Below are 144,179 nucleotides of genomic sequence, written 5' to 3'. Positions count from 1 at the left end.
CAGTCCAGAAGTCAAAGCAACTTCTGTATTTGCTCTTGTCATAAAATGCCTCCTCAGCAGAAACGATGCAGAACCATTTTTTGTCTTTCCTTTTCTATTTGGCTGGATTTGGAGAAGCTTAGAGCTGCAAATGATGGCCACCCAGCTTCTCTGAGCAGCCCTCCAGCACTGGGATGAAATGTTGCTCTAACACCACGCACACAGATGACAGATTAGTAGCTTTGAGAAGCTGACTTAAAACCTGCCTCCACAGCCTGGGGCTCTGGCTGCTGCTGGAGGCATGCAGGTATTCCAGTGGGACGTGCAGAAATGTGGGGTATCACCGGCCTGGGGTTGGCAGGTCAGGCTGAGAGCATGGGGAAGGCTTTCTCCACAGCTCATTTTTAAAACCTCTTGTCATGAACAAACCCCCTTTAGCTGTCATAGTTAGTCCCCAGAGGCCATGAGAGGCCAGGGCAGTAGGTGGGTGTCTAGGTTAAACCTATATGGCATGTTTTCATAAAGTCTGTACTTCTGCCTGTTCTCCCCTTTCGTTCCCATGAGCTTCCTCTTGCTCCCGTCGTCCTCCATCCTACTGCACTCACTGGAGAAGTTCAAAAGACTACAGTGAGTATTTCCTCCTCTCACCTCCTACCTCCCCAACCTCCTCAAAGAGTCACAGACAAAGAACCCCAAATGCAGCTCGAGCTGCCCTTGAAGTAATGCTGCTGGGCCAAAGGCAGCAGCCTCATGGTGGAGGCTGTCAGGCAACAAAATCCCAGCCAGCCCTGGAAACCAGTGGCTCAGGTCATGGTTGATGTAGTGCATCCCCACTGACTTCTGTGCAAGTCCTCAGCTTCTGTGCATGGTCTTCAACGTCAAAGTCACCCAATATTTGTATATTCTCCCATGCTCAAAAAGAAGAGGAGAGACGGCAGATCTCATATTGATGACCAGTTATTGACCCTGAGACACTGACATCATCAGAGCATGTTATTCAGGATATTTGAGCTCCAGATAAGTACCAAAAGGGATGGTAATAGTCCATTCTGAATTGATACAGTCTGTCCAGTCAATGCTAACTTAGAGCCAAATTCAATAAAGTTGTTTTCTTCAGCATGACTAAAGCTTACATCAGGCAAGGTACTAAACACTGAGGAGTAAAACACCCAGAACACAAAGGGTAGATAAATTTGACTGGCCCGAGTTGCTACTTTGAGACACTGGTTATGCTGCTCAGGATCTGGCATGGCTTCAGATCCCAGCTGAAGACCACAGTCAGACAAAGGGACAGAGTCAGGCTGCCCAGGGAAGTCCTCACCCCACTGCAGTCATTGGCACATGTACTATTAACACTGGTGGAGGCAGAATTTCACCCTTCTTCTGAGGGTTGCACAAATTATTTACAACCAGCATTGGAAACCCGTTCATAAAGATTTATTTTCTCAACTGCTGGAGTCAGAGCAATCCAGCCTGAAGCATCTAGAGGTGTTTTGATCTCCAGAAAGCGCAAAACACCTCTCCTGGGACAGGGCCTTTAGCAGACCATCCTAAAATTAATACCGCCCTCAAATCACCAGCCACCACGGGCTGCATTTTCCATAACTCTCCTCAGATCAACACCCCGACTCGCAGCAAATGGTCCAGCTCCAGAGGAAACCAGCACATTTTTCTCCTTCCCCTGAGGATCGTGCAGTCCGTGTTCAGACTGCGGCTGGTGGGAGTTTTGCCGTTTAAAAATACCCGTCCCCATCCTCTGCGGCACAGGCGCGGCTGGCGCGTGATGATCCTTTATTAAAGCTCCTGCCTCGCAGGCGAGCCGGGCTGGTGACGGAGGAGGTGAGCGCGTACCCACGTTGGAGGTGTCTGCAGAGCTGCGCCTGGCGGGGGCTTCCTCTCCCTCCTGGGCTCCCACCCCTCGGAGCAGCGGCAAGAGGAACCTCGCTGGGGTCCTGTGGCTGTCCTCGTGCTGTCCTTCCCAGTTGTCATCTTGTTTGCTCGTGTTATTCTGAGTTAATGGTGAGCCCTGACGCGGTTAAACGCTGACCCAGACGGGGGTACTGACTGCAGTGATATATTTTTATTATTTCTTTTGTGCAGTGCTTCATTTACAGTGGTTCATATTATACCAGGAATCAGTTTTAAACACACTCCAGGGTCTCTTCTTCCTATTCAGTGCATCCTATTAATGCATCCTGAAAGGGATTCTCACATGCACACACTTGATATGGTTGCTATTTTTTTCCCTTTCTTCCCTTTACCAATCTGCATCTCTCCATCCTGCTGGGGGATTAGGGCCATTGTTGCTATTTAAAACAGCTTCACTTTGGTCTGTGCTCTGAAGGCTGGATGCTGGCCTGTCACTTTCCCACCTGCTTGGATAGTCTCTGCTTGGGCCTAAAATCCCTCATTATGTCCTTCACTTCAATGACATGGATCTGCCATGGAATCAGGGCCATAAATAATAGGCATCCCGTGTGGTCCTGCCTCTGTAAGTACTAAATCAGTGCAGCTTTTGAACTGATCCAGTTGGCCCACTGAAATTGAGAAATTAAGACTTTTTCTCCACCAATGTACAGAGGGTGGGCTTTGTTTCCTCTCTAACTTACAGCACCAGTCCTGAACCACACGTGTACCAACAGATGCAACTCCATTGTTTGAGCCGCATCTCCTCTTCCAGCTGTGCTCACCCTGCTACAAGATCTGGGATGGGAACTCAGGGGTTGAGAGTTAAGGAAACAGCAAGCAAGGGAAAGCTTTAGGGCTTCTTCTATATCTATATATCATACAGATATAAGATATGGGGAGGAAAACAGCTTCTGTGCAAGTTCAGCAAGTCTAAACCTCACCAGCTGTGACTCCTCTCGCATTCAGCTCTCTCCAGCCTGCACACAGAGGAGATGCAAATAGGGGCTGCCTCATCTTTATGCCACCTGAACATTAAGATGACAAGGCAATCTCTGATTGCAAGACTAAAGCATCTCTCCATCTTTTTAGCGTTGTTGGAGCAGTTTAGGAGACATATCTGGGTGCTTGGGTCCATCCCATTATGTTCAATGGAGCTGCATCCATTTGTAGCCGTGCTACATTTGACTCTTGTAAAACACATAGACATGGGGAATAAATGAGTTTATATAGGTCTTGGAGTTGTACACAAATGCACAATGATCTCAGATCCATCTGCTCCCCAAGGCCTGAAAGTGAAATCTGCTTCCAATCTTCTGTTTTATGCTTATTGCTGTCATGCTGTTTATACCCCTGAATGCTGCACATTCTCGTTTTGTTTAATATAAACAACAACTATGCACCGTCTGCTGAAACTTTGTCAACTGCCTGTTCCTTCTGTCTGGATAATGAAAAGACACAATCTAACAAATGCATCTTATTCTAACTGTTTGCTTCCAGACATAATACATCAAACCTGAAGGTAAGAAGCAAGGGGAGAAAATTAGATGGATTTGGTTTCAGTAGATGTAATTCAGTTTAGCTTCATGGAAGTTAATAGAATAACACCAAGCAAGCATGAACCAACAACCTAAACCAGTGCTGTACCCTTTTTAGTCCCATTCCTGAGCATGGCAGTATGCCAAGCAGAGAGGTGCCCTCCCAGGTTTAAAACTCATGTACAGACATTGGATTCAACAGGAAAATGTTCACTTTTGAGAAGCTAAAGCAAGACCTACATGTGAGGCAACCTTGCCACATCTGCAGTGTTTGACTTTACCCTGATATATCCTGCTGTCCAACGCAGAAATACAGGATACTGTGCACCTTTAGCTATGGGATGTCAGAAGATTTGAATGCATGTGGCTTTTCTGCCCTGTGATATATCCAGCCAACACATCTGCAGTGGCCAGCACCTCCAGGGAAGCTAAAGTTATTTTTCAGAGTCTCTGTTACATCCAAATGTGCCATGAGCAACCCTAAGCATTTTGCTCTGCCTAATTAGACTTACCTGTGGAAATTCCTCTCTTAAAGTTAATTTTCTTCTAAATAAATGTTCTTGAGAAATAATGTGGAGGAAAAAAATCTTGTCTGATTGTCATTTTCTCTTGGCCATCTGAACTGCAAGAATGTCAGTCCCATCCAAACAAAATGTCATTGCTGTTCTCTCAACAAAATGATATCCAGTTCCTCGGCTGAGGCTGCAGAACGCTTTCATGAAGAGTAACAGCAAATACAGAGAACAAGAAAAGAGAGAAAGTAGAAGAGACATTGACAAACTGATTTTAAACTCACAATGTGAGCCACAGTTATAAAACATATGTATCATTTTAGCTTCTGTCATGCTAACTGTGCCAAATTCAGGGAAGAAAAAAAATCTACTAAAAAGCTCAGCAAAGCCCCATCCAAAAATATAGAGCCTGAAAACTTTTGATTTGTCATTTTTTTTCCCTTTTCATAACTCACTCAGCTGTGTAGCTGCAACAAACCTAGTCGCCTAAAATGATTTTCACCCTGCATTTCCCCAGCTTCTAATGGCACAAATTAGGCAAAAGGACATGGATTTGTGCAGGTCCCTTCCCTTATTTACCCACACCTTCTTTCCTGCAGGACTTTTTCTGAAGTTGCCCTCTGTTGTCAACAACCACCCCCCACTTTCCCCCTGCTAGAGCCTGCCAATCAAGCTCTGCTGCATTCCTGAGTCTTAGCATCCCTAGCCCAAAAACCAGGGCATCTCTGTGACCAGATATTCACCTAAAGGACTTTCAGGTGCTCCCTGGAAGCTAATCATCAGTCAAATGCACACTTCTACAGAAGCAGGGTAAGAGAAAGCAACATACCCGGTGCCACCTCTGTGTAGGGAATTCCTGCTCTGCCAGTGCACTGCACAAACCACTGTCTTTGGCTTGCCACAGCCTCTAGGCAGATTGCAGCAGAGTTTAAAACACCCTTAATGGGTGGAAAACAAACAGGAACAAGCTATCAAAATGTTTCACAAACTTAGAAAAACTCAGGAGTGATGGGGAAAGTAACAGCAGAAGTAGTCACAGTAATAATAATTACTGCTATTGATATCTACTAACTAATCAGTAAAACACAAAGCATTTACACATAGCTCTTGTCTCAGCTGTTTGATCTTTTCATTTCCATTTTTGAATAAAGAAAACCTTGTTTTGCTATTTCAGTTCCTGAACCAATGCAAAACATATGCAGGGATGCCACACACACAAAATAAAACTAGCACACACATCCTCCACCAGAGACAACCCGACATTTTCAAACCTAAGAAAAAAACAAAATAAACTGTGAGTTTATCCTGAATGTGGGTGAGTTCTCATTTCACTGAGACAACTTTCTGGTGAAAATGGCTAAATAACCAGCTGGGAAACCAAAGAAATAAAGTCACTAAAAATCAGCTCGCTGAAGGATTTCTGCCCCAAATTTGACATAATGCATAATTTTCCTGTGCATTTCACTGCACTAGTACATCTCTACAAGCCACACATTCAGGGCAGGTATGGACATTCCAATAATAAGAATGATCTAGGTGAAGATGTCCCTGCTCATTGCAGGGGGGTTGGACTAGATGACCTTAAAAAGTCCCTTATAGCCCAAACTCTTCTATGATTCTATGAGCCACAGGGGTAATAAAAGCAATGAGTTAAAAAAGCCCTAGCAGGTCATCAGAGATATAAAACTCCTTGGTTGGAGGGATGGGGGAATGAGAAAAAAGCAAAACAAGGATTTTGTAGAAAAGTTTCTCTGTGATTAAGTTTTTCTGTCACAGCAGGATCTTTTTGCATCTGCCCTGGATAAGAACTGGTCAGGATGTGGGGTGGGAATTAAGCTGGACTGGAGGACAGTCCAGCTTGCTGCCTTCCACAAGAAGCCTATTCATCTCAAAAGAGAAAAGAAATGCAGCTTGAAGCCAGGAGCCTGACCCTCAGTCCTTCCATTTCTATTTTCAGGTATTTGTAAGAGTGAGCCTTATTTTGGCTAAAACCTGTGATTGCTGAGACCACCTGGGAAGCTCATGGTCCCTGACACAGAACTTTGGTTTGGGAGTGCAGGGACAGGCTGAGGAAAGGTTTCACACAGGATGAGCTCACCAGGCTACCAGGGTTTCACAACAATCAGTGCTGCGCACGTTTGTGCCCCGTGCCCCAAATTTTGAGCTCAAAATCAGGAAATGATGAGGTCAGTTCCTGAGACAGCACCACAGGGCTGGATAAGTGGCAGGAGCTGAGGTGATATTGTCATAAAAACTCCTGCTGGGGGCTGTGTTTGCTGGCAGCAACACAGTTGCATTGCTCATGTCTGGGAGTGTTGAGAATGAGAAATTTTCTGTAACAAAAACCCAGCCTGAGCCAAGGTGCAGAAGGAGGAGAGAGGATATAGGTCCAGTCCAGAAACTGACCCACCTGGTGAAGACCTCAACTCAAAGCCAGAGGCCACAGCAGAGAGCTTGGAATGTAATTATCAGGCCCACAAAGAGACAAAAACAGAAGTATTTGTGGGGATGGGTGCACTAAGACAACGCAGCCATGAAATAAAAGAGCCCAGCTCGATCTTTCCCTGTTCATTACAAGGAACAAGAGGCTGAGCAAGGTGAGCACTGAGTGTGGAGGGAGGAAGGAAGTGCATGGTGGGAGCCCCACGGAGTGAGCCAGTGCAGTTCATAACCTGGGGTGAAGCAATTGCTGGAAAGTCTCCTGTGTTTGTGGTATTTTGTCACAATGAATATTTAATCAGGCCAAGGCATGGCTGGCAGTTTGCAGACACATTCTCACTGCTCCAGAGCCTCCATTCAGATGGGAGATGCACAAAGGAGTCTACAACCTCAGGCCACTGCTTCCACCCAGGTCACTGCCACAGGCAGTTAAACCCTTGACCACTCTCTTAAAATCTGACTTACAGATGATAAACACAAGCACCAAGTGAGCCCCCAAAAAGAGAGTTTCCTTAAGCCTAAGCCTTGCCAAGACTCAGAAACACCTTTTTTTTATTTTGGCTGAAACAAGGTGCCCATTATTGCTGTGAATGTATGGCTGTAAGTATGAAGTTGGGTAAACTGCTTGCTCTTGAAGAAAACCCTCAAGAAGCTTCATTACACTGAAAACCTCATTAGTCCTTTTGATTTCACAGTGGGAAATGTGACAGCCCCGTGCAGAGCCAAGGTTAATGCTGACCTGCACAGCTAGATGTGGCTGTGGAGATCAAACACCAATACTCCCAATAATCAGAATTCAAATCTGGCCATGGAGGCTGGTTTTGCCTCCAATATATTAATTCCAACTTTTCACATTCACCAGCCTTTTCAAATCAGGATCTCCAGAAACATGAGCATCTCATGGTCCCCCTGGTGTCCTGAAACACACCCAGCCCTGAACCACCCAGCACTGGCAAGAGCAAACAGCACATGTCTGCAGCTAGCAAAATGGCATCTGACAGCACCAAGGAGGCTGAATCCTCTGCCAAGGGCAACTGCCAGCCCAGGGATGGTGGACTTCAAGACTCTGATGGGACATGAGCATTGTCCAGGCTTCCTGAGAAATTTACTCATGGCAAACACAGCAGTGCAGGATAAATAACTTTACTCTCAAGGGATCAATACCTTCAGAGCAGCTCCCACAGAGGGGTAAATTTCAGGCTGACCTTTTGCTTTCTCTTATCACATTTTTGGTGTTAGAGGTGAAGGGAAGTATCTTCTTCAAGAAAAAAATACATTAAAAATAGTCCTGATTTCGTTCTTTTGGGCTCACATCTTTCCTGTGAGCACATATACCTCAGTCATTCTGTCATTTTCATTGATACCAATGAAAGGACAAATTAAAAACTGATCATTAATTCACAGGCTCACTCAGTCCCTCTCCCACAGGGAAATGCTTATTTATTTAAATATTCCCTTTTTTTGCTCCATCCTCCAACATGCCATTACACCCCAGAAGTTTAAAAAAACCCTCCAACATCTGGGGATTTTTTTTTTTAATACCTGGAATTACCTGAACTGCTCCAGATCCTGCTGGAGGCCTCCCCTCAAACCTCCCCATGATCACCATCACAGTGAGTTTCTACTTTTCCAAACACTCAGCCCTTCATGCCAGTTTGACTCAGTTTTGAATGCACAGCAGGTCTCTGAAGGACAAAATTAACCTTAAGACCCTTTAACACAGATTTGCCTGTTACAGCCCATTGGGATTTAACTCATTCTTCTGTGGATGAGCCATTGGCTTGCAACCACCTTGTGCAAAACAGCTTCCCTGCAGCATTAGACCTGACAGAGAGATGTCTTAAAAACTGCCTTTGCCCCAGACAATCAGCAGGGGAAGAGACCTCAGCCTAGCTGGGGCTTCAACAGATGCATGGATGTGCCACCACATTGAAACAACTCCCATAAATGTTTGCAGCAAGTGTAGATCCTGACACTGACTACACCTCATGCTCTAAAATGTCTACCTGTAGGTTAACTGCTTCCCAAGTCTTCCCTTGGCCAGCAAGGGGGAAAAAGGCTGAAGTGGAGAAAATTCCCCATTTGTTTGGCCTTGGAGGCTGCATCTGCTTGTGCACAGCCTCTCACATGCTCCAACACTGTCAGAATGCTGTCTGAGCTCTTCCACCAATACTTCATCTGTCATCAGCTGGACTAACAAAGAGCAGCTTCCCTCCCACCTCAGACCTCAAATCTCTGCTCGTCTCTCAGCTTTGGCATGGGTTTTCCAGGCTGAAAACATGGGGGATGTTAAAGACCCCAGAGCTGCACCAGAATAAAATGAGTCAAAGTCACAGAAGTCAGAAGAAGAGCAGCACAGAGAGGCCATGGTCCATCTGAGGCCTCCCAGCCCTGTGCATTAACCACAGTAAGCCTTCCACTTACATCTTGTTTTATCCTCTAAATGCTGGAGGCTGTTTAGTGTCTTTTTTTTTTTTTTTTTTACTTTTCTTTTTTTATTTCCTGTTCAAATATTTTACTGACTACTCTGAAAAGAGAGCTACAAACAGTAGGGGAGAATCTCTCGTGGCCAGAATACAATGAAGCGCATAAGTGAGGGGGATTGCTCCTTACAATGCTTGAATCAAAGATAAACATGAAAAGAGCTACCTGCTCAGAGCAAAAAACAGAGCAAGACACCATTCCCAAGGGGAGCAGTGATGTCTTTAAAAAATAAATCAGCCACCTCAAGAGGTCAGAGCAATGTGGGGGAAAATATTTTTCCATCCAACACCTCACCTGAATTTCAAATCCAGGTGATGTGCTGGCAAACAGCATTTGGGAAAACCATTGGGGTGTAGGACTCACTGCAGAAAAAGTCTCTCCTCCCAGGACCCCAAAACACTGCACAGCCCTTAAGAAAGGAAACTTCACATCACCCCTAACTACTGGCTGCAAAGCTCTTGCTCTTAAAATGATGTCATGCAGGTTTTGGGCTGACAGACAAACAAGACAACCACTGGCACAGCCTGCTCCTCAGCCCTCTGGAACTCTTTGGGGCCACTGTGGCATCCAGCACCGGCTGCATCCCAGAGAAGTGAGCAGACTCTTTCCCAAAAACAAGGGACATCTGCCTTGGGTGCTTCCTGGCAGACCTCTGGAGGGCACAGACATACCCTAGATCCATAAAATATCTAATCTTATGAAATTAAGAGCCACAGAGACAAGGCATTCTTAAATCACCAAGCCAAAGGTAAAGCTCCCTTGATGCCCTCCAAGGGAGCCCATTGTCCCAGGCAGAAGTTGCCAAAGCCTCCACAGCAGGAGCACTGTGCAGCATCAGACTGAGTCTCAGTCCACTTCTACCATCCCCACGAGCTCTTCCCCTCAACTGGGATCTGCAGCAGCAGCCACAGGTGCCAGGGTCAGTGACACAAAAGTCACCCTTGGGTTGGGGTGAGGCTGTTCCTGGAGAGCATGGAGGGCTTCAGGAGGGGACTGCAGACCAGGACCAGAGCTCAAGAGGCTGAGAGCACTGCTCCACTTGGATTTGCCAGCCAAGTTACCCCAGTGGTGAAGTGTAGGCATGAGGAAAAATGAAAAGTAAGCTTGAAATTTCTTCAAAATGAATCCCCTCTTCTTCTGCCCACCTGCAGGGAAGGAGCAGCATGTCTCACACAACTCTGTCTGATAAACCCATGCCACACCCCAAAATATGGGAGCTTTAATTTGGTCATGGGGTAAAAGAGAAAGCATCATAATAAGGGTTAATGCCCAGGCTGAGATGGAGTGGTACCACATGAAAACCAGAACAACATGCTGAAAGCTTCAGGATACTTTTGGAGCCCACCTTGTTCAATTGATGCCCAGAGAAGATGGAGCCCTAAATATTTACTGCCCCTTGATAAAAGCTTCCCATTGTTGACTGGTCCTGTTCACCATGTCAGGGCTCTGACACCATTGGTGGTAGATGTGAATTTTTTTGACACTTACATGCAGTGCAACTGCCCTCCAGCAGGCTCCAAGCACATGGGTTCTGCTGCTGCTTTCAATAATTTTATTTTAATGGGGGAATCAGCATAGCAGAGAGGCAGGGACAGACTGCCCAGGACAGACACTGGGCTGTGCTCAGCTGCTACAGGCACAGCCCAGGCAGTACCAGCTCTTGGTGAAGAAAAGGATGTTTTGGGGGAAAAAAACTAAAAAAAACCCCAAACTATCAGAGAGGAAGGAAGCATGAGAAATAAAATGAGCATGCATAGAAGGACTGAGACAAAGCAGAGCTCCTTCCAATGGTATTCCCCTAGCACCCAGAGGCAGCCACAATTGAGGGGAAATAGGGTGGTGGTGTCTTTCAGTGATTTATCCTTTGAGGGAGAAAATCAAATTGATGTATTTCCCAGGGAGAGGAGAAGCCTACCATCAGCACCAGAGGAATTTGATCGTAGGGGGGATAAGAGAAGAAAATTATTTTATTTTTTTACTTGATTTGAGGACATGTCTTTCCCTGAAAAAGGAAGGGAGACTGTGTTGTTAAGTTACCCCAGTGCTCTCCTGGGGTCCAGTAAAAGCCTTCTGCTGGCACCCATGACCCAGTGTGGGTCATTTAGGATACATCACAGCCCAGCAGAACTCCCCTGGCTGGGCACAGGCCAGACACATTTGGGTGCCCCATGGGAGCCTTGTGCTTTACATTTTGAGTCTGAGGAGGCTCAGCCTGTGTGATTGCTGTGCAGGGTTTTTTTTGGACAATTTGTTGTCTTTCTGTAGAAATGGAAACTTTATGTCTTGCTTCCAGAGCTGGAGTAGCCTTCACTCTTTGACACATCCCTGGTTGCCTTGGCACTTTTCTCAGAGCTCTGTCCTTGTGTGTGCTATAAAATACTGTTTATATTTCCTCTGATTTGTGTTGGACAAGGTGAGCAACACTCAGATTTCACCAAGGTGTGTAACACACCAGGGTTATAGCAAGAAAATTCTGCTTTAGACAACAGCAGGAAAACATCTCTATTATATTTTCACCTGCCTCCAATTCCAGCTTTTCAAACACAAGGCAGACAGCAAGAGGCCTCTAGCAGAGGCTGGACTGCCTCAAAAACAACTCAATTTCTACCAGCAGTGGAAAGCTGCTTCTGAACCTTGCTTTTGCAATATAGACAAGCAACACAACAGAAAGCTGAACCACCAGTAAAAGAAATAAGGTCCAACATGTGCTCAGGAAGGTGTAAAAAGAGTGTTTAGGTCCCAATATCACTGGACATTGGGTCTGTGGGAATGACTGCAAAGATAATTTAGCCAAACCACCAGGCCACCTCTTCCCCTATGCTTCTTTACCCTCAAGAAATATAGAAAGAAAAAACAGTTTAGGCATATTTATGGCAAATTCATGGCTCTCATTAGATCTTTAGTAGCTCAACAGGCCAAACAAGGGCAATTCATAGCCCATGGCTGAAACAGAAAGCTGCTACAGGTCAGGCTGGCTTCTCATGGAGGGGTTTGCTGAGTTTGGTCCCGAAAAGAATTAAATTGCCTTTGTGCATGTTCCATGTGGCTACACCCTGCTGGGTGGAGGGAGACACTGGCCCAGAAGTTTTCATATTCCGCCTTGAAGTTCAATTTTGCTAAAATGGGTCCATTTTAGAGGCAACCTGGGACTGAGCACACGTCAGAGGCACATTTTTAGCAATGTCACCATTTGCAAACAGCGCAGGGGAGGCTCAGCCACAAAACACACATTCACCCAAAGTCGAGGATGCCCAACACTAAAAGCAAAGCAGCTCCCAAAAGGCACCAAGCTCATTTGCCTGAGGCCACCCATTCGGGCTGCTGCAGGCAGCCGGGTTCCCAACCCAGCACGGGGCTGAGGGAGCAGAAAGGATTTTGCATGGTTCATGTGTCAGCCACGGCTCGGAAAGGTCAATCAGTTTTTCAGCGGGACTCAAAGGAGACAGAAAACTGCAGCTGATTAGGGGGAAGGGGGGGAAGGGGAGAAGGAATCTGCCGCCGTGCCAAAACCTTTGTAAACAAACTTCGCTGCAATGCCGCAGATGAAAGAGCAGCGCCCGGCGAGCGGGATCCAGCTCCCAGGCATAAATCAGGAGCCACTCCGGCAAAACCAAGGAAGTCACGCTGGCACAAGCAGCAGAAGAATCACCCCCTCCTGCTGCTGAACAATAGCCCTGGTCCCCCAAACACGATTCCCCCCTCGCAGAGCTCCTGGGTGGCAGCACGGCCGCGGTGCCGGGGCAGGCAAGGCCCCAAATGCCAGCCCGGGTTTGGGAAGCCAGGCTTGCATCCATGGAGCAGCGGCCAGCTCAGGAGGAGGGGGCAGTGGGTTCACCTCCAGCTTCTGCATTTCCTTTGTTCCTCCTCTCCAAGGAATCCCCTGCACACGCAGGGATAGGGACAGAGGTAGGGAAAGGGCGGCCGTCCCGAAAGGAGATGAGCAGCAGCGCGGACTGCGGCCCGCTGACAGCACGCTGAGCCGCAAGCCACTTTTTACACCCTTTTCAATAAATATTAGCTGGAGGGGGCTCCGCTTTTCCCACTCTCCTGCCAGCATGGCCTCTTATTGTTTACTCTCCCCCAGCAGTGCAGGCGTTCTTGTTAATGTGCTGTGATTGAGTACTTGGGAGAGGATGGGGTTTGGAGCTGGCTCCCGGCTCCCTTTGGAGAGCTGTTTACTCTTTGGTGGTGCCCATGGCCCGCTGAAGACAGCGCTCCTTCCCTCACCCCTGCTGCGTCCATCTGCTTTGTCTGCCTGTTTTCCTGCTGCCACCGGCAGGCAGCTGGCCTGCGCATTTCAGCTGGCTGTTCCTAAACCCCTGGAGGAAAAAATAAAATTAACCCCGTAAAGAAGGAGGCTGGGAAGGATGGGGAGGAAGGAGAGAGAGGAGCGGCTCTGCTGCCCAACGCTGCTCCCCTTCCACAGCTGCCTGCAAGGACTGGTGCCAGCATGGGGCTGAGCCTCAGCTGACATCAGGATGCTGCTGGCACCAGGTGAGGATTTGGCTGGGGTTTTTTGTCTTGTTTTGCATTTTCTACCTCCAGCAGGCAGCGTGTAAGCACAAGGTTTTTGCTCTTTGTGGGTCCTGATGCTGCTGCCTCGCAACAGAGGGTTTCAGACCCCATTTCTCCTGGCCTTGCTGTCATGCTGTGGGTCTCTGCTGATTCCCTGGCTGAAGACAGCCCTCAGCCACGCCTGACAGCCCAAGTCACCAGCAGGCACATTCCCCATCCTTCCCCCACAGCAGCCCAAAACAAGAATATGACAATGAGACACTATGGGGCCGAGGCTGCTCCCACGTATTGTCACCTCCACTGCACTTCTGTCGATGTCCTACAAAATCCTTCATGTTGGCACAGCCAGGAGGAACTCACATGTGGTCTCAGGGACCCCAAAGATTTTTCAGGACAGCTGTGACCAAAGCCAGTCAGTACAAGCCATGGGGTGGCAGTCTGTGAGAACAGAGATATCCTGATTGATGTCTTTTTAAAGCCTGTTTCTGCATCCCCCTGGAAACCAGACCCTTGGAGTTCAAGTGAGGGCCAGGGTGTCTCTGTGGTTTGTAGCATCACTGGACACACCAGGGCTCCTCAGTTCCTCAAGGACTTTGCTCTGCCAGCAGCCTCAAAGGTTGCCATCTGACCCATGGGGACAATTTGTGGCAGAGCCAAAGATCGCGTGGGGTCACTGACTACATGCTGACCCTGCAGGGAGGGTAGGAGACATCTGGCATAATGATGGAGCAGTGCCTGGAGAGCCCAGTGAGGGTCCTGACTTTTGGGTACCACAAGGGGCCAGGCTTTCAGCTTGTCTTTCATCAGAGCCCCTGATGCAAGAGTTTCCAAACCCTTTGGTCTATCCCAAAACCCTCTCAAACACAGCTCATTTCTGCACAGTCTGACCTGATCTGGGAAGTATTTAACCACTAAAAGGCAGAACTGATCAGCAAGCTACCATGATAACCTGCTGGGTTATGCAAACACATGCCTGTGTCCATGCTCCCACCAGGCAAACACAGCAGCTCTGGGCATAAATACACATGTGACACATACAGAAATTCCCACAGCACTCTCCAGCTGAGGGTTACTCACACAGAGCTTTCCCCACATCTCCCTCCTCAAGCTCTGAGGGGCAACTGGGACCATTCCTGGCTTGCATTTGACCTCCCTCAGCTCTGCAGACATAAACGAGGTCTGCTCCTCTTTGCACACAACACTCCCAGCTAACAGGAAAAGCAACTGGAACCAGAAGTTAGCTACAGTTGTCAAGCCAATATTACATGCTGGGGAAACCAGCAGAAGTTGCAAATCTCCAGGGAAAACTGTAAGCCCTCTTGCACACAGACTCCTATGCATAAGTAGGTATCCAGGATCTAGCATCCCCCAGAGACCTCAGCTACTAAGTCTGCTCCCTGGGGAGTCTTCAAAGCTTGCTTTCTTCCTCTTCACACCCTAAACCTGTGGGAGGCAGAGGTTTTAGTCCCTGCTGAGCCACAGCCCCTGCAGGGCTGTGCTTGGCACAGGTAAAGCAGATGCCAGGTGCACATCAGTGGGGAGTCGCACCTCGGGATCTCACATGTGCTCGCTGGAGCTGCAACCAAAACCCTCTGCAAGATGTGCCCCCCCACTCCCCACCCATCTCTGCAGCAGCAGCAGCTGGGAGAGCAAAGCTGCATTGCCTGTCTGGCACGTTTGCCCTCATATCCCTGTCTCCAGGTGTGCACAGCTCTTTTTAACATTAAAGAGAGATGCTCTGGTGCCTCCAACAGAAAATAGATACCCCTCATTGTTTGAGACTATAGTCATAAAAGTCAAAGTCTCTGTAAATAATAATTTCATGGATGTTCTGCTGTTGGTCTGGGTCCATTAGAGACACTTCTTTTTCTTACCTTCATTTCCTCTCTGTTCTTCCAAATAATTGGCTTTGCTGGTGCCAATTCCATGCTGCTGCCCCTTGAAAATAAATGTAGGTGAGGGAGGATGAAGATGTTCACTCTCCAAAGCCTCTGACTGTACAGCAAGGAGAAAATGCCACCTGCTACCTGATAGGGACTAATTTCCTACTAGGAAAAATGGTTGCTAAACATCTGGCCTGACAGCTGACTTCCAGCAGAGCTGTAGGAGGCAGCAGAATATGCTGGGCTGGAGACCCTGGCCACAGTTCAGCAGTACCAGGCTGCCCATGGTGATAGCAACAACAACAAAAAACTGATTTATCTTAAGCCTCTGGTTACCAGAATCCTCTGCAAACAACATGCAGGCAGCACAACATGGCCTTGTATGTAGAGGAACACAGCACCACAATGAGGACTTTATGCAAGCCAGGACTTCAACAGGTCTGATGGAGTTTAGCCCCATCCCACTACCAGGTGCAGGTGCCTGGATCTTCCAGTATTACCCCAAAGCTGACACAGTAATAGCCACTCATACCCTCACTGCAGTGCAGTAACTCCTGACCTGGGGAGAAGGTGCTCTGAATGTTCCTTTTTCTCTCCAGAGCTCTTTGGGCGCTAACAAGTTAGGAGTGTTACTGGTTCCCTTCCAGGATGGGATTTGGGGTTCTGCTTTCACCCCAGACTCTATCCAGGCAGTTTCTGGGAACCCTGAGCAGTCATCTGATCCCAAATACCAAAGGGCACCCAAGCAGCCCAGGATTTGTGAGCTGTGATAGTGAAATAACCTAGAAAGAAAACACACCTTTTGCATTCTGGGGAGTCCACTACCTGTCCAAAAGTGAGTCCAAAATGTAGCTATGGGATCTTTCACGCAAGGCAGCTGGAAGTGGAGCTGGATGCTAGAATTCTTCCTTCCTGGAGGAAACGAGAGAAACTTAAGTTTTGAAATGGTGTGGAAATGTCCAGGGAGCTAACCACCAGCAGTGAAGGGAAAGCCTCAGAGTAGAGCTGTTGTGCAGGGCAGTCTGTGTTTTGCAATGTGGCTTCAATCTGAGAAATTAATTATTTTGAATTATGAATCATTTCTGGTGAGCAATTGTGAGGAGATACTTTAGGAGAGAGGGAAATAAGGGAGCCCTGTGCATGGCCACAGAAGAATGACAGCGGGAGGACATCTTGGAGCTCAGCCTCCTGCTTTTGCTTCTTCTTAAGGCACACATCAGAACAAGATACATAAACTCCATCCCAACTGCAGAGACTGATCTGACTTTGCTCATTTCTTGGTAGTTGGGTGAAACTGAATGAGCTTTTTTAGCAGTCTGACAACAGAGACTTGGCATTGTCATCATGAAGCATGAGAAAAACCATGAGCCAGGTTTGGAAATTGTGAGATTGGCTTGAAAAGCAGAAGATCTTTTATTATTATTATTTTTGCATCTGTTTAGAAACAATGCACATTCTTTGTCTTCAACTACAGTTCACTGAAATGTCAGGGTCTGGCTTTTAAGGAAATCTATCATTTTCAGCCAGAAGGAATAAGAACATTTTTTTTCTCATTAGTGATTGTTGTGCAGTTGTATTACACTGAACTCCAGGCTTTGGGAGGGGGCAGAAAGCTCCCAGTGCCTTTCACAGGGCTTGCTGTCAAATTAATCTGAGAATTGGCTGGTCATTGACATGCATAAAAATGCAGGCCTGACTCGTGCTCCCACCGTGCATGTCCACTCCTAGAGTTCACCTCCCGTGCTGCACAACTACAGGAGCCAAAAGCAGCCCCTCAGCTGCCAGAACAAGAGACAGCAGAGGTAAAAATTGGGGTCTGCCTTCTCATTTGTGAGAAGTTATCCCCCAGTCCACTCCAAATTTCTAAGGTTTGACTTGAGCACACAGCCAGGGTGCTCAAGTGTCAAACACTAGGTGGTAAAACCTTTCTGCTTTGAGATAAATCTCATGGCTTAGAGTCCTCATGATGAAATGCAAAGAATTAACCCCAAACATTTTTCTGCAGGAGGAAAGTCTATCCCCTGATGCCTCCTCCTGCATGTCTGGTGCAAGCAAGACTGGAATCAGGCCATTTATCAAAGAAATGGGCAGTTTCCCCCCAGTATTGCAGTGGAAAAAAGGCCATCAGTTTGCATTAAAAAGAAACCGCAAACTTGGTACAAAGCACTCGGCCATGGAAACGTGCTTCTGTGGCTCGCAGGATCCCTTTCTCTCCGTCAGAATTCGCATGAAAAGCCCTCTCGCTGCTTTCCGCGTCAGCATTAACTCTTCCAAAATGATTGGCATCAAAGGTGGCAAACACTCCCTGCTGACAAAAGCCCCCCTCCGCCTGCCTGCAGCAGCCCCCCGCCCGCCGCCACCCCGCTCCCCAGCGCTGACAGGTCCCATTGTGCCGCTGTCCCACAGCAGCTGCACAGGGAACAAAGACATCAAGGCACAGGGGCCGGGGCTTGTTGGAGTTGTGGGAGGAAACACAAGCAAAGGAGAAAAGTGAGGCTGAAGGGAAGGGATCAACAGTTGGTGACTTACCAGCGCGCTGGGAACACGTGAGGAGCAGCTAAAACCAAAAGTTTTTTTGCAAGTGTACCTGCACAGGCATTTCTGCCTCTGATTATGCACTGCTCTGGCTTCCAACAGCACCAGAATCACTCAGCTAATTGCACTGTAAAGGTAACGGCCTATGAAATTTTTAATGGAGCAGATTGCACTCATAATTTTTTTTCCCCTTGGTGGTTCAATATACTTCAATATCTTTTCTCTCTTCTAGCATTTGATTCAGGACGACAGTGGATTTATACATTACCATTCTCCTCGCCTTAAAGACTGAACTGCAAGACAGCTTCTTTTTCCAGCTGGATCCAGGCAGCTGAGGGCCACAGCTGGATGATCAAATATTCTGAGGAACATTTGAAAACATGTCCTCACCACCAAATCACCAATAGATGCATGGAGCAATCACTTATCAGCAGTGACAGACCTTGGGCATCCCTCTGCTGTGAGATCAAAAGGCAGTGATTCTTGCTCAAAAAGGCATGGCTGCTGGGCTTCTACTGCTCCTTCAGGGGAAATAGAACTGGAAAAAGGAAAGGGAGAAAATATTTGAAGAGTTAATACCAGGGATGGAAGTAAAGCAGTATTTAAAGCAGAATGAGGGTAAAGTCTAAAGGCAATGTGGACCACTGTGATAGGATGCAGCAATAAGAGTACCAGTGGGGGCCATACTCAAGGGAAGACTGCAACACCTTTCTGCAGAGCACTTAGGTCCCAAACTGCCACAAGTCACATCCACTGACAGTCCCCAAAGCTGGCAACAGCCATTGGCTGGTGGGTGGCTGCACCTCTCGAGCAGAAATGAATCCTCCTGTGCTGATGCTGATGTCCAAGAGAGCACGAGACAATCAGATCCTACAGACTCATCTCACCCACCCTTGTCCTCAATCCCACGAAGTGCCAACTTTGTGGGATCGAGGATATCAGCATCCATCTTCTTTCTGGCTCCACCACTCATCCAGATCCAGGCATTCCCTTGCCTGAGTTGCCTGAGGGACGCACTTGGGGTTCATTGCTTGCCTAGTGACAAAACCTCCTGCACAAAGCACAGCTCTCAGGATCACACCAGTACACAGACATGGCTGAAGGAGAAGAAGGAAAGGGATAATGTGATGTGTTGGAGCTCTGCATATGGAGCAGGGGGAGCCAAGAAGCTCAGAGATCCCCAGATGTTTTTCATAAGACATCAAAATGAAACATCCTCTCAGCTGTTTCATATCAATATTGTGAAATTCCTACTCCCTCAGAGATAACAAAATGGTCCATTTTCCACACTTCCTCAAAGAATTCCTGGGTAAAGAATTCCAGCGCCAGTCAGTCCTAAATATTAGCAGACAGGCTGGGAATCATCTACAGGCCGCAGCCCCACTGGGCTAAATCTTCCTAGAAGAGATGGAATCCCCTTAGGGGACTATATCACATGAGAAATAGAGTACAGAGAAAGAAAAAGCAGAAAAAATGGAGGAAGAGTCCCACAGCCCAAAATTAGCAAGCACCCCAAGGTGCCATAAATAACTTGGTTTCCTGACTGAGCCCACCCTAAAAGTGATCACCCATGGTCTGCACTGAGCAAATCATCATCAGATGAACAACCAGTGCTGCAGAGATGCCACCCCCTCTCACGTCTGCAGAAAGTATCAATTTTAACCGTGTTAGTGGGAAGCTTTGCTTAGCATTGCTAACTCACACAAACACACACACGATTCAGATATATCCTAATAGACAGCTCTGGCTCATGACATTCCTGCAGGTCAAAATTAAAATAAAAGGCAGAGACTCAGTGTGCACCTCTGGTTAGACTGCTGGCTTGCTCAACGCAGGGGCTGCCTGCAGTTAATCAGCCTTCTTTCTCCACTAACTGTCACTGCAAACAAAGGAATTAGCAGAAGGTCTGTAGGGAGCATTGAGATAATTTGGCTGGCTGAAGAAAAGAGAAAGAAAAGAGAAAGAAAAGCAAAACGAAATTAGTGAGAAATTTACTTGCGCTGACCTCTCCATAAATATTTAGATATAATCATCATTACCTTGGAGTAAATTAAGTTATAAACAGTCTCCACAATTGCACATGATGAATGCGTATCGGCATCAGAGAGCACTTTATTGCAAGTTAATGTGGAAACAGAACACCTCGATCAATCAGGATGCAGAAGAGCTGTCTGATCATATCAGCCCATCTCAACCTATTCATACAGGACGCCGTACACTCGCTCACCCACACACAACCGCCCTCCCCCCCATTCTTATTATATTAGCAAATACAAATGGAGCCCCAGAAGATGGGAGGATGTATGTCTGTGGAGCTGGAATAACCAGGGATGTACAGCACGTGCCCTCAGTGGTGGTGGTGGCATTATTTATATCACAGTAACATCCACGGCGACTGAGGATACGGCCCCCCTGTGCTGAGCTCTGTGTACAAACACAGCCAAAAGCCATCTGGGTAGGATTCATCTGACTAGACACAGATATCCTCAACAGGGATGTTGAGCTAATCACCGTCAGCTCCTTTCACAGCCAGCCCAGGGAAATCGGCACTTCCCCAGCACAACTTTCCAGACCTATTTTAGACATTCACTTTCAGAAGAGATGAATCATGCCCTGGACTCCTTCGGCTGCCTTGGCTCCATCCCCACAGAGCCTTTGGGAGCCCCGGGTGACTGCTGCTGAAGTCAGCACTGACACCGCAGATGCCAGTTTGATGAGACGAGTCCCATCCGCCCCGACCGAGAGACTTGAGGGTTTAGGAAAAGCAGACAAACACATGGCAGACAAAACAGAATCACATCTGAGCTGTGTTTTTTGCATGTGAAACTCTAGGGGTTTTTGTTGCTGAAAAGGCTCCCAAGGTATTAAAGAGTCTTTTTTCCCAGCCCCATGACCAAAGAAGAAGTTGAGATTCCTCAGTTCTGCTTTTCAAGGTTGTTTATTTTGTCTTATCTCATACATTCTTTCTCCAACCCACTGAAGTCTGTCCAGCAGGTCGGTTTGTGGCACACTGACTGCCCTTGGGGCAGTGTTAGTTTTTTATACTAAGAACTACGTGTACTTTATTTACAATAATTTTCCAATACCCATCACCTATGTTAGACAGTCTGTCTCTACTCTAAACCAATCCAAAAGTGTCACCATCACAGTAGAAGAAGAAGAAGAAGAAGAAGAAGAAGAAGAAGAAGAAGAAGAAGAAGAAGAAGAAGAAGAAGAAGAAGAAGAAGAAGAAGGAGAGGAAGAGGAAGAGGAAGAGGAAGAGGAAGAGGAAGAGGAAGAGGAAGAGGAAGAGGAAGAGGAAGAGGAAGAGGAAGAGGAAGAGGAAGAGGAAGAGGAAGAGGAAGAGGAAAGGACATGCCCAGATCCCTCCATCTTGCCTCTTGAACTTCCATTCTAAATCCCCAAAATTCTACTTTTTCACCCTGTGACAAATTAACTATTATTCTACTCAAACTGTTGGGGCTTGTAAATCCTCACACAAAGCTGGTAATTTTTTCTATGGGTTAAAATCAAAGGCACAGGTGTCTTTGACTGTGTGCCAAGGTCTCTGAGCCCCTTGCCAGGGTGTCAGGCCGTCCATGGCAGTCAGAGGAACATCCTGGGTTCCGACATGACACCGTGTAGCCTCCCTTGGGCTGTTGACTTCTCTGGCTTTAGAGCTGGGCTGCTAAAGAGCAGAGCAGAAGGGGGAGTGTGTTGCAGAGGCCTGTGCTGCTCACACCTCGCCTGCCCCTTCACTTTCAGTGTGAGAGCTGAGAGATGACAGTCCCTGAGCTGTGCCTTCTCTTCAACACACTGGGGCTCATTCCCTGGCCCTGTCTGACCCTTCCTCTCCAGCTCCTGCCCACGCCAGGCTGGGGCAGTTGTGAATGCAGAGAACATTATCCAGTGAGCTCTGCCACAGCACTGCCAAACAAGGACAGGCTTTAGGAGTTGGCTTCTTCATGTCACCTCCCCATCACACATTCTATTGCCACCTCCCAACACTCCAAAATCCACATGTGCCACACACACAAGGGGTTTTCGTCCTGCAAAGAAGAAAGGGAGTTGGTCTAACAAGACAACTGATGATGAAGGCATTTCTCAGGAGAGGAGAATGATTAGAGATTTTTAAGTCTCACAGTTTCAGCAGGGTCTTTCAAGAGGACAAAGATTTTAACTGTACCTAAACCTCTTGAGAAAGTCACTGAAATAGGTCCAAACATTGTAAAGTGCTGGATTTAGGTCAATTCAAGACATCAGTGCATCTTTCTGTGCCAGTGATCTTAGGAAAAACTGGCTTAATTCAGTTTTCACTTAATTCAGTTTTCTCTTATGAGGAAAACTTTCATATGAATTTTCCAACATGAACTGGGATGTCCAGTTCACAGTGATGCTCAGCTTTTATCTGCCTTTACGAAACATCAACAACAATAGACAGCTCAACAGGTGAAAAGTGCCAGACAGAGAAAATAATTAGAATGCAAACCAAGTGGGCTGAGAAGGTATTTATAGCAAGAGGTGAAAGTGAGACAACATAGCACTGACTGTCTCTATGCTGTTACAAGGTGAAATAAAAATAAATAAAAATATTTCTGTTCTTACCCTCCTTGTTTATAGCCTAAATAGAGTAAAGTAAATATCGGTCTGTAGCTGCCTTATTCCCTATGCTGTGGGACCTTTCAAAAAGAGGTACCACAGATGCCTTTGCTGCCTTGCACTAGCCCTGACAGATTCTTCCTGGGACAAGACCTCTCTTTCTGTCAGTGCCTTCCCTCAGTGCTACAACACTGACCCTTAATCCGATAATTACCAGGCCCAGTAAATTATTGCAATTAAACCAGCTCCCAGCTGCAGCCTCCCGGCAGGGCTCCCGGCACAGCCCAGCAGAGTGGCCGAGCCCATTTTGCCAAACAGCATCTCATCCCTACTGAGACTTAGTCTGAAGGGAGAGAAGGAAATTGCTGAATCTTTCAGCACAAGGCCAGGATTTCTATAGATACCAAAATCTATTGATGGGCTCAGATCAAGGGCTTTTTAATTGGGTGAAGAACGTTAACTAGTAAATTTACTGACTTCTAAACACAGCAAGACCTAGGGCTTCAGATTGCCATTGTGCAAGGACAAAGCAGCTTTCAAGGTCTAGAGAGTTTTTTCCCTTTTCTGCCCTACCCTCAAACACCAAAAACTATCTCAGCTAATTGTGGAGATAGTTGTATTATTGGATGGTGCAGTGGCAGTCAGACACTGCTTCTCTTTAGCTGAGAGAAGTATTCAAAGGAGTCATCAGGGATGATTATCTCTGAAAGGTGAAGAGGTCTGAAAAAAATACAAGGTGCTGCTAGAAAACAGAAAGATCAAAGTTAAAAGCATTTGGATGGATAAAGTGGTTGCAAAGATTATTACTTCTTAATATATAAATTACTCAAATCATTCTCATTTATCTGCCTTCATGACTATATGAAAGAGGAGACCAAAGGCTTAGGTCCCAAGACGTTAAATCCTGAAAAATCCACCCATGTTTTAAGTTGTAATACTTGTCCTGGAAAAACTGTCTGCAGACCAGCAGCAGAGGCTTTAAAACATGTTTGTTGTGGAATCAGAAAAAGAAGAGATCAAACCTCAGCAGCTCAGCAGAGAAGGATTGCTGGAAAAGTAGAAACTAAAAATGTAATAACAGGAAGATGAAGACAAGAGGAAACAGCTCACCAAAGGGAATGGCTTTGCCAGGGAAAGGCAGCAGAGTTTATGGCCCTGCTCTTTATTAGCTGAGGAAGTCAACACACGCTTCTGGGGAAAAAAAATAGGAAAGGAAATAAAAAGGAGTTTAAGATTATTTTGATGGCTTGAGGCCAGATTCATAGCAGACCTGAGCTGTGTCTGGGGATCTCTCCTCTATTTCTAACATTCCCTGATGTTTTCCCATGAAATGATGGCTGGGAGGCTGGCAAGCACCATGTTTATGGTGTGCCACTCTACATCCTTTCCTGTGCACCTGCCATCCTGCCAGCCCACAAGATCTATCCAGCAGCACTCAGCAAATGTCCAAACCATCCGTCACTTTCACAGTTCCTAACCCACTTTCCAAAGATGTGGGCAGCCTTTCCCCAGCTGGTCACTGACATGCCATGGCCACATTTGCCTGCCCAGAGACAGCACTTTGGCCAACCTGTGGTGTCTTTGTGGAGCAGGGACAGTGCACCTTAGAAGCCAGCTGCAATTTTTGACCATAGGTGCAAAACATGAGAAGGCTGGGAGTGTGCAAGGAGCCCAGGGAGGGAGAATAGGGGCTTCAGCCACAATGTCACACATGGACACTACCCAGACAACTTCTTTCCTGAGAACAGGATGATATTTTGGAGAGGTTTTAGCACCCAGGGAGAGCTAGAAATTACCCACCATCAATAGATAGCTTTTGGACAAGTGCAGCAACATCCTGCTTGCCCAGTTTTCCCATATCTGATCAGGAGATGCCAGAATATCTTGACATGAAACTTGTGCAGGGATGTAGATAGGTGGGGGCTATGTTTCTAACCATGTTAGGATCCAACAGGATGGCAGCCTGAGAATTTCTAATGGCCTCAGACAGGGAGAAAAACTTTGCCTTTCACTTTGTAGAGCAGTGACAGAGCAGGGCACTTAGAAAGAGACTGCACACGTTTGCATATTTCTTTGCATGGCTACAACACATTATGCCCCTGGCCCCTGCCAGGTCAGCCTTTACAGAGCACAGTGAACAAGGTGACAGTCCCACAGTGATACCTGTCCTACATGTAGTGCTTGCAGCCATCCTTTTTGCCTTGGCAAAGTGAAGCCCAAGGTGAGTCAAGATACCTCCTAAGTTAGGGACAATTTTCAGCCTCTTATGGCAGGGTGGCACATCATTAAGACACACAGACTTTTTTTATTTAAATCCTTCTTAGTGGGGTTCATTGTGCTGTCCAGAAGGACAAACCCTGGTGCAGCAAAAGGTTCTGCTGGCCTGTTTAGCATAACCTGGAGTTTAAATAGAGAGGCAGCATTTCCTGCATCAGCTCACTGCTTCAAATCTCACCTGAATCCTGCATCATGTATGAGACATCTGCGCTGCGCGCTGGTGGAACAAATCTGTCAGCAGAACAAACGTGCAGGGACAAATCTATCCCTGTTCCAACAGCAACGGTGTTAACCCAGGGGACCCTTTTTGACCTGCCAGAGTCAAATGGGACTCAGAGCAAGTAGGTCCCTATATGCATCTTGGAAGACAAATGAATGACTGAAATAGCACTAGAGGAAGCAGGAGTGCCTGTTCAGTGTGCTGAGATACACTGGCTTGGCCGTGGCAGTCACACTGCATTTGGATTCAAATTACCACCAATCAGTTATGCCCTATACAAATCCATCCCTTAGCTAAAAAAAAAAAAAAAAAAAAACAGCAAAAACAAACCTTCTTAAAACCTATCTTGTGTTATGCCTTCAGGGCAAATTTGCTTTTATGAGCATGAATAATTCATGCATGTTCATTTATTATTAATTAATATTCCATGAACATGCATGGTTTATTCACCCAAACAAAGCACTGTGCCCCAACACTCTCCCTGCAGCCTGGCATTAGCTACACACCACAGCCTAGCTGACCAAGGCATTCAACCAGTTCCATTTATCACCTCTTTCTCCCTAAAATCCACCAAGAACATTTTGACCCTTCTTGCTTGTCACTTACTTTCTCCTATCCAGTGCTGGAATAGGACAATTCAGCCCTACTGAGCTTAAGTATTGGCAGAAGATGAAAATGTGAGCAAGAGGGAGGCAAGAAGAGGAATTTGATTTTTTTTGGTATGCTGTGCCAGACCATACCCATTTCCATTTTGGAGAAGCAATGCCATGCTTGCCAGGTCATCACAGGCTCCCTGGTCAGCTGGACTGTTTGGGGGGAATTATTCCTCATTCTGTGCTGTGTCACCAACAGCCACAGCAGCATTTCCCACATGAAAGTGTCTTCTGCAGAGATCCTTCATAGCTGATATGGCAGAAATGCCATAAGCCATATGCCCATGCCAACCACATTTTCCTTCTGTGCAGGCATTTTGCTGGGAGCACACAGGGAACCCCAGCAAAGCCAAGAAACTAATGAAAGTCTCTTCCATTTCAATATAGATCCTCATGTGCATTGGCTCTGGCATCGGTCTGCACCGTGGAGGGGCAGCTGGATTTTTCTCCTCATCATCCATCCTCTTAAGAGCCCACAGTAATTGGATTTTCTCCCAGTGCTGGATCTGCACCCCAACACATGAGCAAGGCCTGCAGAGCCAGCACAAATCACGATCCATTGCTTTCCAGAGGAGCCCCAGCTGAGCCCCTTCAAGCCTGGTCAGACCTGACACTCACAGCTCTCTGAAACCATCACCATCTACAGACTAGCAATTCACATTTTTATGGGACAGGCAGAGCAGGACTACTAATTGCCTCATAAAAAATACCACCTACAGATATCACCCACCACTATCTTCATCATTGTCTCCACATCAGATTCAGGAGGACTTCAGGTGCAAGCAGACTCACTTGGGTCAAATCACCACCTGGATCTTCTTTTCCTTCCCAAGACCCCCACCAAGGGGTGTTTAGCTCTTGAATCTTCACCTGATAGGAGCAGCCCTGTCACAAAGCATTTCTGTAAGCTCTGCTCATGCCCCAGGTCTCAGAACCATCCCTACACCTGCATCCTCTGTGTTACAGCCATGAGAGTGCAGGACCAAGAGCTGGATTTCCTTTATTTGGGCTAAACCATTGCAATCTCTTTATATGGTCCTATGTGAGTCCTGATTTTCAAGCACATGAATGCCAAGAGGAAATAATAAAAAACTCCCTGTGTGTTAGACACTGGAACAGCTTCAAATCAAGAGGTAGCTGAAGCAAACAGGAGAGACATGATTTCAGCATTTATTAAAAGCAGAAGTAGAGCACAAAAAGAGGGAGAGGAGAAAGCTCTGCTTACAGGAGATGCTCACATGGTGCTCAGCACCATGGGGTACCAACCAGAATGATTGACAGTCCCTTGGCATTTCTGAAGTGGCACATGGGAGAAGAGAGGAATTAAAACCAACAGTCTAATCAGTGCTGGGTCCAAATCACATGTCCAAAGCCAGATAAACCCATCTTTGAGAGCCTGGAGCAGGGAGTGGAGGGCAAGCATGAAGCACCCCATTTCCCTTGCTTCTCTGTAATGGTTGAAAAGAAAGAACTGGGTCCAAATTCCCCCAGTCATAGCATGTTTTACACCTGGACATGAAGTTCTTGATTGTAGTGAATACCCCGGGCACTCTCCTATTGCCTCAGATTGTTTTACCAATATAGATAAGTTCAGAAACACTCTGACAGTTACAGACAATTTAACACACAGGGGCTGCTCAGGGAAAACTTAAAACTGTCATAATTCATCCTCCCCTTCCCCCGGTCCAGAAATGAAAGATTAAACCTAGGAAGATTTATTAAACTGACATTTTAATAGAATTTTTAGACTTTTCATGTTAATAGTTTAAATATAATTGAATTCCATGAAAGGGAGGAATAGAGGATGGAGCCAGTGTCCCCCAACAGTAAGAATGTTTTAAACACAGGGGCATATCACTAATGCATAATTTAGACCTATTTGCATGGCCCTTAGAACTGGGAGTAACGAAAACACAAATCTAATTAACAGAGTGAAAGAAATGCCTCCACCAGCAAACTTCATCACAAGCTCCACTACCGCACACCCACCCTCTGCAAGTTACAAACATGAAACAGATGGCAAGGAGGAGGGGAAAAAAAATAAAAGACATCACACATCAGCTCTTGGAGAGGAAGAGGGGAGAAAAAAAGAGAGAGAAAGCAGAAGGAATAGGATGGATAACCATGCTACTTGACGATGCAGCAATTAACTTGCTGAGGGTGGAATAATTCTTGCAGTGCCTCTCTGGTTGAAGCACTCTCCCAACTTAGCTAAGGAGATGTACTGAGTGCAGTGGAGAGTAAACCAGTTTCCATAAATCCCAGCAGGAGTCCGTTTCACTTTATAAGATTCATGTGAAAAATTGAAAATTCAGGTTTTTCCTAATGCATCCGTAATCAGCCCTGCGGGTCCCCAGAGGTAACTGATCACAGCACAAAGTAGGGTTTCACAATCATGCTGAGATTCTCCACTGCATTTTCAAAGGTTAGACATTAATTCCTGATCAATACAAGGAACAGCAGGCTGCCCCCTACCCCCACTCCCAGAATTGTCTTACATTATTAACTGAGCCTTGGCTTTGTCCTGGAATTACTTAAAATCACAACTCTGAGCTGTAAGACACAGAGTCCCTCCAGATCCAGAGCAGAGAGGGGGGTGAGAAAGACCTTCCCCAGTACCTTCTTCCCCCATGCAGAGACAAATCCACCCTGCCCTAGGTCTGACAGCTGAAGGTAAACATGATTCATCGTGCTTAGCATGACACATTCAAAAATAAGCACCAGAATCTGAAGTTTCTCCAGGTCTAGTTGGACTCTGTAGAAGCAGGTCATTCCAAATTAATCTTCATGTTGAAGTCTCCCTCCTATAACAATGGGCCACACTTATTTTTGCTGGGTTTCTCTGTGCCATCACCATTACAGATTTCTGTAATCATCTCCCTTTAGAGCTGAAAACAAACTCAGTGTGTCCCAAGCACCAAGTTTTCCAACAGAGTTAAAACTAAGGACAAAAAAAAAAAAAAAAAAAAAAAAAAAAAATCCAGGCTACTCAACAGTTTTTGGTCATTGAAAATGTTCTGATCTTCTCCAGACATGCCAGACATGCATGTTGGGCTGCCATTTGCTTTCCATTCAGGTGATAGGTGGTGGCTGCTGTTCTTGGTGGTGCAGTTTGACATGAACCAGGTCAGGGACAGGTGCAAGCTGGTCCAGCAATCAGATTTAGAACCAGTTTTTGGTTACTGGTCATGCTGGTTCTTACCCTGTTTCTCTTTCCCTCTTGGTAACACTCCTGCAGATTTGAAGGATCCAGCTGCTAACTGTAAGAGGTTCCTGGAGTTCAGGCAGCATTTTGGGGAGGTTTTGGATACCTCCACAGGCAGGTTCATTAGCATGCGCTCATGGTCTCATATTTTTTTACTGCCTCTCTGCAGGGCTCATTTATTCCACTGAAATCAAACACAAGAATTCCCCCAAGGCATCCTTGTCAGATATGAAGTGACTGGGCTGCACAACACATTCTTTCCAGGTACTGCAGCAGGTACAGGGAAGCTTACAATGGTTTTTGGTGTCGTATCCATTCGTTATCAAAGGGGAAATTGATTAATATCCACTTTTGCTGAGTTAGAATCTCCTGATGGCTAATGAGCATGAATAAAATGTTATGCAGATTAGTGGCTGAGAAGGGAATTCAGAACTGAACTTGAATATGAAATAGGTCATTAGTAGAACACATCTTTAACATCTGTTGATTGTTTCTAATGTTACATTTGTGGCAAAACTGTCTATGTTGAGATTTAGTGAGAACTGAAGATGACTCCACACTCATGCATGTACCCTCTGAACTTTGTGCCACACTTGATGTCAGGAAGCAGGAGTGATTCAGGGCAAACAAACAGGTCCCCCACTCCTGAAGAAAAGCCCCAGTTTATGGCCTAGATTGCTATCTGATCACCTGCTCAAAACACCTCTGTATTATGTGTGCCTAGGTGGCTGTGCAGAGGGTCTCATAAAATATGAATACTTCTTCCAGATAGGATGGTGCTTAATGTGCATTTACTGTATGAACACTTATAGGTTTCTATTATTATTTATAAGTCTACAGTGTGAGAAGCTTTTCTCTAATGCTCAAGAAGTGACAGTTTCCCTCTTGCCAAGGACAGGCAGAGAAGAGGACACATCAAGAGAAAGGCAAACAGCAAACATCATGTACAGACTAGGAAAGCTAGATTTTCTCTAAGCTATACAGGCTGTCTAGGTGTTTAAAAGGAATTAAAATTGGAATGGATTTGAGCTTTGTGAGCTTGACAGTGTAAGGTACAGTTTGTGTCTTGTCCTTTCAGTACAATCCAGTTTGTCTGGGCTCCTGCACATGGGCTTGTTTAGGGCTTGGGGGGTTTTGTCCCAGGTTGAAGAAGGAGTGATGAAAGTCCTCAAGTAAAACAGGAAAAACTGACTTTCTTTGAAGATAAGCTGCCCCAAAGGGTCTCCAACACATCACAGGAGAGGAGTGGCAAGTTAGTGTTGGAGGCAGTGTTTCAGTGGTCTTTAAAAATGAAAAACTAATAATGTGACCAGGAAAAAAAATCAAAACCGTGTCAAAATAAAGGAATGTATCTTTGTGGGAAACAGACACCGGGATTCACAGATGTACTCACATCCCTCACCTCCCCTGGGGCAGGATAGAGACCTCCCAGGAGGGCTCAGTCTCATAGGAAACAGTGATCATTACAGGGCACTTCAAATCTGGTTCTGCAAAGAAGAAACCTTCCAGTCTTGTGACATTCAAAGGGGAGATGGAAGGGGGGGACAAAAATAAGAAAATTTCTTTCCTACCTTCCTCCTGCTCAGTGGTTCTTGAGCTATCCATATAAAGTGGGAAAGGTGCAAGAGGAGAAAAACAACACGTGCAATAAGCAAAAAACTGTGAGCAAGGCAAGAAGTGCAGGATGCAGCAGAGTTTCAAGCCATGGTATTGGTGTGAGGCTCAGTTTCTTGTCTCTGGGGTGACCACCAAACTCATCCCATCTTCAGGTCCTCCAGATGAGGATATTTCCCTCTGGCCAGAAATTCTGCCCTTCCAACATGAACTTCCAGCTTCCATGACCTACTTTTGACAATCCTGTCAGAGGTTTCTACACAAACTCTGCACAGGACAGCAACAGGAGCATCCATTTAAATAAGGTCCATCCTCAGGAGAGGGAGTGGTAAAAAGGTGGTTTGCTCCCCCATTATTGCTTTAAATCCAGCACTTCATTTGAGCCCCTGTTTATAATAGAAAAAACAAAGCCTTGCGGCAACAGATGATCAAAGCTGACACAAGTGGCCCACCCAAGCCATGGTCCGGAATTTTGGTCAGCAGTAGGAGAGCAAAATGCAAAGGTTACTTCTAGATGAGATGCATAACCAAGGAGAACACAGTCAGGGAAACTGTCCAAGCACAGAAACAAAGACATGGAGTAGCAGGGAGACAGGGGTACTGTCTAAAATTTCAGTGAGGAGAAAGGATGAAGCACAACACTTTCTGCTGAAGGGCTCTGCCCACCCCAGCCATTCTCTGTGTAGTGTCTGCACTTGCTTCTCAGGTATAAAAAGTCACTCACTGCCTGATGTAGGAGCTTTGAAACAAGAGACTGGTGTCTCAGGATGTGCCAAAGCCTGCTGTGTCACAAGTCAGGCATCACAAAGCATGCCCTTTATCAGAGCAAGCCAAGTCAAAAGGGAGCAATGCAACATCTCAGGGCTTAGAGTTCTCCAAGCAGAGGACTCAGGGTGTAGAGATCCTCATCAATGTCCAGGGGGGTGATTTCCAGATCAGAGCCCTCTATAAACAAGAGGCAAGGAAAGACAGTAGGAGTTTCCTGATCCAGTGTTCACTGCAACCCTCTGGATTGGACCTCAGAGCTGGTATAAAGAACAACAAACCACAGTGGGGTAAAGAAACTTGGAAGTCATGCAGCTTAACCTCAGCTCAGGGACTGGAGGTACATCAACATCAGGATATCAAGAGTCACCAGATTTACTGAATGAGGAGCCACAGCCCTTACCCAGACCCCGTTCATTACCTACTAATAAGTGCTGAAATTCACCCAACATCTTCACCTCCCTTCTGCAAACCACAGTGGTGGGCTACTACATTTATTATCCCATCACAATTAACCACTTCTGATTAGTTCAACTAATTACTGGGTGCTAGCAATTACTCACTGACAGGCCTCCTCAGAGCCTTTAATAGCTGTTCCCACAAGAGCAAACAGGTGAAGGCCAGAAGAAAAAAGCAAAACAACTAAACAAGGGGGAAATGAGGGAAAGAATTAAGAAATCCCTGGGCAGACCTAGGTCCTTTGAGATCCAGAGCAGCAAACAGCCCAGCTAATTAGCATGTCTGTTGCATTGCCAGCATGCATGGAAATTTTCCCTCCAGCCCTTTTTCTTGCAGAAGCTCTTGATTTGGGATTTGTCCACAATACAAGCACTAGACAAGATATGTTTGCACATTGTCGTTTCAACACTGCAATGTCTATCAAAAACACTAAATCATGTCTGGGTAATTTTGTTTAGAGGGTGAATTTTGGATCCTAAGCCACCAAATGGAGGCATTTCCATCATAGCTGACTGAAGACCTCTGACAACAGGAGGATTAGGGGAGAATGGAAAATATGACAAAAGGGTAGCCTTAACTGATTGGGAACACACTTCTTTTATGGATAATAGAGGGGAAAAAATCCTTAGAAGGATGCTCTGCATGTTGTAATAGCAACTGTATGTTTTCTGTTTCAGACCTTGACAACAGAACTTAACAGAAAATAAGTTGTTAATGACACTCCTAGAAGCAATCTTTATATGCATGAAATTCTACAGAACATAGGAAAAAAAAACAAACATAGTTTTTTATCTGATACTTAGAGAATGCTCTTGCTCCTGTTGTCATTGAATTTTATGGAGTTTCCATAAACAGGACAGCATCCAAATAGTGTCTTTGTTTCCAGGTGCTGCATCCTTCACCCCTGTGGCTGCAGCACCTGGAAGGTGTCTGCTTCCAGCCATCCTTCTCCAAACCCTTTTGAATTTAATAACACTGATCTAACAAGCTTTAAGGGAGGATTTCAACAAGTCCATAAAGCACTTGTGTTGAATTCCAGGTGGCTTTTTAACCAGAAGCCAGTCAGCCACAGGCAACATGACCACAGATCCTGAAGTATCTCAGCATCCCAGAGACAGTCTCCAAGCACAGCTGAGACCTTATCAGCAGGTCTGTAATCCTGGGGAAGCTGCTGAAGAACAGACATTAAGCAGCCTGACAACAATAAGCCTGGTTCAGTGCCTTATCCCTCCCTTGCTCAAAACATGATTTTCCAAAATGATGAATTATTGTTTTCCAAGTAATGGTTTTGCACTGGAAACACTATTTCCCAAATTGCCCTTTCAGTCTGGAAAGACTGCAGTAAACACAAGGGAATGTATCCAACACTTTGAGCCTTGCTGTGCCATGAGTGATGAAGGAGGGGCTTGGCATGCTTGTGTGGAGACTAGTGGAAAACATGATTCCCATGGTAGAAAAGTTTCCTGAGCACAACATCTTGTCCCTGAGGTGTTGGGTATCTGTGTGGGGTAGGGTGAACCTCCCTCAAAGCCCACAGATGCAGACAGGATCCCCTGCACACCACAGATGGAGGAAACACCTATCCCACAAATTATTACCCAAGTGCATTCCCTGCTTGAGCAGGAAAGGACGCTGAGCATGGTCAGGAGACCTCTCCCACTCTGACAAACAGCATCATGCAGGTGCTTTCCCCTCCCAAAGGAAAACAAGGCAGGGAAGAGGGGGAGGGCACAGCTAAAATTAAATTGTGCCGTCAAACTTTTTTCTCCAACAAACCGATTAACATCTGACTCTGCTATAGAACTCGAACAATGCTGAAGGCTGCAAAACGCGGTCTGAAAAGGCAATAAAAAAACAATGGTCACACAAAGAGCCCTCCCGAGGCAGGAAGGGCCCCCAGACAGCCCCTGCCCAGCCAGGGAGTGCTTTCATGCTCATGTTGAAAAGATGCAGGAAAGGTGTTTAGTTTCAGAGGGAAATCTTTCTGAATGAGGTGTGTGCTGCAGAAAGGCAAGGCACGCGGTGGTGTCCCCTTGTACAGGAATTACAAGAGCCCTTTGCTCAGAAACCCACCCCAGGTTCTGCTTTCTGCCCTCTCAGCCCAGCCCAGGATTCCCTCCTGTTCTGCTGGTGTGGAGGTGGGAAGCACATGAGCATTGTGTGCAGCTGGCCACACACCTCCTGAGCTCAGCCAAGCTCCTGTACCTCCAGTTCTGCTGCCTTTCTGCAGCTACATTCAAGGTATGCAACTTCCATTCTTCTGTGGTTCTGGATGAGTTTTCCAGACCTCAGGAGTTTATCCTGTGAACTGCATGAGAAAAGACTTTTTAACTCATGCTTTTGCTCATACATTCACTGCTGTAAATCAGCTGAAGATCAAGCAGCCATGAATATCTGTAAGGTTAGATTTGATACTTCTAGTCAGCAATAATTTGTCCTGCAGACACACATGCACATCACACTTTTTTTTTTTTCCTTAGAAGTCTTCATACATTTTCTTCACCTTTTTGTTCTTTTCTGCTTGCTTTCTATGATCAGAGCAGACAGAACACCTCTCATGAAGCCTTTTGGAGATTTCATGAGACAGGGAGCAGCTCCAGTAGGGAGACACTAATTTGGTCAAGAGTCTGGACAACCTCTCTTATGATGAAAGGCTGAGGGAGCTGTTCAGTCTCTAAAGAGGTGACTGAGAGGGCACCTCATAAATGTGTACAAATATTAAAGGATGGGTGCCAAGAAGACAGCCCAGGCTTTTCTTGGTGGTGCCAGCAACAGGAAAAGAGCCAACAGGCAGAAACAGATACTGAGGAAGCTCCACCTGAACATGAGGAAGAACTTCTTTACTGTGCAGTGGCCAAGCACTGGAACAGATTAACCAGAGAGTGTGGTTTCCTCACTGGGGGTATTCCAGAACCATCTGGACACAATCCTATGCCCTGTGCTTTGGGATGACCCTGCTTGAGCTGGGACATTGGACCAGATGACCCCTGTGGTCCTTCCAACCTGATCTATTCTGTGATTCTGTGATTCTGTGGTCTTGCCCACTCTCCAAAGCACAAGTTTTGGTGTCCCAGACTCAAGGAAAATTGACAATTGGACTTGATGATCCTAAAGATCTTTTCCAACCTTAATGACTCTGATTCTAGGAGCAGGGCTGGCATCCAGGAGCAGTGGAAAAGGTGGGTGCAGGAATTTCCAGAGAGGCTGCTGTCAGAAAATCAGCATCAGGAAGGAGCCTTTAGGAAAGGGAAATGTCAGACCAGCTTGTCAGTCAGTAGGGAACAGCTGGAAAAGACAGGGATCCTGCCACATCTTATAGGGTCTTTTCTTTACCTGCAAGAAGAAATTCTGGCTCTCCCACACTCACAAGAAGGCACCTACAAAGCAACTTCCACACTCCACCAGGCATCAAAACAGTGGTCAGGTGTCACCAGCCTTGCCAGGGCCACCAAACAGGACCCCCAGCCATGGTGGGCAGGTCAAGCAGTGCAGGACAGGGCCCATGTTTGGGGCTGTGAGCCTGCAGAGCTGGGGCTTTGTTCAGAAGGGAGATGTGCCTAAGGAAAGCCCCACTGCTCCTCTGCACCAGCCCTGAGGAACAGGTGACCACAGCATGAACATCCACGCTGGTCTGGGATGTTTAATATCAAATCAAGAGTGAATTAAGATGCTTGGGTCTGTGCTTTACACTAATTCTGGATGGTATGGAAATGTAACCCAGTGGTTTTGCCTTTATGAGCAATACTTGGCTTGTTCTGTTCCTGAGCTTGTTTCCTGTGCAGGGTATTTCTTGTGCTGATAAATATTTATGCTCCATGATTTTGATTTATACAAGGGGCTTAAATATTGTAAAGCTGGATATAACCAGCATAAAATGACATAAAACAAAGCACCAGTATCTAGAATGAGGTGGACTAAAAAGGGATGGCTCCTGCAGCAACCAAATTTTACCCCAGAAATGACCTCTTCCCCTCCCAGGAGCAGCACAAATTGGCAGCATCCCCCTCTCTGCTTTACAATTGAGATTCCCAACCTGTGTGTATCAAACAGGAGAGCTGTTTGCAGTATTGCCAAGGTTACTAGAGTGAAAACATTGCAAATGGCATTTGCATGATTGTACTTTCAAATCCTAACTTGTAGCAACAGTGCATTTTAAATGAAGGGGATTTATAACTCAAACCAGAACACTAATCATATTCTGGAGTAATAGGATTTATTTGTTGGTTGTTTGGTGGTTGTGGGGTTTTTTTAAGCTCAGAGAAAACAAGCTATGTTCATGAAAAGGGAGCTGGCTGGGCTTAAACCCTACTCCAACAACATTTTGTAAGGATTAGGAAAGAAACATGAATGTGCTCCATTTTCAATATGTGGTTCAGAGCCTGTGTAGTCTTTAATGCTTCCCTGCTATGAGAACATCCTAAATTGCTAAACAAGTTCAGACAATTACCATTTTAAATGTGAAACTCAGATCAGCACAAAAAAAAAGGAGTCGTCTGAGGATCAAGAATGGATGTTTAACAGCACCCAGATGTTCTCCAGCTATGAAATTCCTTACCCAAAGCACACTGGGCACATTCTGAAGCAATGCTCAGTCCTCCACCAAGGCTAGGATTTACAGCCCAATGTCAAGACCAGCTAAAGCTGGAAGCAGCTGTCATGTTCCCCACAACACTGGATTTCTGGGACAAGCTATTGAGGTTCTGGAGCACCTGACTTAAAATCATGAAATATTTATGGGAGAAAGCTCATTTAGGCTGTAATTTAGGAGGTGCACTAAATCTCATGGCCCATATCCTTACATGGAATAAGTGGATTAAGTCAATGCACACCACCCAAAGAGCTTGATTTTAATCTCCATGCCCTGCACACAGCAGACTTACAGGAACAAAGGTGCTCCAAGAGGGTTTGATGATTACCAGAAATAGCTCCAGAAAATTCCCTGGATTTTTGACAAAAAGGAACTTTTCCAGACATTTCTGAAATATTTCTGTAAAACACATGTTAAAGCCACCTTACAGGGCTTGTTTTAATATAAAAATTCTTAGTGGTGTGCTGTTAAGCTGTCCTGTCAGACATGGAAAACCAGGATTGCTGTGTGGTCTGTTTCTGCAGCCATCCAAAGAGATAATAAACCTCATCTGGCCACTGAGAACTTCATATAACATGTCACTTAAATTGCATGATCATATACTTGCTGGCAATTGATTTTAGACTAGTCAAAGGGTGTCAATTTAGGCAGCTAAAACCACCACCTAAAATCTCCAGTTGTGCTTGGAAATTCTGGCCTTCAGTATACTCAGGCACACACTGATTTTATACAGTGTGTGTGTATATATATATATATGTATAATTTCACACACACACATACATCTATAAATGAAAAAATTAATCTGAAATATGTCACCCCACAATCTGTCAAATAAAGCTGATATAATAAATATGTCACTTTATTTAACAACTGATGCTGAAGAGAACTAGGCAGAATGAAAGAAATGAAGACAGGGTTTAGTAAAAACACTGAGGAAGGCAGAAATTAAAGCAATCAATCACATTCTCGTGGAATGTCTACACCACTTGAAATAATATTTTATTGTCTGCTATTGATTGGATGCCACTGAACAAAATTACAAACAATGAATCTGGTGTTATAAACAAGAATCACAATAAGAATAACTTATTTCAAAGCCTTGGCTGTACACTTTGTAGACTGCAGGGTCCTGGGCATCTGCTTTCTATACCGCCACAACCTGAGGGACAGCCTTGCTCACTGACTATGGGCAGGCCAGGCTGCCAGGGTGCTGAAATAAGGGAATACTCCCATTTTGCCTTCCTTTGTATTTTAAGCATGAATGTTTAAAGCTTGCAAAATTTGGCAGGATTAGAGGACCCCACTAATAGACGCATGAGAAAAGTGACACTGTGTTTTTTCAAACAGGTCTCAGTTTAGGAAGGAGAAGAAGAATATCTTGAATTTTATTCTGATGCAATCATAAGAAAAATAAATAAATTATGCTGAGTCAAAGACTAAAGTTGTGTTACTCAGCAGCCATACCAGGCACCATTTTGGAAAATGAAAGAAAATTCCTGTGGGTCCTCCATCAGCCAGCATCCCCAAGACCCTGGGTAGGTTCCTTACCCTTGTTCCAGTAGGATGCTGCCACTCTGATCCATGCAGGGACAAGGAATATGGGTCAGGACACAAGCTGAGCCTGATGGAGAAAGCACAGGACATGTCTCATCCTCTTGCTGCTCACCAAGCCACAAGTTACTCATCAAACATTTCACTAACAGCACCAGGACAACCTTGAAGAAATGTGTTGTGTATGCTGAGCACTGGTCTGAAAGATTCACTTCCAGAGAGGATGAGCTGACACAGCAGTGAGAAGTAGGACCTACAGCTGCTTCCAAAACCTCTCTGAGCTTGGCTTGTTGTAAGGAGCAATGAATATGTGGCAGGAGTTTTTAAGCAGCTGGGGGAAAGTCCTTTCTCACCCTTCTGAAGCTCAGAGGATGATAAAACAGCATGCCAAAACCTCTAGAAAAATCAAATGAGATGTTTAGATAAGCCAGTCATTCCTGACAATATCCACATTCAACAATAAAAGTGGGCAAATATGAATGCAAAATGCTGGATGAAGGAGCAAGCAGAGAGGATGGGATAAAAAACACATCTCCCCTTCCTGCATTGTTCTGGGATGCCACTGGTTTGTCCCACATTAGCCATTTACAGACACATGCAAATGGCATGAAAAGACTGGACCAAATCCATCCACAGTGAAATTCATTGAGTTCCAGCAGATCTATACTGGGCTCTAATTAGGCTTATTATGTACAACCAAACATAATTCTAATTGGCAGCTTTGATTACACCCCACATGATTTCTGCTCTAATTTACCCACACAGGGCAAGAAGGAGTTAACACACAGGTCTGGCTCCAATGGTGACAGCAACAGGAGGAAGAGGGAAAGCCATCCTTTGAACTGTGCACAATGGCAAGGAATGGAGTTGGGCTATTCCCCACTGAAGAATATTTATCCTGCTGGTATGCAGGAATCAGGTTGTGTCTGATTTACCTTCATGCAGCTTTACCTACCCAATAGTTTGCCAACCACCCCTGCAATATCCAACCTCTATTACTAGAGATTTTATGGAGTGGGAATCCTTATAGGCGTTTGGGGAGTAAAAATTCTGCTTGGAATGTGAGGAAGAGTGTGTTTGTGCATGGGTGAAATTGCAGTTCAAGGGATTTGAAGTTGATAACTATTTCCTCCCATCTGCCTCATATACTTCCCCTTCTTTTATAGAATCTACAAGTCTCAAATTAGAAGACAATCTCAAGCCTACAGGGAACAGCAATTCCAACCCCACTTTTCTGGGAAGGAGAAGTGCTTCCAAGGTTTCCAATTAATGTGAATGAGAGTTGTGTACACTGAACACACCCATCAACCAGTTTGGAGGGAAAAGCTGCTGTCCTCATGAATTATAGTCACCTCAGAAAGCTTGGCCTAGATCCACACCAGGGTGAGATTTTCTTTGCAGGGATGAGACTGCTCAATAGAGACCCTAGGCAAATCCATGGGTCTTGGTTAATTCATCCTGTGGATGCTTTGGGCTCAGAAAGATGATGGCCCCAGGTTGCACAAAAGCTGTGGTGGTAAAGGCACAAGTGGTTGAAAGACAAGATACAACGTGATTAGTGATGGCTCACTCCCAAAACTGCAGAGGTTTGCCCCAGATTTGGGTCTGGCCAGCATCTCGATTGATGCCTTTGATGAAGGGTGAAGAACTTGCTTGTAAAATGCCTGGTTGGATCAAGTCCTAAAGGGGTGCAAATGTCCAAGAGGACAGGACCAGAATTCAGACAGACCCCAGCCTGAAATGCATCTGAAAGCAGCAAGAAGGAAATCCATAGGAATGAGTTCAACCTCCTGCCCTTGGGAGGGACATCTCCAGAGCACAGGAACAACAAGAGGTGCTTGTTTATGGTCTGGGGGACAGGAAAAGGGCCATAAAGAGCCAGCAATGAGCATCCATCAGAGCTGTGATGTACAGACTGGAGGGGATCCACAGGAAAGCACATGAACCTGCCATGGCATAATGGGGGATAACCCCCAGCTTTCCTGTTGTGACTCCCTACCCAAGACCAGGGCAGCCTCTGGGCTCCCTGTTGAAGACCAGGGATGCTTCCTGCTATCAGGTCAATGATATCAGTCAGACCAATCTGTTCTTTGGCCACTACTGAATTTTAAGGTGCAGCTCTGGCTTTGGGACCAAGCCAGGCTGTGCAGGGGAGGACACCACATGTCCATAGCACAGTTTTCCGGGTGGAAAACAGTTCTCTGCACCAGTTAGCAGCAATGCTGTGTGCACACGATGAGCATTTAGGGGGTGGAAGGAGCCTTCGAGATGCACAAAGCCAAATGTGTCCAAACGTGAGCGAGGGAAGGCAGCAGGGTGGAGGAAAGCCATCTGGCACCCTCTAGCGTGACACTCCGAGAAAAGCTCATCCCTCACCCGGCGCTGCTCCTCAGCAGCCTCTTTCTTCACCCCCGCACCGACCACCCGTGCCCGCAGGCTCCGTCTCATCAACCCCCTTTAATTACCATCCACTGTAGCAAGGCACGAAACTCATTAGCGCGAGCAGCGTCTCCTCGTGATGAGCCTGCCGTGTCCCAAGACATCCCGTGTGTGTGAGCCCGCTCAGAAGGAGATGCACAGCCCAAAGAAGCTTCAAAGGAGATTTTCAAAGCTTTGAGGACCTGGCGTGGCTGAGGGTAATGAAGTGTCAATGCCAGGGCATCAGGGCCACCATCACTCGCAGCGCCTCATGTGCAGGGTTGAGCATGAAAGAGATGTGTCCCAGGGACACATGCTGGGAAATTAGACATGCTGCTGTTGGACAGCATTAAGCTGGGAGAGAGCAGATTCAGATGACTGTGTGACATCTGGGGTGGGACATTTGTATTAAGAGAGTCTGAATTGAAAAAACAAAACCACCAAGGACAGGCCAGGGTGTGCCAGTCCAGCCCGTACCCAGCAGTGTAGGCACAGCCACCCAATCATTTCACTTTTTACGATTTGGCTCTCAAGTCTCTGGAAGAAAAACAACTTTCTTCCGTTCCTGATCACCTTCACTGTCCTCCAGTGAACTTTTGGGTAATGTATGCTGTGTCATCGGAGCAGCACTGCTCCATGAATGGCAAACAGGCACCCTTGCATTTCTCAGGATGATGATTCCCAACCAAGGAACCAACACAGAGCACAGGCAAGAGGAGATAAAACACCCCAACCCAGAGAGCAGCATCCCCTCCCAGGCACTGGGACCACCTCCACAAACACTACTGAGCAAAATGTCCTTCTGTCCCAGGGCTTTGAAGGCAAAAGGGATTTGGGGTCAGGCACGTGGCAATGGGACAGTGATTGGTGGCCTGACCTTCAGCACCTCTGATGGTGTAGGTGGGATGTAGGTCCTCAGAGCAACTGCAGCCATCAGAAACAGGACAGGGTCAAGTCCCTCAAGGCCATCTGAGTGGTACAGCAAATACTTTGCTGTGAATGTCCCTGTTGACCTTGCGGACCTGGAATCTAACCAACCTTTGTGCCAGTGAAGGTCACCCCTGCCTGACACACCACTACTGTCATTTTAATGTTTTAAAGGTTTCTATGATCTTCACCAAGTTTTGTGTTTGGTTGAGGGCCTGTTTGTCACCTCAAAACATTCCTGTACCCTCATCCCTCATAGAATCATTTAGGTTGGAAAATACCTCTAAGATCATCAAGCCTAAACTTCAACCCAGCACCACTAATTCCACCACTAAACCATGTCCCTCAGTGCCACATCTACACATCTTTTAAATCCCTTCCAGGATGGTGACTCCACCACTGCCCTGGGCAGCCTTTTCCAATCCTCAACAGTTCTTTCAGTGAAGAAATGTTTACCAGTATCCAATTAAAACCTCCCCTGAGGATACAAATTCAGGACATTTCCTCTGGTCCCCTCAAAGACACCAACCCTCACCTCTCTACAAGCTCATGCTCTTTCTTATCCTGTTAGTCCAACACCAAAGGATGCTACTTGGGTAGGGGAACACCAGGGCCATGTGTCTCCTGCATCACCTCTTGCATCCTCACCATCCTCCTCTGTGTCCTGTGCTCCTCTGAACCAGGAGGATATTTCCCATGAAAACCAGCTGCCAGTAATGCAAGCCATGGATCTGGCTCAGCCCTGGGTAAAGCTGGATCCAATTTTACAAAACCCATCTCACAAGCAAGTTCATCTCCTATAAATAAACACAAAACCTGGAACATTCGCCTGGCCTCTGAAACAAAAGTAATTTTGCTACACGGCTTAAATTTTTATTGCTAGTTAGTGTAAGAGATGCAGAAACACAAAAACACAGGCTGAGCCAGGATCTGTGCAAGCTCTCACAGGCAGATCAGCCAGTGTATCCCCTTAATAACCTCCAAAAAGCCTCTTGCCTGTCATGCTAAATTGCACGGCCATTTCATGATGTGGACACATGTTCACAGAGCCCATCCATGGGACAGATTGATCTCAACTGGTCAACATATTCACAAAAGAGTGATTTTCCCCCTCCACCTCTTAGAGACATAAGATTTCTTCTTAAAATCAACTATAATTTTCAAACCAGAGACTCACCAGAAATGAGTATACTGAATTCAGTGAGTTAAAGGCATCAGGGGTGACTCAAGACATTCAAATCTTCAAAGTTATGACCAGATCACCAGCCCCCATCAGAAGCAGCAGGTGTTTTGGGAGGCAGGGCAGGAGAATAAGCATTAAAACAACTCCCTTCTATCAGCCCTTCCACTTGCAAACCACAGCTCCCTTGACGTGTGTGATGGTTGAATCTTTCTGGAAACCCACAGAAAGATACTCTTGACATAGAAACTTGACAGAAGCAGTGCTTCAGAGGGCATCATTTTGAAAAGAGGTCTTGGTGGCCCTCTATCCTGCCTGCCACAGCAGGAACCTGAAGTAGAGTAGCAACCAGACAACTCAGTGTGTAAAATTGGATTGTAGTTTCTAGTTATGCACTTAAGTCACAAAAGGAAGAGAAACTGGTGTCCAAACCTGATACTGGATCTGTCACAGTGATCCACACCCACAGCCATTCAGTGCTGCTGCAGTAGGAGAACTAATACAGGGATACCCAAATCAAATGGGACATCTTTCATCTTCCCTCTGCCCTCCCCAGAACTTTTGAATTAGAGCCATTAAAGGAAAGCTGGAGGGCAGGCCATTGCTCAAGGTCAATCAATGCATCTCCCTCCTGGAAATTGCATCTGGCAAAGGCTTGGCCACAGAATCTCAGGAAGGTGACAAGGGGCTCTCTTGGTGAGAGCAGAATGAAATCAGTGATGATGAGAGAAACAGCCTGACTGTTGTAAAAGTGAGGAGCTGGAACCAGTGAATGGAATGGAAAGAGAGAGAAAGAGAAAAGAGAAAGAGAAAGAGGAGAAGAAAGAGAGAAGAGAAGAAAGAAGAGAAGAGAAGAGAAAAGAGAAGAGAAGAGAAGAGGAGAAGAGAAGAGAAGAGAAGAGAAGAGAAGAGAAGAGAAGAGAAGAGAAGAGAAGAGAAGAGAAGAGAAGAGAAGAGAAGAGAAGAGAAGAGAAGAGAAGAGAAGAGAAGAGAAGAGAAGAGAAGAGAAGAGAAGAGAAGAGAAGAGAAGAGAAGAGAAGAGAAGAGAAGAGAAGAGAAGAGAAGAGAGAGCTGTTTCAGTTGAAAAGGACATACAATGACCACTCTCTTCAACTCCCTGACTAGTTCAGGGCTGACCATGGCAAAACCTGTTACTAAGGTACTCTCCAAAACCTCTTGAACACTGACAGGCTTGGTGCATGGACCAAATGTTCGGAAAGCCTGTTCCAGTGTTTGACCACCTCTCAGTGACAAAATGCTTCATAATGTCCCATCTCACCTCCTCCAGTGCAGTTTTCAACCATTCCCACACAGTCACTGGATCCCAGAGGGAAGAGCTCAGTACCTCACTCCCCCTCCTCAGGAAGCTGTAGAGAGCAATGAGGTCACCCCCCAGCCTCCTTTTCTCTGAACAGGACAGACTCAAAGCCCTCAGCAGCTTCTCACTGGACATTCCTTCCTCTGCTTTGTTGCTCTCCTCCAGACACATTCAAAGACCTTCACACCCTTCTTAAATTGCAGGGCCCAGAACTGCCCCCAGTGCTCCAGATGAGGCCACACCAACCTGAGTAGAGCAGGACAATCACCTCTTCTGACCAGCTGGTCCTGCTGTGTTTGAGGCACCACAGAATGGATTTTGTCTTTTCAGCTGTCCAGTCTCACTGCTGACTCACAGTCCACTACCAACCAGCATCTCACTGTCCCCATATCTCAGCTGGGAAAAGAGAGGAGTGCTCAAGCAATGGCACTTAACCTGTGCTTGTGCCATTAGGGAAAAAGATTTAAACACAGCACATTCTTTATTGGTTTCAATTACTAAAACAGCAATAGATTTTTTTTTCTCTCATTTTCCCTATTATCTTATTCTTCTTGCTTTTTCTTTAGCCATTACTTAGTTCAACTCAAACGTACTGTTAAGTGTACCCCCATCAATGCTGGTCAACAAAGCATTTAAGCACATCCTTAACTCAAAGCAGATAATTAAGGGACATTCAGCAAAACTCACCCATACACCTCACTTTTTTTCACTGAAAGGGGCTCTCCATCATTTTAAAAGCTGTATTTCTTTTCAGCATAAAGTACCACAGCCACAAAAATCAATCCACTCTGCTCCATCAGTGTGCATCTGTCACTCAGCTCCCAGCACAGGGAAAAGGAGAGACACACACAGAGAAAACACTCACCCAGCCCCTTTCCCCCTTTCCTTTAAGAACAGCCAAGAGTAAAAAGATGCATAATTTAGCAGAACAGTTTTATTTGTGAATCAGGTTATTTTAAATGTCAGCTGAGGTTGCGTTCTTGTCTTCAGCTGCTGCTGGGCTTTGCTTCAAAGTCATTCTGAGTCATTGCTCTCCATCTTCATCTGCTGATGGGCCCCCAGGTAGTGATGGAAACATAACTTCCCTTGACATGGATAACCTCCAATAAAGGAGCGCCCTCCCTTTTGACACGCTGATTAGAATGAACGAGGGGAGGCGGAAGGGAAGAGGAAGGTGCCTGTAGCTCTTGGAAAGCAAGGACAACGGGCCACATCCTGCTCCCTGACTCTGTGCCATCAAACTCACTGCAAGTTATTTGCAAAACGGCAAGAAACTCATTAGATTGCTGCTAGGGCTATTGATAGAAATGCAAATCTTTACCTACAGGACCTTATTCCACAGCAAATTAACAGCAGGCTGGGGAAAACCAAAAATCTGTATTCTCAGGGCTGAGAGTCTGTCAGAATGAGGTATAATCTCTATTTTTCAGATAGCAGTCCAAAAAAAAAAAAGACGAGGTCTAACTTTATTCAGATTTTCCATTAGTTGCATCCACATTGACTTAAAAGAAATTCTTCCATGTTTCTATGAGCCTGAATAAGGTGAGGATCAGAGCCTGAGAGTTCCATAAATTGGTCTGGCACAACATGAAAGGGCTGTGCTCAGAGAGACACAGCCTGGCTTGCAATTTACAAGACCAAGGGAAGTCTCCTCCAGAGTCGAGTTTTGTTTTGGCTTCACACAAGATTTTACCTGAGTCATTAATTCTTTCCATTATCTTCCACGGACTTTGGATTAGGCTCCTTATAGTGAATTCACCTTTGGCTGCCCAAGGTGATGCCTCAAGATATCTAGCTGAGAAACCAGGCAGAAGGTTTTCAGAAAAACCCTGACTGGTCTTCCAAGGGATCCTGCTGGGATGGCAACTGAGCCTTTGCATTGTTCCCAGTAAGGCTACCTGCAACCAGATCACACAGACAGAGGCTTCAGCTCTCAAAGAAAGAGCATCAACACCCCCCACCTCCACCCCTCCACAGGGCCTGCACTCACTGTCACAAGCTCATTTTCCACAGAGAACCAAACATTGTCATTTACACCAATAAAAAGCTGAATTCAGCACTCTTTCCATAAAACGGATCGTGAACCCTTAACACCACTTGCCTCTCCTTGGAATAATAAATTATGAGGACAAATGGCAGAATCATTATCAGTTTCAATATCCAGTCATAAATAGTCTTGTAAGAACACTCAAATGATGGTGTTTTATTGCATTAGATATCACTTGCCATTAATTACAGTATGAAACTTTTGTACTTGGATGAAAAGTATTTTAGCCAGCTCAGTTATAAATTTAAAACAGTCTTAAAACAAAAGTCACTCCAAGTTGTGGTGTGGAGATTTTTTTAGTCTATAGCTCTGAACACAAAATAGCATTTTTGTCTTGGAATGACACAAAAGACAGGTTTTATAAAAGCAATTTTATTGCCCACTCATTCAGCTTCAGTGCTTACAGCAAACTAACAGTACCCATGACTGTGTTTTACAATAACATTGTTGGCAGCCAGATTTCACTGCTAGAGATACTTCATAGTTCATTTGGTTTAGTGGGGATTTTCTTCCTAATGATCAAGAGGTGTCGTGAATCAACGTGATCTAGTTTACTTTTCTGCCCTGTTTCATTTGTTTGGATCATTTCTCCCTCCTTCTGTTGCCATAACTCACCACGCAGGACAGAATCACAGCTGGCTGTGGAGCAAGCCTGGCACCACCAGCAGCTGCTGGGTCAGTCCCCAGAAAATCTGGGATACACACAAAATCTCACAGAGAGAGAAAAATCTCACAACTTCAGCCTGAGAGCTAAGTTTTCAAGCAATTGTGGGATCTGTTTTCAGATTTCCAGTTCAGAGGGATTCAGGCTGAAGCAATTTACATTGCTGCTCCCTGGCATCGATCACAATTCGCATTCCTTTGCAAAAGGGACTAAAGGGATTATGCCAACCCAAATCTGGGAATGGCAACCTTGCAGCCACCACAGCCAAATTCCCCAGAGACCAGGATTCAGAGCCTCTGCTCAGGTGGACAACAGTTTATCTATTATAGCAACACCTCTGAATCCAAACAACCGTACATGAATGCACAGCCTCAAATCCAGGTGCACTGCCGTAGTTGTACTGGATCCCATACATTTCTTAGTAGATGTGGAGAGCACACTTTGTACTCCTTTCCCAGCCCTTTAGGAGGAATTATGGGTTGCCCAGTATTTAAATTATTCTCATGAGACCTGGGAGACCAAGATTTGACTCTTGTCTTACCAAAGGTTCCTGTTTTGGCCAGGAACACAGGAAAAACACCTAGTTTCTCAGAGGTATGGTGGGAATCTGATCAAGCTTAAGAAAGCTAAATTTAGGAGTCAAAATCCTGTAACAGTCAATGGAGATCAGGTCCCCACATTCCACAGTGACTTCTTGGCCTTCCCATGCCTAGAAATGGTCCCCAAGGAGATTTGCTCTGCGACCTTCATGGAGAAAAAGGTGAAGCTGACCAGTCTGCAGTTTTTCTTAGGCCCTCCTTGCTTGAGAATGACCTCGACATCAGCCTCTTCCCCAGTCCCTGGGGACCTTCCATAATCATACCCACCTTTCAGAGATCACATTGAGCTGTCTTGCAATGGCATTGACCATCTTCCTCAACACCCTTCAACACATCCACCTGTATGTATGCCCATTTTGCTTCACCAGTGCCTAAACTGATCCTCCCCTATGACAGGTGGCACCTGCCTCTCCTAAATCCTGATCCCAGGCACGAAAATTAAGAGGTTTGACAGCAGACCTTGCCAGTAATGACAAAGGCAAAGAGCACCTCAGCTTTCCCCATGCCCTTTGTCACTAGGTTGGCCAACACATTCAGCAGCAAATCAATATGTTCCCATTTTCCCTTTCCTGGTGATTTACTTATAGAAATCCTTATTCCTGCCCTTCACACCCTCACCAGATTCATCTCACTTTTGGCTTTTTGAATTTCATCCATGTTAGAGAATATCTGAGATCTGAGGACAAGTGACATTGGCCAAGACTTATCAGCACCTGTAAAAACAGATGTCATTGTTGTAACTTGGCTGTTTCTTGAAAGGGTGACCATTTGCTTTTTGACACAAAAGTGAGAAATTGAAGAAAAACAGCCAAACTGCTCATTTAAGGCAGCCTGTTCTTTCCCTTCTGCTTAGCCAGTTAAAATCTCATTTGACAATCTGAGAGTTTAGCTCCCAGTGCTCTTGCTTAAAATATAACAGATGGCCTCTAATAAGTAAATTGAAAAGTGCAAATAAGGTTAAAACAATTTTTCTTTATTGAATATCATTAACTTCAAGGCAGTCCACTTTAAAATGCTAATTAAACCTCACTTCCTTTTGCAGGGTTCTAGTGGAGAAAGATTGCCTTGAGGTAAATTCCTCTTGTTTGTAGAGGACCAGCCCAACAAACTGATAGCAAACTGGGCTGTTACATGTCCCAAGATTAAGAAGTAGAGTTGGAAGCTTTCCATTACTTGTTCCTTCCTTACTTTTTCCTTCCCACAAACCAAACACAGTCAAGAAGGAAGAGGTCAAGTGTGAAAACCTGCTCTATCCACACAGCAAACAACAGTTTCTCTAAAGGTCACTGTTGGTCCAAACCAGTTTTCACACAGGATTTCTAACACCTTGTTACAGCCTACAGCGTGTTGTGCTGCAGGTGTGGGGCTCTGTGTTCCTGGCACCACGCACAGAGCACAAGAGGTCCTTAAGCACCTCGCCCCCACCTCGCTCCTAATTTCCAGTGCAAATTTATTCCCAATCAGTATGTGTCACTTGCTCATGTGCCAACACTGTTCTTTGGCTTGAAGAGCTTTCTCCACCCCCAACCCGAAGGATTTTTACTGAATAACCCAATAAATAAATTTTACTGAATAACCCAACTTATTCGTGCTTCTGGCAAAGCAAATTAAAATTTCAGCCTTCTCTCCTAGGACAGCCCTTCCCCGATCAAGGTACCAGCCCTTCCTTCACCTGTTCTGGTTTTAATTCTTTCTTCAGCAGAAGAGAGCAGATCTGGCAGGGTCTTACCAGAGTGCTACATGAGGCAATGCACTGTCTCAACTCAAAAGGCACAGAGGTGAAGCCCAGGATAACATTCACCTTCTTCATGGCCAGGTCATACTCACTGTTCTTAGGCATTGTGTAAAAAACCTAGTTTTTGTTTACCTTTCACCTCCTTTACCCCTGCTGAAGGTTGAACTCTAGTCTGAGGCAGATCCAAGAGGGACCATGACTCAGCCCCCAAGGAGAGCCTCGTGTCCAGTGATGCAAAGCACACAACCTTTTGGACAACAGCCTCAGGACAACAGGCTATCACCGTGAGCAGGGAGCTCTGGGCGCTGCCCCTGCCTGGTGGGTTTGACCCCAGGTGCCAGTCTGCAGACCACCTTTGGCAGGCTGCAGGAACCTCAGGGAGGGAGAAGTTTCCATGTCTGCTCTAAACCTGAGCTGCTGTAGATTAAAAAGTCAGGATCCATCAGGCCAGAAAAAAGAGCCTCTGAGTGCCTGGCTCCCCTCACCAAGAATTCCCGAGTCCAGATGAATTCTCCCTCCCCATCTAAACATGGTTCTCAGTCATCTGAGCAAGTTAATTTACTTTGTCAATTAAAGATTCAGAGTATAAATTACAAAATGCAGAATTTGATACAAATTGCCTGTCCAGTCTCACCTCAGTGATTTCTCATCCAGACAATCTGGATGAACATTAGCATCCTTCACATCAAACCACTCATACTATAGATAATCCAACACTGCCTGTCCAGCAAACCTGAGTTACAAAAAAGTTTCTGGGCCAAGAGGGAAGGGAAAAGAGCCTTTCAACATTCACTCTGGTCTTTATGGGAAGTCCTTTGTCCCACAGAGGCTCATCTTTCTTTCTGTGGAAACCCATGAACAAGGAGGGTTGACAACAGGCAGGGGCAGTTGTAGCAAAACTTGTTTAACCAGTCCATTTTTAAATCATGCCAAAACCACACATAACACAGATCAACACAAAATAACTGTATTTACTGGACAAATAGCAAAAGAAGTCTGTGCTGAAAGGTTTGTGTGACAGTCTGCCAAACACAGAATCACAGAATGGTTTGGGTAAGAAGGGACCTTAAGATCATCTAGTTCCAATCCCTTTGTCATGGGCAGGGACACCTTCCACAAATGAAAAACAACAGCTGTATTTTCTCAGCCAAGAATCACTCTGAGGAAAATAAAATACTTTCACAGCAAGGCAGAAATTGAAATGAAGTTTATTTGCTTATTCATTCAGTTGAACTCTCTGACTAAATCACATCTTGGATTAGCTGCATTCAATCTTTTCTCTTTTCCTCTGTTTGGGTAGGTGTTCCTTCTAAGGGACAAAAATTGCAGGGACCCAAATAATTTAACTGATAAGTGAAAATTGGGAAAACATACTGTTGCCTTTCAACAACATCTTTCTTGATCAAAAGGGTGTTTCTGCTATATGCAACTGTCCTCAAGCAGGGCAATAACCCAGCAAAGAAATTATTCCAGGAGTGACAGGGGAATGTCCCACACTAACCTAACAAGCTGTGACAGCCATGTGAAGAGATGCTCCCAGTTGGCATAAGCTGTGATATCAAAGTTGTTACACAGCATGGCTGTGATGACTTTTTAAGGAGAATTCCATCCTCAAAAACACCAGTATTTATCAGACCTGGAAGAGAGCTGAGGTTTTAGGAGGGTAGTGCATACGTGTCAATCAGAGAGTAAATAGTGTCCTCGAACAGCAAGTGGAGCAGACCTTTGTTTTCCTTTGTTTTCCTGTGCAAAGCTTGTCTCAGTCTTAAGGGAGCTGTCTTTCACTGAACCAGGGTTCTGAGCTTGCAGGCATAACACAAATGCCTGGGAGAGGCCAGCTTGAAGGGATAAACACAAGCAAGGGCATGTAAATAAAGGACAAAAAGCAAGAATGTGAGTAACAAAGCTCTCAAGCTGTGTCTGCTGGATACCTCCATGCAGGTGTGTCTGAGAGGAGTTGGAGAGGTCAGTCTCATGAATTTGACAGTAAAGACAGAGCAGTTGTGGAGTAAAAGAGCTTTCCAGATGTAGAGTGGTGAATGGGGACGAATCTCATCTCCAAAACTGAGACAAGCTTTCAATCAAGTCTTCAGGAATTTTGGCACGAGAGAAATCAGCTTTTTCTGTCCTCTTTTCCACACCACTGCCTTCCTACTCAGTAGGGAGAAACTGCCCACTCAGGAGACAAATCACCTGATCTGTTGTAGACATCTGCCACAAGGTAAGATGAACAACAGCCAGAAACTCCTCTCCCTCGTGGTCCTCTTCTTTGATTGCTAAAGGAACCCATATGACAGCAGACAGAGATGTCTACACTGGTCAGATGAATCCCACACCTGAATGACCAGACTCCTGCTTGGCTGATGAGATGCTTAAAGAGGAACAATAACCAGATGGATGCATTACAAGTACTCTGCCAACATATACCAAATAAAAGCATCTTAAGAATGTGTCATAAATGCCTGTCATCTAAAGATATTAGAGCAAAAAACATCTCACACAGTTAATGATATCCCCAAAGCAGTCAGGCTGGTGATTGAACAGCATGCCTAATGGGCCAATGGGCAGGCTGACACATCAGTGGATGAGGTGACTGTCCTGGATTGCCAAGCAAATTGTATCTATTTGCCATCTGTATGGCAGTTGTCTTCTGTTCAGTGGGCAGTTTTCCTTCTCTCTTCCACACCCACTCCTCCCTCGGGGGAACATCTGCTGATAACAGGCTGTTGAATGTCACTGCATGGCTGATAAGAACTACAGCATCCCATTGGGAGATGTGAGCCCAGAGGGAGGAGCCAAGCATTCCTACCTGGATATAATCTGGAGATTCTGGAACCCCAGCACGGCTTCTCCCCTGGATTTCCAGAGGAACAGCAGCTGCCTCTTGCACTGGATCTTCAGAGGAAGACTCCACCCTTCTACAGGATCCCTGCTCCAACAGAACCACACCTGACACTGCAGGAGGGCTGCAGCCACAATTCCAATGGGACTGCTCCCAACACCCTGACCCACAGGGTGTCAGGTTGTGTTCTGACTCTGTCAGTGTTGTTTTAGTGTACTGCACTGTTTACTTTATCTTTTTATTTTCTTCCCTAATAAAAGAACTGTTATTCCTACTCTCATATTTTTGCCTGAGAGCTCCTTAATTTCAAATTTATAGCAATTCAGAGGGAGGGGGCTTATGTTTTCCATTTCAGGGGAGGCTCCTGCCTTCCTTAGCAGATACCTGTCTTTCTAAACCAAGACAGTGACTCAGTGAAAGACTGGAATCAGAGATTGTAGCTGTATCCATAGGCAGTGATAGCTGGTCTTTCACCCTTCCCTCAGAGTATGTGCTTCAAGAACACTTAACCAAGTCACCGAGTTCCCACAGTGGTTGAGACATTCCCAGAAGCCTGGGATCACCACAAAAACATTGTTCTGTTTGTCAAGGCCAATTTTTAGAAGCAGCAGAGAAGCAGAAGAAAAGCAAAATGACTCTTGGGGCTGGATTTCAATAAAGTGTCACATAAGAGAAGTTCTCAGCATCCCTCAGAAGTGGAAACAGCCAATAGGGTAAATCATCTACAAGAAAAGGTAGTTATCTGCAGCAAAAGAGGAAAAACTGGTTCTAGGGGGGAAAATAATCTAAAAATATTATGTTCTAGCAGTGTAAGCTGTGATGGCTGAAAGCTAAACCATTTGAACTGACCAGCCAGAGGCTTGATCCAGACTGCAACGTATGGAAGGTGAGCAGGGGTTTCCCAGAGAATTCATTCAGATTTCTTTTGCCTTGCACATCACATAGTGCTTTTGACCTGCATAAAATGAGCTTAAAGTAATAAAAAGGTAAGATTCTTTGGTGCAGGCATGATTTTGTACCAAATTTGCACAGGAGTATAAAATTTCAAGCCACATGGAATCAGGACTACAGTCACCTTCAGAGAAGCTTGTTAGGGAAATGCTCCTCACAGAACAGTGATGCCCTGGTATCAGATGAGTGAAGGTTCTGCCTATTTTCTTTTGCCATTTGTTTGGCAATTTCAATTTGCATTGAAACGCAAATTTAACATGAAGGTCAAGATTTCACCAAAAGCAAAATCAGAGATGTTATGTGAAAAATCATCAGCTGAGGAGAAGAAAAATCCAAATTAGTCCCTTTCTCCTAAAGAGAAGATTCTAAACTGGCCTGGCATTGATGACAACACCAAGACCAGACAGTTTAGTTCTCTAAAATGTTGGTCTTTTTTCTCCTCAGCCCCTAACTTGCATGCAGCAGTCTGGGGATCAAGGTAATAGAAATGAGGATAAAACAAATTATTTGTTCAAAGTCCTGCTTTGGCTTTTTGTGACTTTATATGTACATCCTTCACTGCTCTGCTCTGTGATCTGTGGTGGTAGCTCAACTCCGAAGGAAAAGCAAGCTGCAAAACAAAAAGCTCCCCCCGGGATCACACACAGCAGTATTCAGCTCAATTACTTATTAAAGCACCGACACAGCATAGATTTTTTTTCAGTACATTACTTATTCAATCAGAGCTCCAACTCTCTCAGACTGATCCCTTAAGAAAAAGCAAACATCTTTCCCTGTTTGTTTCCAGCTGCATCACAAAAGACTTTAAAGACTTCAGGCTGCAAAGAAAACTGTTTGTCTTTGGGTTGTTGTACAGCAAGAGCTTGTGGGTGAATCCAGTGAAGCTCTGATTGACTGGTGAGAGCACAGGGCCATCGAGCTGGGAAAGGTGCTTGGATTTTTCCATGTAACTCCATGACCCACCTCCAACCCAGAGTAGCTTTACCTGTGTGGGACAGGAGCTGCAGGCAAGACAGTGAGGAACAATCTCTTTGTGGCAATCAAAGGTTTGTTGTTTTTTTTTTTACAGGACGTGAGATCAATTTCCCATCAAGTTATTCCAGACTGGGAACAGTTCATCAGATATTTAAACGCAGAAGTTGAACTTTCATCTAGGCAAAATGGGCATGCCACATTGCTCATCTTGAAAACAGTAAGGTCCTCTGTGGAGGAGGGAGGGAATCAACCTCCATCAAATATTTAGAGGCAGAAGCTGTTGCCTTGCTTTTAGATTTCTCTTAGCTAAGCTGTTAAGTTGCAGAATCACTGAGGTTGGAAAACAGCTCCAAGATCATCAAGTCCAGCTGACACCATAACACCACCTCTGCTCCAGACAGCCAGAGTACCATAAGGTAGAGAAGCTGGCAAAAAGCCCACATGGTTTTGGAAACCAAAGGACACCAGATCCTTCCATCACTTTTTTAAAGGGATGTGAGAGCAAGAACCTGTGTTTCCTTAGTGAGCTGTTGTGCTTTCCTAGAACGACAAAAATAAGAGAGTAGTCGAAGACTTACAGCAGAATTTCTTCAAAGGACCTTTCAAGGGGGAGATTTATTGAGTCTTATTCTATCAGACACTAGTCAGTGAACATGTGCAACTTGGGTGAGCTGGAAAAAAAGAGCTTGTCTATAAATTCTTGTACTCCAGACACTGTTCCTCAGAGGCCAGCCCTAATAAACCCATCACCACAGCAATACTATAATTCAGTGGTGGCTCACTCTTCAGAGCCCTGCAACTTTTCTCAGGGACTCCTGCAGCAAACACACTGTGCATCAGCTGCCCTGAGGACACAGTGCTTTAGTGCTACTGTGGGACATGTCAGAGAGCCCCAGCCCAGCCCAACAGGCAAGGAAGTGTCTCCTCTCCCTATCCAGAGAAGAGCTCAGGCCCAGAAAGTAGTTAAATCATCCAGACAATATCCTACAAGCGCCACAAAATACTTTGCTAGGAGCCAAGATATTAACTAGAAATGTTCTACAATGTGCTATGAGCTGGGAAATGCGAGCTTTAATCTTCCCCAGCTGAGTAAGAAGCCGATCTTGAGCCTCCCATTTCACAAGCAAATAAAGCCAGAAAGCTACAAGAGACAATAATCATCTCACCCTGACAAAACTAATGAGCTACTCAAGAAATTGTCACCAAAACTGCACAAAGCTGAAAGAAGTAGAGAAGGCAGAGTTACTGAAAACCTTCCTTTCATCAGTCCTCACCAACAAGACCAGACCTCAGGAATCTCTGACCCAGGAGACCAGGGTAAATGAATGTCAGGGGGAAGGAAGACCTTCCTTTGGTCATCAAGGGTCTGGAGAATCTCTCTTACAAGAAAAGGGTGAGGAGCTGGGGCTGTCCAGCCTTGACATAGACCAGGCTCTCCTCAGTGGCACCCAGCAATGGGACAAGAGGAATGGGCAGAAACTGATGCCCAGAAAATTCCACCTGAAGATGAGGAAGAACCTCTTTACTGGGCAGTGACCAAGCACTGGATCAGATCACTCAGAGAGTGCAGAGTCTCCCTCACTGGAGATATTCCAGAACCATCTGGACACAATCCTGTGCCATGTGCTCTGGGTTAACCCTCTTGGAGCAGGGAGGTGGGACCAGATGACCTCTGTGGCCCCTTCCAACCTGACCCATTCTGTGATGATTGTGACCTCTCCAAACCCCTGTCCTTTGTGGCTAACTTTGACATCAAACCAACCAGTAACCTGGCAGAGCTTCAGGCTAATGATGATGGTAATGCTGCTTAAACTAGCAGGCATTATTTAATTTGCAGTAATTAGTCCTTCTGCATTTCTCTACAGCCTTGCTCAATGACAAAGCAACTGCTGACAGTGGAGGCCTGCAAGGAGTATTATATGTTTTAGCACTGTACCTTTGGACCCAGAATAATAAGCACATAAAAGAGATAGATGTGTATTTCTAACGCCACCTTTTAAAGCAATTGCTTAAAAGAATTCTGCTTTAGCAACTAGGAAATGTAATTCTTGACCTTCCTGAGTAATCATGCTAATATCAGGAGAAGATGTAATTATTCAGTCATGAAGAAAAGAAGGTACTGTCTGTACTCAAAAGTGGAGCACTTAAATATAAAAGAGAGACCAAAGGAGGAATGTGAGTATTCCCTGGCCACTCCAGAGGTGAGTCATGGCAAGGGGTTCCTACTCTCAACAGGATGTGGCAGGGATAGGGAGAGTGCTCCTATGCCCCCAGAATGTGAAGAATATGAAATTGAGTCATCCAGCTCCAGCAGGAGCACAATCCAGCTCTCAGTCAATAAAGAGATCCTCTACTCTCTCCAATTCCCTGGCTTATTCCCAAGACACATTACAGCTTCCACAGGAAGGGAAGAGAGGCTTCAGTCACTTTCATTAAACAATCTGCTTTATTCCCAGGAGAAATTTTATCCTAAGGGAAAGATACCAGCTCCACAGAATGCTGCAAAATGTTCCCACTTGCACAGGGATGTTCATTCAAATTCTGCAACTTCCACACATCTTTGCAGAAGCATCTCCTGGCTCACATTTTCTAAGATTTTCTCAACTAGAGGCTACTTAATCTGGACTAAAACATCTGAAGTGAAACAGTAGCAACAGAGCTAGACAATCAAGCTGTTCTATTCAAGATCTCCAAGAAAGAAATGGGATATTGGGACAGTAAGAAAAAATTTATCTTCCTGTCCTGTTGAGAGCAGAGCATGACACAGAATTTCACAGCCATGACAAGGAGGAAGAAGAAAGAAAGTAAGCTAGTGTGCAGATGGACTGACCCTGCTTTCTGAAGCAGAAAGGAGGTGTATGAAACTTCCCATGTTTGGTCTCTTATTTTCTTTTTTTAGAAAACTGATGTCAAGTAAAACATTGCACAGTGGTGTCTGTATCACATAAGATCTCTGTGCTTTCCACAATCTATAAACCCCTGCCATATCATGTTTTATCACACAACAGGCTTTCCATAGTATCATGTGACAAGAATTTCCCTTCTCAGAGGATCCCAGGGAGACTCTAAAGACTTTAATCAGCCTCCTCAACATATTAAAGAAAGATGGGATTAAGTCAGTGTGTTTATGCTTTCTGTTTAGGCAAAGATATAAACATCTCCAAGTTACAGATGAAGAGAAAGATAGTCTCAAAACATTTAAGCAAGAGAAATTGGGGAATTAAGATACTTGCTAGACAGGTATGCAGAGGCTGGCATGCCAAAGACGTGGAATCAAAGCTGACAGAGATGGGTAGAGTGACTCACATACACAAGGAACTTGACTTTGTCACCCAGCTCTTCTGAAACAGCAGGCACAGTCTGAAAAGTACCTAAGAAAAACTGAGGCCACAAACACACAGAGCAATACGATGCTTTTTTAATCAGGTTTTCAATCACAATGTAATTTTTTCCCCACCAACATACTCAAACACAGACATTTAAAAATTATTTGTCTACAAAGAGGAACAAAATGATTTAAACAGCTCCAGTAAATTCTGAGCAAATCTCTTCTGATCTTCTCCTTGGGAGTCTGCTCAGACAACATATAAATTTTATTTGCTTCTATTTCACAAGACAAGAAGAGGCTGGGTTGTAGATAACCTTCTGCTCAAGCTCAGCATATCTTTTCAGAAGTGGACGATAGAGCTAAAAAGCAAAAATAAATAAATATGTCTTGTTGAAAAATTAGATTTTTAAATTGCAGAGTAGTTAAAAAGCATCTTCAGACATGAAAAATGCAGCATCTTCACAGGTACCTGAAGGTTTGGGCTGTTTTTTCCCCAGTTTGCTCATGAAAGTGCTGCAGAGTTTTCCCTCTTTAAATGTCACAGTCCTTTTTACCATCGCCTTTACAGCTTAATTTTATGGCATGCACAGGTTGTTCTTATTGTGACTGGGTTCCTGCTATAAGCAGAAGCCATTACTTCCAGCAGAAGCAGCTCAGCTAAAGTCACCTCTCCCAGTGTGACATGCCCCCTCAGTAATAGCTGTGCTAATCACCCAGGCAGAACTCCTGTCCTTGCCTCCCTCCACTACCCCAGGATGGATCACTGCCTCTGTCCCCTCCTCCTCTGCCTCACTAATCACCCCACTGCCCCCTCCAGCGCAGTCAGCTGGGTCCTCCTTGGCCAAGGTGCTGACCAGAGCCTTCTAAAATGTACCTCACCCTCCCTTTCAGACTCCTGTACCTGTTTGAGCTGCTTCTCTACCGCACATCTTTCACAGCCACATCCTTTCCCATCCACAGGCTGCTCCATGGCCATCTTCCCTGCTCCCAGGCCCACAGGGACAACTGCAGACCCAGCTTTTATCCACAGCTACACCAAGAATCTGAGTAGCTCATTTGTATTTTCCTAGCTAGAATTTTCCAGCAGTTTTCAGGTACGCTACTGTTACAACCATAAAAAGAAGAATCAAGACTCAAATGTGTTCAAAACCCCGGACTCAGACACATCCTGCACTTTCAGATATGGGTAAGATCCATGACATGAGAAACCCTGAATAAATTTCTGATCTGGCTCCAACCAAAAGCTGTACTTCATCTAGATCTTGGAGATGAACCTTTCTCCTTATCTCCTCCCTTATCTGTCCTGCTAATAAAATCAGCAGTGTGACAAGCCATACCAGGAGAGCTTTGCACATTTGCTGTCTCCAGCACAAAGAAGGGAATGCCAGGGTCTGGTACAGGCTTGAGCAGTCCCTAGGAGGATGCCATAAGGTCACATCCCTGCCACAGTGAATCCTAGAGGCTGCCAGTCTGGTCTACAAGCCCTCTGCACTGACTCATAATCAGGGCAGCCTCACTCCTGGCTCCAGGTTCACAGAGGTTATAGAGCCATAATGAATCACAGCCAGCAAACTGAATTACTGCTCTCATCAGTAAGAGAGATCTAGCATTTCAATGTGCTTTATCCTTTTCAGGACAGCCAGCAACAGTGTGTGTGCATGTATGAAAAATTCAGGAGGAAAATGTTTCGGGTGTAGAATATGGGGATGTTGTAGGAGACCAGCTTCCTCCTGGGCAGGTCTCAGTACAGTCCTGCAGTAGCCTCAGTGTCTGTAACAGCCACACTTTCCCAGATTAAAAAAAAAAAAAGATATCACAAAGTTTTCTCATCTAGGAAATAGAAAATGGTGAGGTTTTGTTTTGTGTTTCAACTCATGGCAAAATACCCAGTTTTTATGTTTCCCTTCTGCTGAATGATAGTTTAAGACAAATCAGTGAAAACTGCATTTATCTCTTCATTCCCGTTTCCACCTTCCACAACAGCAGGTGGAAGTGACTTAATGGACACATTCTGCAGATGGGTTTTGACCAACTCCTTCCTTTTTACAAACCAGATGCTATAGAAATTAAAGTTTCATTTCTACATTTCTAGATTAAGTATACAAAGGGGTAGGAGAGAAGGAGCATCCACAGAAAGTGGAAAGAGACACTGTTTGTTAGCCAAGACATCAAAAAATGGTTTTTAAAGCCATCTCACAGTGACTGAGTCTTACAGTGTCTTCCACTGAGTAAAGCAAAGAATCCCACTCACTCCTGCCTCTGCAACAGACTCATTCAGTGACCCCAGGTCAGGCATTTAACATGTGTGTGCCCCAGCTCCTCTTCTCCACAGGACAGTGATACTGACATCCTGGAGGTTTATGCAGATTTATAGGGTTAGAAAATAAAATGCACCACTATTATGGAATGTCACATTACTCAGCATGGTATTTTTAACTAACTACATGAGGGCCTAGAGGGCTCAGAGAAGTACACATATATATTCTTTTCATGTTCCCAAAGAACATGAAAATATTGCTCCCATTTCTGGTAAATATGCACATCAGAGTAAACAAAACATTGAGCAGGCAACTATGGCTATACTGGGAATATCAGTATTTCAAATAAAACCAGCTCCTCTATTCACTGAAGCATCTGTAATGAAGACTGGCTATTTCTTACTTCACTATTCTGTAAATTTGATAAGTGCTAAGTGCTTCTCAGCAAAGATTCAGCACAGCAAAGCTGCATTGGTAAGTGAGCTCAGACACTGAGAAAGCAGGCTCCATATTATTTGCCCATCGGTATTTTTACAAAATACACACATTTACCAGAAGGCTGGGAAGTATTATTGTTAATACATCACTCTAAATTAAAATGTGTCAAAATAAATGAACAACCACATTTACTGACACAGTTTCTTTTCCTGTTTATTGGGCTTAAGCACTTAGTTTGCTAATTGAGAAAATTCAGACATTTGCAATAAGCTTCTTAGCCATTAGTGTAAATGAATCCTGCATTATGGACCATATGAAAAAAAATTGCAAACAAATAGCAAAGAATATTTCCTGTACTCTATTCCTGCTCTTTGGGGTAAAAAGCTGTGCAGCTCAGGGGGATAAGCAAAGCCTTAAATTCCTCCTCCTCAGGGAATTTGGCTGTAATACCACCAGTACATCACAGCTGATAAGTGCAGCAGCACCACGGGCTTTTCACAAGCAATATTTTTCATGCCAGCTGAGGTTTGGGGCTGGAGCAGTGCAGCTCCCATGAAACACAGAGAAGAAAAGCCAAACAGCACCAGCCCAGAGCGTGACCTGGGTGTGCACCCAGGTGTGTCTGTGGAAGGTGATTCTCCACTTCTGCCACGACTGAAGTGCCTCCACAGAACCTTGGGCAACTCCTCCTGTGCAATTCTGGGAGTCTCTTTCCTCAGGCAATTATATAGATGTATTCTTATAATTGAGGTCCAAAGGGAATAAAGGACTCTCAGTAATGCATAAAAACCCAAGGACATAAATTCCCTCTCTGCCACAGCCTGAAACCTAATCTATCAAACCATGATATTTAATAAAAGTAATTACATGTATCACAACACAAACCTTATTATTGTCCATAATTTAATTGTTCTTGCTTAATTACGGCCCTTTCTCCAGCTTATCTTTATAGCCTACTCCACAACGTTGACAGTACTCTGACTGTTTCATTTACAAACCCTAAACTTCCCTCCTGGGACAATTTGGTCACATTCTGACAGTCCCACAACTGAAAATGCTAATGATTAATAATACATTATAACAGGGAATAATTTAACTTGCCCTCTCTGAAAAATGCATTTGTACAATGCTACCTGGTTCTCTAGAACAAACAAAGTGTTTTATCCTGCTACTACATCTCACCACATTACCAGCCTATGTGCTATGAACTGGGCTTTTACTGTTTAGATTGTCCCTGCCACCTTCTAAGAGCAAAAGCAGCTACAAATTATTACTACAAGTGACAATCCACATGGATCCTCCTGTCTCCTGCAACGCTCTGTTAGCCAATCACTGGAGCAATTCAAAATTTACAAATCACAAAGATGATGCTGATGATTATCTAATTTTAATCTACCCAAGTACATTTAATCTACCCTGAATAGATTAAAATTAATCAGTCTCTCACAAACACTTGCTACTTTTGCCATGTTCCTTTTTTTTTTAAACCAAAGTCAAATTAGTCATAGAGATTTGCTTAAGAAATCAAGGGTTCTTTTATTTTTCAAATCATAGCAGTTGGTCATTATTCTTAACAGAGAAAGAATACTCATAAACAGAACCATTAAAACAGTGTTCTGAAAGACTTCTCCAAGGAACCACACCTGAAACAATTACATTCTTTACCTCAGCTATCCATTCTGCAAGCCTATCTTAATCAGTTTTAAAAATTATTGGCTGCACAAATCACCTTAATCAAACTTCTATCAATGCCTATTATATTTTTGGGGTTGTATTATTATTACCTACTTTGCACTAAATAACCAACCTAAACCAATTCTAGAAAACAACCTCCCCCCTCCAAAATCTAACTCAACAAAATATAATTATTTTAAATCAATAAATAGGTCATTATAACCTTCCTGGGTAATAGGGTCATTTCTATAAATCCACCCACTTACAAGGCAATTCACCAAAGTCAAGAAAACCTGTTAGGTTTACATTTTCCCTTCCTGAATTTTTGCAAGATTAATACACCTCAGCAGAGTCAATAATGCAATCAAAAATCACACATCCAGAGGTAGTGAGCTGCTCTATGCCTTCTCCCTACAAAACCCCACAGGATAATATCACAACCAATCTGGCACTCTGTCACACAGCTTGTATAAACACAAGTGACCAACTCCCAGACAATCATGTTCTCTCTCATGTTTTATTTTTGCCTAATTAACCAACTAGCCAACCATCCCTGTTTTAATAGATTACTAAAACAGATCTGAATTATAATGCTAAAATAACAGATTATTCCTGTCTGTTAACATCTATTTATTGTTCTAGAATCTCCTGGTTATTTTTGTCATGCTTAGTGGTTCTGATTAATCTTTTTCCTCGGGGAAGAGAGGAGGCCCCAAAGAGGTGAAATGGCTCTTTAATTTTTGCTATGCTGAAAAAAAAGGAGGAAGGATTAATCAAAATTAACCCACAGATGACTGACTTGAGCTAGTCTGGTTGAGTGAGTGACCAGGGACTATCACCACAGTGGTTCCCACCAGAACACCTCGTGACCCATTTGGGTATTGACAGAATTAGAAACAAGCTCAGATTCATACCCCTATCCTACAAAAATACTGGGAAATCAGGTTCAGCCAAGAGACTTGGGGTCATACCCACAGAGAGGGATTCATCCTCTTTGAAATGGTCTCTTCAAGGCTCCATGGTTTGCTGCAGGACAAAGTCACATTGTTGCCAGGCAAGTGGGAACTTTTGAGACTTCAGTTTCCACTAACTACTGATTCATGGCCCGCCACAAGCCCTGCGTTCCCCATCTTGTGACTTTATTCTATTTTACCTGCCCATCAGTTTAATTGAACCAGAAGAGCTGCTTTGTGTGCCCTGGCCTTGCTTTTTAAAATCACATTCATTATCACAAATGATCCCTCAGAAATCAAAGAAAAGCTTTTTGCATTTTTGGTTCCTGGAAGCCCCTGCTGTGGGCACAGGCCTTGGCAAGGAAGGAGAAGCTACATCAAACTGTCCCATCTGACCTCTGTCTACAGGAGGTTTTCCTCTCTCCAATGATCTAACACGTTGTCTCCAACCTATACCAGGAAGAAAGGATGAAACCAGAGCAGATTGCTGTGTTATGACCTGTTTTTTCTCCACCCTGCCAAGATCTAGCTGTAGCTGTCCAAAAAATGTAAAGAAGTGGTTGGGGGAATTTCACATTGGTGAGCCAGACTCTTTCAGAAGAGCTCCTCAGCAAGACAGGACTTAACCTCAGGATGACTTTGAAGTTTATAAAAAGAACTATCATTTAAGTGAAAGGCTCTAACCTCAACAGAACGAAATTGGATGGACAGGGAGATGCAGCTCTGTATGAAACAGAATCAAACTGACTCGTTGCATTATGAATTTTTACTGCACTGCTCATGCTAGCACACTGTATTACTGACAGGCCCTCTGGCTCTCTGCAGTTTCACAGCCATGAAACTAGCCAGGGAATCCACCATCAACTGCAAAATTATAAGGCAGGAAGAAAAAAGAAATGGTGTGGAATATGTAATTGCAAGAAGCTGATTTTAATGGAATGAGCAGGAAAGCTAAGCTAAAGAGCAGGAATGGCTACTCCTTACCATGCTGTTTGGCCACTGCCTCCCTGTCATTCATTCCTGTTTACTGGGGCAACAATTCACTACTGTACATCATTTAAAACCAATAAAAAAGGTGTGCAAGGAGAGCCAGGTCTAACCCTGTGGAAAAGGAAAGTATTGAGAAGGAGATAATTAACTCTTTTAGCTTCCAGGCCATTTTATGCAGAGAGCAAAACAGAAGGAGGTAGCTGAATTCCCCAGTGATCCCTCCAGTCAGGATTGCTTGGCCCCTGCAGGGGTACAAGGTGCTTGCAAGGCCCCTGTGAGTGACAGCTGTATTCTCTGCCCTTGACTTTTATAGCTGAAGCAGCACCAGGGGGTCAAAAGCAGGTCTCTGAGCACTCCCCACCTCCACCCCAGCTTTTCAGCACACAGCATTTTGGGGAAGAGCAGGGCAGGACGTGAGGTTGAGCCAGACACCAGGGAGCTGCTCCTGCGGTGTGCTCCCCGCAGAGAGCTTCAGCTGCAGCACACGTGGCACAGGCCACTGCTGTTAATTATTTTATCTTTTAAAATCAGGGGGGAAGGTTGAGTAAATGAGATCAGATCAATCAAGTTTAAATTATTCAATGTCTTAATATTTCTGAAGGGGACTTCTATTCGATTACTGAGCTCCTCCATCTCAGTTAATAATTAAATAATATGCTGGCAGGCACAATGCAGCATGATCATTTCTATTATTACTCATGATGATATCTGGTGCTCCTCTACACATGTAGCTGGGAGTTAGTCGTTTTGGCAGATCATTAATTTCCCAGTTTAAATAAAAGCTTTAAAACCTTGTTGCCTGTAGTTAGGCCACTTGCAAATCTCATAAATGGTGGAGTGTGTAAGGCTGTGCTGATGTAAAAGAAGCTTTTGCACAGCTGAGGACCTTGGTGAGATTCACCTTTGTTATTCAAACGTGCGTTCTCCAGGAATCCTGCTACCCTGTATTGTTTATTTATCACTGGGCATTATATTTCAAAAGCTGTCGTAAACTAAAGCCTTTGGCTGAGAGTGAGACGTGCAGGGCTGCACTGGAGAGCCTGAGACAATGATTCCTTCCTTGGTTTTACAAGGGCTGGAATCACACAGTTACCAACAAAGACTCTCTCCTCTGCTTTGCCTACGTGGGCCATAAAGCACAAGCCTCACCTTCAGACGTGCCAAAATTCACGGGATGGGCACAGGACCAAAGAGCTGTGCCTACTGAATCCTCCCAGCTGCCACGGTTTCAGAGGAGCTACCAGTGATTATATACAATTTCTGAGCACTGTTTACAGACAGGAAAGGTTTTTGGGGGTGTTTTCCAAGAAGCCAGAAAGCACAACCCACCCTTTTGTCCACGCTGCTTGCTGTAAACAAATCCAGATTATTTTTTCAAGATTATCAGTTACAACCTGACTGACCTTTTTCCAAATTCAATCTATTTTATGGCTTTTTCTGTCCCTTAAGGAAGACATTTTGCTGTCTGATCATACCTTGTTAGGAAAATTCATTCTCACAGACCTGGATGGTGGGATCAGATTATTGCATCATTACAACAACAAATGCCTCTCAAAATCCAATCTGTCTTTACAAAAAGGAGTAAGAACCGTGTAACCAAGTGTTTCCTAAATTAATTTATTTTACCAGAAGAATTAGCAAACCACTACATTTTGAAGCAGACTGGAAATGAGAAGAAAAATGGTATTCCCAAACTTGCTCACCTCCTCAGCCCCTGGGGTGGGTGTAACAGCCAACCTGGGCTCTGGTGCTAATTTCACAACATCAGCCAAGGACACATTCCTCTCAGCCACAAGTCCTGCAATGAGAATCACAATCCTGATCAATGCAAAAAAACACCATGAGGGATGTGCCTTGACTCCCTGGCAAATTAATACATTATATTGATCTTCCCTGGTCAGGTCAGCATTCAGGATTGAAGGATAAATGGCAGAAGATCTTACATTCCTATGAGCTAGCCTGGGAAGTGGGGACTCTGTGATTGAGTTTTTGCCAATCACTCAATTCATACCCTGGGGAACAGGTAAGCAGCAGAAATGCTACTCAACAATATCAGTAATTATTTATGGTTACAACAGTACAGTAAACAGCAGTGAAAATATGTGGAAGCAAGGGATTCAAGGACAAAATGTGACTAAACATAAAAATGAAGAGAAATTAAAACACTTTTAAGAAAATATGCTACAAATTATTAAATATCTTTATATGTAAGGAAGCAGAATAACAGGGGAGCTCTGCTAAGACAGCATTTTGCTTTGTGAGCAAATCACAACATTCTAGGAGCTCCCTGCACACCTGCTAAGAACCCCAGGCTAACTGTGAAACACCCCAGATGCACATTGCAATATTATTAAAGAGCCCCTGCCATCAGTATTTCATTTATATTAGCAAGCCCTCACTTTTCCTCAATTCCTTTGCCTGGCCAGGAGTGAGGCAGCTGAAAGCATCAATCAAAAATGCCATTTAGGAACACACACAGCAAACCCCCTGGGGCTTGTCTGGCAGAGGATGTGAGCCCAGGAGTCCCTCCATCAGCACAGCAGCCGAAATCCTCACTCAAACGCTCTGTCAGCCAAGCCTCCACATCTCATATGCCAAGCTGGCAGAGGGAATACACATCTCACACACACACACACACCAAATATCTGCACAAACTTTAATGGTGGCTCCACATTTCACATGCACTCAAGGACAGGGAATCTGCCTGCAGCGTTAAGTGCTGGGAGGCTTCTGAAGTGGAAGGTAAAGTTTGAGTATAAAGAAAAAGAGTTTGGAACCTCAACCCATGAGGTGCAAAAATGGCTTCAAATATAAAGACAATCCAAGTGTTTCCACTGTCCTGCAAAAGCCTGCTTGGCCTGACAGAATCCTTGTGCCTTTTCTGGAGATGAAGAGGAGAGGATGCTGTGTGCATTAAACACACCCATTCAGGTTTTGGTTGTGCAATTTTCTGCGCTGTTTTCAAATGCAAGAGATCGTGTAGTCTTTAGATGCTATAATGTGACAGCAGAATTTGCTTCTAAAATTAAAACTTGGCTGATTTCTTCTGATGGCTGGTGCTATCTTCTCCATGCTTGTTGCAATCCCATGGTCTTACATGAACTTGTAGAAAAGTTTCCCATGTTTTAAGGCCCAAATCCTAAAGATTCAAATTTAAAAAACAGAGTCTAACTGAAGTTGACCTAAACAAGGACTTCCACACTCCTTGAATTGTTTAGTTGTAAGATATTAGAAACCATTTTAAAGTACATGGATAAAAATTCATGGTTGGGATTCAAGTCTTAAATAGCTGATGGCCCACCCTTTAACACACACCCACATGCATTAATAGCTATAAGTTAATTAACTTGTAAATCCTAGGGCTTGACTGTTATATTACAGTGTAGTACAGCAAGCAAGATGACTGGTCAACCCAAGAGCATCCCAAGATCAATGCTTTTACAAGAGAAAGTGCATGGAGCCCAAGACACCTTGCATATCATTCAACTTGATGTTTAAATGCTGGAAGATAAATATAGGTTTAATATTGGCCAGCAGTATTATAGGTCTTGCTGTCCCTGCCCTCATTGATTTTCTTTGTTGGGATCAACCTTTTGTTTGGTTTTGTTTTGGACATTTCAGCAACCCAGTTTACAGCCTAGTCCCAGAACTGAGGCAGGAGGCTGCAGCAGCACCTTCAGTTGGCTGTATGGATGGATGCTCATGGATGCTACATGGATGCAACAACTCAACATGTGTTGACCTTCCCTGGACAGTACCAACACTTCCCACACCCCATCCCTTGGCTGAGAAGCAGCCACCAGGCTTGGAATTAGAATGTGAATTATATTCTCTGCCCTAATCCAAGTGTACTAAGAGCAAAAATCCCTCTTTGACCTGCGTGACCTTCCAGTCGGATGCACACAGCTTTACTCCCCCCTCATGCCCAGTAACGTTAATCCCAAGTATTATCCAAGTGAAATTAAATTCCCTGACTGCTCAAAGCATCTCCTGGCAGCCTTACCATGGATTGCTCTGTAAGCACTTCCCAGACAAGCAGAGTTGGCCGTGTCGATGGTGAACACGGGCGCGTTGAACACGTCGGACAGGACCTGAGGGGCATCAAAGCATCAACAAAGGGAAAAGAAAATCCTTCATCACTGCTCAGCAAAACAAGCAGCTGTCCCAAGCCCCAGCCAAGCACTCAGGAACCTGTGGAAAGAAGCACTGCAGGCAACAGTGAGGCCTGAGCTTGTCACACCACAGGGTATTGGTAGTTCTGAGCTACAGATGTAACTCTAGCCAGGAAATGAAGTCCCGTTTCTCTCCAGATCTCTTGGATACACTCCAGAGGAGCCCTGGTTCAAGCATCATTCCTCAAAAGCTCACACAGTCAGCCCATGCTAAAGGCTTATGTCAGGGCAAGGAAACCTGCTCAGGAGCCCACAACTGGAGCCTGTTTGCTTCCATCCTGTTAAGGCTGATTCAAGTGGGAAGGAAAGAGAGAAGAACCAGTCACCTGCTCCAGAAGGAGAGAAGAACCAGTCACTATCTCCTCAGCTCTAAACTTGGATAAAAACAATCCTCCAGCAAGATGAAGGCCTTCTAAGCCTTTCTTCTTCATCTCTACAATTCCCATCCTATTAGGATCAGCAGGGAGAATGACACAGGAGCTGATTGCATAGTCTCTAAATTTACCAGTTTTCCTGTCTCTAAGGGAACCTTAGCTATGATGATATATTGAGACATTTGGCTTGAGTAATACAAATAAAATTTTACAGGCAAAGAAATTATTATGGTATCCAACAGATACTAAAGTTATTCGACCACAGATCATTCTGCATTGAAATCAACACCATCAGCACCTCACATCTGCTCTTCCCCACAGTTTAGGTTCAGAAAAACAATACAGAATGGGGAAAATTAAGACATATTTGGATAGGGACATAGGAGGTTTAATAACTCCTTTCCAAAAACGTTGTTAACAAATGCTTTCCATTTTGGTTTCATCACAGGACTGCAGATGCCCCTCAGGCTGAGCAATGCAAGAACCAGGAAACAATTCAGATATAACCTGTGCTGGTTTTATTACTTTTGCCAAAGGGAAAGGTGTCTCACCTGACTTAAATCCATACAATTGAGTCTAAAATAAGGCCAGAATGTCTAGAATTCCAAACCATTTGGATTAGTGCAAGATAACCCTGATCCTGGAATTTATAACACTGCAGGGGATGGACCCCAGGGCTTCATAAAAGATGACTAAGAAATTCATTCCATATCCCCTACAGAAATATACAGTACATGGAATTTCTAAAGGATTTTTCTTTCTCTGAAATTTTGTGGAGAATCTTCAAATCAAAACCTTTGAAAATCCCTGATGTTCACAATTTAAATGAAAGTGGCTGTTTGTTAACTAGAACCCAGTGGAAGCCTGAGCTTATACACTTCAAACTGTCTTCAGCAGCCCACGAGCTCCAGTGCTAGAGAACAAATGAATAATAAATCATGGTCATCTATTAAAAAGTATTCTGGAAATTCTAAGGTCACAGAGCTCTAGTTCCACTGCCCATCCCACCAGCTAATGCCACCACTTTGCTTCAACACATTCCCCATCTACATCTTCACCTCATCTCTAGCAAGCATTTCTTAAGTTTAAATTGTACAATCATTTGGACAACAATTTTTTTTTTGTATCTCTAAGGAACCTCATACAATGCAGCTCTACTCTATACTGACTGCTAAGAAGTGCTGTAATACTACAAATACATTTTAATAATTTAAGAAACAACATTTTTTTACCATGATTATAAAATAAAAATTATTCAAAGTCCATATATTTGGTAAGTCATTTGGAACTGTGGTATCTCTCACAAATAATTTTAAAAGAAATTGTTAGAGGTTCTACTGCTTAAGAAAATTCACTGTGTTCCATGTGGTCATTAATCAAGCACCACATATGCTATAAAAAGCTTCCTGGAACTGTGGAGAAAGCTGCCCTACTAAATTTTTTTTAACAGATTTTCCTAAGTTGTCTCCTTTGTGGTGTAAAATATAGGAGTTCCTGAACGTTGATTAATTAAATGATAGTCCTTTGTAGCCCTGGAACAAATTATCCAAAATTGACCATGATAAGGGTGGAAGCTGTTATTCTTTATGCAACTGATATGGTTTCTGAGGTTTTGATTAAATTAAAAAGAAAGATCCAATTAACCAGTGATTGAATTAAGTGAATGACACTGTATTGATCATATTATTTTAAGGCACTTCTAATGAGTTTTAAAACGAGCTGAATTGTTATACGTGAAGAGCAAGCACCCCAGCCACCACTCCCCCAACCCCATGATATTTCAACTGTGTATGTTACCAAATTATGTATTTTAAGAACATTTGCTTCTCTGCCTTCATTCCACAGCAAGGAGATCCTCCTGGCACACAAACTGAAATACAGCTTTAAAAACAAACTCATCTGTGAATCCAATGTTTCCTGATGTACCCTTAGCAGAATTGCTCCTGTAAGGACCAATGTTTTAAGCAATTAACCAATCAGTTAATTTTCCAATGTCACATTCTTAGGCAAAGTAACCAAAGCAGATGAAGAGAAGTGACATCTGCAGGCAAAACATGCCAAATTTGCTGCTCCCCAATCAGCTGCACAAGCAGCAGTTACACACACACGTGGTTTAGATGCCTTAGGAGAAAACAGCTTTTGGCTTTTTTGCTCTTTAACTCCCATTTAATCCAGCTCAGGTTTTGTGGAGCAGAGAATTGACTGCAATTGTCAAAGAGAATGGTGTGCAGCTGAGGCTGGCCCTGACTCTCTGCAGCTCATGGGAAGGGATTGGAATCTCCAGAAAACATTTCACCCTCTGTTCACTATGTGATAGATGAATAATGTGATGGCTGACTCTCACAATTAAATGGCAAATATTACACATAAGTTTTATAGAATTATTGTAGGAACGTGCCCCTTGTTGACAGAGTGACAAAACTATTTTTTGTCCTTTCAAAAAGGAAATAAGCCCAGAAGTTTCCCTCCTCGATTAGGTGAAAAAGGCATCTCATAGGAACCAGAGGACTTCACCTCAAACTTAAAGATAGCTAATTAGACAAGAGCCAAAAAGTCCCACCTGAGCAATTTACTAAAAAAGGAAGAAAACAAAGAAACTAGTCACTTTTGTGAGGTGTTTTACCAAGGGCAAGAAAGCCTCTTGCACCTAGATCAGTTTTTCTCTGTAAAAAGTTTGTTATTTTGCCTTTTATTAAAATTTATGGTGATGTTTTATTCCCTCCTTGCATGGTTATCACAGGATGGCCTGGGTACTTAGGACATTTGGGATGGTTGGCTCATTACTATGGCAACACCTGGCCTCTAATCAAGATGTAAGAAAGTGACCTCCTCCACTGGACAGCAAAGAAGGAGTCAATGGACAAGACTTTGGGAGGGGCTAAAGGGTTAAAAGTTTTCCCATGGTGGGAAAAAAAATCCTTTGTTCCCAGTGCTGCATTATTTTCTCTATTCAGTCTTCTGTTGTATTTTTTGATAAGGTTTCAATAAACCTTTTAAATTTTTGGGAGTGAGTGTCATTTCTCACAACCATCACCAGCAATAAGACCTGGCCCAAGATTAGAACTTCTGGTGTACCTGTCTACCTGCAGGTCAGAGCCTGTGGTTAACAGGGAGCTTGTCCAGGCAGCCCAGAGAGCTCCTGGGATCACCCAGAAGGTGATTTACATTTGTTAAGTTAAAAAACCAACCCAGTTGGGATTTTGTTGCTTTCCTCTGCGCTGCAGCAGACAGGATCTCCCCAGCTTACAGGGCTGAGAGATCATGACCAGACATCCCACCACAGCTGGCTGGATTTGGGCAGGATGAATGCCAGCCCAGATGTCTCTCTCTGTGCTGTCACAGCCAGGTGAGAGGGCTCTCCCTGTTTGTGAGCCAGGCTTTGCCAAGTCTCAGTGGGCAGAAGCAGAGAGCACACGATGGATAAAGCCTCTTACCCAGGCTGGATGTGCAGCAGCAGCAAAAGAGGAGGTTGGGAACAAACAACAGTCCAACCAAAGTGTAGCCTCCTCCCAGCAAATGATAGGATGCTAATAAGTAACACAAAGGCAGGGGGTTGAGGTTTGTATGAGGGTGTGGCTTTGTTTTTGGTTTTTTTCAATGGTTTTTTTCAATGTTTACCACCAGTGTAATTCCCCTTCAGCTGAAAGAAACCAATGGTTCAACTTTGACCTGAATGACAAAAAAACAAAACCAAAAAACAACTCAGGTATTACATAAGTTTCTTTGTGATTTCTTTGCTGATTGATTTGATTTAAGTGATGAGACCTGTGCTTCAGATACATATTCACAAAACCAGTCAAGTGTGAAAAAACCTCTAAGTTCAATTTAAAATTAGCACTGGGCTAAAGGTTTTCACACTAAACCAGAAGAAAAACCCCAGAGACCCGCAGCAGATTCACAATTCCATCTCCACACCTTCCTGTGCAGCTGCTGTGATTTGGATTCAGTACAGCAAAATAAAAATGGAGATGCAACTGCAAGTTTAGTTCAGGACTTAATTTTCTACTTACCTGTAAGATCTTTTTATTGTGAGATGCACCACCAGTAGCCAAAATCCTTGTTCTAGGCACTGCAATGCAATAAAAAGTACAAATCAGACTGACAGTGCACATGGCCAAGATTTGTGCTACTGGGCCAAGTACAGTGAGAAGAAGAAGGTGGGAGCCAGGGTTCTCTCTCTGTACCTCTAATTCACCTTCTGTAAAAAAGGAGATAACACTAATTACCCACTTTTCCAAGGCACATTAGGATTCTTCCTTAGAAGAGGCAACATAAATATTGCAGATCTATTATTATTGTAGTGCTATCAATGTCAGGGAGATTTGCAAAGGAGATAGAGAGTAAGAAAGGCAGTGTTATTATATTACAGCTCTGGTTTGAGGTCAGATTGGTTTGGCTCAGAGCTGTATATATACAAACTGACAGATAACCTTTAAAATCAGCAGTATTTTCCAAACTTATCTCCTCATGACGTTCACAGTCAGAGTTCACTGAAACCTGGGCAATCCCCATGCGCTTGAGTGACAAAGAAGTGTGTCAAAAGGCAATTAGAGATGGTCTAAATCACTTCACTAAAATAAAAAAATATCTGAATCTTCATCCAGTGCAAACCCACAGCTTTGGGGGAGTTAAAAAATATACCCTTAAAGAAACCCATCCTTTCTTTACATTCCTGAATGTCTGTCTCCTTCCCCATTTATTTGTGCACGGCATGCAGCAAGCCACAGAGCTATCCACAATCACAATTCAGCAAGGCATTCCAAGCATAAACAGTCCAAATGTTCTCACTGAAGTTCTTCAAAGGCTTAAAACAAAATAAATGCATAAACACTTTGACATCATACATTTAAAAAAAAATCTGAACATTTAATTACCCTGATTTATGACAATAATAAGCGATACCATCATGTATACCCTCCCAAAAGGGAAATTTCACTGTGGTTATTGTTTTGTTATCTTAACTTCCTTTTTAATAAAAGCTAAAGATAATTTATTTCTCACAAGGCAAAGTTGAGCAACTTACACTGATGCCCTAAATAACTTATTGTCATTTATCCTTTCAAGTATCTTAATGACAAAAGCCCCAAAGACAGAATTAGAAATAATCAGAAGATGCAGCTCACCACACCATTTCCAGACCCCCATCTGGGTGCTCAGGTGGAGCCCAAGACCCAGACAAAGCATTGCATGGGGGACCCTATTTAACTGATAAATTTAATTTTATTTTCCTCTTTGGAGGATATTCAGTGATGCACAAATTGGGTTTTAAAAGCCATTAGGATCTCTGTCAATGTCAGTAAACAAATAAAACAAACAGCAGAGTGATTCCTCAGGGAAAACAAGTTTCAATTATACCAACACAGAGTGACAGATTCCTGCCAAGATTATCACAACAACATAATAGCACAGAAACCAGTGAAAAATAACTAGTAAGCCTCTGTTCCTAGAAACCAAACCAAACTCTAAATTATTTGCCTGGTAGTCACAATTCTGTCTCGCTAAACCTTGTTGAGAATATAAATTCTTGCAGAACTACCACATCCAACGTGAAAACCCCACATTTCAGAGACAGACAGCAGGACAGGATGAGAAACAGACACACAGGCTACACTTCCCAGCAGCTCCAACCAAAGAAGAAGCCAGGCTTGCTCTCCAGTGCCTCTGGAAAGGGGCCCCTGCTGGGCTCCCACCATCAGGAAAGAGCAGTGGGCAACATCAAAGTGCCAAAGCCAAACAGCAAACACAGCTCAGCTGCTCCCTGCACTGCCATCTGTGTGCCAGCCCCCTGTCCCAGGGCTCCTGCTCCACAGCCTCCCAAATGTTTGCATTTGGAATCCAGGAATGGACAGGAGACTTCCTCCTTGCGAGGTCAGCACCTTTGGGTTTTGGCTGTGTTATAAATTCATGCCATCACTGTAACTCCAGCCACTTCTATATCAATAAATTATCAGAAACACAGGGGCAAATTTACAGTGCATTTTCTATTTAACACAGGCCCCACACAAGTAAGCATTTACCCCACTATCAGTTGAGTTAGGTGTCTTCCAAGAGGCCAAACCAGATCTCAACTCTAAAATTGTTTAAGATGCTGCTATCTGCACACCCACCTTAATCCAGACTATTTCTTTTGCAGCAAAATACTAGGAATTATTTGAGAATATATCTAACCTACTTGATAAAAGAAACTAACTTAATTTACACTGTGAAGTTTCTAACATTGGTTAGCCAGCTCATGTTCTAAATTGGATCCACTCATGAGTGCAAACACCCACAGACACACAGCAAAAGCACCCAAAAACCTATGCTGAAGCTACATAAAGGGCAAAACCATTCATTCTCCTCCTCTTTGAGTAAATAAATAGCTCACTCCCCTGAAACACCTCCCAGCAGGTTACAGCCAAGTGAGCTTTAGCCATCTCTGGGGGATGACAGACTGAGCTCCTCTACAGGTGGGACTGATCCATCCAGGGCACATGGAAGCAAAATATCAGGGGAATGTGGTGCTCTGCAAGTGGCCAGAACAGAGACAACATCATTCCTCCTGGAGTTTCAGTCACTTCTCACAGACAAGGATTAGATCCCTAAAGAACTACTGGAATTTGCTGAATTTTAAGTTTACTTCTTATTTCAGTCTCTCTCCAAAGAACAAGGAAAATACATTGATCACTGATTTCGGGGATTGTCTTTTTAATGCCAATAGTGTGTGCTTTACTGAACAGTGGACATTTGCTCTGAGATGTGTAATTGGATACATCTTATAAATAAATAAAGCAAGCCCATCATTTATGTATAAAAGGCATTAACAGAGACATTGTTCATCCATCACCAGCAGTGTTCTCAGCCAGCTGTGTTTGAATCTGTCAGGAGCTGCCATCCATCCCCTACAGCACTGCACAAAGAGAACTTCACAGCGTTGCTAAAAAATCCCCAACAACGGTAGCAAACATAATTCAAGAATTCAACTCTTTAACAGATGAGAGAATCAGATTTAAACATCTTTTAATTAAAAGCTCCCTGCATACTACCTAACCAACCAGCTTATTTCCTTCTTATTGAAAAACTAATTATTTTTTAGAGAGCTGATGCTGAATTTTAACCCTATATAGAAAGTGTTTGCAGCTGCACGTGGCACAGCGTTGTTCTGCCATATGCACATCTTCTGGAGAGTTACTGTCTTCTGTGGAACCTGGTGATTAACCTAAAAAAACAATGTTAAAATAATGCTTCCCACTGGACAGGAGAAGGGAGGAAGCCCCAAGAAGTTTGTTTATGTGGGAAGTCTGACCAAAAGGCACTTTTCCACAAGGTTGAGAAGGCAGCACACTCTGTGCGCGTTACTGTGCACACAAAAATACTCGTCGTGCCTTCCACAGAGATCCAGCAAGAACTGAGTGATGTTAAAGTTCATCTCCTGTCTCTTGCTTTCAGCCAAAATATTGCTTTTATTGGAAGGTACATAGGGAAAAGAAAAAAAATCTGTCACTGAGAATTGAAGGAAATTACAATGATATATGTTCAGCATTGTCAGCGGTCCCAAAAAAACCTGCAGTCCTGCATCACTGTATATTTACAAACACAGAGGAGGGGCAGGCACTGATCTCTGCTCTGTGTGACAGTGACAGAACCTGAGGGAATGGCCTGAAGTTGTGGCAGGGGAGGTTCAGGTTGGATATTAGGAAAAGTAATATTATTGGGCACTGAACAGGCTCCCCAGGGCAGTGGTCACAGTATCAAATCTGACAGAGCTCAAGAAGTGCTTGGACAATGCTCCTGTTCACATGAGGTGACTCTTGGGGAATGTCCTGCATAGGGCCAGGAGCTGGGCTTGATGATCCCTGTGGGTCCCTTCCAACTGAGGGCACTCTGTGATTCTATGATGATAAATATAACTATTAAGAAAAATAATTACATTGGCAAACTCACACCTGTCAGAAAGGAAACGCTGATAATTGTCACCAAAACTCTTCTGCCACATCATTGGTGCAGGGAGACTGGAGGCTGAAATTCAGCCTCCTGTCCCACCAGGAGTGGGTCAGACCAGACTGTGACAGACCCAGATGCTGAAATTGGTGGGATGACTCCTGACCTCAGGGCTTTTGGAGTTTCCTGTATTTCAGCAGGACAGAAACGGTGTGTCTGTGTCACTACAGAATTTTGCTGGTTTGTGCACTTTAAAACCAGAATTTCACTTTCCATTTTGGGGCTGAGACCTCTTCCAATTTTTCATCTAAATTTTCAGTGCTACCCACAGTCCTGGTTTATACCCTAAACTTCAGGCACATGCTGACTTTCAAAACTCTTAAAAGACAATTCCAAGAATTCATCCAAACAGCTTCATAACATCTTTCTCTTCACAACTGAATCCATAAATAAAACAGAACAATAGAACATGTATTCAAAAAGCAGCTGATTATGCACATGAACCCACGCCAGTTATAAGCATGATTGCAAATAACTGCAATTTACAATTTGCAAGCAACAAGAAAAGCCCCTCCTTTATTTCTCTGATTAACTTCAAAGACTATAATTTTTTTTAAACAGTATTTGCTAGCTTTTCATTCAAGGAAAAAAATAAAACAAAAATATATGGGGTTTTTGTCCCATTTATCAAACAAATATTCCAAAATCATCCTCCTTGCTTATTAACTCTTCTAAAATTCATGCTAATCTTCTTTATTCATATAAAGACACTGAAATTTAACTCCTGTTATGGTAAAAGATTGCTCTTATCTAAACCCTTTGTAAATATGGCCTTTTATGTCCCTGAGACTTCTAGGACTGGGTCCTAAACAATATCTACATGGATGAGGCAAAAGTGATGGAAACTGGAATGTACCCTTTTTCTCCTTTTCCCTTTTAATTTAGACAAATACAACTGCCCAAGTAAAAGCCATTCAAAAACTATTTTTTTAATTTTTTTTTTTTTACTTTTTAGAAGTGTTTCTGACTTTCACTTTGAAGCATCAGCTAATTTATTTCTGACAAAAGCAAGCCAGGTTTGCCATAGAGGATGGTTGCTTTTCAACTGGCAAGTGAAGAAGTTTTCATATATTTTGTAACACACTTTAATTTCACTGAGGGTTGCTCAAATGTTTGTCAAGAATTTTCCAGGCACAACATTTAGTCTTATTTTTTAAATGCAATGCCTGGGGAAGAAAAACAACTTTTGCAGATAGAATTGATCATCAGCCTCTAAGGCTACTGTAGTAGAGCTACCATTAAATCATCTGTAATTCAACAGAGGGGAAAAAAAGCCTGGGTTTTCTCAGCAGCAATGACAAATTTGCCTAATATTCTCAACATTTATGCTACTTACATAGATAAAGTCTCTACAATGATGTGGGGGAGACCAGGCATGATTCTTCTTGCTCACACTGCTACAAGGCAAGAATGATGCCACTAAAATGAGCAGAGGAGCAAGAACCAAGCTGAAACAGAGTAGGAACAGTTTAGTAACCAAGGCTCATGTGCCACTGATAGTCACAGGCCAACTCATGTTCTCAAGAAATTGTTCTTCATGAAGATGTCAAATTTGGCTCCCTTAAGACCTTGTTTCAATCAAGACAAAACTTTAGGATTTCATAACCTGAAGTCTGAAGACACCAAATCACCTTATTGAAAATCCTCCTAGTCTAGTTTAGCTCAGAGATTAATTTAAAGTTTAATGTTGACCCAAAGCCTTCTCCTTCTTGATGGATTTCAGGAAGAAATAAACAAAGAAAGACATGCACATAAATTACCTCTTAAGAGCAGTTTAAATGACTGCAGATTGCCCCCAAAGAACCCACACAGCCCAAGAGGTACTCCAGATGAAACAAAATCTACTCAAGAAACATTTCAACTTCATTGACTGCAGCAGAATTATACTGCAGGGAAAACTTTGGTACATGAGTGGTAAAGACTTCTTTGGGAACAAGCAGATCAATAGTCATAACATTGTTATAACATATACATTGAAGCTGGCAACAAGGCTTCTGAAATATTTGCAATTCTTGTACAAATACTGCAGAGCTGCAATTGCTTATCAATTCACAGTGATTTTTAATTTATTTTTTTTAGACACAGATCTCTATTTGGCAGAATATTATGATGAAGCCTGGGACAAATTCCAAAGGTAAGGTCTAAAAGAAAAATCCACAACTCAGCACTAGAGCCTATAGTAAGGGGGGGAAAAGCAGCAGATTCAGACAAATAAATTTTGTAGATAAGGGTTGAATATTTTGGAAAAATATTTCTCTGAAGCTTTTAAGGAAAGAGATGGAAGAAATGGCAGAGGGGTTGGAACTAGATGATCTTTCAGGTCACTTCCAACCCAAGCTTTTCTGTGATTCCATGAACACTTAAAATCTGTTTGGTCAACACTGAAAACGTATGGGAGAAGTGTTTTCCTGAAGCCATTATTACAAGAAGCAATTTAATGACCTTTGCTATCTTCTGCTCATTTAATGTCTAGGTTCTCAATGAATTCATTAAAGAAAACATAAGTAACATATTTCATGAAGTAATAAGGTAACAAGGATTCATGTACCAACGTAACTGCTTATATCAAGTTTAATTTTTTTGGTTTTTGGCCACTCAGTTTTCCTCTTTTGTTACCCCAAGTTTGGATATTATAAGAACTGTGTGTTGGGCAAAACACTGATAGCCACAAAAACTATTCAGCAGTTGTTCAAACATCTATAAAGTAGCCAGGGCTCCAATTAAAGGCTTAACCTAACAAAGAACAACCTGCTTTGATTTACCCTGTGTTGCCACAATTATTCACGAGACTCTTGGCACCACCTCTACCTTCACCTTCCACTGCAGAATTCCTGTTATTCAACAAATGAACAAGAGATCTGGAACCAGTGTGACAAATTAACTGATTCCCAAAAAATGTTCTCAAGCAGCTGGTGCCAGTCTGAAAAGAAGACCAAAGGAGATGAAACCAGGCATTTTAAATCTGGCCATCACATCCAGTTTTTTAATAACATACCTGCAGACAGCTCCAAAATAGTAAAACATCAGAGTGGACTATTTGCCTAAATGAGATCACACAAATTCCACAGACTGATCTCAGAGTCCAGATCTGTAATCACTGAGCTACAGGGACCTTAGAGAGACACAGAACCTCAGCTAAAGTGACTGAGGATTTGCTGTGCCTGCTGAGTGTTTTCATGTTTAATACCTCTAGATAGTTGCACTCTTCCCATAATTTATATTTTTATTCTTTAAACTTTTAGTCACTTAATCTTTGTGGCTTTAGCCTTCCAGTCAAAATGTTATTATTAAAATTAGGTTTCCCCTTCACATGTTGGCACTTTACAGACCACAATTAAATTACATCTTGTATCTCTTTTTAGTGAGCTAAGGATATTATGTTCTGCCACTCATTAAAAAGCATCATTTCAAGACCACAAACCACTGATGCTTAGTGCTGCTGGTCTAATATCATTGCCTTGGACTTCACCTCTGAAACCACTATCAAAGAAAAGAGCAGAGTTGGTAAGAGCACTAAAAATGCCTGTCCCAGAAGTGCCTGGCTGCATGTTCTCAGATGGCTCATCCAGATATTTACCAGCTTATAAAAACTCCTGATAAATCACAGAGGACCTTGCACTGGAAAAAGTTCTCCTGGGAGAACTTTTTGGAGGGAATGTTCTGGCTCTGAATGTCTGTAGCTCCAAGAGGCAGTGCCCTGTAGTGCCATGCCAGAGGGGTGCCCTGTGGTCCCACCACACTGAGCCCAGGGTTCTGGATAGTTCTACACTGAGCTGCATCCCAGTGCCTCTGGCAACCCTGACAATTCCTGCTGCTCAGCTCCCAGGCTAAGGTGGGACATTCACCCAGAGACAGGCACATGCTAGATATGCTCACAAATTAGTTTTAATGAAAAGGTTGCTGCTACCTTAGGCATTCTCCACTGACTAAAACCATTTTTTTCAATGTGCTTTGAAGGCAGCATTGCAGCACAGTTCAGTATCTCCTCAAAGTATTCTGACACATGAGAAACTTGTGCTTTAAACTCAGCAAAACACACACCCTCCCGCACATATCACAATTCTGATGTGTGTAAGAACCACATGTGGCTTTACAGATCACCCTTCAGTAATTAATGCTTGTTACTGACTTAGTCAGGAAGACAAAGAACACAGTTTTTAATAAAGATTTGTCCTCACACACCAATATCCAGCCTTGAAAATCTTTTAAGGGAAATGGAAAATTACATTGGCAAATCAACATATGACACCATCCATCGAAGGTTAAAATGAGAAAAGCAAGCAAGGAGATAAATGAGCCACCCAAGGTCACACAAAATCAGAAGAACAAGCAAGAATAGAACAAAGGCCTCTTCATTACTTAGATCACAAATGCATTCAATTCTGCATTAGTTAATCTGCAGAGTATGAGCATCAGTAGCGAGACATGTCCACAGGAGAAAATATAATAATAATGAGCTGCAAGTTCAGCATTACCTAAAGCCACAGGATATAATTAAAAGGCACAGGGTACAATGACCTGACCTTGAATGCCACTCAAGTAATGAGAAAAAAGAACGTGCTATCAAGTATTTTGATTCTAGAGAAACCCAAAGCACAAGAAACCTGGGGGAAAAATCAGTTTGAGCTCTAGATTTGCAAAGCAGATCTCTGCCAGGTCTCAGGCCTGCTCTTCCCTCCACACCAGCCTTTGTGCCTTATCAACAGCAGCAATAAAAACCCCTGGAAATGCAGCAGAAAAGACTCTAGCCCAAGCAATATTTTATTTTTGCAAAGGATAAGCCTGATAAAAAACCATATAAGAGCTCCCAAAACAAGGCAATTTGGGTGTTTTCTTTAACATTTTTTCAAAAGAATTATTACATCTGTTTTGGCATCCACAAATACTGCCTGTAGCTTTTCATCTCCTATTCCAGGAAAGCCAGTTTGTGTTCATTCAGTGCCTTGTGAAGAATTTTTCTTCCTGATTTTTGTCTTTCATACCTCCTACTCCTCTCAGTAGAAACATCCTACAGGTTGAAAAGTACTTCACAAGAATAAAATTAATTGATAGGAGGGTGTAACTGCTCACCAAAGGAGAGCTGAGATAGCAGAAAATCTGTTTGTTTGTTCAGTTAAGTTCCATATATCAAGAGGAGAAGAAAATAAATTGAGGCAGTAACGTTTTTCTCCCTAAAAACTACACCAGACCTACTCACAGAAAAAACCTCATGCTGACCTGCTCTGTGTGACTGTGCTGAGTTACTTCACTGCTCTGAACTCATTCTTCCTGTACCTAAAGAACACAGCACTGGGGACCACTTGTACCAGTTGGGTCTCTGAGCAGCACTAAAGCCTTCTGTTATTAATAAATCTCCTTCTTTCCAAGTGGATTATATATAAATGAATTCTGTGACCTCTGGCAGGCCAGAACTAAACAGAGAATACAGTTTGTTCCCATTTAACTGAAAAACAAAGGCTATGGAAAGATGAATAGAGAGGAGCAATTAATATTTCCTAATAATTGTCACGGTGAATGGGAGAGCTGCTGCGTTTCTCAGGGTTTCTGCTCAGAAAGGTTCCAGGTAGCTATTCATTCACAGGGCTGGGTTCATGTAAATCAGATGTTGTTGCCAAGCAACTATAGGTGCTAAGGAATGAAATACAGTCTGCAGAAACCTAATAGCCTGGAGAGAAAAGGGACTACAATCAGAGATTTATGGCATATATAAAAGGGAAAGAGTCATTCTCCCACACACAAAGAACACAGATACTTTATTATAAATGTCCTTAGCATGTTTTTCTAAGGCATAATTAAGCAATAAAATTCCCACTACACCCCAAATCAAACAGGTAAATTCCTTTTTTTTTTTAATGTTTTGCTCATTAAACTTTCTAGAAATAGATTTTGAGAAATTAGCTACCGAGACAAAAGGTAAAATTTAACCCAAAGATCTTCTTTTGTCCAAGAAAGGTGTTAGGTATACAGACAGCACTGCAACTGCCAATCAGCTTTTCACTTTACCTTCTTATGTTTTTATACCATGCTCATTAACATTGCATCTGATCATCAGAAATTCTCTTTAAGCTTATTAAGATTTTAAAATATTTTTAGCAAGTTAATTAGAATACATTAACAGAGCTCATCTGTGTTCACCCATCATGCATATTTTATTCATTCAGGCAAATTGCTTTTAAATGAAATATTAGATCTAGGAGGGGCACACTGTTGGGTACTGAACAATACAACCCCTCATACAAACATACTCTCACACACACCCTAATAGCTTTGTGCCACTGAAAAGTGGGGACTTTCTGATGTCAAAGGGCTTTTTAAATTCCTATTATTACAATCTCCTGCAGCTGTCTGTGCATACATGGACCTGGTGGATCATCCTTGTACCTGAACCCTGTTGCCCTCACATTCCCTGTACAATCAATAAAAGTTAAAGACTAACATTGCAATGGGAACCAAAGGTCCAGCTAAGGAGAGGGAAAGAACATTTTCTGCCCCTCACACTGTAATTTTTACAAATCCATGTTTGATGGGTTTGTTTTTCTCCTGCTGATGGTGTCTGAGGATCTCACTTGAGCCCAGTCAGAGGCTCTGGCACAGGATTCTGCCAGGCAGGGGTGCACATGGGCTTGGCAGAACAACCAGAACAGCTCACAGAGGATGAACCTGAAATACCCTGAACCTTTGCTTTAGCAACCATTGAAATGCCTCCCTCTAATGTGCACTCAGTGTCACCAAGTGTAACTAAATAATAATTTCTGAGGAAAAAGGAGATTACAAAATTACCTTGGCATATTGTTGGCATGCCTCTTGCAGAATTTTACTCAAGTCAGATGAAGTCCATCCACTGGCCACTGAAACTTAACTACAACTCTAATAATAACAAGATGTTCCTCAAGCTCCTGATATACCTTCACTCAATCTAGCCAAATAAGGCATCTTTGAAATCATTCCTTTATGGCCCAAATACTTCCTATCTGAGGAAAGCTGGAAAAACCACACTAATTTCACCAACAGTTCTCAAGTTAAGCAGTTACTTTTAGAGATCTGCAAAAAATAAAGTTTGCCAACCTCATGCTTGATTCAGATATTGCACTCTCACTGCATTTCAATTAACCTGCCACAGATTGCAGAGCTGACATATTTGATTCAGATAGTAAAGAAAACACTCTTTAAAAAAACCAGGTCTGAATCCTTTGATGAGTGATCATACAATCCATATCAAAATACACATTTAAGTCTCAGTCACCACACATTTCATGATCTGCATCATTAACACTGTCTGGATTGAGGGATTTTGATAATCTCTCTGACAATCTATAGCAGTTCTTTATCTCCAAGGCACTGATGCCTTTTAACCAATGATCATTATTTAGGTATGCTTTGTGCCTGTAGCATTCCCTGAGATGTTAATCTCCATAATTCAAGAGGCTGCTCTTTTATAAACTGCTGCCATACTCCCCATGTTTTTTTCCACTGATGAACCCCAAAATCAGGTGTGTTTCATTTAGCACTTGGCTGAACACATCAGCCATGCTGACACTGGGATATTTTAAGCACAGCTGAGCAATTCCATGGAAAGTTCTTCCAAAGGCCAAGAGAAGAGAGCTGTCTCAATGGATGGAGTCCCTTTTCTCTGCATAAATCACTATTGATTGCACTGAACCCAAACCCACCCTGCCATAACCTCTTCCTCCTATTTCTACCTTTATTAATCAACTCACACATCAAAAGCATAAGACACAGTCTGCACTTTTTTTTTTCTCAAGCTTGACCAAGCAGTTTTATGTTTTAAAGGAATTCTCAGCCATTGACAGCTGGGGAAGAGATTTCACCTCCCTGCCACAGAGCTGGAGTCCAGCAGCTGCCTTGGCCACAGGGATCAGCTGGGATCTCTCCCCAGATCTCTCTGCATGCTGAGTAATGAGCCTCACAATCCCAAAAAACTATTTGCTGGCATTAAAAAGCAAAAACTGCCTTGGTTTATTTTGTAGCATTTAAGCAGAGATATGTCCTATCCTAAGAAAAGAAAAAAACCTACCTTGAACTCAATATAAATTTCTAGTAGCACCCTAATTGCAGAGAGTAGAGCTTGAACGAGCAATGAAGGGAAATCAACATTCAAATGTCATTTAGAGTGACCAAAGATGCTGAAATATGCATACAATTAAGAGTATTCTCTAGAAGAAGGAGTGGGTAAAGTAAAGCATGACTACCAGACAACAGTAAAATAAAATAAATTTAGCAAAGCACATTTTGTCATTGGCCTACCCTGGCACACACTGCTTGTTCCTACAGCAGAAGCAGTGACTCATTTATCCAAGCCAGCACAATTTTAACAAGCCTCTCTAATACCACTGCTGGAGCTGCAGCTGGGGCACAGCTATGCTCCTGCTCACCTGGCTCAGGATTTTAATGACATCCTGGAGCTCTCCACTGCTTTCAGAAACTTCCCTGTTAGCCCAGCCTTCCCTGGAGCAGCTCAGGGTGTGTTATCCACCCCAATCCCTCCAGAGGAGTCTCATCTATCTTCATGAAAAAGCTGAAAAACTCCTCCTGTCCATTCCCTCTCTCTTCCCCTTCTCCCAAAAACACAGCACAGAGGACTCAGGGCCAGTTCTTTTCTTTAAATTTTCTTCTGCAAAGGCCAAAATCTTCCACTACCTAACACCCAGCCCCAGCTAAGTATGAGACATCACTGAATAGCCACTGAAACCACCAATTTTAATTTTTAATTTTTTTATTATCATCATTATTGTTGTTAAAGAGGGTCCTCACTTTTTTTTTTTTCCAATGCAAAAGGATGAGATTTTGCACTCTGGGTACATCCTCTGGGTTCCTGAGATGTGCTTCATCAAAATGCAGCATACTCTGAGTCCCTTTCACTCCACCACATCCAATCCCCACTTAAAACAGTCAACAAAAATGTACAACATCTTTTCCCAATTCCTCACAGTTAACACATTAAGTGGCAATAAAGGGTGCAATGACTTTCCAAGGGCATGTACCTGTTTAATTATTCAAAAGAAAATTGACTCAGGCACCATGGTATGAAACACTGAAATATGCAAATGGAGTAAATTATGGGGGAAAGCAACAAAAGAGAAAAAAAAGGGATGATGGTGAGGGGAACATATGGGGGTAGATTCTGATCATCCTGTGTCTCTGAGTTTCTCTGTATACATGTGTGTAAGAAGGAAAGCTTGTGAAGTGACAGAAAAATTATTATTTACTCATCTCAGTACTCTGACCAGGGCCTTGAAACAATCTAACCATGCCTAGAATTTCCTAAGAGAGTGTTATTTTCACCTATATACATGAAGCAATTTCAGAAAAAGGAATGTTTACACCTTTCTAAACAATCAAATCTTACTGCTGGGAAAACACTTGTTTCAACATAGGCTGTATAGAACAGAAGAAAAGATGCAGGACCTGATCCATGAGTAGATCTCATTTATTCTAAATTAAGGGTCTGAAATAACTCACTAAAGTAATAAGACCAGGTTAACAGAAAGGTACCATAACACCAATTCTAGCTATTTGTCCATAAAACATGAATATCCCATTAAAACAAAGAGCATTTGATTTTACCTTGGACCAGAGCAAATGTCTTTCCAATCAAGACATCCAGTGAATTGAATGTCTCTTGTAAGCAGGTGCTACTGTGTTATATTTTCATCCAAACTGCTGAGAATAAGCCAGAAGAAAATGACAAAGTAAATTGAACAAGAAAGTGTCTGATCTTGATGAATAATTCAATGATGCAATGCAACAAATACTGATTTTTTTTTTCCCCTGGTAAAGGCAGTTTACAACTGTCCTTTGCTTAGAAAAATGACCTTCTGATGGTAATTATACTTTTGTCTTTAGGCACTGGATGACAGTCTTAGTAATGCTCATGATTCCAGTTCAGAGCTCTGCTGCTGATCTCAAAGCACTCCATTCCTGCTATATCACCTAATCCTTTTTTAAGAACATAAGTGCTGAAGAATTTCAACTGTAATATCAGGCACACTGGCCACTGACTGATCTTTAACTATTCTGGTCACTTTTCTGAAGTCTTAAAAGGCAAAAGGCACAGAATACACAGAATTCACAGAATTTCTGTGTTGGAAGAGACCTTCAAGATCATCAAGTCCAACCCAGCCCCAACACCTCAACTCAGCCCTGGCACCCAGTGCCACATCCAGGCTTTGTTAAACACACCCAGGGATGGGGACTCCACCACCTCCCCGGGCAGAACATTCCAGAACTTTATCACTCTTTCTGTGAAAAACTTTCTCCTGCTCTCCAACCTGTATTTCCCTTGGCACAGCTGGAGGCTGTGTGCTCTGGCTGTGTCAGTGCTGCTGCAGACAGAGCCCAGCCCAGCTGAGCACAGGCACCTTTCAGGAGCTGTGAGAGTGATGAGGGCAGCCCTGAGTCTCCTTTTCTCCAGGCTGAGCACCCCCAGCTCCCTCAGGGCTCCTCTCAGGGTTTGTGTTCCCAGCCCCTCTCCAGCCTCGCTGTCCCCTCTGGATGTGCTCAGTGTCCCAAGGTGCTTCCCAAGCTGAGGGGCCAGACTGGACCCTGGACATGCCCATTCCCAGAGGAACTGCTGGACTGCATGGATAACAACAGGCAGAGAAAGCCATCACTGCCACTCCACAGCCAGCACAGACAGGAGGGCACTGGCAGGATTAGGCTGTGACACACCAAAGCTGGACTTGTTACAAGAAAAGATTCTGATAGGATAGCAAGACACAGGAGTAGGTTAACCACCATTCCCATTCCCTGAGGAACTCCTTGACTGAGTGGATGACAATGGTGCAGACACAGAAAACCTTCACTCTGCCACGACAGAAAAGTCACTCTGCATCCAGGGCTGTCAGAGCCACAGGTCCAGAGCAACCATGGACATACAAGTGAATGAAAACAGAATTCACCAGGAAAGGGCTGAGCTAGAACAGTCTCTGTTCCCAGAAGTTTGGTTTTTATTACCAACAATTTAAAAAGGCAAGTAAGAGCTCTCCTGTAACATCCAGTGATGTCTTGTGAAAGAACAGAGGCTAGATGGATGCAAAGAATAAAGCAGGGATTTATCCAAAGGATCTCCTCCATGGATGCACCTTGGGCAGCACCAGAGCCCAGCCAGGGCTGCACCCAAGATGACCCAAAATGGCCCCAAAATGCCCGGCCGGGCACGGGGTCTCTCCCTGGGATCAGCTCTGCTCCATTTGCACCTTGCAGTTCATTGTCCCATCCCAGCTTTAGCCCCTGCAGTCCCACCCTGCTTGTTTTTCTCTCTCCAGCCCACGGGGTTTGTGCTCTGGGGCTGAGATTTGGCTCATTTGTCCTTGGTGCACAGCTGGAGCAGGAATTATTTTGTCTCCCTGCTCTGTGCACAGAGCTCACCATCCCATAATATGAAGCCCAGATCCACACACTAAAGCAGCACAGAACCTGAAAAATATAAAAGCTAAAACCAGAGGCATCACAAGAATAAAGACTATGTTGGAAGAGCCCTCTCACTGGGGAGATGAGCTCAGCCTGGTGATGACCAGAGAAATCTTCCCTAGGGCTGGGCACAGCACTGTGTATTCAGGTCTTTCTGTGAGCCATTCTTCACATATCAATATTTTAAAAAGGGACTTTTTCATTAGAAGATCACAACTGAGAAAGGCTCATTTTGCCTTTTCTCATTTATTCTTCACTCATTGGGCTCTACTTCTCTCCCTTGGTGCACAATTTTATTATAAAAACATACAGCAAATAATACAGTCTGCAATGGGTTATCAATACAGCCAGAAAAACAACAAAATTTAGAAAAAGTTAACCCTACTAAAGTTTGTCACACTTGACATAACCAGGACTGTCCTAAATACAAGCAAGGACACAGGCACTCAGGTGCCTCTTTCCCATCTCCTGCAATATTTCAGCATTTCTTGTTCATGAATACTCAGATAACATTTGGCAAGTTGGCAGCACTTCTTAGCACCTAACGATCTAATAAAAGGTTTTTTTTTCCTCTGTGCTAGACAAATCTGCCCACCTTCAACCTCTGCTACCCATAAAACAATTTATTCAAGTACCTTTACTCTGAGCACAGTTAACCTTTGCAATGTACAAAAGCTTCTGTGCCTCATAAATGAGCAAAGAGCTCCTAATGAACAAAAAATACTTTCCTGACTAAAAGTTTAATATTAATTCTGGGAATACAAAGTATAATATTACTACCCATATATTGTACAGCATATAGCTCATGCATCTTCTTTTAAAAGATTTTTGTTTTCAAATTACTATTGTGTAAGATTTCTATACACCACAAGGATCCTTTTGGTTACTGTGGATTTACACTGGGAACCAGAAAAAGAATGAGCATGAAAAAGAAAACTCACACTCACACTAGTTAAAAAGCCAAGGGATGAACGTAAGGGGAAAAACAAGATTAATTTTGTTTTCTTCATTTCAAGGTTAAACCCCAAAGAACTTTAACATGGGTGCAAGTTTTCAGTGCAAGGTCCACGAACTCCTGGCTGCCCATAATGTAAGAGAAACACCTTGGTTGCCAAGGAGACTTGAACTTACTATGCAAGAAGTGCAGTCCCATACTGAAAAATTTAGGGACCCTAGAAATTTAAAGTTTGAAAACCAATGATAAAGAGGAAAGAAAGTGGCATGTGAGCAGTTTTCATCCTCCTTTCCCCAGTTTCTTACAGGGATGGGGGATCAGTAGTGGACTGGAAGGCTTGAATTCACCAGTGTCACACTTCTTGTGGAGACATTCTACATTAAAGCAAATGCTGGCTTTAGTTCTGTATTTTTAGCTGCATGTTAAATGAAAAGCTGCACTGAATTCTGCAGTAACACAACTGTTGATCACACTCTGTTTTGTAACAGAAGTCCTGTCAGATATTTAGCCTTAGCTACTAAAAACTATCTTCAGGGAGTACAAACATTTCCCCTCTGGCATCCTGTCAGTCACAGCAAATCTGTAAATAAACTGTCAAACTCCATTCCAATCATTCCTGAATCTGCAAAGGGGAAAAAAAATAGTAAAGTTGGTGCAGCTGGTTGTAGTCCCTGTAGAGCAGGGCTGATTTCACAGCTTTAATATGGTTCACTACTTCACAGCCAGTCTGATCTGATATACAGCATGCAGAAATGAGTGACACCTTTGCTAATCATTTTCTTAAACTTATCACATGTGGAGGTAATAACAGATGCAATGACTTTTCAAGGGCATGGACTGGTTAATTTTTCAACAGCAAATCGACTTCAAGTTCTGCAAAATTAAAAATCCACTAAGACACACAGTCAAGCTATCTAAATTATGGAAAATTGCACAAAAAGGGAAAAGCAAAGGTCTGGTCATGAGAGACACAGTGTTAGACCCTCTTGTTACACAGTCTCATGCAAAGCAGGGATATAGCAGCAGCAAAGAGGCCAAAAATCTAAAGAGAGGTGCTGACTTCAGCAAAGACTGACTAAATAAAATGGGAAACCCTATGTACTATTACCTGGAACATATCTGCACCTCTGTTCTGTAACTCGTAACTTTTCAAGCAATCCTGAAGGAGTTGGTCAAGAATTTTTCTTCCAGATATGTTTTGTTGGACCAGAACAGCTACCTGAGGAGTTTTTCAGGGCCACACTGGAAAATGTGGTAGTGAAGAAAGATCAGAAAGACAGTAAATAAACACTATCACCTTGTTGCCTATGGACTCAGTTAGGACATAAATCCCCTGGTTTAGAGCAGGGACAGAACCTGAACTGGGATCTGCTTTATCCTGCAGATTTTCCTTCACCATCAAGTTTTACAAAGTCACACTGTCTCTCTGGATTGGTGAATATTTCATAAAAGGCAGAATAGCCCCAAGCAGAAGACAGACTGACTCAAAACCCACCAGCAAAGACACTGGCTTGATTTATGTTAAATTTAAGTTCAAGAATAATTTCTGTTATCACTCAAAAAAGGGATCTCAGTTTCCTCACAAAAGGCACCTAAAATGTGACTTTAACTATGAGGCAGTTTGAACAGAAATTTTAGAACAGAAAGCACATTGTTTCCTACGAAACAAAACCACAAATGTTTGATTGCTCAGGAAAGCAAACTTCTCATGCTGAAGTGCACCCTAGGAAAGCAAAGAGCACTGAGGTCACCACGACTGCACTAAGTTTGAAGGTAGAAAAAACTAACACCACCCCCTTAATTAGGGTTACCATATGGTCATATTTCTGCTTTGATGTTGCCTTCCTTAAGCTCAAATTTTGACTGGCTGGCAAGGGAGGAATACAAAATGCACCAAGGTTTGCCATATGGGCCCTGGTCTCCTGTGCACTGCGTGTGTCAGAGAGCTGACATAGCAAAGACATCATGCTCACCATGCAAAGGCTCCATGGCCTATCAGCTGCTATTTCCTTCTACAGATTCCCAGAAGAAACCATGGGAGCCCTACCAAGCATCTTCCATTTTCCTACCACACAGAAATGCAAACCATATGCTCCAAAGTTTGCAGAAGCAACAACTGCTGCTCTCCAGAGCTGAGTGTCAACCTGGTTTATTCTCCTCTGCTTGTACACAAACATCTCATCCAAGCTGCAAATAACCCTCTGTGAACCTGAAAACTCCAGTGATCCAGGTCTGGACCCTTGCACATGTTGGTGTTCAGGGTCCTTAGCAGATCTTTCATCTGAGAATTAAGCACCAAAAAAAGAAATTGCCGGGTCTGAATCTCATTTACCATTTAGCAACTGAGGGAGTTGATAATCCCAGTCTAAAAATAGTCAGTTCGTGCTCAGAACACCCTTGACAGATAGGAATTATCAGCATCCTGATTTCAAATGTGAGAAAAATAGAAGATACTCATCTAGATGAACTAGGACTGCAGGCCAAGTCTCCTGAGGGTCAAAGCAGCTCTGAAATCACCCCACGTTTTCACTGTGAGCTGCAGCCATGGCTCTGCTTGACAATCAATGAGACATAAAAATCCAGCCTCTACACGTCTTTCCATCCAAAAAAAGCAACATTATTTCAATTTCCAATAAGAAAGAAAATGGTTTATTGGATTGTCCTTCCAGTATCAAAAAAAAAAAAAATTTACTTTGCATACAGAAGTTTCAGCCCTGGAAAAGTCCACAGTGAAATAGATCCCTCTCTGGCAGACAGCACAGCCCAACAGAGCAACTCCTGACATGAAATGAACCCTGAGATAACACCTGACAAAAAAGGGACTTTAAAAAGAATGCAATTATCCCAATGGGAGTTGCTCCAGGGCACCTGTGTTAACCCCCTTGCCAAAAGTATTTTGAACTCTTCAATGGCTACAGATGATAAGAAAAGTTATGATGAGAGAAAGTCTGTGAGGCAACACCTGCAAAGTGAAATATTTTTAAGAAAAATGCTTCAGATACAGAGACGGAAGTAATTAAAAACCCAAAGAAAAACGTGTGCCGCTGTCTTTGTTTTCACCCAAGCTGAACTTCCCCTGGAATTGAATTGCTGGCTCACTGGGGCAGCTGGCTGACATCCTGAGCCACGAACAGGAAAAGCTTGTCTGGGAAACCAGCACAAAACTCAGGCTTGTTTGTTTGGAAAGGAGCCCACAAGTAAACACACACACAGAGACAGACAGACAGGGAATGGGACTGGGTGATGAAGGAGCAAAATCCTCTGTGATGATGTTGCCTCAGTCTGATTTGCTTTCAGGAATGGCAGGTCCATGAGGGAAATCCAGAGCAGAGAAAACTCTCAGTGGAAGAGACCAGGTTGGGAAACATTTATATAAATGGAAGGCACAGAAGTCCATAGGACCTCATGGAATGCAGCCCTGAATGCTGAGGCAGTGGGTTGACATAATTGTGAGACCACTCTCTTATCTTTGAAAGGTCATGGCAATTCAGGGAGGCTCCTCAGGACTGGAGGAAAGCAAATGTGGCTTCTGTCTTCAATAACAGCAAAGAGGAGGACACCAGGAATTACAGGTCAGTCAGTCTCACCTTGATCCTTGGGAAGATGGAGCAAAACCTCCTGGAAACCATTTCCAAGCATACAAAGGCTAGAAATGTGACTGGCATTAGTCAGCACAGCCTTCCAACATGAGATGTCTGGCTTGATGGATGAGGAGAAAGCTAGGGATGTTGTTTATCTCTATTTTAGTAAGCCTTTTGACCCTGTCTCCCTCAAGATCTTCCCTGACAACCTGATGAAGTGCAGGCTAGACACATGGGCAGTGAGGTGGACTGAAAATAAGTTAAACTGCTGGACTTAAAGGTTGTGAACAGTAACACAAAGTCCAGTTGGAGGTGACTCACTAGTGGTGTATCCCAAGGGTCAGCGCTGGTCTGACACTGTTCAATGTTAACAACCTTGGTGATGGGACAAAGTGGGTCCTCAGCAAGTTTGCAGATCACACAAAGCTGAGAGGAGTGCTGACACACAAGAGGGTCGTGCTGCCAGCAGCAGGACCTCAGCAGGCTGGAGGAACAGACCAGGAGCCTCATCCAGTTCAATAAATGGAAGTGAAAAGTCCTGCAACCAGAGAGGAAACACCCCGTGCAGCAACTGGCTGAAGATCAGCTGGGAAGCAGCTTAGCAGAAAAAGATCTGAGGATCCTGGAGTACAGCAAGGCAAAGAAGATCCAGCCCTGTGCCCCTGCAACATCCTGGGTGGCACTAGAAAGAACAACAGGATGAGGAGCTGCCCAGCACAGCACTGCTGGGTCCAGGCTGGGCAAGAGAGTGCAAGGACATGGCCACACTGGAGTGAGCCCAGTGGAGGAATGTGCAGATGATTCAGGGACTTGAACATCTGGCACTCGAGGAAAGGCTGAGAGGGACTGCCCAGCCTGGAGGAGAGAAAACCCACAGGGAGTCTTATCAATGAGCATAAATATTTGATGAGGGAGAGTAACACAAGAGATTCTTCTCTGTAGTGTCCAGTGATAGAACAAGAGGCAAAGGGCACAAGCTGAAATAGAAAAAAATCCTTTCAAACATAGACTTTTTAAAAAAAATTGTACAGTGATCAAATACTGCAGCAGGTTCCCCAGAGAGGCTCTGGAACCTCCGCCCTTTGAGATAAGGGTAGGTTTAAATTAACTATGAAGATAATTGCTTTACTGTGAGAGTGTTAAGACATCCTTTGGTTTCCCAGAAAACTTGTGAGTGCCCCATCCCTGGAAACATCCAAAGCCTGGTTGGCTGGGGCTTGGAGCAACCTGGGATAGTGGAAGGTGTCCCTGCCCATGGCAGGGAGGTGGAATGAAATGACCTTTAAGATCCCTTCCAACCCAAACCATTCTGTGATTCAAACCCAAACTGGACACAGTCCTGGGCCATCTCCTCCAACTGGCCCTGCTCTGACTAGGAGAGCTCCTGAGATCATTTCCATCCTTTTCCACACTGTGATTTCAATTACCCTTAGTATAACACTACATGTAACTGCAAACAGTGAAAAATATCCTGAAAGACTACTTTGCAAAATCAGTCTGGGTGAGATATTAATGTACAAAGATCCATTTTTCATCATCATGTGCTTCAGTCTGTACAGAAAAAAAATACTTAGCTGCACGTAAGGATCTACTTTGAAATATATAGAAACTAAATAGCTGGGGAGCAAGGAGTTAGAGCAAAACAGAAATGTGGTCATATGCCTCTAATTTAAAGTGCATCTTCAGTAGACTTAATAAAATCAGGACAGAATAAGTTCAAGATGACAAAATTACTTAAGAAAGCACCGTTATGAAGGTAATTTTTTTGACTAGTAAGTAATGACACTCTTGAAGACATCACAGCTATTTTGGAGAGCAAAAGTTTGTGAAAGTAGCTATTTCTGCTTTGAGGGAGGCTTTGACTCCAACCAAGCCAAGTGATTTCAGTGGGAATTGGGTGGGACCACAGCAACACAGTGTAACTTCGCAAGCAGTGATGATCTAGTCCTAAAGACTTCAACTAGAACCAAACACGTTTAGAGCTGAAGACCTTGAAGACAGCTAATTTAGGTTTGGAGATCATATGATTGAGATAATTTTCTATCCCCCATTGTAAGCAGGGAACTCTTCATTTTCAAGGTCCTCGTACATGTAATCAGAAAAACAAGTGGTACATCCCAGCATGCATAATACTATGGTTTTTAAGTGAGTAAAAGGACAGAATATGTATAAAGGACAAGACTAAATTAATTTTCAGAACCTCCTGACTTCCAAGTGCCTGGTATTTAACACTGTGATAACTCCAGGGGGGAGGGTGGTCTGTGACTTTCTAAGGAGGACACAAAAGGAAGCGCTTGGATGCGGCACGGAAACAGACAGACGGACACATTCACTTGACACGCTCCCCAGGAGCCCTGCAGGCTTCATCAGCTGTACTTGTAGGGCCTTTGAAGCGTGGCTGTTGCACAGCTTGTAAGTCCCTTCCTCTGGAGCTCAGGAGCTTGTGGTGTTATAAGCTACTTAAGCTCCTTAGTCCAGATCTAAGCAAACAGCTTGACGCACTTACAAGCCTCACTCCCTCTTATTCTGAAGATGTTAAGCTGCTTAGCTTACTGTCTTCAACTTTCAAATTCCTACAACCAAATCCTACCCATATACCATGAATCTCCCTTTTCTAGCCTGAGTCTCCCCTCTGCTGAGGATTCTGAATGTCTTTTGCCAAGTCACCAGTAGAACAAAATGTTCTTTTGTAGCTTAGTTCTTCCAAAGTCATAGCCAACACCTGAATGCCCATGGCTTTGGTAGCTACCACTCGGCATTTCCAGTATCCACAGATTACTGTGTATCAACCATATTCACCTGTTCTAACAAATCTTTTTCCACTAATAAAATCTGTCAAATATTTCAGTTAGTATTAAAAAAAAAACCTCCATTCTGGTGTAACCCTTTCCTCGTTTTTACTACAAAGTTTTGTTTCAGTAGGAGCTGCAGAAACTTTTGGAAGAAATTCTACTTTTATGCAAGAGATGTTTTTCATCCTAATCAAACTGGTACTAAACTACCAGCATTTACAATTAATAATCTTACAAGAGAATCCTTAAACTTAGAAGTACAGTATGGCTGGCACAAATGGACTTGACACAATTTCTAGGGCTGAAATCATTAAAACTTTGTATCTATAAATAAAAGATAGGGCAGACATTAATAAATCTTAACAAGTAACCACGAAGAGGACACAATTCCATTTTAATCATAGCATGAAAATAAGCTACCGAGCCAAGTGTGGAAGTGCTGTTATATTGACACTAGAAATGCAAAAAAATCAGATAGAAAGGCTAAAATGCCTAGTTTTCACTGAGGATATTGATAGAATCAACACACTGGTGAAAGGCAGGCAATCATTACATGCTGTAAAATAAAAGAACAAATTATATTGCAAAGATATAGGAAAACCACAGCAGTGAGTGTTGCCATACACTAATGAAAACCTGAAGCCAGAGCAGACAAAGCAGTTATTTGTACCAACTTGCAGCATAATCCATATGGTCTGAATATCACATCAATACCAGGACCATACAACAGCCCCCTCACCCAGGACAGTGGCAGTGATCAAAACACACACAAAGATCTCACAGACTGCCTGGACAGGAAATACAGGAACCATGACACACTACAGTTATCCCTATATTAGGATAAATTAAGAAACTAATAAATATTAGGCTAAGCATCCTGCTCACATCTGCTTTATGCTACAACTTCTCAAGAACCCTAGGGAAAAACTCAATGCAACTTTTCACTTCAGCACAAAATCCATGGGTTTAGGAGGTCAACAAGAGATATTTACAACAAATCATATGTTACCCAAGCAAAAGTTGTGTACAAATGGAGTGCCCAATTATTATAATGATACCTTTGGAAAATACAAAGGCTTTACACAAGCAAAAATTTCCAACAAGTATTTAGATGAGGTCCTTCACCAAAGTTTCTTGTAGAAAGAAGGCTGCCACAGGACAAGAATGGAAGTGGTCTCACAAATTAATGATCATTTTTTAAAAAGATATGACACAAAGGGTAGAAGTAAGTGATGAGTTTTCACAGCTGCTAGTGAAAGGTAACCTTAGGAAAAGCAGAGAATTGGACAACAAACCCAACACTGAAGAGACCTAAATTTGCACACCCAACAGGCTCTGAGTACTATCTTTGAGTAAAGCCTGGTAAAATTTAAAAATTTCATACAAATACCAGATCAATACTCAAAAAATGGGAAAAGTAAGTACATTAAAAACTCTTATAAAAGGAATAAAGCCAGAAACAGCAGGTTGCCACCACTTAAATAAAAGTTGAGTCTCTGAATAGTCAGTGCAGCACCACTCTTACAGAATGTAGGAGAAATAGAAACAAAATAGAGAGACACAACAAGGCTGATCAAAGGCAGGACAAACAAAAAATGTCGCTATGGAACACAAAAGAACACAGGTGCACACTGCTGCTCTCAAGGTGAAGAGCAAAAGGGAAGTTTATTTTCTGACTCCAACATTTATAGTTTTCCAAAAGTGACAGTGGGCTGGAGGGTGACAGTGCCGCCTCTCCAATGACACTGGACAAACCAACAGCCCATCAAATTTCTCCTCCTCCATAAAAGAATGCAAAACAATGAGTTATTTACAGAAAGTGTGTGAGAAAGTTTTCTACAAGAATGTCAACATCAGAAGGCTTAGAAAATCTTAAAAAATCAAGATGACAAAAAAATAAGGACATCTCACACAATGCACAGCTCAGGTGAAACTCTCGGTGCTGCAGGATACCATGGGTGCCAAAAACCTACATGCTTTTAAAGAAATCATGGGGAAAATTCATCAGCAAATGTTACATAAAAAAAACCCTGAGGTTTGGGAGGTTGCTAAGCTGCAGACCAGGAGGATGTTCAAGCCTTGCATGTGCGTTAGAGACTGGCCACTGTCAGAGGAAGACTTTGGCCTAGCTGTGCCTTCAGCCTGACTCAGGATAACCATTTTTACCTTCACAAACAGCAAAACTATTTCATCTCTGAGCACTCTTGAAAGAACCTCTCCTTAATTCTCTTTTGAACAAAAGCCTGCAAATCAGGTCCAGCCAGAGGTGATGCAAAAGACTTTTCAGCTGGGAAGACACAGCTTGCACAATTTTCCTTTCCTTGTCACAAAACACATGTAAGTATTTTACATTGGGTGTTTAAAAAATTCACTCTCAAACCAAAAAATGAGGCACCTTCAAATCTTGCAAAGAAATATTTGATTCTACCAGTCCCAAATGTCCAAGTGCAGCCATTTACCCCCCTCAATAATATTGTTTCAAAAGCTATAAAAAGACAAAAGTCTTACAACTGTAATTATATTTATCATAATTCTGGAGATTGCAACAATCTTGACCTTTTTACCCACATGCTAATGTGACTTCACATTAATCTTCTCTGTTTAGCAGGAGTTATCAAATGCCATATAGCATGTAAACTACATCTTGATTGCTGAGAAAACATGTCTTTGCCAAATATTATTTAGGCAGGCACTGAAGTTTCCTTGACTTGAGAGGTACTGAAGCACCTTCTTGCATCAGAAATATCTAATCCTGACAGCTCAGAGCCAACTGGAGCCAAAACCCTGAAATTCAACCCCAAAATTCAGTCCAAAATATCCCACCCAAAGGGTGGCTGGTCAAGATTCTGCTTTGCCTTCTTCCACTGCCATGAAGAGTAGAACACAATGCAGATAGAAGAGAAAGCGTTCTCTGTCTGTCAGAAATAATTAAACTTGTCACTGACTTTCTGTAGAACTCAAAAGCCATCTGGGAAAAGAGCAGTATGCCTCCACATCTTGTGAGTGACAAGGTCAGAGCACCCCTCACTTCCTTGGTTGCATCTCCATCACTGACTCTGTTCATCATGCTGTAAATTAATCCATAAAAATTTGGATGGAGTACCTACTGTAATTAACTCTATCTCTCCAAAGAAGGCAAAATGAGATGGGGTGGCAGCTGAGGGATCCAATTGGCTCATGGCTGCAGAGTGACAGAACTAGGTCAATATACCAACTTCATTCAGGAGGAGGACAACATAAAATTAGCCTTGCCACGTTCCATTTCCCAGACAAGATTTTAAGACCTTCAGTTAACAAGAACTCACTCATAAAATGTTTTATATTTATACTCCTCCCTGAGATCTTTTTTTTACGTGTCCCATTAGAAACTCTCCTCTATCAGTTTATGGACATTGTCTCACCTTTTTATGCTGTGTACCTCAGACAAGAGCACCTCAACAAGCTGCCATTAGGGCCCCCTAAAACCTCCTGTTCTTCAGGCTGAGCAAGCCCAGCTCCTCCAGCCTCTGCCCAGAGCAGATCCTCCAGCCACAAGGCATTTTGGTGGCTCTTGGTTCAATTTGTCAATAAATATCTTACATTAAGGGGCCCCAAACCAGGCACAGCACTCCAGATGTCATCTGCTGGGCTGCTGAATCAAGGACAATAATTCTTCTCCCTCAGCTGCCTGGCTGTGCTTCTGTTGGTACAGCCTGCACGTTCTCAGCCTTCCTTGCTGCAAGAACACACTGCTGGCTCGTTTTTAGCTAGACCTCCCACATCCTTCTCAGCTGAGCTTCCCCCCAGATCCTTATCAAGGCAGGGATGTGCCCCAGGTGCAAGACTTGACATTTTTCCTTGTTGAATTTGATGAGGCTCCCAATGGGCCATTCCTCTGTTTAACATGCAACTTACATGATTTATTCAAGTCACAAGCATGAGCTTATCATCACAGCAGAGGATAAGCCTGGAGATAGAGCTGAATGTGCAGGGCAGGATTAGGTGTACGCTGGGTGGAGAGGTGTGCTGCACAGTTCACCTCTCTGGCCTTTTCTCATTAGGTCACAAGACCTCTCTCAGTGTTTGTGCTCAGTGACTGACACACTGGGGGTCTCACTGCTGATGCTGCTCTGTTCTGAGAGACTCACACCCCTCTTTGAGGGATTTCTGCCAGGAATTGCTAAGCACACACTGGCTCACAAATGACACAACTCAGTTATCTTCGTGGCTTTCAGGAGGAGGTGAAAAATTCAAGTGAGGAACTTAGGAAACTGCTTCAGAACATGCCTAAACACAAGTAGCAACATTAGTATCAACAAGTCATTGAGATGACAGTGTCTGTATTTAAATCTAGGTTTACAATAAAAACAAAAAAATTGGTCAGACTAGAGGTAAAGTCCTTTTTTATAAAGATATGTCCATTTTCTTCTAAAGGTGCTTCCCTAAGTCACAGCTGCAATTGGAGCATAGGGAAGCTTCACTGCTATTGGCTCCACAGAACCTATTCTGCAACTAAAGAAGCAGCTGAATTTCCACCAACAACCCTGCAGAAAGTGTGCTCCCTTTTGGTTTTGTTTGCCTTCTAAATTTTCCACGAACTTTGAAAACATCTCAGGAGTGGCCATCTGAACTTGTAATGGCAAATGAAAGAATACAGGAGACCCACACAATTAAGTGTGAGGGAGAAGCTGTCACTACACTGACAAGTCAAGAAGTGCAGGTACTTGTATTTATGCAAACCCATGGATACTTCTGGGTACCAACCAAATGTGTCTCAAGGTAAAATAATTTCTGCTGCTAAGATCAGAATAGCAGGGAACACCAGTGTAATTTTAAAAACAGTTTCAGAATATTTAAAGACTGCCTTTCCACTAAAATACACATCCCCAAATAACTTCCAGGGACTGTTTACTAAAATTATTGGTAACATTCATACACCTGGGCATTTCCTTTGCATCATTGTCAAGACTAACACATCAGATAACTGCTGTGCTTGCAGCCTAGAAGCACTTGGGCATTTCATGCATGAACAGCACTAGGTCAGGAAGAGGTTAATGTGTGGAAACACAAAATGGATTTGGCAAGAAGGAAGAGGAGGAAACAGTGCACTTCAGCAGAAGAATATGACATTTCAGCACATGAGGATATTAAAACATCAGCTATTTTCTTTCTAGGCAACAAGGGATGTGCACCACTATATGCTCCATATCTTGGCAAACTGAGTGTTACAATTTTCAGAGAACATGGAAGGGAATGAGAGAATAATTTCTCAATACAGTGTGGGCTTTGGATGAGCTGGTATCCACTAAGGATCTGGAAATGTCCTTTTTATCTCTCAGTCACAAAACAACTTGAAACATTGCGGGGAGGAAACAGTTATTCCCTTCCTGTTCTGTAGCTGAACCTAAATCAAGACCTGAAGTGTCAATTTACCCTCTAGAATCTTTTGTTGCAGTTTAATTTACTTTTCCTCCAATGTAATCCTGGTGTCACCTTACTGTTTAATATTGAAAGCTATTGACAAAGGAAATGCTGATTCATGAAAGTGAGATTTTGCTCTAATGTATTCATGTGAAAACAAATGAGCCTCTACTGCTACATGGTTCTTCCTCTTGCTCACATTTCATTTCAGCCCTGATAGAATTTCAGATGGGGTGAGTGAATCCTTCACAAATGCTACAGCAAGTTTTTCTCAGCTGTGGGCCAACAAGCAGAGCAGAGCTCTGGGGGTCATGGAGTCTCTCTCCCTGGAGACATTCCAAACCCACCTGGGCACATTCCTGTGTCACCTGCTCCAGGTGACCCTGCCTTGGCAGGAGAGTCAGACTAGATGATCTCCAGAGGTCCCTTCCAACCCAAACAGTTCTGCAACTCTGTGAACAAATTTGATTTCAAAGAAAAGCCTCACATCCAGTGCAATAAGAATGCTCCTTGGAGTGTAAAAGGGCAAACTGAAGCAGGGCTGTCTCTGAACTTACAGACTCTGTTTATCTGGCTTCTTTCCTATTCACACAGCACGTTCTGCTTCATAGATAGATACATATTTGCTGAGGCTTAATCCTGATTAAGATTTATATTCTAATCCAGCACTACTTATCCTCACTATTCATAGCAGCTGCACTATTCATAACCCAGTGCTTTCATTGACACTGATTTGCAGGAGGAAGCAGCACAAGCTCCTGTTGTGCACCATGGTCAAACCTTAAAGGTCAACACCAACCAGGCTTCCTCTCTGCCAGTGCTTCCAGGGCTTCTCCACAACAGATTCCCATTTAACAGTATGTATTGAAAACAACCACTGCTTGCTCTGCCTGAGCTGAGATCCTCATTCTTTGCAGGCTGCTGGTGCCACAAGGTTCAATTCAATATGTTGCCATTGCAGCATGGTCCTAGAAGGCCAGATAATCATTCTGGAAGTCTCTTATCCTCTGAGAGCAGTGTGGAAAAAAAGTCCCCTAAGCCTGGGAGAAGTACCTAAAAACATCTATGTAAGAGCATATTCAAAAATCTTCAAGACTAATAGGCCAAGTAATGTCAGCCTCAAAACCACAAGACATCTCCTGCAAGGTGAGGATCTGTCTCCAACCCAGAAACTCCTCTCTACACACCACTACTGTGAGGAGACATTCTCCAGCTGCCACCACCCTCAGCAGCAATGCCAGCACAACATCCAGGAGGTTTTCCAGCCAGAATGGTCTCATTTCTTTTCCCAGCACAGATCAGGGATGACCATGGGAATTGAGTGGGATGAATAGGCCATACTGACAGATAAAAGCATTTCAGAGACTCATTCTGCAGCCACACTCCATGCATTTGTGCAATGAGGAGCATTGGAGGAAACCAAGAAAGGGAAGCGTTTTGCTAATTGTATGGTAGCAGTTATTGAGCATTCAAATGCACAAAACAAAACAACATGGCAAATATCCTTAGGGTCCCCATAATGATGCAGAAAACAGGGGGTTTTAATTCTTTCCAGTAATAAAACATTCTGGTGTCTTTCAGTGCCTTCACAGAACCCTTTGAATGGCTCTAGATGCAGGGTGATTCAGAATTCTGAGAAACTGAAACAAGAGGAGGAGGACAGAGACAGTATGGGAAAAGGATTGAGTTTCAATATTTGGAGTACAATGGACAAAAATTTCTCTGGTAACTGCAAAGAAGGCTCGCAAAACAGGCTCAGTGCTCAATGTCTTGTCCCACCCTGCCACACACTCCTGGTGTACACAGGAACATAAACAACTCAATTCCAGCACTGGAACCCCATCTCCCAAAGCCAACTAACCCTTGAACACATTAGCTATGCCCACCACATTAGGCTAAAACAGAGCAGCAACCTCCTCACAAGCCTCTATCTCATCAATTCCAGCAGTTATTCTGCCAAGAAAAGGTTAACCAGGGGCTGAAGCTGGATCAGCTGTACTCACATGGTTATGGAGCTACTTGTACTGCTTACACCTCATACACTGGGAGAAAGAAGAGATCTCTGCTCAGTGAAACCAGAGCCACTGCTGCAAACATCAGCTGTCACCACTGCTCTGCCAGCACCCTGCCTGACTGCATTCCCAAATGCCAGAGTGCTTTCCAGAAGGTTGAAAAACAGCGATGAGGTCTCGTGTTTTTTGTCTCTACACCCTGTTGCCAATGCAGGGCAGCCAGGGCAGAGGCAGCTCCTCCACTTGGGCTGGACACAAGCCTTGACACCACCACAATCAATTGAACTGAGGAGCACACTGAGCTGAAAGTATTTTTTATCACTAACTCTGACAAAGGTAAGAGCACTTCTGCATGGGGGCTCAACAGGACAGGCAAGTTCTTCCACAGTGTATAATAATGTGTATAAAAAATAATTCTTCTCTCAGCTCAAACAGGAGCTCTGGAGAGCACCTGAGAAGCCCCATCCCCTGATGCCAGAGCCAAGCAGCCCCAGGATGGATGCAGAGGCGCAGGACCAGCCTGGCACAGCTCAGGAATGTGGGTCCCACCCCATGTGCCCAGCTTGCCCAGTCATGCAGCCAGACCTACCCTTGGTTATGGTGTCCTCTCCCTGCATGGGACTGTCACAGGGAGGGTTGGCAGCTGGTGTGCTCCATCTCACCTTCCTGAAGGGCTTCTGAGGAAAACAGCAGCTTAAAAATGAAAAATGAGCTTTGACACGGGCGAGTACCTTGGCTGTGCACAAAGCAGGCAAGCCCAAAATGGCACGCACATTTTCCTCTTTCCTCCCTGGATTTGCACTGATTCCAGGCAGTGTTTTATAAATACAAAAATTATTAAAAAATATAAACCAAAGGATAAAGAACAACTTGGATCAATCCAGTTCTGATATGTGGAGGCATGCTTCATTTATTTTGGATGTTTTAATCATAGAGAGAGATATATCATGTGAAAGGAGCATTTTCCTCGCTAGCTACCAGTATTTAAAGTTAGCAAAACAGAAGCCACTGAACATTTATTCAGGTGAACTCATGTATGTAATGGAGTTGCCTTCAGCAACTCTCCCTCACTCCTGGGCCTCCTGTGACTCTGCTACCTACATTTATCTTCCTCTGATGATCACAGCTGGGCAGGATTTTCAAACTTCAAACCAGAAAGCCTTGAAGCCTGCATTATACACAGTGCTAACAGCCCAAACAAAGAGGCAAGAGCAGCAAGAGGTTTATTGTAATAGTGCTGTTTTCCAAGCTCTTATTGAACAAAGCATTTAATCTAATGTATTACACTTAATGAAGAGTCAGGAACTTGTACTGCAAATAACAGATCAGATATAATTGGAATTTGCTCCGCACCACTAGCCTACATATATCAATAAAAACAATAACCACATTGGATTTTGGGCTCACTTCATTTGCATTTCTTAATTTAGTGTTTAACTAATTTAACAATAGTAATGATTTAATTCAAATTACAATCTAAGGAAAATAATTTTAAAAAGCCATTAAAGATTTCATTAAGTTCCATCTAAATTAATATTAGCTTTCCTAATATTTTCAGTAAATGATTTTTTTTTTCTCTCACCACTGAAACAAACATGAAGTTTCCTTTGTGCAGTGAAGCTTTAGACAAACCTTGTTAGATTTATTGGTATTATTTCAAGCAATTAATTAATATACATTAGAGTTATTTAGAGGAAAGGCACAAAAAAAGGCAGGAAAATGGATGAAGCTGTTTTTAAAACACTGCATTCAACTTAGGTAATTGTTCTTTGAGCCTTTTATGTGAAGCTCTTAGGTACACTCCATCCCTTAGATCACTTTTTTCACAATTTTGTGGCATTGCTCCAAAGTATCAGATGCACATGATTATTAAAGGAGTTATTACTTGCAGTCTACTTATAAACAGAGTTCCACATTTTCCAATAGATATGCCAGCAATTTCTTATTCTAAAGTGTCATACTTAAAAAAAATGGTTTCAGAGGTTCACCTCCATTCCAGTGGGTACAAAGCCTTTGTGTTCACAAAATTAAGTACCCCATATGAGCTCTGTATCACTTTCTCTGCAGTAAAACTGTTCATTTGCAGGTAACCTTAAGTCATTTAACTAGAAGTGCTCTTAATTTGAAGAGATTAGTCAAGCAGCTCTTCACTTGTACATTTGTATTGCCATTATAATTAGAACTACTTCAAAATAACAAAAAGTTCATTTTTGACCAGAATAAACACAGGGGAAAAAAAAAAATCAAGAGCATCTTAAGTGAAGAGAATGGATGCTTTTGAAAATATCCTTCAGAACCCCTCAGGCTCTGTGACCAGTGACCACCTTCATTCCATGCTTCTCACAGGGCTGCTGCCACGCAGGATAAAATCTACATTTCTGTATGTTTTAAGCTTCCCACCAAGAAAATGGCTGTGTGCAGATAAATTCTGACATCTACCCTGCTCAGTAACAGATGCTGGCAATGGAGAGGGAAGGAGCTGAGTGACCACTCCTGGAATCACAAAGAAGGGATGCCCTGAAATGGAGTCCCAGGACATGGATTCCTCCAGGGTACAAAACTCCCTACCAACAAAGCCCATTGTTAAAATGCAACAAAAGTGATACTAAGCTGTTGAAAATCAGATAACAGAACACCCTGAGGGAAGCTGCTAAATGATGGAGTGCCTTGGCAAGATAGACAAACACACAAACTTTGGCTACCAACTTTAGAAACTGAACGTGTTCACGAGTCAGTTCATTTGTTAGTGACACTGCAAGAGTGGAAATGGAAAGATTTATATTTGAGAAAGATGCAGTTGATTTCTCTAACCAGGAGCTAATTGAACTTTCATCCACCAGAACTTCTGAAAATGTCTAATAAATATGCATTTCAGAAGAAATAGGTACAATCAGAGGTGAAGCATGAGGTGCTAAGCCACAGTTTAGGAACATTTCAGATAAATATTGACAAGTGAAATTATCTGCAGTAGAGGTATTCTCTAAAGAATTAATTCACTTTGAGACACTATGAAAAACAAAACCATTACAAACCTACTCTTTGCTTGTATGTATATTCATACTTCTATTTTTAATTTCAAATTTCCAGCTTTCAGAGATTTCTTGACATTTCTTATTAATCTTCAGATATTGTCAAATGGAACACAAATACTTTAAAACCAACAGAAGTGCTAGAGAAGTGGCCATATTTCAACTCACTTTCTACTTGTGTAGTAATTGATGTACAGTGCTCAGCAGGTACTCCTGAGTTTAGTTTTACTTTGTCTGATGCTGTACAATCACTCTAACTGCAGTCAGAAAAAGAATTTCAGATTCAAGCAAACTTTGTGTTCTTTTATCTATTTTTTGGATTTTCCAGCTAGGAAAGTTATAGCACTGACAAGCTGGAGGCCGCTGCAAGACACTGTCAAGTCCAGAATTTGAACATAAAAGAGAAAAGTTATATCACTGTCCAGAAGCTGGGATCAGGAATTTCATGTCATCAAGGGAATTAATTCTGTGGATGCTCTAATCTCACTCTTCCACACACCCAGTTTTGTTCCTTAGGATGGTCCTTCGCTGATCCCAAATTCCTGCCTCCAAGTGCAAAGGTAACACATTTCTGTTCTTACCTCAGAGAGACAACTGGAGAAGTACACACAGCACTTGAAGGTGATTTTTCATTAACTTTCCACCTTTTGCCACCTTTTACACTTGGACTAAACTGAGGTTGGGAAAACCTTGGGGCTGAGACCTGTCATTTTACATGCCCCACACATACCTGTGCTAGTGCATAAGTTAGACACACCACATACAGGTTAAATAACATCATAGTTTAAAAAATACCCTTCCTGTGTGTTCTTGAAAACCACAGGCCAGAAATAATTTTAAAAGTTGCCCAAATTAATTCCTTATGTCTGAAGAGAATTGAAGTTATGCAAGTCAAAAGCAAAATAACTCTGGTCCACAATTGTGTGAACTTTACTTGGGTCTTACTTAAACAAGAAATGTGGGAGGTGGTTGACTATTTTCTTCCTTGAGATTATCTGGGTAAGCACTGAGTAGCTGTCCTCTGGAAATCAAAATCTGGATGGAAACAAAGCTTTAGATATCCAAATTTTTTTTTTAAATTTAGGCAGTAATCTCTTTTTGAGTAAAGGAAAATTGCCTTGCCTAATTTCATGCAGTAATCACAGCTAAAAATCAGTGTATGTGCAGGCCAATAGAGGAGGCAGGGAAAGAATGGCTTGTCTAGCAGGAACCCCTGTAAACACTGAAAACCTCAAGTGTGGGTTGATGCAGCTGAAAGCATTGAGCCACTCATTGCTCAGGAGTGATGCATTACCTGAGATGTGTAAAAGAAGCTGAAAAACATTAAACCAGAAAAAAAAAAGGAAAAACAGCTGGAAGGACTAGGAAAGTCTTGGGAGAGCTGATTAGAGTTCACTAACAGGACTGCCACATTTGAGAAGCAAAAATGAAAATAGAGGAACACTCCAGGAGAAAGATTTGAAGTAATAAATATGTAGCATTTCACTAAGTGTCAACTAAGTTAAATGTAGTATTTTACAAGCAGAATGATTATGAAAACTGGACTTCATTTACAGTGATACCAGAAGCTGCTATGGGTATAAATGATTACTACACAGCAATGTTATATAGCTGTGAATCAGATGAACTTCTTTTTCTTACAGATTCCCATGTATCTGAGGTGGAATAGACAACTCTCATCCTTTAAACTCATTCTTCTGTAACATAAATCATCTCTTTAGACCAGTACACCTTATTTTAGGGAAAAAAAAAAAAATCTTGTTCTTAAAACTGCCAGTGCTAAAGAATTCACTAGCCCACTGTCAATTGCTGCAGTTTGATTTCAGTTTCTGTTAAAAATCTGCACCTTCCTTGTCATTTGAGGTTTGCCTGCTTTCAGCTTCCAGTTATTGAACCATAATGTTTCTGTCTGGAAGGCCCAAGAGTCCTATACTATCAAGTTTCCTTTCCCCAAGAAGGTAGTTATAGACTGCAGTCATGTCATTCCCTTGCTAATCTAATTGGATTTAAAACTGTAGATCAGTCTCAAAAAACAAGCAATAAAAGGAGATTTAGTAGATAACCCAGCTGATCTCCAGGTCCCCAGCTTGCAGAGATCCACAAAGCTCTAACAAACCCAGCAAACTGACAGCTTGACTATTTTTCTGAGCACTGCCTGAACAGTACATCCACTGACAGAGCCATAAACAATCTCTCCCAACATCAGGGCACAGGAATTGAACCATTTACATACTTGGTCTTTTGCTGACCAAACATTAAAAGCAATTGTTCAAAGAATGACAGCATTTTATCATTGTGTCAGAAAAGAAAGACAGATAGTACCCTTTCTAATCTTTTTTATTAACTCTTCAGATTTTCTGTCTTCATTGTGTTTCCTGTATATGTATGACAACAATAAAGCAAAATAAAAGCAAGACAATAGCCACTGCATGAAAAATTCTAGAGCACGTAAGCAGCTTCCTTATAGCACATGAGCTCATTTCCTTCAGAGACATTTTATCTAACCCTTTAAAAATTAGTTAAACTAATACTTTACTCTCCTGAGCCAAGTAATAATAAAAAGCCATTTTTTTGTGAAATACTTGGTCAGGGAATTGGTAATGAGCTAACCAACCTTTCCAGATCACTGGCTTAAAACCAAGCCTTGCTTGATCATGCCTTGAAGGCTCAGCTACGTGATAAAAGTCTGATGCTCTGTGAAGAATAAAAGTGGATAGAGTCAAGTTCTTGGCAAGCTATTGCCCATCTCAAACTGGCACTCTTATCAGGCAGAAGTTTCATCAGAAAATACAAATATCCTCTGCAGCAGAATGACTGGCTTATCAGGGAGGAAGATCCTGCCTCTGATGAATTTCAAAGTATTTTTGAGCCAACACTCCTCCCTCAAAAATATAAGTTTAGGATGTAATGGCAAGGCATTTCTGTTTGTACTGCATGCCCAGCAGCACACTCTGCCCCATCTCTGTTCCACGTGTTTCAATTTGGCTGTTACTGCTATTCACTATTGTTCCAAAAGGAAAACTTCAACCTGTCACTGTCCTCTAATAATTTTTAAACTGTTTTCACAAGCTTGCTGAAGCAAAAGGCCCCTAACAAAGGCAGCACCCTCGTGCTGCTGAAACACCATCAGCACTCTCAGCAGCAAACAGCAAGAGACAAGCACAAAGCCAACACAACATTTTAGTATTGATTTCTCTAAGAAATTTAAATCCCACAGGGCATAAACATCAATTTAATCTGTATGCAACTACAAAATGGCCTCACTCCCAGTGTTCCTTATTTCAGCCAAAACACTGCTACAACTGGAGTAAACACACACTCAGCAGTGCAGGCAAAGGCTGACAGAACCAGATTCCCCATGCTCCCAATAATTCAGGGAGTTTTGGAGAGCACAGTCACAAATGCCAGACAGTCAAGGAGAAAATCTGTCCCACAGCCAGACACAGAGGCATCCCTGAAGCATCCCAAGGCCAGTGACATCCTGCCTTGCTAAGAAGGAGAGCCACTGCATCCTCCAATCCAATATTTTGTTGTGGAGTAACAGCCTCAGGTCTCACCTTTGGGTTTCTGTGCCTCCACATGACAACAGGAACAACAAAACACAACTGCTCCACGTTGTGCTAAGTGATAGTTTGGAACAAGGGAAGTGGTGGAGTCACTGTCCCTGGAAGTGTCCAAAAAACACATAGGTATGGCATTTCATGAGATGTCTTAGTGGGCATGGTGGTGTTAGGTCAAATGGATGTGATGGTCTTGGAGGACTTTTCCAACCTTTGTGATTGATTCTATTTTCTGAGCATCCCTGACTTCATCAGACTGCCTTCCCTGCAGAAAAAAAACCACACATCACTGCTACCTCCAGCCTGCTGAGAAGAGAATCAGAAGAAAACACCACCTGAAGAAAAACAAAATTCATCACCTTGGAGTTTACCCTCATGTAATCTTACACTGAGTTCTTCAGAAATCTAAGTCCCCCCTCTAATACCTGAGAAATCAGGCCCAGCACACTCTGACATTCCTCTTTTTCTTCTTAGCACTGCAAGACTGCTATTTTTTTTCAAGAATGCACCCCATTGAAAAAGATCATTCTTACAGCAGTGCAAAGCCCCAGGCATGTCAGTGTCACCCAGCCAGCACTTAAACACCAATACAGCCTCTAGAATTCCAGGCACCAACATCACTTGTGAGTGATGGATTTATGTAAGAAACTATAAATTACACAACAACCACAGACACAGGGTTTTGTGGACAAAGCCTGCACTCATAAAATGTGGCACCTTCCACCACCTGCCCCTGCTGAGGACAGTCAGGTGGCAGAATCACATTCCTGAAGGTACAAAGGTGACAGAACAGCACCTTGGGCAATTGGAGTGTTATGGACTCGCTGATAGGCACAAAAACAAGACAGAAAGCCCTGTTCAAAGCCAACAGCCTCAACACAGACCCCACCCCAGATAATCAACCTTCCTACACGGCAGGATTTATTAATTGCTGCTGCAGTCCCACAAAAGCTGGCTTAACACTACTCTAGCACACACCTGATCCAACATGTGTGCTCAGATTACCATTGTCATGAAGGTTCCTACACTCTAGAGCAGAATTAAATTCAAATATCCACTGACTACATGTGTGATCAGCAAAGAGTCCCTACCTGTGGGCTGTTTTCCTTCAGCACATGGCATATTTACTTCACCTCTCAGGAAGGTGGGGGATGCATTTTGCTCCCAAAATTAATCATTTGTTTAGGTCTTCACCAGGACAGCCTCACTAGGTCCAAGCAAGGACCATGGCAGCATTATCCAGCCAGTGTCAATTTTAGGATGAACTTTGGGATTGCTTGGTCAGGAACAGAAGTAACTCTGAAGTGATCATCAGGATTATGGAAGCACACACTGGCAGATCAGTCTGTACCACTGACAGCTTTATAGCTGCTGTGACCACCTGTGCCACTGAGCTGCAGACATTGTCATTTCTCCACAAAAGTTACCATGGTTTTGACTTGAGAGAGCCCCCTAACCATGCAGCAAGAATGGATGCAAGTCCAGCCTCTGAACTGCAGTGGTGAGCTTGGCTTTCCAAGGCTGCAAGCAGTAAAAGGAAGTGAAAAAATAGAAGGTGTTTATGATACCTTCAAAATCCAGGAAAATGAAGGCAGAACAGCAAACCCTCACCTTATCTTCGTGAATCTCTGAATGGGAGGATGTAAACAACAGGGACAGACCAAACTTCACTTGTTTGTTTCTAGATTCAACACTCAGTCCACCCCCTTGAGCACATAAGCAAAACAGGATACAGGGTGTTACTGAATGATTTCCTCTGAAACCTGATTGAGAAAGATTAGAGCAATTAGAACAGAGTGACACACACTTTGAAAGCCCTTAAATCACAATTAATATAAGGTTTAACCTTTCTCCTAAGGATCATCTGGTGACTGTGTGCAATTTTCAGAACAAGGCTGACACGTCCCAGCCTCGGAGACAAAATTCATGAGACAGAATCCCCTGCCCTCTACTGGCACCAAAGCCACACTGAAACCTGAGCTCGTGTCAGAGGCAGCACAAACAGCACCTGAGAAGCTGCTTTAAGGGGCATTTTAAACTATTATTTGTCATTTATATCAGATTTATAATGTGCTGGACACATCCAACTGGGAACAAAAGCTCACGTATAAAAAGCTCTTTCAGCATCATTGCACTCCTCCCCACAGCACCAGCTAGACTGAGGATTCAAAACACTGCTCCTTGCAAGATAATATATTCATTAACTGGAAGCTAATTCTAAGGGATTATCTAATGTTTGTCATGTTCACAGTGCATAACCAAGAACTCTATATGGCAGGTTTTATTTGTTTTTACAAAATTCTCTCTCACATACGCTGCTCCTTTTCTGATTACAGCCATCCAAACTGCATTTGGCCCACGAACAGAGAGGCAGGTTCAGAGCTGCCAAAATCATTTTCCAGCACCTTGGTGCCAGAGCTAGGGAAATTCTTAGCCAGGTTTCTGACTGATATGCAGCACTGTGACAGCACCACACAAACCTCAGGGCACCCCAGCAAGGCATTTGTTGGGACTGACCACGTCACATACATTTTTCTCACACATTGATTTAATGGGTGTCACCATAGAACCTTCCAGAGCTTGTGAGCACTTCTTACTCTATTCTCCCATCAGTGCAAACAACAGCAACAACAACAACAAAAAAAAAGCTAAGATTTACCCTGCTGTGATTATATTTCTGAATGTAAATCAGCTTGATTCCTGGAAATATCAAAGTAAATCCCCCATGTAGGCAAGGCCTAAAAGGAATTGAATAAACACAAGGGTCCCGACTGCATTTTTAATCCAAAAAATAAATAAGCTTTTAAATCACATTAAAAGGAAAGAAAAAAAAAAAAAAGGCAGCTTGAAAAACAGCAGCTATTAAACAAGAGAAAGACTGGCAATGCTGGAGTAATTCCCACAATGCTCATCCTTACCCTGAAACACATTGAGAACACACCCTGTTTTCAGAGCTGTCACACAACAAATGCAGATGTGAGCCTGCCATCACTACACAAACAACAGAGTATGACATTTAAATAATAGCACTAAGGAGAAGTGGGAGATGCACACAGCCTACACTATGTACAGCAGCTCTTTTTTAAAGCAACTCATCTGTTGAGTTACCAAATAGCTAAAAGGCCCTAGGGATGCAACAAAAAAAGTATCTAATATTCCAAAGAATCCATAGGAATATAATCCAATCACACCTGTCTCCTTTTCATTGTAGGCATCGACAGCATTTTAAAAAATACTAATGAAGAATTCTTAAAGCTTATTAAGCCACATCCTAAAACTATTTGGATTTTTGGCTATCCTACTCAGCCTAAATGTATTTACAGATAAATTATCCCCATTTATTCCTGTGTCAGGGTTGTCTGATATGTCAAATAATTCTTCTCACACTCTGGTGCTTGTCTAACCCCTGACAGCCATGAGCTTTCTGGGCTATATAAGCCAAGATTTTGATGCAGCAGAATCTAAGAATGAAGGATAAACAGATATTTTAAACACAGCCTATTTGAAACTCTGCCTGTCTCCATAAATAAACCCCACAAATAAATACAGTTTCAACTATATAAGAAAATATACAACACAAAAACCTTTACAGCATAAATTTATGAGGTGGTGTTGTCAAGCCTTGTGATTTGTTCCAGTATCTCTGCATTTTTTCAACTTTCAGCTCCTGGAGTTCTCTCTTAAAAATAAACAATAAAAATATTCTGTCCTTCATGATTATTGATAAAAGCCTGGGGGTAGGAGTCAAGCAATGACTAGTGAAGAAGGAGGTCAGGATGTAAATAAAAATACTATGATTTTTTAAAATTAAATATTTATTTTAAATCCTCCAGATGTGTTAATGCAGCATGTTTAAGACAACACTGGCTGATACACTGTCAGAAAACATCAATAAAAATCTTACAGGCTTGCCTGTATTATTTTTGTAGAATTTACACCTAGTAATGATCTGAACCCACTTCCCTAGGTAAAATACTGGCTGACTTTGCTGCTCCAATGTGCTAAAAACTATTCATATCATAAATTCTAGGAGGCTGGATCTCTGGCTTTCTAAATCACAAGACAGGGAAAGGGCTCCTGCCTTATTAAGAGAAAACTGAGGTAAAGAGGTGTGTGACCAGCTTATGGCAGATCCAAGAACTGAAAACAGATTTCAGATTTTCTGAGTTACAGTCTTGTGCTTCAGGCAAAAGGCTGGGCTTCTTTTCACTTTACAAGCTATCAAAGGCCAAACTCCTATTGAAAAATGGACAATGCAGCTCAGAAAAAATGAGACAGCAAGAATACTTGAAAAAGTCTTCTTAAGGGTAAACCTCCTTGGTCTTTCTAATGTTAACACCTGCAAAAGCTTGCACCCAACACACCAATAATTTTTCTGAGACCAAATTCAGAATTCATACCAGTTTCTGTATCCATCAGGCAGGACAGGGATGACAGCACTGACATTACTGCCCTTGGCCTCCAGTGCCATTAGTTAGTTCTCATCATACTTACAGACTTTATATCCCAGCTTTTCAGCATGAATCCTCTTGGCCATGAACTGCCCTTCAATCAGCGCTCGTATTTCTACTTCCTTTGGAAACCTTGGAACCTGGAGCAAAGAGGGAATGAATTACCAACTCCTTTCCCAGCACACACTGCCAAGCTGCAGAGGGGTTAAAAACACAAGACAGGTTTATAGTTGATTATCTTTGCCTTCATCCTGCTCTCATCTAGGCCCACTTCTGCACTCATACACACAAGATGGACCTAAAGACTCATGACAGAGAACACAAGCCATATCCTTAATGCTGTTGGCAAATACATCAAACTTGAAGTTGATGCAAAATGGGAAAAAGTTTAGGGCAAGTTGTAAACTCTTCCCTAAGCATTTCCCATCACCAAGAGCTGCTTAGGAATCAATATCTCCAAAATATAAATTAAAACAATTTTATATTATATAAAATTCAGATGAATTAAGCAACGTCACAGAAGTCTAAATCTATTTCTGTCTGCACAAAAGTGAAATCTTTTCATTAGTTTATTTTGTTTCTATCTATAACATTTTTCTGTCCTTTCATCAATGAGGCAACAGAAGCAGGAGAATATTGAACTGCAAACAAAGAGAGGGAATCCTTCACAGGAAGTTGAGTTCCTCCATGCCCTGCAATAAGTGCCTACATTTGTGTAACAGCCAGAAGTGATTAAGCATTCATTTAACAGCCAACACTTGAGAGTAGAGCTGCACTGCAAGCACCAGATAGCATCAATCTCTGTTCACCTACGTGAGATCTGATCGACTGGGAGTCATGATTGATCAAAGACATCTCCTGAGTTTCAATACCACCCAGAAAGCCAGGCATTTAAACAACAACCATTCCTCATTAAAAAAAGGAAAAATATACTAAGAACTTCCCATAACTTAATTTCTATTTCATTCCACTTGGACTTGAGCCTGTGCTTACTTAAATACCACTGTGTGGCTTGTAGGTTACTCCAAGTCATGCAGGACAGCAAAATGAGGTCTTTAAGTTCACACATATATAGAAAAAATATTACAGCCCAAAGTTTCAACACACCCTAATCTATGTGTCTAAAACTTCAAAAACAAGGACTAAGTAATGTACATGGACTAAGTTCTCAGTAAGCTTAAAGTTAATCCTGTCTCAAACACAGTGTTGGTTTCAGTAAATCCACATTTTCCAGTAAAGAAAGCATAGCCTTAAAAAAATACCATATAAGTTCTAGTTCAGACATTGCTCTGTAGATGCTCTCAAGCTACAGACCAAATACTTCCTTATGAAAATCATCCCAGGGACTTGCATCAATGAAATGAAACTGGACAGCAAATGTTTCAGACAGAAAAAAAATATTATGGCAAAGAGTTGAAGCCTTGACAGCACTCCTTCAAAGTTGGAGATATTAACCAGGTTATTGCTACCTTTTGGTTGTCCCTGTTGAATCTGTGAATCCCAACTGCTTCAGGAGTGATTTCCATCACATCAAAGTAGAAACCTGCATCAAGGAACATTAAAGAGTGTCATGTTTGCTCCCAGGCCCAAAGCTGGAATCTTATTCGTGCACACAGCTAAAATGATAATAGATGTTTATCATGTATTTGGACACATGAGTCACCACAGAGACTGTTTCTTTACTAATTTCAGTCCACACATCAACTTTTTAACGTTCTGAGCCATGTGGTGGGATTCTTGGGGCTCTCCTGTGCAGAGCCAGGAGTTGGACTTTAATGATCCCAGTGGGTTCCTTCCAGCTCAGGATATTCTATAATTCTATGATTCTCTCAGTTTACAAAGTGTGGCTATTAAACATGCCAAAAAATGTAATAAACACCAAGCCTACAAGAGAGGATACATCCACCACAGTACACACATCTGCAAGTAACACAGCTAATGCATAACACACTAGAAATATTCTGAGTAGGTCAGATGCAAGGGTGAAAGGAGGAAAAAACCCACACACACAGAAAAAAAATGGGAAGTTGCTAAGAGGAGTACGGGAATATTGGAACATTTCATACCCTGGATTAGATTTCATGAGCTTATTAGAGAACATCAGATATTTTAAGTCACAAAGCAGAGCTGGTCTCTGAATAGTTTTGATGAGATATGAGGAAATGCTGTCATGTTTTGTAGACAGCTAGATAGGTTGGTCAGAAAAGATATTCAAGAAAGAACACCAGAAAAAAAAATTAGGACAGAAAAACTGAACAGAATATCTAAGAAACTAAGGAGAGATTCTGAGGTTCTAACCTTGGAACAAAACTGTGCTGTCCTAGCAGACCTGTGATTACTGGCAAAATAAAACCCAAAATAACACTGTGCTTTAGCACACATAACCTTTCTGGTTAAACATTCTGCAAAGCTGCCAGTAAGCAACTCTGTGTGCCACAGATCTGCAGGGGAAGCACATCCCAACATTCCAATCCTGACCTCCAAACCCCTGCAGAGGCACCTCCCCACACAACAGGGAGCACAGGGAGCAAGGAATAAAAGGGGGGTATTTATCCAGCTATGCTTTTGCTTTGCTCCCCCCCAGGCACTTAAATTGTGGAGATTACTGCATATGTTACAGATATACCCAGAGGTTATTCTGGTACATAGATTATTGAGGATGCCTTTCATGAAGCACCCATTTTATAGAGGAGTGAGATATTCAAGTGAATTTACTATAACACAAGCTTTAAAACTTTAAGGCACTGTCCTGGTTCGGTAACAATATTTTCATCAACTTCCAATTTTTTTTAATATTGTCTAAACTGGCTGACTTTGGGGTTTTAGAATAACTTCTTCCCATTTTCTAAAACACTAGAATTGATTTGTGTTCTAGTGAAAAGAGATTCCCAGTCATTTTAATACCCCACAGAGACTGGATTTGACAGACAACATAACAGAGCTTCTAAAAATGAAAAATCTAATCTCACACTGTCAAGAGGCTCTATCTTAAATTCACTTTGCTAAGGAGTGAAGCCTTCTATAGCTTAAATATCTACATTTTAAAACTTTGCTGCCTATAATTTTTACATTAATTTTACCTATATCAATTCACACCTGAGATGATGGTGAGGATTTCATACCCTGCTCTGCAATGGGTCCATTTTAATCTTGATTAGACATGTGCTCACTTTTCAACAGCTTATTTCAGAGCTACATATTAGGCTTGTAAAATGTTAAACTGTGGGAGAGAAAATAAAAAGCTTCAAATCCATGAGTTTAATAGTATTTTTTAAATATTTCCATCATCAGAATTTTGTTACATTTTATTTACTAACCATAACATGGGGGAAAAAACAGGGATGAAATGATTCTGTGACACACACTAGGGAAAATTCAGGAAATCTGGGTATCCCTTGACATCATTTCTTTGTACACATGCATGAACAAGATTCTGGAGTAATGACTGAGAAAGAAATAATATGGAGGTACTTAATTCACTTGGTTTGAGTCTTCAGAAAAAGAAATAAACTTTAATGAAAACCTCCTTCAGAAATTACTAGTTTTAAACATTCCACAGCTAAGATATTACTAACACCCTTCCAACAACCACAGGAGATCCATAAATATAATTTTCTTAGTCAGTGAACACTGAAGGAAAACACTGTGATGACACTTAGGTTGTCAACAGAGCATTTCCAAGTGCACATTAGGAATTTCTCTTGCTCTAGTTAACTTAATTCCTGACCTTTAGGAGGGCCCAAGTAAAAAGGAGGTACAACACCTACTGCAATGTGTGTCTAAGCAAACCCTCAGAGTTCCAGCCCTGCTAAGGCTCATACCCAAGTTTCCACTGTTTCCAGCAGCAGTTGATGATAAGGCTTTGGAGAATTCATCCCAGGAGCCTGAAGCACAGTCATCTCTGATCCTCTCTCTCATCAGAGAGCCATTCTTAAAACTGAAACACACAAACACACCACATGCATTTTCCAAAACATTCAGCTCTAGATTTTTAAAGCATTCTGTTCCTTTACTTGATATTGTTTAGTTTATCAGCTGAATTAAAGCTGGGCAAGTTAGAAGATGTAAACACTTCATTATGGAAGGAGATAGAGAAGGAAGAGGAAGATAAGAGAAAACAACTTTTACAGGAGGAGCACAGCGCAGAGATGGGGCTTTGCATTTCTCCAGTGAGTCAGGTTAGATCCAAGGCAGGCCATGCCAAACTCAGGCCAGCTCTGCAGAGCTGAGACATCTCCTCAGAGAAGGGCCCTGCCACCACTCACTGTGACATGACTCTGCAAGGAGCAGCAGGAGCATCCCCAAGTTGCATTTATGATTGCAGGATCATGGTACCTGTATGGAACCAGCTTGGGTCCAACAAGAATTATGATGAGGTCTAGCTCTGTGCCAGGATCTGGCAAAGGAAAGCACCACAGCCAGTTAGCAAAACATGCAGTAAAATGTGCATCTCTTCATTTTTTATGGTCTTTGCACAAGGTGCTGTCACCTTCTTTGTGAATATCACACTCCCACAAAATACTGCAGCACTGGACTCAAATCCAGAGGAAAACAGTTTGAACACTCTCCAGCACAGAGTTATCAGAGCAGCTCAGCAGAAGAGGCACAGAAATATCAAAAATGAGGGCAAGGAAATCTTTGAACTTGCTCAGTAGCACCAGCTGAAGCTATTTGAGTTCTCTTTACAAATACCCTGTCTGGTAGCTCAGGCATCCATTTTCTACTGAGAGTCCCCTATTAACTCTAATATTCTAGAAATAAAGAGCCTTGGTGCCAAAGGGGCAGGGTCAGCTCAGAAATGACTACACAGAAGGAGCAGGAAGGATTAACTCAGCACTGCCAAGGCCACCACCTAACTGCAAGTTAAGCTGCACTGAAAGAACAACAGTGTAACATTTATTCAGAAAAATGCCTCAGTATCTGCTTTCCTATTATGAACAGGTTGTTTATATAGCTCTTTTACACAGCAAAAGTAAAGAAAACATTGGGTAGGAGAAAATCTCAAATGTAAATTAAAAACAAAGCAAACAAACAAACAAAAAACCACACAAAACAAAACATAACAAACAAAACCTGCTGGGAAATCACAAAACAAAACTCAGTAATTTGCAATTGACATCTTGATTTTGAACTCAACTTCATGAACACTGTTCCCACTGTCATCTACTACTGCACAGGAACTCAAGGGATTCAACACTACAACTCCAGGGCAGACTTGAGCTTTGCTGAAGTTCTGAGTGTTTCAAGCATCTACAATCCAGGGCATTTAGACACAAAATTTATCTGTATATTGCTTGCAAATTCTTGACCTGGATTGGAAATTTGAATCCAGAATACAGTGGTTCAGTGAGGGCAAACACAGCTCCAGTCCACCTCCTTGGCTGGCAAGGGGCCAAACAACTCCCAAATCCCAGCAGCCAAAAGCTACCATGAGGATCATTTTCTCAGCTGGGTTTCTTGAGATCTCAATATTTTCCTCAAGCACAGCCCTAATGCATCCCTGAGCAGCACTGATGATGCTCCTCTCTGGAAAGGGACTCTTCACCTGCTCCATTATGACCCTGCTGGACCAGTAGAGGAGCACAGAAGTTCCACAGCCTGCTCAGGCTCCACACATCTCACATTCCATCCCAGCAGATTTGTTGTTCCTGCACATTAAATGCATTACCTGAGATGCACAGAGAGCTGGCTCTATCCCTACACCAAAATCATTTCAGCTTTTTATTGCCATGAGAATTTATCCTCCCCAACTCTGCAGTTTCAGTTCCTCAGATTAAACAATAGGAATGCTATAAGGTTGATGGAAATGTTTCAGCAGTAGATTGCCATATACCGTAGAGAATGCTGAATGTTCTATTCATTATCATTTCACAAAAGAAATAAAAAGCACTAACACAGAGAAAGAAATATATGTTATCGATCCCAGATGTAAAAAAAATAAATGATATTACCATAAAAGGGCCATATATGTTTGAGAATCAACAGGATTGCAGAGAATATGACCTTCTAAGGCAGGAGTTGGCTCTTGGATCCACAGGAACAATGTGTCACTTGTGCCAAGGCTAATCTGCAGGGGAAAAAAAATAATTGAAGCCTTATCACAATGTGCATGGAAAGCAATACAGAAATTAAATTAAAACCATTTGTTATTGCCACTAATTGTTTTTAAATTACACATTAAGTCAATTGGATTCGTGTTGAAGCTAGCTCTGACTTAGGCTGTCATGCCAGTGAAGTACATACTAGATGGAGACTTAGGTTTTAATGTCTGCAGTGTTAGTTAAAAATAGTCACAAGAGTTTACTTAAAATCTTTCAGGCAGCTTACAGATTGATAGAAATAGAACAAGCATGAATCCAATAAGCAGCAAATCAACACTAACAGGTATATTTAACTGGCAACCTGCAGCTATTTACATTTCAAGTATTTCAGGCATCCAAGGACAGTTTTCAGGAGTGTTTTGACTTACTGCAATGTCTCCTTCTTGAAGTCTCATCCCTGCCAGTGATGCTGAAAGCAAAAAGAATACCAGGTACAAAGGTAGTTCTTTGCCTTAATTACAGCCTGTTACCTGACACATCATAGGACATACAAACACCATCTCAGAGTACAACATAAATGGCAAATATGCTCCTGGTGGCCTTGGCCTATCCACCATAAAATATGGGCAAAACTTTTGGGTGAGGGTGTGATTTTTATTTTAATAAAATCAAAATGCTCAAGACAAGACTACAGAACAGCATGATTTTTCTGATGGTTTATGTATTCAGGTTTTATATGCAGTGGACCCTTGATTAACAACACACTTTAAAGGAAGAACATTCCCATTTCCATCAGATTAATCACATATTTGTTGGACTAAGTTGAATTTGGGTCTCTAGAAGAAAAAATTGGACTTTTGGCAAATGCAGAGTTTACCCAGCTCCCAGAATAAGAATGGAAAATATATCATAATGAACTTCTACAATGATTTAAACCTGCATAAGCCACTGTAATATGGGAAGTATTTTATTTTCAGTCTGGAGAAACAGAAACTCTTGCTTTACCCTGAAACAGTCTCCAGCATTCAAAAAACTGACCCTGAGTTAACACCTTCCCTTGTACTGAGATTTATCAGTCTGACAAAAGGTAAGCTCTAAATCTTAGAGAAAGCCAACAAGGTCCATCTCCACCTTTTTGCTTGAAAAGATACAGGAGCATTTTTAAAATTCATATTCTCTAAACTAAAATGTTACCAGTTCATAATAGGGATAGCTTCTTGTAACAAAAACTGAAGTTATCAAGAGGCAAATGAATTACTGATTACTTGGCAAAAGAGAATTAATTTGTCATACACAGCCTATCTGAGATATCTCTATCTCAAAAGAATCAATGATGGAAGGCTGTTGGAAAGAGGAATTAATGCTGATAAAAACAATATTCTTTCTTTCATTTTATAGGCAGCATGTGAGAACCAATAAGACAGATTTAGAATTTCAGTGCATACATAATCATATCCACTGAATCTTGCACAGTTAATCATCTCACCTGGATTGTCTCCTGTAAATGCTACAATTTTACAGTCAGGGCTAAACCCATAACGTTCACTATAATATGGAGAAATGGGCCCCTAAGGAAAGAAAGAGAGAGAAAAAAAAAGCTCAAAAAAATGGAATGCAGTCTTGCAATATATGACAATGCATTGTAACACAGAATTGAAAAACCCTAGAGCAGCTACAAGAATAATTTCTGAACATTTAAGGTATAAATGAATATTTTAAAAATTTTTAATGCACTTTTTTCATTTCAGTTGCTGAGAACCTCACAGGAATGCCCTCAGATTAGATTTGAAAGTAGGCTAGTAAACAGGAGCATTTTCTTCAGTTATTCACATCAAGTACCATAAACACATCTATCTGTTTTGCACATATACATGAATATTAATAGCTAGAAATTAGAAATTCAATGCAAACATAAGAGGAAACACAACATTAATATACATCACAGCATCAAATGCTGGAATACAACCCCTATTATTTTAGAGGTCAAGAACTGTATTCTTTTAAGCCACACTTGATAGCCATGGAGAAAAAACAGAAGAAAACGATCCATAAAAAACACAAGGACATCTATAAGGATTTTTTTTATATGTTCCTCTCCATTACAGATCAGCAGTGAATTCAGAGGGCTCAGGTGATGGGTATCTCCACTGCCTCACATGTGCACAGCTAAAGAATAGCTGCTTTTGTGCTGGGTAGTAAGACTAAACTCATTTACTCAGGAGATGTGAGGCTTGATTTGATTTCACCATTATGCTACGTGAACTGAGGAGCTTTAAATACCCCAAATTATTCACAAAGATTACCTCATTAACTCTAGAAACAGCTTAAAACAAGATCTCTGTTAAGAAATGCAAATGTTGGGTTCTGTTTCTGCAGCAATAAACACCCATGCACAGCTCTGCTGTGACCAGGTGCTCTGGGGCATGGGAGAGGACCCCAGAAATTCTTACCACTGGAGCATCTACCAAAAAGTCTCTCACACAGCCCAGGGTATGCAAGAATCCAAGGAGACCAAAGCTATGATGGGTCCCAGTTTCCAAAAATTTGATTAACATCTTCACAACACAGCTGGAAATATTAAAGCAGATTTGCACACACAAATACACTCCAAGTGCCATGAGCAGCAGTCCCAGCAAAGCTCCACTTGTTGCTTGCCACCCTTCTGGCCAGGCACATACCAGGACTGAGTGGGATGGGACAGGGCATCCTAATCTCTCCTCTAATCCAGGGGCACAAGCATCAAGGCAGGGCTTTGACCATGCCTTTTCCCAAATCTGCAGCAAGTTCATACCAGAACCTACAAGACAGATCAAAAGAGGAAGTTCATAGGATTAAGCAAAAGAACAGAAAAATCCAACACCAGAAAATTTACAGATATATGTTTTCCATTTAAAGAGAATGGTTTAATCTCTTCTAAGAATAAAGGATACTGGCAATTTAATCTCTGGAGAGTTTTCACCTGCAAAAGTAGCAGAAAATGCTTCTCTGATGTACAAGGCACTAAGCAAGTCAGTCATTCACAAATTATGAGTAGAGACAAGAATATCAAAGCCTCCCCATCAACTCCTCCCCTAATCTTCCACCTTAGACCAGGGCTTCATAAAAGTAAAAGTGATGGAGCAATGTCCCTTGAAGAGGTTGTGCTCAGCAGAGACCTAAAAGTGAAGAAATTCCCCCCTCAGTGGGATGGCTTTACACTACTTCTGCCTTTGAGCAGAGTATTCTACAAGCATCTAAATCCACACTGACTATTCTTCCTCCATATCAACATTTTCCTTTTCAACTTTCCAAACAAAGCCTCTAATTTTGAGGATAATTTGGTACCCAGTTTTGAATACCAGAGCCATGATTTTCAGGCAACTGAAATCTGCAACACCTGCAGGTGTGAAAACCTCTTAAGGCCAGATTCTGTGAAATTATTTACAGGATGCAAAAAAAAAAACCTAAATAACTGATTTGGTCACCTATTTTCTCACCAGAACTGTCATTAGATCTGAGAAAGGCCTTTGCAGTTTTGGTTTGGTTTCTCATTGCCCTTTTCTCACTGTTTTATTGCTGGTTTAAAAGTTGATTAAAGTTGATTAGTGGCCAAATCTATATAACATACTGAGCACTCCACACCCCTGGCTTATGATTCTAAGATGCCTTTAATTGCACATTTTATTAGACTTGAAAATCTGTATTTCTGGTTAATGCTGCTCAGGGACAGAGTCATCTTATTCTAGATTAATACCAATTTCATTCCAAGGACTGCTTAGCCCTCAATTTATTGATCTCAGAAATGCAGCCACATCCTCAGTTGAGCACAGTGGAAAACCTGCTATTTCCTTCTGTTCAATACATTTTTAAGCTTTTCAAATCATAAAGACAGTGAAGTTGATGCCACATGCAGTGCCTGTGGAACAGGACTTTGCTTGCAGTGCTGGGATGCAGAGGAAGAAAAGGATTCAAGCCCCATCTCAGGCAGCACATCACAAGGCTCCAGCAGAGCTTCTGCTCTGAGAAAGAGCCTTCAACACACTGCACACACTCTCTGCTGCTGCTTACACAAGCACAAGTGAGCCCACCCTATCAACCCTTGGCAGACTTTTCCACACAGGCTTAAAAATGGGTTTAATAGCATTTATAAACAAACTTTGTATTTATCAGTACAACCCTAAGCATCCCCAGTGTTGTCTGGACCTAGTGCTCCACACGGTGTTGTAAACAGAAAGTGCTGCACACATGAGCTGAGACACTGGAATAGCCCAAGCCAAACAGCAGCATATTTGGATTATACTTAACATAAAAATAGAATTAGTTTTATCCAAATCCATCAATCAATTCCATTTCAGGCAAATTAAGCTTATTTAAAATATTTGGCCTATGTTGAAGCAGCAGGAATTTGACAGAGCACAAAGTGCAACAGCCCTCCCACGGGCAAAGGATCATTTTCTGCCATCAAAATCACACACATAGAAAAGGAAAGATGGCAAGATTTAATCCAGCATATCTCATGTCTCTATCAGAGATCACTCTTAAATTCATCCCCTCCTTCCCAGGGTAAACTGTGTCCTGACAAGGTAAACTCAGCCCAGAGTCACCACCTGCACTTTTCAGAGGTACAGGGTGTGAGTAGTCATGTGTTCCATGCTCTCAGGCATAAAAGGACTTTCTACAAGGAAATACACAAATGTATAAGTTTTTCCTGGAAGAGTCCATGATTTAAAAGGCCAAGAACCTCGTCACTAAACTAAAGCAGCGAGGAACAGCATCTTTAAATAAATAGGATTTTTCTCCAGAAAGATCAGCTGTTGTTTTCTGCAGGTTTTTGTTGGGGTTTTTTAAATCCTTCTTGGTCCACTCCCCACAAGCCTAGAGAAACATTTCACCAGAATCCTCCAATGCAATTTTACAAGACATTAGGGCAGCCTTCAATTTTTCCTGCATAAAACAAAAAAGCCTCTAATCTTTATAAGTGAATGTTTACATTATACAGAAACACTTCAGTTTATTGACTGGTAGATGCAGTGGCACAAAGACTTTTATATGCCCTGAGAAAAGAAAGGCAAGACAATATTCCCCAACCTCAGAAACTTACTTTAAAAATGTGAAACAACTGTTTTAGAAGAACTATTAATCTGTTGGGCTGGATTCATCCTGTCCAGCTGTGGGCATTAGAGTCTCAGTGGAAAATAAAAAAACAGAGCTGAATGATCCTCTGATTATACAAGGAGTGATTCACACTGAGTTCCTAACTCTAGCACCTCTGCTCATGATCTGCATCACAAAGTTTAACATACAAAAATCAGTAATAATCTGAGAAGTAAAGGAGAGAAAACAAGCAAAAATCAAAGGCAGCCCTTTGACTCATGACCCCATCAGCAGTGAAGGTCAACAGCCAAGGTCATGGCAGTGAGGAAAGGGTCAAAACATGGATTAATAAATTTCCATATTTCACTGCAAACATCACTGACTTTTAGCACAGAATGACCAAGGGCACAAGCAGGACTTGCTAATATTTATAACTTGAACACTTGGGGACAAAGGGGAGAACACAAACACTTCCATTACAACGACCCAGCCATGCAGACTAACTGGTTTTATTAATCCACAAAGTAAAGATCAATATTTGCATACATTTATAAGCAGTTAAGTGCATCTATTTCTGCATTACAGCCCTCTGGATTGCCTTTTCAGTGAGCTAAAGCCATGAGAAGTGTAACTGCTGACATCTCACAAGCTACAGGAGGAGCAGATTCAGCCCACCACACCCCTTTGCAAAAAGCTTCAGTCCAACACATCCTTCTTTGGTAGAACAGCAAAAAACAAGTATGCAAAGCTACAATTTGCCTAAGGCTCTAAGAAAAGCATTTCAAAAGATAAAGCTTCTCTAGGTCAAGAGCTGAATTGCCGTTCTTTAAGGTGTCTTCTAAAAGAAATAATGCCCCAAGTGTTCAACTTCTTAGGTCCCAGATGTATCTTACTTTTAACATCTGCACAGTATAAATAAAAATCATTCATTCCACTAGAAGGTAATTTCATTTTTTTAAATCAATCACTCAGGGTGCTCAGCCATTCACAAGTGATTTGAACCTTAAAAGATTGGACCTTTAAGAAGAAAAAGAAAAGATTCTGAAACTGAATAGCACATTTCCCACAATAACCTGCCAATTTGGAGAGATAAGTTATTGTGTAGAGCTAAACAATTTGACAGGGTCTTTTAAAGATTATATGACCTGAAGTTAAACCTACAGAAATGAAGAATAGGCCTATTATCTGAATATTATTTTGAGAGATGCATTTTAAACTACAATACACAGGTGCTAAGTAAAAGATTAAGTGAATTGCAAGAAATTGAAAGTGACAAGAAAACAACTTTTTTAGCTGCATCAAAATAACTACTGCATCCACTATACTTATATTTTGTTACTGGAATTAAAATTCTCTCTCATTATATTAACAGAAGAAAGGAATGAATGAGGCAAAATATAGCTTACAATGCCAAAAAATCTTTTGTCCTGTAAAGAGAACAGCAACATCCTGTTTAGTTCTCTTATCTTTTTCCATACAAAGATTTAATAATCTTACATGCTCTGAACAGCACATAGCATTTCTTCAGGTTCTGTAAATACCCACAGATGTAACAGAACACATTCTCCAGGAGCTGTTCAAAAAATGTGACTGATTTTCTAAGAAAATTTTCCAATTAAGGAAATTTAAATTCTTTACTTTAAATTATTTTGCTTTCCAAGAATTTTTCATGTTCTGAAATTGGAGAAGAGTGGCTTTCTTCCACTTGCTTCCAAGCAGAAAAGGTAAAGTAACATTATCAAAAAAAAAAACAACAACAAAAAAACAGGAGATATTTTTAATGCTTATAGTTTTAAACATTCAAATCAAAATTAACACTTCACTCTCATTGAAAAATAAAAAACCAGTATCCTTTTTTTTTCAGAAAAAGCACCTAAAAATCTCACTATCTCCCTTTGAAATACATAGGTGGCTGAGCAGCCCAGGTGCTCAGTATTTGGGCCTGCTGAGGAGCAAAGTGTGCAAACCTCCAAGGAGTTCTTGTTGCCAATAATAAACAAAAAATAAAATTCAGCTGTGAAATACTTGGCTAAAAGGACAGGACCAGAAAACAGAAATAACAATCTCACAAGTGGTATGAAATAAGCATGCACTGCCATTTCTGAGGTCTCAAGTATAACTGGAAGCTTTGATAGCAAGTAAGTTGTCCATTAGCTAAAATTGAGGTGTCTTTTTTCCTGTAAGATTTGATGGAATAACAAAGGAGAAAAAATTAATTGGTCTTAACACATTGGGTGTCTGCCATGACTCTAGAATGCAAAAATTCTGTAGAGAGCCTTGTTATCTAACCTTTCAGCTCTGAAATTTATCTTCTCTTAGTTTCAGACCAGAAATCAGAAATGGTTTTTAAAAACAACAGCAGAGCTCCCAGGAAAATGCTGTCCTTTGTAATTGCCATTTAAAAGCTTAATAACTGAGATGACACACCACAGAGAGACAGGAGACTTGTCACTTTTTTGTCTTTGTTATGATGAATGGAGAGATATGGAAGATTTTTTTTTTAACTAGGTTTAGTGCATTTTGCTTCATTTATACCTTTTTTCCTGGTTCATTTTGAAAATATACTTCTGTTGTAGATCCATACTCCAGCTAGGTGGGGAAGAAATTATCACAATATACATCATGTTCATCCTATGCACCTCTGAGCTAAACCAGCAAAACTAGAGAACAAATATCAGAACTCTCAAGTTCAGTTTAAGATTCCACAACTTTCTGATGCCTCTAGAAGATCTTTCCCCACTCCTTTATACATCACAAAATAATGAGAAAAAGCTATAATTACATTTAAGAATCTTTTCTGTGGATCCATTTGATAGAAGTGGGAATCAGTATGATGGAGATAGATAAGCATAGCAAACATCAAACTGAGAGGATAAACTTAGCTTAAAATCTAATATACTTGTCATTAAAATTTAAAGATTGAAAACAAGCACCAGACACCTTGTTCCCCATATATGTAATGTGCAAATGGGAAGGAAAATTTCCTGGGTAAACTGTTACTATGAAAAAAGCCCACACTTACCATCACTGTAATCAATGGGTGCATAAGCTCCTAGGAAAAGGGAAGCTGCAAAGCTACTGACCAAAGAGATTCTCTGCAAAAAAAAACCAAACCCAAAACCAGTGAGAAGTAGTGAGTGACATCACTATTCACTTCAAAGAAAGTGGAAAGCAAATAAAATCATTGGAAGCAGCAAATGTTAATAGATGCTTAAGGTTAGGCCCAGAAAGCACACAAAAATACACCTAGAAGGATTATTCAGTTCTGACCACCACAGTAATACAGCACATATCAATCTAAAAGTAACCCCATGATAAAAGCTGTTAGAACCTCTGCCTTCTGAAACATGCAGAACACACCTAGTATGTTATCATACTGTGTTAGCATGAACCCACAACTTCAGCCTATTACAGAATCTCATTTTCTAAGGAAAAAAAACCCCACATACACACCAAAGAAACCCAAAAAATCAAACAAAACCAAAAAACTACCTGTGTGCTGCTGACAGAGGGAATGCCCAGAATCCTGCTCTGCCCCACTCACAGCTCAGGTCTGTAAACTTTTAGAGGCTCTGGCAAAGCACTTGGAGCACCTTCAGCACCTCTTTGTGACCCCTTGCCTTCCTTCCAGCTGAGACCCCAGAGCTCCCTGGAGTTCATCCCAGGAGCTGGTAATAAACAGCTCTGAACTGAGCCCCTGCCTGCAGCTCTGCCTCAGGACATGCTCCAGCTGCACGACATCCAGCTGTAGGGCTGGCCAAAAAATGCCCCCTATGACACAGGACACTGATCCACCATGAACCTTCCTCCTCTTCACACCTGCTGTGTGAACTGCCAGGTTAACCAGCCACCACCAGGCTTTCTGCATGATCAAGAACTGCCTGATCCCAAGAAGCTGGCACAAAAGCAGACAAATCCCTCACTCTGTGCCGTGACTCACTCAGAAAAAATATGGTTGTCACCCAATAACTAAACAGAATCAAACCCCTACAGGTGGAGTGAGCCAGAAGTGACAGGTTTTTATTAATGATCACAAAAGCACTGCTTCACAGCATTCAAGGGCAGCCTACAGCCAGAGATCTAAGAGGTGGTTGTAGTGGCCAGGAAATTTAATGATGCACTTGCTCTTGGTGCATCTCTCCCCGAGAATACATCGCATTGTGCTCAGGTAACAAAGGCCTACCTTCTGTGGTGCCCCAGTGGGCACTAGCTGCCTGAAATGGAAGGAAAAAAGGATGAAGTTAAACTGTGAATCAGCCAGCCAGTTTAGCAAGCTGACCTACAGAAGCAAAAACATCCACCTTCCACATGTCGTTGAGACTGCCAAGCTGTTAAATGCTCCTTGAGGTTCCCCAAGAGCAGCTCTGGCAGAGAGATGTTTTGTGCTTGAATGCATTTTGCATCAGCTTTATTGCTAGAAATTGCCATCAGTTCAAACAGCCCTCAAAGTCTGAAATTGGTTTAACCAGTTCTCAGTCCCACTTCCCCCCAATAACACATCTTTCTCTTAATTTAGTCTTAAGCTTATAACCAGACCATATCAGTGTTGTTTCATCTCATACCTTATTAGTTACAATGTGAATGTAAAAGAAAAGAAGGGAAAAAATTAAAAATCAAGCATTCTGCAACAAAATACAGATTCAACACTGCAATTCACTGTCTCATGTCATGAACTGCTTCATATAGGGGTGAGATTTAAAAAAATAAACCCACAAAAAAAAATAATGTTATCAAGAACTGAAGTAATGGAAAACCAGATCTTCCTTATTCTCCTTTATAAAAACAGAGTCTATGTTTCTCCTTTTCCAGTCAGTGGGAACTTCAGATTGTCACAACTTCTCAAATATGATGAATAGTGGCTTAGCCACTTCATCCACCAGTTCCCTCAGGACCTATGGAAGCATTTCATCAGGTCCTTGTGCAGTTTCACGTGCCTTAGATGGTCTTGAACTCAATATTCTCCCACACTGGGTGGTTCTTCATTGTCCCAGTCCCCAAATTTTCCTGCTGTGGCTCAGGTGATGTGGCTGGAACTCTTGCCAGTGAAGGTCAAGGAAAAAAGTCCTTGAGTACCAGGCCTTCTTCACAGCCTGGGTAACCAGGTCTCCCATTTCCTTTGGAGGGGGGTCTACATTTCTCAAAATCTTCTTTTTAACATTGACATAGCTATAAATGCTTTTCTTATTGCCCTTGATGCCCCCAGCCAGATTTAATTTTGTCAGGGCTTTCGCTTCCCTGACCTGATCCCTAACTGCTCAGAGAGCCTCTCTGTATTTCTACCAGGCTACTGCCTTTATTTCCACCTTCTGTAGGCTTCTTTTCTGTGTTGGAGTTTGTCCAGGAGCAATTTGTTCATCCACACAGCCTTCCTGATGTTTTTGCCTGACTTAACCTTAGTTGGGATGCATCACTTCAGAGCTTGGAGGAGGTGATCCTTGACTAGGAACCAGCTTAGGAGAGCCTGTATCCTTCCATTCCAACACTCCAGCAGGCATCCCACCGTGTCTCCACAATGCCAAAAGGATCACAGCCCCTAACTCCTGTTTATTCCCCATGCCATGTGTGTTTGCCCAGACATTTAATCTGTTCCACCACTGAAGGTGCCTTTGCTGGCTGCTGCTGTCCTTCAGGTGCTCTCCTGCTGACCTGCCATCCCTCTCCAGGCTCTGGGCATCTCCTTCTGGCACCAACCTGATAGAAATGGGATGGTCTGAGGTTCTCCTCCCCCAACAACTTCAGTTTAAAGCTCAATTCACCAGCTTGAGAAATATAACACTCAAAGTAGAACAGATGTCAGATTTTTATCTGCCTGACCACTAATAATTTAACAGAATTTTAAAAATTCTATTTTCACCTTAAATTCAAACACAAGAATCAGAATAATATTTAGCAAAAAGGTCTGTAAAAACATCTGCACAAAATTAATTTTAAAAGATTTTCACCCATGTTTTCCAATAAGGGAATTGAAGTTAAGCCAACCTCAGTTTGCTTGTAGACCTCAGGATTCTGGCTGTAAATCTTTGCTATCTGGTTTCCTGTAAAACGCTGAGAAAGAAATGCAAATGCTTAGAAACACAAACCCTAAATGGAGTCAATAATCATTAACTCTGTGTAATGAGTTCAGAACATTGCACTTTGGATATTTAATTTGCCTGATGCATGATGAAAGTCAGTGCACAGCAGGCAATCTGCACTAAACAGGGTATAACACATAGTCTCATTATGAGAATTTTGTTCACCTTTTGAAAAAAAAGGCATGTGGAAAAGCATTACTATCCATAATTTACATTTCAGAAATGACAGTTCAATGGAATGAATCACACTTATTCTGTGCACAGGAACCAGCACAATTCAAATGCTGCCTTCAAATCCTTGAAAAGGTTTAAGCTACACAATCCGTGTACCTGCCTGTGAGGCAGGTGAATTGAAATTAAAAAAGGAAGTTTCATACTCAAAGCAGAAACTCCAGCACAGGCTAAAAACAGCTGTAAGAATATTTATTTTTCATCCATGTGTTATGTCAGATAATCAAAAAAACTTAACACTGAAACCTTAACATTTAACAAGTGAAAAAAAAACTGTTAGTGGTATGCAAAGCCTGATTTCAACATCAGCCATAAACCTTGCATGATGATCCTGAAACAGAAACATCAGTTTGGGAGGTTAAAGCCTTATTCTGATTAATCAAGAGTAGCCAGGGGCTGAGGTGCCTGCAGGGCAGCCCTGCTCCCACTCCAGAACTCCTTGTCACAGTCACAAGGAGGGAAGCCTCAGGAAGAGGAGGCAAGAGACAGCATATCTCTGACAGTGTCCCAAGCCTCTGAAACACTTCTCTTAGGTCAACAGCTGCTTGTTAGCCTCCAGGAAATATTAAAAGGCCAATCTCTTAATGGCAGAAGTAACCTAGAGCATGATTCCCAAAAAGGTGGATGGATTTACCCTGAACAAACGTGTAAGACAAACTGGGTTTCCAGTCCAGTAGAAATGTGGCCACACAAGATGCTCCCAGGGGACAAGCAGGCCCTGAGACTTTCAGCATGGCCACCCAACACTGCATTTGGGAACCACTGGCCAAATGCTGTGGCTGCCTCCTGCAGCAAAATTCCCAGTGTTTTGTTTATTTCACCGTGAAATTTCTGTATCTCCCTTTGTGAGACTAATGCAAAGCACAGCACGGTTGGAGTTTCTTCAAAAGCTCTGTCTTTCCTAGATAATTGCTGGTGGTTACCTGCTGCAGCTCCCTGGGGTGACAGAACAGCTCCCAGCAGAATCCTGTGCTGGAAACATTCCCCCCATCCATTCCTTACCTCATAGGCTCTGGAGCCAGTGATGCTGGCCAGGTGCTGAGCTCCCCCCAGGGCTTTCTCCAGGGCTCTGCACTGGGAGGCTGTGCTGGAATCCATCCAGATGGGACTGTCACTGACTGAAAAACAGCCCTGGAATCAAGAACACCCTCTGTTAGCAGGTCTGGTCTCTGAGAAGTTCCTGCTAGAGTAATGAAATACAGCAGCCATATGTATCAGCTCACAGCTCAGCTCTCTGACGTGCCTTCTGCCCTTCTCTCAGCAATTACAGAATGCAGATATTGGGTACAATGTTGGCCAGGGATGAAAAGTTCAACCCAAACTTTGCATCAGAGGGAAGCAACGTTCTTTTTCTGCTGTCACTTCACAGACCCTGGTAGCCAAAACCCCAGCCCGTTTTAGAACCCTTCCACAAACCATCAGATTATCTTCCCACAGCTCTACTAACACATTTCTCCTTAATGCATGGCATAACCACCTGGAAATACAACTGTGGCTTAATACACCATTTATTCCAGAATTTTAATGCCATTTCCATGAGTTTTGCACAGATGAGACAGTAACAAAACTAATGATTTAGCACATTTAATACAAAAGTCACCCTTTCAACAAATATCTGTCCTTTCTGACACTGAAGTAAGGGAAGAAGGGTCTTCCAAAGGAAAGCTGAGTCCTCCCAATTTTTCTTTTTAAATAAATGCTTTTCACGTCCGTGTTCAAAGCTCACCAATCACACACATACAAAATGTTGAGGTTCAGCAAGGTACTTGGTCAGGATTTTGAGTCCACACAACATTACACTTCTATCCTTTCAGAGGCAAGTGTAAACTGGTCTTTTTAAATAGATGTACTTTCTTATGAAATCACTTGCACATCCTGCAAGGAAACTCAGGTACAGTGGTCCTTTCCACCACTTTTTTTTTGTTAATATAAATATATTTTGAAAAATATATTTACAGATTGGTTACAAAAATATTACATTTTCTAGAAGAACGAAGAAGCTGCTACTCTGACCTAGAAAGATTCTGGGACACCTGTAAGCTTTTTAAGCAAAACATACTCTAATTTAGGAAAAAATGAAGTGTCCAAAGTCCTACAATTGAAGAAATAACTACCACATTTCATCTGCTGCAGGGGCTTGCAGCCCAGCCAAACAAGAGGAAGAAAAGCAATGTGTAAGGATCAGAAAAAGGACAATGCAGCCCTCCCTTCAGAGCTTTTGTGCACCTCACCTTTAGTGATTGATGTAAAGGCAGTTCAGATGATGCATTCTTTAAAATCTGGATGCTTCCTTTTTTCCAGTACACACTCCCATGTTGCTGTAGGAAATACAGAAACAGGGGTTGGAGATGCCTTCCCAAGCTTCAAAGTTCATATTCTGATCTTACATTCTAAGAAACAAAAGAGCTCTCTCCAAAGCAGGGCCAAAAAATGGCCCACTTCAAATCAAGGGTCTCACAAAAAAATCTCTTAAGACTGAGCAAAACAGACACTAAATCACAATACTATTCTGAATTGTGGAATTTTCTAGTGGGGACAATTATTGCACTGCTAATGGCATTAGATACTCATTTGAGGGCTCTTTGAGCTGGAGCCAGGGCTCCACAGTCAAGATTTAGTTCTGTGCTATTTCAGTACAGCCCCCTGATCCATCAGTTACCAGCCTGTGCCCCTTGCTGGAGGGAGAAAAAAAATAAAGGGAGTATGGGCAGTCTGGAAATCATCCCCTTTTTTCACTTGAGTAAGGTGGGGTTACTTGGCAGTCCCCAACTTGTGCTCCACTGAAGAATTTATAGCAAAGCCTTGATACCAGCTCTGATTTTCAGACACTTTGCTCAGACTTTCAACTGCAATCAATGAAACATGGAGATAAAAGCAAGGGGTTTGATTAATTAGTCCCAGATACATCAAGATGAATAACCTAAACCTCACATGTCAGAATTAGCTGTTGCTTTGGTGCTGTCCTCACCCTGAATATCATCTGTGAAAGTTATAAAAGCCTCTGTTGATTCATTGGAGTACTAGGAGGAGACTGGCTAACTGACTGAATGTCAGGGTGGGTTTTATAAATTTAAAAAAAAAAAAAAAAGGCATTATGCTCTACAGGCTAAATCATGGAATCGTTTTTCACCATTTCTGCATCATTTGGGTTTTGTTGTTTCTGTGCAGATCCCTGCCTTAGCCAACAAAAAACTGCTCAGTGGGATGTTGTTATGCTTTTAGCAAACTGTGCTCTTTGCTGGTTTTCCTACCCCATTTTCCACCTGGATCTGCTGAAATTCAAAATGACCAAAGGATTAAAACACCATGAAGCCAAGCAGTTCTGCACTATGCTGATCTAAACAATTGCACTGTAAACCTCATCCTCCACTCCCACCATCTTCCAGTGATTGCTCTGTGTGCTTCAGGTGTCCAGTTCCCCTGAGGAATGTCTGTGGATGCTTATGTAGAAGCTTAGATCTTATTTTATGCCATTACAGTCTTCTGCCATACAACTGTTTAAATTTATCACTCAACCTCATACTCAAAGAAATGCAGTAAAACTGAACTTTTCTGTATAAACTAACCTGGCCAGCACCAGACATAGCTCTGACTTGAGAGAAGTTAAAGCCTGAAGACTTCATCTTTTCCAAGATCATATCCAGAGCCTACAACAACAAACAGAATCAAGAACGACAGTAACGAGCTATCAAATTATGCACACTCACAATCTGGAATTAAACAGTAAATTCATGTCATCACTGATAAGAGTTCATTGGCAGATAATGAAAAATTAGTTAATGACTATGGACTTTTCAAAAATCTGCATAAATTAATTTATTAAGTGAGAGACTATAAAAGAAAAGTTGAATCACACAAGGGAAAAATAAGATCTTTAAAGAAACTAAATCACAAAGATCTGTTCTTTGAATCCTACATAAGAGGGAAAAATTAAAGAACTCCACTTCATTAAAAAGCATTTTAAGAGTGCTAGACACAAAGCAAGATTATATTTTCTGTTCTTACTTTTGAAAATCTATGAAATCTTAATAGGGTACACCCTGTACCCCATCCTACAAGACATTAGGTAACCTCACTACCAGGGCCTCCAGAGTCAACAAATTCACAGATTCCTTCTTTTCTAAGAGAAAGATAATTCAAGTGATTTTAGCACTTCAAGCACCTAGGTAAATTTGATTCTTGACATATTTTCCTGAAGTTTTACGTCAAAAATTAATCTATCTTTAAATAGTTTAATTTAGATCAGCATTTCCCAGACTCCCTTGACAAATGGACCACTGCAAGACTTCCAAAGAAGCATCATATATACCTATATCATTATATTATTAATTTAATAATCAGTGTCTCTTCATTATGGTTCAAAAAACCAGCTGCAAGCAAATTTATCAAACCTTTGTCAGCTACTGTGGATCACCACCTGGGTGTTCTGTGACCTAATATTTTGACTATTCAAATCCCTCTAGTGAAACAAATTTACAGAGTACCACGGAAGTGTCACAGTTGAGATGGCTACAAAAACACAGATTCAAGCAAGGCAAAGTGACGGTTGTCCCATTTGTGTATGAGGGGGAAAAAAAGAGCCTTTTTTTCAAATGAAGAAAAATCAGGAAGGAATTTCTCACGCATAGAATACTGTAATAGTAGAGAGTGAAGAAACAAACAAAAAACCCCATCAAAATGTTAGCAATTTCTGCTATGTTTGTTGATAGCATTACTATTTGCATACCAAAGACATAGAACAACACTTCAAAGAAACAGAATGTAAGCAAAAGGAGTATTTTGATTTGAGTGATGGGTTCCACTACTGCTCACAATAAGCTTTCATTTCTGTAACAGCAAGAAAAAAGTTGATCCATATAAAGTTTGCTCATACCTTGACCCACATAAGCACTGGTGAAGTGACTGTCAGTCTGTCACTGTGAATGTAGACTCCACCTTGAGTCCTACAGAAAAACAGAATTTTCTCTTGGTAAATTCAGCAATATTTTTTTCCCTGCCAAGTAGAGTTCTTCAAGTTTATAATGACCAAAGAGAATTTGCAATGCTTTTATGTTAAGAGCAAAGATCAGTGTTTGAAACATGGAAAAGTAAAATCCAGCTCCTAGGAGGTAACATGTTTGACATAATCACAAAATAAGTGATTTTCAAGGAAAGGCCCTGATCCTAAAGATCTGTGATAGAATCCATTGCTGATATTGCTCATTGGCTGCATGTGATTCATAATTATTTCTGTCACAATTAGTGACTTGAACCTCAAAGATGAAGTTCAATTCTGCTGTTAAACCATCAAGTAAATAAGTGTGTTTTATTGAAACTTGTGACTAGAGGATAATATTTGTCAATTCTAGTCTATCATTTAAGTAAGCAAAAACTGTCATTCTTCATCTTAACAACTGAATTTATCTCCAAATACCTTTTAGATGTTCCCCTCATGCAATTTACATGCTCTTCTGAGAGCATCCCACCCAGCCATGTCAAGTCTGAAGTTCCAAAAGAAAAAGAATAGTTTATTTATATATAATATTTTGGAGTATATTTTCTTAATTTGTCCCCTGTTGAGAGCTCTTGTTACATTTACATTCAAGGAAGGCAAGAGCATATACTGCCCTTGCAGAGTGGGAAACATGAGCATGGCATGACTTTTCCTGTGCCTCCATAAATATCAGTGAGACCAAATAGGGCAACAGTCCCCTCATCCCAATCTCCAAAGCTTTAAATTACATTATCCAAGTAAAATACAAAATATAAAAAGCCTTACTTAAATTCCGGAAGGTCCTTATCAAAATGAACATTATCCTCATAAATGACCCTCAGCTGTTCATCAATAGCAATGACTTTCAACTAGAAGATATAAAACAGGAAGTTAACAAAATCTAGCAATAATTGAATAGCACTGATGACTCATTTATAATAATTTAATTCCCACAGACGAAATTAAAAATAAAAAAAAAATCACCCCAATCCATACAACTCACTGAAAGTAGGGCATAATTTTACATTAAACAAGTTATTATGTGAATTTCCAGAATGTTACCTATTCAGGAACATGTGGGTTTGTTTGTTTGTATTTTCTTTGTCCTGTAATGCACAAGACCAGGCTACAGGCATGTGCTAAAAACAGCAAACATGTTACCAGGCTCATAGCTTGCATCACAGTAGCCAGCTTTTCCAGTTCCTCCAAAGAATACAGTATCTTAGATTAAAGATGTCATACACCTTCTTTTTTTGTCACCTCCTCTTTTTTGCCTCATTTTACCGAGGAACCTCACAGACCCTTTAGGCTACCTTGAACACCTGTCCTGCTCCCCAGATGGTGAACAAATCAAACTCTGCCCATTTGGAAAAGCTCAGAGGGCATTATATAAGTGTATTTTGAGCTACTGCAACAGAAAGCAACATTCCCAACTCCACAAAGCTGAGTCTTCTTGTAAGCACGAATTAGAAGGGTACCACAACCTTTCCTCATCTATCTTCACTTAAGTTCACCTAGTTCTGAAGAAAGACAGTAAGAGCTGAAAAGAAAAGCAAGAAGGAAGCTCACATTCTGTGCCTATTTCAACCAGAGTGAGAGTGCAAACTGCTGCTAAAGGAGCTGATTTTAGAAAAAAAATCTACAGACTGTCATCTCAAGGAGCTGCATTCAAATAACAAGGCCATCCCCATTTTTACCACAGTAGTGTAGAGCCATTATCTATGCCCTGGCACAACTCATTACCAACCTGCACTAGCTTAAAAATGGCTCTGACCCACTGCAGCTTAATTGGCTCTCTGCTTGCAGCATGTCCCCATAAAAACACTTGATCAACCTAACCTGGATGTGTCTTTTCAAGCTCCCAAACTTCAGCACAGCCATAATGGTGATTTATGCTCGAACACCTATTTTTAACATGTTCAGGTCTCTGCACAACTTGGGCAGAGTTTCTATTTGCAGTGCAGCAATACCCGGCTGTGCCTACAAATCAGAATTTCAAGCAGAAACCTGAGCATCCAGGTTCAGAGTCTTGATTCACACGAGGACACTGGGAAGCCAGGTTTGGGTGCAAATCCTACAGCAGCAGGCAGAGGGGTCTATATGCAGCCTGCATATAAAGAAGGACCACAGCACTCCTCCAGGATTTAACCCATCCCTAGCAGGATGGGGAAGCAGGACACATTTGGATATACAACCCACTGCTTCAGACAGGGCAAACAGAAAGGGATGAAGGGGATATGAGAACAACCAGGTACATGCACTGTGTGCAGGCCATGGACATCTTAAAACAAACAAATGACTCAGAGGAGTTACGGCCATAAGCTAAAACACAGGAAGTTACGCTTCAAAATGAAGAAGAACTTTGTTACATTGACTGTGGCAGAGCACTGGAACAGGATGCTCAGGAAGGACATGGAGTATCCCTCTCTGGAGACATTCCAAACCCACCTGGACATATTCCTGTGTCCAGGTGACCCTGCCTTGGCAGGAGGCTTGACTGGATGATCTCCAGAGGTCCTTTCCACAGACTCACAGAATCGGTCAGGTTGGAGGGACCATAGTGGATCATCCGGTCCAGCCTCCCTGCTCTAGGAGGTTCGTCCCTAAGCACCTGGCACATGATTCTGTATAGACACCCCTTGACTATCTACAGTGACGGAGACTCCACCACCCCTCTGGGCAATCCAGCCCTAAGGATTGTGTGATTCCGTGAATAATTTGGCACCAGCCGCGTCGGGCTGCAGAGGCTGCGAGCTCCGGGCAGGGAGCACCGCCCCGCTCCCCGCGGCCGGGCCCCGGGACCGCGAGCAGCCCCGCCCGGCAAACCAAACCCGCCGGGGGAAGGAGGAGAGCGGGGACGGAAGGCGCGGGGAGGGGACGGAAGCGGCGAGAGAAGGAAGGCCTGGCCCCGATCTGGCTCGGCGGCCGCGGCGGGGAGCACCGTCCTCATCCCCCGCATCCCTCCGGGGCAGCCCCCGCTGCCCGCAGCCCCGGCCCGCGCTCGGAGCCGTCCCGGGCAGCGCAGCCCCGCAGCGGGCAGGGCAGGGCAGCCCCGGCCCCGCCGCCGGCCGAGGGAGGGGAGAGCAGGGGAGGGGCGGGGGAGGTGGCGCGGTACCTGCTGCGTGCTGAAATCCCAGCCCAGGTAGCAGGGAGCGGCCATGGCACGGCTCGGCACGGCCCTGGCCCTCAGCCGGGAGCCGGGGCAGGGAGCGGGAAGGGGGCGGCTCCGCTGGCCCGGCCTCCCCGGGCAGGAGCCGCCGGCCCGGCCCCGCGGAGCGGCGGCACCGCGGTTAATGAGTGCTCAGGGGGCAGGGAGCGGGGCGAGCGCTCCATCCCTCGCACGGAGCGGCCGGGCAGAGCTCGGGGGGCGATGTGGTGATGGATCGAGGGGTGATGCTGCGGTGGGATTGTCCCGAACACTGCCCGTTCCCCGCTGCGCAGCCCCAATTCACACAGCGGGGGGAGGTGATGCTGTCCCTTCATTCCCCATTGAGCACAGCAGGGAGCGGGGCGGTAACCCACAAAAGGCTGGCGAGCAGGACATCAAAACTTTACACTGTTTATACATAATAACAAAGGCCTCCGCTTTTATTGGTTACAAATTATATTACATTTCCTGACATATGAGTCCGTTTTGAGTAGGCGGTCCGTGAATTGGTGGTCTAGATTACCTGCTGCTGTGATCACTTTTCCCGCAGTTACTGCTCAGTTCTGCTGAATTGACTCTTGGTGGCTCTTGTCCAGCCCGTTCATCTTGGGACTGTCTTCCCTTTTCCTTAAAACAACAGATTAACCAAGCATACAGAATTTACAATGCAGTTGCTTAATCCTAACTGTCCAGCTACAGGTAGTGGTCAGCAACTAAAAAAAAACACCTGCAAAATTTGACACAGACCCTTGTTCAAATCTTGAAGGGCTTGGGATCAGGATGATGGGATGGTGGGGTGATGTGATGGTGGGTCACACAGTGCCGGGGTGGTGCATGGGGCAGCTGAGCACAGATAACCAGCACCCACACCCAGGGATCCCCAGGGGCAGCACCCAGACCAGTGAGTGAGAGAACACCAGAGCTGCCATGCAGTAGCCACCCAGGGTCCAGAACCAAATCAAAATGAGAAACCTCAAGCCACAGTCCCAAGGAATTAATTAAATTTTAATATTGTGTTATTGCAATTACTACCCTACATCCCTGTTGTGGTATCACACTCTAATCAGCACAAACACACACAGCATTCCATTAAAAAATCCACTGTTGTTACTTTGGCTGAATTACTGGTTTCTAGTTTGCCTTTTTTCACTTGGGAGGGTCAGGAAGGTTTTAGGGTTTTGCATTATCTGCCTGTGACAAGCAAAGTGGTATTCCTTAATCAAAAGAAGACTCATCTAAAATACACTTCCATTCTGCAATCAAGGCAGGATCTCAGCAGAGCCTTAATGAAGTCAAATAGGTTTTGCATGCCCAGGATCTTAAACTATTTTTGCAGTACAAACACTTCATTTGAGACAGCTCAGTTGGTCAGAACATGGTACTGATAATAGCAAGGTTGTGGCTTTGATCCCTGTATGGCCATTCACTTTAGAGCTGGACTTGATGATCTATATGAGTCTCTTCCAAATCAGAATATTCTGTGATTCTAACTATAAAATATTACCAAATTTTGTCATAGACTGAGCATTTAAAAATATATCCAGTGATTTCTCAAAGCCTTAACACCCATATGTTTATACTTACAGTATTTCTAGTGATTGTTATAAAGAACAACCTTTAGAACAACAGCCACCAGGTAGTAGTGGAATTTGCCTGCCCCTGAAAAGCTCATGCTGGATGAACCTGTCCTGAACAAAGGTCTCACCTAACCAGAGGCTGTGAAGGAAATAATGTTTTTGAAATGTTACCAAGAACTGTTTCCTCGGTGTAATTTATACCAGAAAACAAAGGATCAAATAACACACAGAGGTTGGGGTTTTTATTAATGCAGAATGTGGCTGGTGAGCCAGAGAGGAGAGGTTTGCTCAACCCTTTCATTGGCTGCACAGTCCCTGTAAACAATGACAGATTCAAAGGCTGAGGCTTGAAGCATGAAAATTTTCAAAAGATTTGAAAAAACAACATGAAACTGAAGTCTGTAAGTCTGAATGTAAGAATGATGAATACTTCTGAAAAAGAAAAATGAGTGGATTTTAATTTTTTTAAGGAGGTATTGGCTAGTAGAAAGGGAACCAGAGTTTATAAATAAAAAAGCAATCTTGTGAGGATGTAAGAATCAGTTCTATTTTTCAGCAGTCAGGTCAGAATACTCTCAAAAAACAAGATATAAGTTGACTTAAACAGCACAGAAAAGCTGGGACTGTAATAACCTCCCTTGTATTATCAATCTCCTTAATTAGGAATAAGGGGCCAAGACAAATCAGGAGGAGAATCCACTGAAGAACAAAGTGGGACTGCTATTGTTGCTACTTTCACTGTCCATGTTTCTCAAAAGAAAGTAAGGAAATTTGTAGAATCAATGCCTCACCCAGTCATTCTGTTGCCCATCTTTTCATCAATGCAGTGTTGTCTCAAATTTATTGTTTGAATATGGAAAATGTGCATTGCTGCTGTTCTTTCTGGATTCAAATTCATGCTTACAGGTACTGCCATAGCATCCAAAAATGTCTCCTGAAAGCAAAGAAGGTTTAGCTGTGCATTTATCAGTGAAGTTGCATTCATGTACTGGTGAGGTTTTAGCACTGACAAATCCAGAATTTCCAGAGGGGATGGACAAAATGCCGTTTATAATTGAAATGTCACCACTGCAGATTAACTGCTCGAGGCAAAGCACAGATTAATCACTCAAGACACGTGGAGCAGAGTAAAGGGAAAAGCAAGTTTATTCCCCTTTTCCTATTAACTAGTTTCTGACCTGATGGAGAAGCAATACTTCCATGCTTTGCTAGGCCCCTGGCTGTTTAGATAAGTTACAACTAGCACACCAATTAAAGCTATTTTTTCTAACCCCACTGTCAGTTAACTGCAACTGCACATTTATATCAATTCATTGCAAAACACAAATTAACTGTATTCCACATTTCTACAGACTGAGATTTTTCACTTTTTATTCTCAATTCCAGTATCAAAACCCACCTCTGATCTCAGCTGCTCCCTGATATGAACTTAGATTTAACCGCCCTCTTCAGCTTTGCACAGGGAACTCCTTGGAAAACAGTGACAGCCTAAATTCCAGGCTTCATTATCATCACATCATCTGAGACATGCCAAGCTAGAGAGCACACAGACCAGACCTTTGCTCTAAATTAGGGTGACTGTATTGACAGCAGTCCAGCTAACCTGATTTATATCAGCTACATAATTTAATGGGATGTGGAAGGACTCACACCTACACAGGAAACCCATGGGCACCTACAAAGCTAACAATCCTCCTGCTCCCAGGAGTAGATTTTGGGCACCTAAGTAGTTATTTTAAGTAGCAGGCAGCCAAGTGTTTCTAAGCCCCAAGCAGGTATTCCACATTGCATAGGTGGGCCCAGCAGAAGCAATGGACAGGTAAGTCACTGCAAATAGAGATTTAAGTTACAAACATGCAATAAACCACAGCAGCCCGTGTCAGTACAAGCATTGTTAACTCTGCTGGCACAATTATCCTTTACCCAATAAGAAATCTTGTGGCTCTTTAATTAGCCACAGAAATACAAAGCATAGTAAGCTGGGTCAGATGCAAGCCAACCTTTTTGCCAAGAAACCTGAGTCACGTGCACTGCTGCTAATGAGGAAGGAGATGTTTACAATGTTAAACTCCAAGTAACACAACGGTAACACATTAACACATCACGTTTAAAAAAGAAATAGTCTCAGCCTGAGCACCGGACCTACCTGCTAGAACAACATCTGAACAATGACAATGCCCTAAAGGTCATTCCCTTTCTACTTGGCATTGCAAGTACTCTTATCACAAAATCTCCAGCAATGTTTAACCAAGTACTGAAAATATAAAATACTGCAGTACCATAAATTAAAAGCTGAAATTATGTTCTTTTTATTGAGATGGCATTGTAATACCAAAAGCGTTTTTCTTTACCTAAATATGTGCTTATCTGTTGAAGTTATTTTTGCACACAATCTTGTGGTAACCATTATGTTTGTCCACACCTCCAAAAGCAGTGGGAAATCTTCACTCTGTAAGAATAAGAATTCAATGTTTAAATGGATTGAGGTGGCTGGTTTTTTACTGACTGTGCCATGAACACGGGAGTGTGAGGAAGAACTTTGTTGCTGTGCTGGCTGCCCAGAGTGGTTGTGGAGTGGTGGAATCTCCCTCACTGGAGATATTCCAGGACCATCTGAACACTATTCTGTGCAATGTGCCCTAGGACAGCCCTTGACCAGGGGTGTTGGCCAGGATGACCCACTGTGGTCCCTTCCAACCTGACCCACTCTGTGATTCTATGAAGGCACAATCAAAGATCCAGCAAAATCCCTGTGAATGAGTTTCACAAGAGGAAGCCCAAAGCACAGTTGTTGCATAGAGACTAAAAATATAGATTATTTAAGTATAGTAATTACTCCACAACCTTACTGGCTGAGTTAATTTTTTGACATGTGCATATTCAACATGCCAGGTGTGGTACTGCATTAACCAGTTAAGGCCCTTTACAGAGAGCTCATCAGGAACTGATGCAGGATTCCATATAAAAGCATACACAAGCACACAAATAAAAGCATACAAGAAAAGAGTTTAAATGATGGCTCAATACACAATCTCTACTATACCATCAGCTTCATCGGTGTTGGTCAGTTTGCAGTTTTTATTTGATCATGTGCACAAAATCCTCCAATTTCACCTCTATTGAATTCAGCAGATGTTTTGACTTCAGTGGGTACTGAATCAGATGCTGTGGAATTGTATCTGGTTTTACATACTCTAGTTTATACACTCTAGTTTATATATTCTAGTTTTACAGATGTAATTTCCTTGACTCAATTAGGCTACCAGTGATTATGAAGTGCAGTACAAAGTCCTCATGAGATTTCTGCATGGAAGTGAAGGATGCTTCTGAATAACAAATTGTTTTTAGGATACTTTCCTCCTCTGCACAGACTTAAAGTCCACATTTATTCTCACAATAGTAACAGTACTTAACCATCCTCTTTGGAGGACTATCCTAACTACAGCCATTTGCAAGGCTTATTAAAGTTAACTTATGCACCCAGCTGAGTTTCTTGAAGATGAATACCAAAGTGGTTTGTCTTCTAGTGCTCAAAAGCAAATATATCAGAAGCAAGATGGTGTCATCCAGATAAAACTTTTCATTAACAACACATTAACCAGTTCTTTCATGCTGTACTTGATTCTTATCAAACCTCACTTACAGATAAGTACAACTTATTGATTAAAAGAAATCAAAGATGAACTCATTCCTACTCAAACAATGCCTGAATTGGACACTAATAAGGGACAAACCTTATTAGCTCTTTTCAGCAACATCCTGGAAGGACCAAAAATCTTGCAATCAAAATCCTGTACTTTTTAGGTAGGAAAAATCAAGGCAGATTTTTAGGTGGAAAAGTTACATAGCTTACATTATTTGTTTTAGACCCTGCTTGAAATTCCCACAGAATTCCTATATGCCTGTTATGTCTTCTGGGAGAACAAATATTCACAGGCTGTTGTCACCTCCCAGAACTGTAGCCTTCATAACTCCATGGATAGGAAACAGTCAGAAAAGTAGTTGGAATAGGAGAGAAGGAGGACAGGGGAACTGTGAGGGAAGATGTCTAAAGTTCATTTGTTTAAAATCTCTAACTGGTAAATATGTTCAGTTTCTTCTTAGACTTGCCTCTGCACATTGTCACTTCTGAAAGGGAATTTCAGAAGTTCTTGGTGGGCAAGGATAGCAGAGCTGTAAAATGAACAATTCCTGACCCTCAGTTTTGGAGGCTCTTTGTTTGCCCAGGAGAGATTCCAGTTCTATCAATGAGACAACCAACAGAGGGAGCAGCCTTCTAACAAAGCACATTGCAGCATTTTAGTTTACTTTTTGTAGCAACTAACACTCC

General features: G+C 42.7%; 1 protein-coding gene across 1 annotated transcript; it reads right to left on the bottom strand.

Annotated features, from left to right (window-relative positions):
- Positions 1-56,959: 56,959 nt before the first annotated feature.
- Positions 56,960-138,284, bottom strand: XYLB (xylulokinase; the record flags this gene model as incomplete). The annotated part of the gene is made up of 19 exons (XM_084226402.1): positions 56,960-57,043; positions 64,701-64,795; positions 67,001-67,088; positions 71,554-71,612; positions 112,777-112,873; positions 114,203-114,276; positions 116,555-116,670; positions 118,685-118,800; positions 119,203-119,243; positions 120,261-120,342; positions 121,453-121,571; positions 126,870-126,942; positions 129,827-129,892; positions 131,155-131,283; positions 132,384-132,470; positions 133,719-133,799; positions 135,026-135,095; positions 135,911-135,993; positions 138,240-138,284. The coding sequence occupies 19 exons, from the start codon at positions 138,282-138,284 to the stop codon at positions 56,960-56,962; spliced, it is 1,605 nt and encodes a 534-aa protein (XP_084082528.1).
- Between the last annotated feature and the right edge of the window lie 5,895 nt (positions 138,285-144,179).

This window comes from Fringilla coelebs (assembly GCF_963513975.1).
Source record: "Fringilla coelebs genome assembly, chromosome: 1".
NCBI lineage: Eukaryota > Metazoa > Chordata > Aves > Passeriformes > Fringillidae > Fringilla > Fringilla coelebs.
The sequence above is the reverse complement of the archived record's forward strand: the minus strand, read 5'-3'. Positions and strand labels throughout refer to the sequence as shown.